The 134,637-nt window shown below is 57.0% G+C and overlaps 12 protein-coding genes across 21 annotated transcripts; 5 read left to right on the top strand and 7 right to left on the bottom strand.

Annotated features, from left to right (window-relative positions):
* Positions 1-6,842: 6,842 nt before the first annotated feature.
* On the bottom strand, positions 6,843-14,962 carry TARM1 (T cell-interacting, activating receptor on myeloid cells 1). The gene is given in 7 exon segments (XM_052656895.1): positions 6,843-6,847; positions 7,151-7,288; positions 9,212-9,347; positions 9,349-9,509; positions 9,795-10,085; positions 10,194-10,229; positions 14,929-14,962. Coding segments are annotated over 7 exon segments (801 nt in total).
* A 4,498-nt stretch (positions 14,963-19,460) lies between these two features.
* OSCAR (osteoclast associated Ig-like receptor) lies at positions 19,461-26,308 on the bottom strand. The gene is made up of 5 exons (XM_052656533.1): positions 26,272-26,308; positions 25,452-25,484; positions 22,558-22,920; positions 21,184-21,465; positions 19,461-19,597 (listed from the first exon to the last, which is right to left on the bottom strand). Exons 1-5 carry the CDS (start codon positions 26,306-26,308, stop codon positions 19,461-19,463), a joined length of 852 nt encoding a protein of 283 aa, XP_052512493.1.
* A 1,123-nt stretch (positions 26,309-27,431) lies between these two features.
* NDUFA3 (NADH:ubiquinone oxidoreductase subunit A3) lies at positions 27,432-30,552 on the top strand. The gene is made up of 4 exons (XM_052655615.1): positions 27,432-27,502; positions 27,721-27,795; positions 29,418-29,495; positions 30,400-30,552. Exons 1-4 carry the CDS (start codon positions 27,493-27,495, stop codon positions 30,489-30,491), a joined length of 255 nt encoding a protein of 84 aa, XP_052511575.1. The 5' UTR covers positions 27,432-27,492; the 3' UTR covers positions 30,492-30,552.
* On the bottom strand, positions 29,668-38,208 carry TFPT (TCF3 fusion partner). The gene is made up of 6 exons (XM_052655614.1): positions 37,799-38,208; positions 37,158-37,416; positions 32,339-32,409; positions 31,384-31,453; positions 31,093-31,305; positions 29,668-30,759 (listed from the first exon to the last, which is right to left on the bottom strand). The coding sequence occupies exons 1-6, from the start codon at positions 37,819-37,821 to the stop codon at positions 30,640-30,642; spliced, it is 756 nt and encodes a 251-aa protein (XP_052511574.1). The 5' UTR covers positions 37,822-38,208; the 3' UTR covers positions 29,668-30,639.
* On the top strand, positions 37,977-50,420 carry PRPF31 (pre-mRNA processing factor 31). Of its 3 annotated transcripts, none has more exons than XM_052655613.1 (16): positions 37,977-38,164; positions 38,241-38,374; positions 38,626-38,714; positions 40,274-40,458; positions 40,550-40,610; positions 41,076-41,159; positions 41,788-41,885; positions 42,486-42,592; positions 43,336-43,505; positions 44,657-44,814; positions 45,230-45,319; positions 48,089-48,216; positions 48,292-48,364; positions 48,791-48,919; positions 49,022-49,120; positions 50,032-50,420. In XM_052655613.1, the coding sequence occupies exons 4-16, from the start codon at positions 40,282-40,284 to the stop codon at positions 50,155-50,157; spliced, it is 1,500 nt and encodes a 499-aa protein (XP_052511573.1). In that variant the 5' UTR covers positions 37,977-38,164; positions 38,241-38,374; positions 38,626-38,714; positions 40,274-40,281; the 3' UTR covers positions 50,158-50,420. The 3 variants fall into 3 exon arrangements, with proteins under 3 accessions (XP_052511573.1, XP_052511570.1, XP_052511572.1); XM_052655610.1 differs by having other exon boundaries at positions 38,626-38,725; XM_052655612.1 differs by lacking the exon at positions 38,626-38,714.
* Positions 50,421-53,942: 3,522 nt separating this feature from the next.
* CNOT3 (CCR4-NOT transcription complex subunit 3) lies at positions 53,943-70,887 on the top strand. Of its 6 annotated transcripts, none has more exons than XM_052655643.1 (18): positions 53,943-54,192; positions 58,797-58,871; positions 58,974-59,041; positions 59,306-59,380; positions 59,530-59,619; positions 59,801-59,929; positions 60,021-60,116; positions 61,369-61,588; positions 61,669-61,802; positions 62,224-62,280; positions 65,714-66,074; positions 66,156-66,279; positions 66,831-67,029; positions 68,359-68,458; positions 68,546-68,744; positions 68,818-68,950; positions 69,415-69,540; positions 70,664-70,887. In XM_052655643.1, exons 2-18 carry the CDS (start codon positions 58,847-58,849, stop codon positions 70,760-70,762), a joined length of 2,235 nt encoding a protein of 744 aa, XP_052511603.1. In that variant the 5' UTR covers positions 53,943-54,192; positions 58,797-58,846; the 3' UTR covers positions 70,763-70,887. The 6 variants fall into 6 exon arrangements, with proteins under 6 accessions (XP_052511603.1, XP_052511604.1, XP_052511605.1 ...); XM_052655644.1 differs by having other exon boundaries at positions 58,794-58,871; XM_052655645.1 differs by lacking the exon at positions 53,943-54,192 and adding an exon at positions 54,520-54,571 and having other exon boundaries at positions 58,794-58,871.
* A 91-nt stretch (positions 70,888-70,978) lies between these two features.
* Positions 70,979-74,379, bottom strand: LENG1 (leukocyte receptor cluster member 1). Its single transcript, XM_052656415.1, has 4 exons — positions 74,212-74,379; positions 72,604-72,783; positions 71,751-72,013; positions 70,979-71,249 (listed from the first exon to the last, which is right to left on the bottom strand). The coding sequence occupies exons 1-4, from the start codon at positions 74,341-74,343 to the stop codon at positions 71,036-71,038; spliced, it is 789 nt and encodes a 262-aa protein (XP_052512375.1). The 5' UTR covers positions 74,344-74,379; the 3' UTR covers positions 70,979-71,035.
* Positions 74,380-74,751: 372 nt separating this feature from the next.
* On the bottom strand, positions 74,752-86,212 carry TMC4 (transmembrane channel like 4). The gene is given in 17 exon segments (XM_052655444.1): positions 74,752-75,030; positions 75,128-75,206; positions 75,445-75,600; positions 75,702-75,832; positions 76,224-76,407; positions 76,650-76,747; positions 77,022-77,148; positions 77,396-77,559; positions 77,808-77,975; positions 78,467-78,614; positions 80,958-81,079; positions 81,168-81,400; positions 82,791-82,936; positions 84,639-84,852; positions 85,815-86,024; positions 86,027-86,171; positions 86,174-86,212. Coding segments are annotated over 17 exon segments (2,433 nt in total). The 3' UTR covers positions 74,752-74,961.
* Positions 86,213-86,214: 2 nt separating this feature from the next.
* On the bottom strand, positions 86,215-99,726 carry MBOAT7 (membrane bound O-acyltransferase domain containing 7). Of its 2 annotated transcripts, XM_052655446.1 has the most exons (9): positions 99,488-99,726; positions 98,713-98,791; positions 98,483-98,612; positions 97,821-97,947; positions 95,622-95,781; positions 93,543-93,903; positions 91,350-91,526; positions 87,039-87,191; positions 86,215-86,352 (listed from the first exon to the last, which is right to left on the bottom strand). In XM_052655446.1, coding segments are annotated over exons 2-9 (1,185 nt in total). In that variant the 5' UTR covers positions 98,789-98,791; positions 99,488-99,726; the 3' UTR covers positions 86,215-86,351. The 2 variants fall into 2 exon arrangements, with proteins under 2 accessions (XP_052511406.1, XP_052511405.1); XM_052655445.1 differs by lacking the exon at positions 86,215-86,352 and having other exon boundaries at positions 86,449-87,191.
* A 495-nt stretch (positions 99,727-100,221) lies between these two features.
* TSEN34 (tRNA splicing endonuclease subunit 34) lies at positions 100,222-103,909 on the top strand. Its single transcript, XM_052656273.1, has 5 exons — positions 100,222-100,236; positions 101,317-101,563; positions 101,817-102,066; positions 102,216-102,470; positions 103,450-103,909. Exons 2-5 carry the CDS (start codon positions 101,321-101,323, stop codon positions 103,635-103,637), a joined length of 936 nt encoding a protein of 311 aa, XP_052512233.1. The 5' UTR covers positions 100,222-100,236; positions 101,317-101,320; the 3' UTR covers positions 103,638-103,909.
* A 3,365-nt stretch (positions 103,910-107,274) lies between these two features.
* Positions 107,275-113,949, top strand: RPS9 (ribosomal protein S9). Of its 2 annotated transcripts, none has more exons than XM_052655709.1 (5): positions 107,275-107,348; positions 107,528-107,729; positions 107,918-108,040; positions 112,756-112,942; positions 113,697-113,949. In XM_052655709.1, the coding sequence occupies exons 2-5, from the start codon at positions 107,633-107,635 to the stop codon at positions 113,872-113,874; spliced, it is 585 nt and encodes a 194-aa protein (XP_052511669.1). In that variant the 5' UTR covers positions 107,275-107,348; positions 107,528-107,632; the 3' UTR covers positions 113,875-113,949. The 2 variants fall into 2 exon arrangements, with proteins under 2 accessions (XP_052511669.1, XP_052511668.1); XM_052655708.1 differs by having other exon boundaries at positions 107,312-107,348; positions 107,608-107,729.
* Positions 113,950-114,519: 570 nt separating this feature from the next.
* Positions 114,520-121,376, bottom strand: LOC128064095 (leukocyte immunoglobulin-like receptor subfamily A member 3). Its single transcript, XM_052656894.1, is given in 14 exon segments — positions 114,520-114,901; positions 115,528-115,580; positions 115,770-115,810; positions 115,957-115,999; positions 116,676-116,792; positions 118,237-118,526; positions 118,808-119,102; positions 119,307-119,612; positions 119,790-120,074; positions 120,233-120,268; positions 120,487-120,559; positions 120,561-120,662; positions 120,725-120,788; positions 121,303-121,376. Coding segments are annotated over 14 exon segments (1,926 nt in total). The 3' UTR covers positions 114,520-114,754.
* Positions 121,377-134,637: the final 13,261 nt, after the last annotated feature.

The following is a 134,637-nucleotide window of genomic DNA, read 5'->3' as shown; positions in this document are numbered from 1 at the left end:
CAAAACACGGAGAGAACCATGAAAGGCAAAGAGAGGGGAAGACATGAGCCACACTGACGTACACAACACGAAACACAGAGAGAACCATGAAAGGCAAACCACAGCCGGACACAGAGACAACGTCATCCAGCGAAGGGGAATCGCGGTGTTGTTACAGGCGGCCTTTGTCTCTGTGTTTCTGTGTGTGTGTGTGTGTGTGTGTGTGTGTGTGTGTGTGATTGTCTGTCTGTCACTGGATCTTAGTTCAGGACTTTCAGGTTCTAACTGAAACTCTTGCACATCGACCTATTCCATCATGTTCACACCCAACCCTAATCAATTAGGTCCGAGGTCAGTAGACACTTTTATGCAATATTGAGAAGCCTGCGGCTCTGGCCGTACAGGACTTGGCAGAGAGTCCACAGTGACCCCCTCCCTCTTCCCCTCATTGTCAGGGACCCCAGGACCCAGGATTTGCAGTGAACTCCCAGCTCTGGTCCCACTCAGGTACACACCCCAGCACATTCCCCCCTTCCACCTGCCAGCCAGGGCGTGGACAGGGCAGCTCAGGACAAGGCAGGGGGGCACCTGTCCTGCCCAAGGTGCTGACAACGCAGCTCTGAGCTCCTCTCCCGCTGAGAGCCGGCTCTCCTGTTTCCTGCCCTGAGGCTGAACACAAGGGAGCACTCACCTGCCTGCACTCGGCGCCACACTCTGTGCAGGGAAGTGTCGGTCAGGATGGGCCCCAGTTATAGGGGCAGGGCCCCTGGGCCCACTCTCCCCACAGAGGAGCCATTATCATGTCGTCTGGAGCGGAGGTGACATGTCTGCATGGAGAGTCTGGGGCGTCTCCAGTGAGGGCCAGATCTTGCCCCCAGTGCTCGTCACCCTCACCCACGCCTGGGGACTAGGGACAAGTCCTGGCAATTACTGAGAAGGTCCGCGCGAGCAACTGAGCAGAGGGCAGGAGCGTTTTCTGTGTTCCCTGCGGGAGAGCCCAAGTTCACAGTGACAGTCATAGCCGGGGGAGGGACACTCACAGAGCACGCGGGCTCCCTTCACTGTCTCCCGGTGGGCATTTTCCTTCATGGCCTCACTCTTCCAAACTGTTTTCTCACTGATCATCAGCATGGGATCTGCAGGCTGGGCTTTCTCCTGAGTTTAATTTCCACTATCTTTCCTCATTATAGCCTTAGGTCTATTTTATCTGGAAACACAACTCTGAAGGCAGTATCCCTCTCCTTAGAAATGTCAGATGTCCCTCACTTCCACATACTCTGCAAGGAGACTGTAATTTGCCCCAAATCACCCATGGATCCTTTTCCTCGGGGCTCCAGTTGGACCACCAGCCCATCTCCGAGTGCTGGGTCATTTGGACTGGGAAGCAGACAAGGCAGTCTTTACAACGGAGACCGTTTCAAGAGACAAGGACACCACTAATGATCAAAGGTTAAACTTAAGATGTTAACAACTGCAAAGTCATGCACCCAACAGAGGAGCACCTCGATATACAAGAGAAATGTTACCAGATCTACAAGGAAAAATCCATGGTAACACCATCACAGTGGGGTCTTCACCACCCCCATTACATCAATGGACAGATCATCCAGACAGAAAATAAATCAAGAAACATGTTAAACCAACTGATCTCACCGCTTTTATTCAACCTAATTTTGAAAGTTCTAGCCATAGTGATCAGAGAAGAAAAAGAAAGAAAAGGAATCCACATTTGAAAGGAAATCGTAATACTGTCACTGTTTGCAGATGAGGCAATATTATATATAAATGATTCTAGAGATGTATCATGAAACTACTAGAGCTCACTGATGAATTCAGGAACACTGCAGGAGACAAAATTAATACACAGAAATCTCTCACATTTCTGTACGTTAGAACAACAAGCTGTCAGAAAAAGAAATTAAGGACACAGTCCATTTACCATTGCATCAGGAATAAAACATCTCTGAATAAACCTACTGAAGGAGAGAAAAGAACCATCCTCAAAAAGTCTGAGATGCTGATGAAAGAAACTCAAGTGACACAAAGGAGGGGCAGATATATTCTGCTTTTCAGATGGAAGAATCAATACTGTTAAGATGATTATCCTGTTACCGAAAATGGGGTCCAGCTGCTTGCCACTCAAAAGCCATTACAGGCCAGGCTGGTGAAAAGAACATTTGCTTTATTTAGATGCAGGTGACATGGGGGGAGGGGTGACGTCTGTCCAATGGCCAAGTCCCTCTGCTGACAGTCAGCGGGTGAGAGGTTTTATAGACAGAGGCGAGGGGCTACATGCAAACAGTCAGCTCTGACAGTCATCTTGAAATTGGTCACTGGTGGTCTGACCAGCGTCGTCTTGTTTTACGTGCAGTGAGTGTTCAGTTCTGTGGTTTGTTCCCATTTCTTTAAGGCTAGTTCTTGGAATTGCGGCACCGTTTGTGAGGCTACGGTATGGTCTCGATGTAGTTAACATCTTCCACCTAGTGGGAGGTTTCAGTGTCTGCAAGACAGCTCACAAGATATGGCTCAGAATATTATCTAGAGCCTTTGAAAAGAAACTAAAGGTCCTCGACTTTGCTTAATAGCTACATTATTATCGTTTGGACTTGTTTGACTGTTTTCCTTTGTTTTTTGCATGTTTTAACTTCTCCTATTGAACTTATTCTTTGGCTAAAGTTATTCCACAGACGAAAGGCACGTAGAGGACATTGTGAGGCCTCAGCAAAGACCACAGGGTCCTGCTCTGTATCAACACTATACAAGGCAATCTACAGATTCAATGCAATCCACTTCAAATTGCCAATGGCGTTTTCCATAGAACTAGAATAGGAAATGTAAACTGATCCTGTCATGAGGAGTCATCAGAAACACCAAGAGGAGGGTCATCCTATAGAGTGAAGTAGGTCAAGATCCAACCAATCCATTCTGAAGATCAACCCTGGGATTTCTTTGGAAGGAATGATGCTAAAGCTGAAACTCTAGAACTTTGGCCACCTCATGCGAAGAGTTGACTCATTGGAAAAGACTCTGATGCTGGGAGGGATTCGGGGCAGGAGGAGAAGGGGACGACAGATGGCTGGATGGCATCACAGACTCGATGGACGTGAGTCTGAGTGAACTCCGGGAGTTGGTGATGGACAGGGAGGCCTGGCGTGCTGCGATTCATGGGGTCGCAAAGAGTTGGACACAACTGAGCGACTGAACTGAACTGAACTGAGGTCAAAGATAGGATTAAAAAAGGAAAGAGAGAGAGACAGACTGGGGAAGAAGGAAAGGGCGTGGCAGCCAAATGCAGCACAGAAATCTTGCTGGGAATCTCAACCAGAAACGAGGAGGAGACGTCTGGGATCAGCTGGAAACTCTGAACAGGAACTGCGGCTAATAGTGCTGTATCCAAGTCGGTTTTCTAAAGCAAACAGCGGTGTGCTGGTCATGCCGGAGGGCGCCTTTGTTTAGGGAAAGCCATGCTAGTCAGCTAAGGGTGGAATTCGCCATGTTCACACAGTGCTCTGAAGTGGCTGGATAAAAATCTAGTGATAATGGGATCAAACATAGAGAGAGTAGTTGATCTATAAAACGTGTTAAAGTGTTAATAATTGGAGTAGTATTTCAGTGAGGAAGAAAGTATATTATTCCTGAAATTATTTTAGTCAATTATTTAAAAGCTAAAAATAACATACAGGCATTTAATTCCTTAGTGTTTAAAACAAGGTTGTCTGTTGATCACCAGAGAAGGCAATGGCACCCCACTCCAATACTCTTGCCTGGAAAATCCCATGGGCGGAGGAGCCTGGTAGGTAGGCTGCAGTCCATGGGATCGCTAAGAGTTGGACACAACTGAGCGACTTCCCTTTCACTTTTCACTTTCCTGCATTGGAGAAGGAAATGGCAACCCACTCCAGTGTTCTTGCCTGGAGAATCCCAGGGACGGAGGAGCCTGGTGGGCTGCCGTCTATGGGGTCGCACAGAGTTGGACACGACAGAAGCGACTTAGCAGCAGCAGCATTATGATCACATTGTATTAAATTTTTATACACTTTAATATGGAAAAAAGCACATAAAATTAAAATATTTTTAGACATGCAAACATTGAAACAACTCACTCATTATAAACCTAACTCCTTAAAAGGTAAATGAATTTCTTCAAACAGAGGAAAAATTCTACCAAAGTGGAAACCATTTATACAAAGAAGATGCCAAAGACAGTAGAAATGGCACTCACACTGATACGTGGATAAACTTCCCTTTCTCTTCGTTTTTTATTTTGCATAGACAACAGTAGTCCATGACAGCAAAGAGCATAGCATTAATTATGAGCAACAAATATATAGACACACTATTTGGGGTCCATATATAACAGCTACAACAACCAATAAAAAATAGTTATACCATTAAAGTATAATATTTTAATGGAATATAAAAACACCACACTGTCCAAAGTAAAGGCAAAATTTTAAAAATTAAAAAACAGAAAGAAATAGGACAAACAGAAAACAAATGTGAAGCTTCCATTTTGCAGTGATGAAAACTAAATATGCAAGCGACAATGCCAAGACGGAAGCTGTGTCTTCTCTGAGCTGGTAATTTCATGGACTGACTTTCAGATCTCCCAAAGCAGCACCTGCAATAAGCTGACCTTTTGTGTTCATGGGATTTTACTAAAAAACGGTGTTGAGTACAAATGTCAAAGGGTATCAACAGCCAGTTACAAGATAAACAGGTCATGGGGATGGGATGTCCAACATAGTACTATTGTCGATTACACTGTTGCATTTTTGAAAAATGCTGAGGGATTGAAACTTCAAGTTCCCATCACAAGAAGGAATCTGTACAATGTGTGTGGGGGGTGCACAGATAGTAAGGAGAATCGCGGGATGATTTTGCGACACACGCAAGTAACCGTTCATTATGTCGTAAAACCCGTTCGTTATGTCGTAAAACCCGTTCGTTATGTCGTAAAACCTGTTCGTTATGTCGTAAAACTAAAACTAATGTAATATATATTAGTTATAACTCTTTTTTTTTTACTATGTTTCATTTTTTTTATTTTATTTTTTTTCATTTTTTTTTTAAATTTTAAAATCTTTAATTCTTACATGTGTTCCCAAACATGAACCCCCCTCCCACCTCCCTCCCCATAACATCTCTGTGGGTCATCCCCATGCACCAGCAAACACTTGGCACTGAGTGGTGACAGAATAATTTCTGTTATTATTCCAGCAGTCTACTAAATATTTATCACCTTAATCATATTTGCTGTCAACTTAAGAGGAGAATCTGGCAGTTCTAGGATCCCTAAGGAGCAGCAGGAAAGGAGAAATGGTGGGAAAACAGGAAACCTAGGCATTAGAGGTCTGCATCAACCACAGACGAAACTCTACAAGAACCGTGAGATAAAAAGAAAAAGTGGAATTCAGTATGTAAACAATGACGAGGGTGACCACCAGCAAAAGGATGGTGTGGGCGGCTCTGGTCTCCGGGGGGCATCTGTGGTGTCCTGTGGGGGTGTGAACATACTGCACCCTCTGGAGTTGTCTGAGCAGGAGAAGCACTGTAGAGCCGCTGGACCAGACCATCAGGGTAAGAAACACGGCATCCGAGACGGACCACAAGTACAGATAGATGGATGGAATGATGGATGGATGGATGGATGATAGAACAGGATGGGGAGATAGATGACAGATAAAGAGATGGAATGATGGATGGATGGATGATAGAACAGGATGGGTAGATAGATGATAGATATATAGATAGATGGAATGATGGATGGATATATGGATAGATGACAGAACAGGATGGATAGATAGATGACAGATAAAGAGATGGAATGATGGATGGATGGATGGATAGATGACAGAACAGGATGGATAGATAGATGATAGACAGATGGAATGATGGATGGATGGATGGATGACAGAACAGGATGGGTAGATAGATGATAGGCAGATGGAATGATGGATGGGATGATGGGTGGATGGATGGATGGATGACAGAACAGGATGGGTAGATAGATGATAGACAGATAGATGGAATGATGGATGTGATGATGGATGGATGGATAGATGATGGAACAGGATGGATAGATAGATGATAGATAGATGGAATGATGGATGGATGGATGGATGACAGAACAGGAAGGGTAGATAGATGATAGACAGATAGATGGAATGATGGATGTGATGATGGATGGATGGATGGATGATGGAACAGGATGGGTAGATAGATGATAGACAGATGGAATGATGGATGGGATGATGGATGGATGGATGGATGGATAGATGACGGAACAGGATGGGTAGATAGATGATAGATGGAATGATGGATGGAATGATGGATGGATGGATGGATGACAGAACAGGATGGGTAGATAGATGATAGACAGATGGAATGATGGATGGGATGATGGATGGATGGATGGATAGATGATAGATAGATGGAATGATGGATGGGATGATGGATGGATGGATGGATGACGGAACAGGATGGGTAGATAGATGATAGATAGATGGAATGATGGATGGATATATGGATGGATGATAGACTAGGATGGATGGATGATAGATAAATAAATAGATAGAGTCATGGAGCCTGTGCCCTTGAGATGTGTGTGTTTAACTCTATGTGAATAATACCTCTCACTTAAAAGAAGTTCTTTAGAAGAAGGAAACACACATTTATTGGTGATCTGAGGAAAGAGCCTCCCACTTGCCTAGTCCCCTGAGGGGCCTCTTCCTCATCATCCACTCCTTGCTGGAAGTTCTCCCTTCCTTCTCCAGCTGGGAAGACTTTTACTTAGGGCTCTGCTGTCCAGTTCAGCATAAGTCATTCCACGGGCTTCTCCAGCTCTGGGGACCAGGGATCCTTCATCCTGAAAGTAAGCAAGGAGAAAAGGAGTGAGTATTGTAGAGAGTTAGCCACCATCAGAACTTCCCTGGGGGTCCAGTGGCTAAGACCCCCACACTCCCAATGCAGGGGGCCCAGGTTCGATCCCTGGTCAGGGAACTAGAGCCCCCTTGGCTGCAACTAAAGATCCCGAGGGTCACAACTGAGACCCAGTGCAGACACAGAAGTAAACTTTTTAAAGAGCAAGTTCTGTGGTAGACGATGGAGTCGGCCCCTGTATCACGATAGCAGCCTGTGAAAAGAGGTGTTCAGGACTGTTTTCTTTTACCTGACTCCCCGCGGATGTGCCTCTGTGTACACCAGGCTTCAAGCAGGAAAGCCCCCACAATAACCATAATTACGGCGGCTAGAGCTAGTCTGATGTGGTTCCCCGTGGTGTAATCCGAGGTTATGGAAGGCAGGGAAGCTGAAAGAGAGACGTGGATCAGCACGGACCATGCAAGGGCGTCATCTACCCAGAGCAACTCTCATACAGCCGCCCGGTTTTCCTGGCCGGTGGTCAGCTGCACCGACGCTGAAGTTTCAATCATGGGAACAATAAGCACTGCCGTGGTCCCACCTGCCTCCTCTGTTCTTTATATTCCCTCTGCCTTGTCATTTGTCTTTCGCTTATTCGTTACTTTTGCTCATATTTATTTGGCTGTATTACATCTTATTTGCTGGGTGTAGGATCCAGGGAACCAAGTCCAGCCCCCTGGCATTGGGACTGCAGAGTCTTAGCCACTGGGCCACCAGTGAAGTCTCCATTTATTTGTTCTTTATCACATTTCCACTTTCCCGCATTTCCGTTTTCCCTTCTACCTCCATGAATCAGGAATTAAGAGACATGGGCTCAATCCCTGGATCAGGAAGATTCCCCTGGAGAAGAAAATGTCATCCCACTCCAGTATTCATGCCTGGAGAATCCCATGGACAGAGGAGCCTGGCGGGCTGCAGTCCATGGGGTCGCAAAGAGTCAGACACGATTGAAGTGCTTTCACACACACAGCCTTAGGAACAACTCTAAAAACCTAAGTTGCTCCACAAAGCACTGAAATAATTCAGCAGCTTCATCTGCTTCCCCCTCCATCGCACAGACCTTCATGCCGACAGTGAGTCTAGAAAACTGAGCTTAGTAGCCCAGCATCTGGACCTTGGAAGATCTCCGCTTCAGCCAGGAAAGGCTCCAGCCTGGCACTGGTCTTGGTTCCTAAAGAGAAGCCTGTGTTCGTGTCTTTCCCCTACACATCCCAGTCAGTGCCAAGCTCTTCTCTGAACCATCACCAGCAGTGTTCCCTGCAGGCAAAAGCCACCAGGAGACAGAGTAATGACACCACCTCGCTCGGTAAGCCCTCTCCCCATCTTGGGGTTGAGCACACAGACCCTGATTTCTAATCATAAACATTCACAGGGGGACGTCCCTGGTGGTCCAGTGGCTAAGGCTCTGCCCTCCCAATGCCGGGGGCCCGAGTATGATCCCTGATCATGGAACTAGACCCCACATGCTGCCACTGAAGATCCTGTGTGCTGCAGCTAAGTGACGCCAAATAAATAAATAAAAATAAATTTTTAAAAAGAGAGAGAGAGAGAGAAGTTGACAAAGTTGAGAAAAGGAAAGTCCGTAGCAGTCAGTGGAACAAAATTCTGCCAGGAAGCAAAATCATCTCAAATTCAAACAGTAATTGACCTGAGATATGGAAAGATATTGCATCCGTTTCTCTAAATTGAGACATCACCACATTCTGAGAACAACAACAAAAAAAAAAAAACCTTCTCTTGAGAATAAAATCAAGATCACCAGGATAAACCAAACTTTAAGAGATGCGAGAGTGATAGAAAGAATTCTGAGGATGGTGGGTTTGATAGCTTTGAAGAAAAGCAGGGGAAATTGACCAAGAATGCACCACCACCACAACAACAACAAAGGAGTAGAAAGTAGGAAAGGAAAGACATTAAAAAGAGGAGATAGCGTGGACTTCCCTGGTGGTGCAGGGGTTAGAAACCCACCCTGCAGTGCAGGGGACGCAGGTTCGATCCCCCGTCTGGGAGGATCCCACATTCCGTGGAGCCACTCAGCCCATGCTCCACAATTACTGAACCGGAGCCCCCAGAGCCTGTGCCCCCCAAGGAGAGAAGCCACTTCAGTGAGAAGGCTGCACACTGCCGCAAAGCCCAGCCTGGGCAGCTAGAGAAAGCCCAGGGGCAGCAACGAAGACCCAGTGCGGCCAAAAGTGAGTAAATGAATCGACTTAAAAAACAGAAGTGCAAGTGGAGTAGAAATGAGAGCCAAAGGATAAGTCACTCACTCACTGCAGTTGAAAAGAAGCCCTCAAATCCCGCAGAACCTTACCCGCCACCTGGATCTCCAGGCGAGGACTAGCCTGTGAAGCCAGGAAGGGGGCCCTGGCCTGGTAGTACACGCAGCTGTAGTTCCCGCTGTCCCCGGCGCTCACGTTCAGAAGGGAGAAGTCGGTCTCCCGCCCGGCCCGACGGCCGGACCTGCACCGGCGCTGCGCTTCCTGCCTTGAGCAGGGCGAACATGACCGGCCCCAGCTCCGTGGCCGGCCTCTGGCACTGCAGGGTCACCTCTTGTCCCTCGGTCACTGCGCCGCTTCGGTGGGCTTGGAGGGAAGGTTTACGGAGATACCCTGTGAGAGAAGGGGGACTCTGAGGTCACGGAGAGGGGAGCCTTGGGTGCCCCTGCTTGCCCTGTTCTCCTGGCAGGGGCTTCTTGTGGGACGTGCGAATGACCTCTTGCTCTTTCTGCCTGACTCCAACAAGGAGGTTTTTCCCTCCTAGGAGCCCTGGATCAAACCAAGGCATCACCTCTGTCCCTGTCTCTCTCCATCTCCCCTCCCTCTCCGCCTCTTCGTCGGTCCCTCCCTCGGCCCCTGGCCCCGGGGGCCATCTCTCCTTCCCAGGCGCCCCCTCACCCGTCACCAGCAGTAGCAGGGCGTCACTGGGCCCTGAGCTCACGTGGGGGTTCCCCCTCCTGTGGTATTCGCAGGTGTACTCTCCCGCGTGGCTGGACTTTACATCGGAGAGATGGAATTCAGCCTGGCCCTCTGTGGAGTCGGGTGACTGGACCATCTCCCAGACTCTCCCCGCCTTCCTGAGAGCGAAGCTTACGTCCCTGGTGGGAGTCCCGCATCGCAGGGTCACAGAGCTCCCGGTGGGAACCACCGAGCTGGGCCAGGCCCTGAGGGAGGGCTTGGGAAGCGCCTCTGGAAGGAAGCGGGTCTCAGGGCTGGTCTCAGGAAGCCCACGGAGGGGAGGGAAAAGCGGGGGTCCCTGGGAGGGAGGACCAGGAGGGGCCATGGAGAACCACTCACCAGCTCTTCCTCCGTCTGCTTGGCCGACACACAGCCCTGCAGGGAATGAGACACAGACACCAGCCTGGAGCCCACGTGGTCACCTCCTGGCCCCCAGGGGCCGTCCTGGGGCTCCTGCCCATGGGAGTGCGCAAGTCCCCACGCTGGACCCTGGGCCCTGCTCTGCTCCCAGCTCTTCCACCCCGACCCTCAGGGCTTCTCCAGGGCTGCGCTCACGTCCCAAGACCCCAGGACCTTTCTCGGCTCCGCAAAATTCCCCCGAGCCTCTTACCCTCTCCTTCTACCTGAGCCACGATTAGTTTGACACGTCTTTCTTTCTCTCTCTCTCTCTCTCTGTTTGGCTGTGCTGCTTGTGGGCTCCTAGTTCCCACAGACATAGCAAGCAAACTTATGGTTACCAAAGGTGAAACAGAAGGGAGGGATAAATTATGAGCTTGGGATGAACAGGGTCACACCACTGTACATAAAATAAGCAACAAGGACCTACTGAATAGCACACGGAACGGTTTTCAATATCTTGCAATAACCAGTAAGGGAAAAGAATCTGAAAAGTGTGTATGTATACACACACGTACTACCGTTAATGCCTGGACGTGGTAGATACAGGTTTTCCTGAGTGCTAACATCTCTTTCGGAGAAGGAAATGGCAACCCACTCCAGTGTTCTTTCCTGGAGAAACCCAGGGACAGCGGAGCCTGGTGGGCTGCCGTCTGTGGGGTTGCACAGAGTCGGACACGATTGAAGCGACTTAGCAGCAGCAGCAGCAGTATCTCTTTAAAGCTAATATCAAGCCTGTTTTCTAACATTATTAAAAGAGAGAGAGAGATCTAACTCAACGAATGTTGGTTAGGTCTGTGTGGCTAAGAGATTTCCTCTTTTTACCCCTATGTGGACTAAACAGCTCTGTGTCTTGCAATGAAAGAGGGAAGTTACCAAGCCTTTGAGCTAAAATTGCATGAGTCAATCAAAAATATTATGTTTCATGTTTTGAAAAAAGCAGAAAAGTAAATACCCAAAAGGTGAGAAGACCCAAATGTCCATCAAAAGATCAATGGATTGCAAAAATGAGGTGCATACACATAATGGAATACTATTCAGGCATGAAAATGAATGAAGTTCTGATACACGCTACAGCACGGATGGACCTGGAAAACGTTAGGCTAAGTGAAACTTGCCAGACACACTTAAAAACAAATACGGCTATGACTCCACTTAAATACCTAAAACAGGCAAATTCGTGGAGGCAGAAAGTACAGTAGAAGTCCCCAGGGGCTGAGGAGAAAGAGGAAACAGGTTATTGGTTAACAAGTACAGAGGGTATGTTGGAGATGATGAAAAAGTGTGGGCTGATGCTTTGCACAACACTGTGAATGCCCAGAATACCTCTGAAATGCATACTTGCAAATGGTTGAAAGGAGAAGGTTTTAAAAGTTCAAAGGTTGAAAGATCTCTGGAAGCAGTTGTTAATGGAATCAATGTCCAACCAGGTCAGAGGGGACCGAATGATAAAAGGAATAATAAACATTGAATTCTCTCTCAGTCCAGTGGTTAAGAGTCCAAACTTCCACTGCAGGGAGCACCAGGTCGATCCCTGGTTGGGGACCTGAGATGCCATATGCTGCCCTGCATGGCCGGAAAAAGAAAAGGAATAAAACACATAAAATGGTAGTGCTTGGATTTTCCTGGCGATCCAGTGGTTAAGAATCCTTCTGCCAGCACTGCTTACAATAGCTAGGACATGGAAGCAACCTAGATGGCCATCAGCAGACGGATAAGAAAGCTGTGGTACATGTGAAGTGAAGTGAAGTGAAGTGAAGTCGCTCAGTCGTGTCCGACTCTTTGCGACCCCATGGACTGTAGCCTACCAGGCTCCTCCCTCCATGGGATTCTCCAGGGAAGAGTACTGGAGTGGGGTGCAATTTCCTTCTCCAGGGGATCTTCCTCACCCAGGGATCGAACAACACAATGATATATTACTCAGCTATTAAAAAGAATGCATTTGAATCAGTTCTAATGAGGTGGATGAAACTGGAGCCGATTATACAGGGCGAAGTAAGTCAGAAAGAAAAACAGCAGTACAGTATATTAACACATATGTATGGAATTTAGAAAGATGGTAACGATGACCCTGTATGTGAGACAGCAAAAGAGACACAGATGTAAAGAACAGACTTTTGGGCTCTGTGGGAGAGGGCGAGGGTGGCATGATTTGAGAGAATAGCATTGAAACATGTATATTACCGTATGTGAAACAGATCGCCAGCCCAAGTTCAATGCATAAGAAGGGGTGCTCAGGGCTCGTGCACTGGGATGACCCTGAGGGATGGGGGTTCAGGATGGGGGACACATGTACACCCATGGCTGATTCATGTCAACGTGTGGCAAAAACCACCACAATACTGTAATTAGCCTCCAGTTAAAATAAATGAATTAATTTTTTTTAAAAAAAGAATCCTCCTGCCAGTGCAGGGGACATGGGTTAGATCCCTGGTCCGAGAAGATCCCACATGCTGCAGGGCGACTAAGCTCGTGGGCCGTGACTACTGAGCCCGCCCTCCTCAACAAGAAGCTACTGCGATGAGACACAGCTAGAGAGTAGCCCCCACTCGCTGCGACTAGAGGAAGCCTACATGCAGCAACGCGGACCCAACACAGACCAAACTTTAAAAATCAATTGGTTAAAAAATTAGCACTTCTTGAGCATGTGCTATGCTGTGTTGATGGCTCAGCCGTGTCCAGCTCTTTGTGACCCCAGGAACTGTAGCCTGCCCAAGAACGTCATGCATACTTGACCCTAATTGTGAAGGTAACCGTGAACAATGAGGAAACTTTCAGATGTTGGCGTGGTTTTCCCAAAGTTCCCGCAGATGGCGAGCGTGCAGGAGCTGTGTCTTTCCCTCTGAAAGCACAGCTAAGACGTGTCTCTGAAACAGCCTCTGGCGCGAGGAACACGAGCAGCCGTCTGGGGATCAGAAAGATATGGCAACAGGAGAAGTGAAGGGCGCTCAAGTGTCAGTCGCTCAGCCGTGCACGACTCTGTGACCCCGTGGACTGCAGCCCACCAGGCTCCTCTGTCCGTGGCATTCTCCAGGCAAGAGTACTGGAGTGGGTTGGCATGATAGCCGAAAGCCAAGTGCAAAGGCCCCCTTGGAGGCGAGTTATCCTCTCCAGATTTGCTGTGAATAGAGAGCCTTGTTGGTGTCTGGAAATACTCGTGTGTCACCTCTTAGCTTTATAGCTGGAGGGCAGGGGACATTCTGAACCATGTATCGTTTCCCTCCGTGGGCATTTTCCAACCCGCAAGTCCCGTCAGGCACGCCCAGGGTGCTTCCATACCAAAGACCACGTGGGTATGTTCCTCTTAACTGAACATTGTGCCTGAGTGGAATCATTTGGGGAGCTAGACTCTTCTGGGTTTAATTTGGCTTCCTCACATACCACCTGTGCAATCTGAAGCAAGCCCCTTGGTTCTGCAAACTCACGTCTGAGTCCTAAGCTGTCGATGCGGACCTGATCTTCTCTTGCAGGGTTTTGCTTGGCTTGGCTGGTTGGTTGCTTGTTGGGGAAGGATCAGAGAGGTGCCTCCCAAATGTGGGATATGGTCCACTGGTGTTACGTGTGATGATTTTAGGTGGAAGCAAGGATGGTTAAAGCGTTGCATGACAAGGGATAGTTAGGGAGTTTGGGATGGACGTACGCACACTGCTGCATTTAACTGGATAACCAGCAAGGACGTACTATAGTCACAGGGAACTCTGCTCAGTGGTGTGCAGCAGCCTGGATGGGAGGGGAGTTTGGGGGATAAGGGGTACCTGTATGTGTAGGGCTGAGTCCCTCCGCTGTTCACCTGAAACTATCTCAACACTGTTCATCGGCCGTACATGCTCACTCGCTCCATGGTGTCTGACTCTTTGTGACCCCACGGACTGTATGTAGCCCACCAAGCTCCTCCCTCCATGAGATTAACCCGGCAAGAATACTGGAGTGGGTTGCCATTTCCTTCTCCAGGGGAATCTTCCCAACCCAGGGATCAAACATGTATCTCCTGAGGTTCCTGCATTGGCAGGCGGATTCTTTACCACTGAGCCGTTTGGGAAGCTGTGTTAATTGGCTATACCCCAAATCAAAATAAAAAGATTCTTTAAAAAATAGTAAAAAAAAAGAAAAGAATTCCTGCATGACAGCATGCTGTAAGCATTCTCATATTGCCTTTGATGATGTCAACAAGACGTCTATTTGAAACTAGCCTCCAACGTATCTCGGTCATGGTTGATTGCCTTTCTAATAAAGAAACCGTGTATTTCAGGGTCAGAAACTTGACATGGAACACAGCATCTTCTCACATTTACTATCTTGCTGCATTTTTTTATAGTTACCTTCTATGTGACACGGGACTTTTATTCACGGTATTGATATAGAGGCTCTAACATATTTTTATGTTAGCAAAACTGTGAGTCAGTCTTAAGAAAACGCAAAGCCAGAAAAAAAGAAAAAGCAGAAAGCCTATAACGTCCAGGCATTCAGCAAACATGCCAAACAAAGCTGGGACAAGAGCAAGCGCCGTTTGTTAAGCCCTGGTTTAGGGGGAACGTGTGTATTGTATTGCACTCCGATTTCCGACATGATATGCACTCAGTAACTAAAGCTGATGTCATTTCTCTCTCCAAGCCCCATGTAAACTGCCCACCAGTTAGCTTATTTCTGTGTTCTGCATGTTCGGCCCTGTGAGACTTACTGAAGCAGAGGAGGAGAAGTAGTTTGGAGAGCATCGTAGCATGTCAGCTGGGCCAGGGATCCTTCTTCTGTTTCGCAGCCACAGAAAGGGGAAAAGCTGGAATGATCGGCGCCTCACTGCCCCCCTACTCCAGAGTGAGGGCTCACCGCCCCCCTGCTCCAGAGTGAGGGCAGGAACAGTCTTCTTGGGCAGTGCGGTTTCCTCTTCCCACACCTTCCGGAAACGTGTTGAGGATGCCGATTGCAACATGTTTCTTGCACAAGAACTTGGCTCACAGGAAATCCTCACCTGTCTCGGGCAAATTTCAGGCTTCAGATAGGTAGGCGTCCAGATGCCTTAGGCATGAGCCTGAAGGATTCCTGAAGAGGTGAAGGCGCTTCGCCATTGAGGATATTGGAAATCCCGGGCAAGCATCAGTTGGTTGGTAGACATGCCCACTGGCTAAGAACTAAGGGCTGTTGTCAAATTATTTCACAGACTGTGACGATGAGAATTCAGTTGACAAAATAGACTCCTAGAACCTCACCGGCGGTCCAGTGGTTAGGACTCATTCTCACTGCTGGCGTCCTCAACAGGCTGTTTTGGTTAGCCTAAAGTGTAAATTAAATCATGTATAGGCCAGAATGACTTCCCCATACCTCAATATGTGAACATTTCTTCCATCCTTTCCCCCTTTTAATTGTGGCTCCTTTCGTAGGAATCATTGATGATCAATATATTTTCCCAACATTGCCAGCGAGGCTCTTTTTTCTGCCTGCTCTGGGCCCAGCCACCTCCTTCGATGCTAGGCCTCCTTTTTGTTTATATATTGCCTAGTTGTCCACGTTGGGGGAAATTCATAAGCTATCATGAACAGGCTCAGAGGTATGCTAACAGAGAAATGTTTTATAGGCCGTTCATTTTATCGTCTATACCCAGTGGTCACACAAACACTGTACCTGTGCTTTAAGCAGTAAACTTTAAGCCAGCGGCGTTACACGTCATGATAGTTATACCCTGTGACAGCTTTATGGGGCAGTTTTTCCATCCTGAACACTGGGGTCAGAAGTATTAGAAACAAAACAATTACTTCCCATCGGCAGTCTCTGTTATCAAAATCAGATCAATATTCTAGGAGAACTCTGCTTTCTTAACAGAGACAAAAAAACGAAACAAGTTCAGCCTTGCATCAGTTTACTGTTAACAAGGACATTCATAAACCTAATTAAATTCAGTCTAATCTTAATCCTGACAACATACAAAATTCTCTCCTCAAAGTTCCTTTTTCCTAAGTCTTTGATCGTTTTCTGGATCCAAACAACTTTGTTCTGCATTTTCTCATCCAGAAACAAACAGCTGTAGGACAAAATAATAATCGTCTTTTTCCACCAAAAATACCTCTGTTCTTTATCCTTTCTCTTCGCCAACAACACATGTTCTATTTGTTTTACACACAGAAATGTTTCCCTTACCATTTTTACATGTCACAACTTTTAACCCTTGGAACCTTAACAAAACCAAGTGATTGAAATGATACACTAGCATTTTCTGATTGCAGACCTAAGGCTATATTTCATACATCTAAAAGTATATATTTTTCACAGCATAATTTTTCTTTAATAGTACATCATGCATGTTTAATAAACCCAAACATCTTTCGTTTCCCTCTTGGTCTTATGAGAAGACAAAGTAGGTAAATTTAGATTTGTTTGATTTGTAAGCACTTTTATTTTTTAAGGTCAGTTAAATAGAGCCCCTTTACAAATTAACCTCAGCAATCTTATCTAATGGCAAAAACATATTGAGACATACAAACCTCCAGAGAAACAGAGATCTCTTTGCTTCATCTTTTTACATTTATTGAATTAGACATTGCAATTAAACTTATCAATGTAGGACTAATAGAATAGTCAAATTTACATTCTCGGCTTTAAAAGGCTTCTATCTTTTCTTTTTCCTTGACTTGAAGTTTTATATTTAACCCAAGGCTGAAGATCCAGGCAAAGTGGACTGTGTTTGTATTTCAAGGACACGATAAGCATTAACTTCAAATTTTCTCCTAGGCATATTTTTGTTTTCCCAGGGTCTGATAAAAGAATTTTATCAAACTAGATTTTTGTAACTACATATGCAAAAAGAACTGGGTTTTTTGGAATTTCAAGAGTTTCATCTTAAGCAATCTTCTCTGAAGAATACTGCTGCCATACATTGTCCAAGAAAATCATATTTTTGGTCATAATCTCACAGCTAAAATTTTTCTTAATGAATTGAATCTGAATTTCCCATTTTACATAAGGCAACAAGAGTACCAACCACACAAATGGAATACACACTCACACACCAAACGACAGATCAGTCATAAACTCTCTCCGAGGGTGACCTGTGGAGTCCCAAACAAACACGTCCCCAAAACAGTCCCCAAAACAGTCCTCAATGTAGATGTCAGAGCCAACTGGCAAAACGCCCAAATGACACTCAGCACTAACAAACGGCCCTCAACAGCAGACAGGTGTCAACCAACTGGCAAGAGTGCCCAGAATTGTGGCAGCTCATGTCCTGGGTAGAGGCTGGCCATCATGTAGTTAACTTCTCCACCTGGAGTTTCAGTATCTTTAAGACAGCTCACAGAATATGGCTCAGAATAATATCTGCAGCCCTTGAGAAGGAACTAAGTGTCCTCGACTATGCTTAATGCTGCTAAGTCGCGTCAGTCGTGTCCGACTCTGTGCAACCCCATAGACAGCAGCCCACTAGGGTTACCCCCGTCCCTGGGATTCTCCAGGCAAGAACACTGGAGTGGGTTGCCATTTTCCTCTCCAATGCATGAAAGTGAAAAGTGAAAGTGAAGTCGCTCAGTGGTGTCCGACTCTTAGTGACCCCATGGACTGCAGCCCACCAGGCTCCTCCATCCATGAGATTCTCCAGGCAAGAGCACTGGAGTGGGGTGCCACTGCCTTCTCCGTCGCTTAATGACTACATTGTTATTATTTGGTCTCCTTTTGACTGTTTTCCTTTGTTTTCACATGTTCTCATTTCTCTGATTAAACTTACTCTTTGACTAACTTTTCCACAGACAAAAAGCAGGCAGAGGACGTGCGGGCAGGGCAATGACCATACCTTCTTGGGTCAATCCTTCACGTGTTGGGGACAAGTTATTGCTTTAATTTGGCAGTCCCCAGCGTTTCTGGCACCAGGGACCAATTTCGTGGAAGATCATTTTTCCGCAGCCCGAGGGGGGAAGATGGTTTCAGGGTGATTCAAGTGCCTTACGTTTACTGTGCACTTTATTTCTATTAATATTACATCAGCTCCACCTCAGATCACCAGGCATGAGATCCCACAGGGCAGGCACCCCTGCTTTAATTCTCTCTAGAATTGACATGGAAGATGTTTTTAGTTTCTCCTTTCACAGGTGCAATCTCAGAAGGATCTGTAGGTTGTTCAAAGCTATCCACCCAGTGAGTGGCGGGGCTGTGGCTGTCCAAAATCAAAAACAAACAAACAAACAAACAAAAAAAGGAAGTCATCCTCTTCTCTATAAAGTAGGAAGAGAGAAAGGAGAAGTTGGGAATTTTAATAAAAACAGAAGAGGATGTGTTCCACCAAAATTAGGCATAAATCAAGAACACATGCGTGAGTGGCTAAGACTTGCTTAGCAACGGAAAATGTGTGTCTAAGCAGGAGAAAGGCATCAGATTGCCAGATAAAATGAGAATTAAATTAATAAACTCGGGAGAAACTATGGGAGTAGCCAGGGCTTCCCAAAGGTAGATTTTAGGATCCAGGTCAAAGGTCTACTGTGCCCAAGGCTGTTGCCTGAGCAACCGACCCTGCCTCTTACTGATGAGGAGGGTTCTGAGAAATAGCTGTGAGCACCGGAATCTGTAATCAGAGAAGAAATTCCGCAGAACTCTGGAAGAGGTTTGCTTGGCCACCAAGAGTGATGTCATGAGAATGATGGTGACTCGTTTAAAAGGTGAGCTGGAGGGACTTCCCTGGTGGTCCAGTGGCTAAGACTCCATACTCCCGACGCAGGGGGCTCAGGTTCCATCCCTGGTCAGGGAACTAGATCCCACATGCCACAACCAAGACCCATAGCAGGGAAATTATATATATAATTAAAAAAATAAAAGGTGAGTTGGAGCATGAAGAAGGGAACAACAGCAATCACAACGAATTTCGTGTGGTCTGTGAGTCTGAGAGAAGCAACTCTTATACAGGAGCTGACATTTATTGAGCATTGTCCAAGGTAATCCTAATGAAGTATTTCCAAGGCTTCCGTTTCACCGCCAGGGCAGCGGAGGCTGGGAAGTGTCGCTTTCCTAATACCCCACAAGGAGAGAGTAGCGGCACTGGGATTCGGTCTCAGGTCTTACTGGTTAGGAAGGCTTAACCACCGATAGTGCCTTCTACTGATCTGGGGTCCCGGGCGCGGTGCAAGGACATCATTACTCGCGAAGCTGGGCTGTGGGGCTGCCGGCAGGGCCGGTCCAACCACGGGACCCCAGCGTCTCCTCCTTCCCCTCTGGGAAGTCTTCTCTGCCCTCCCGGGCTCAGGCCCAGACGTGGCCAGAGGCGCGATTCTGGCTGTGCCGGTCGAAAACGACCAGCGCGCCCAGCGAGATGAGAACCAGGCCCGCCAGCCCCAGGCGGAGGACGTTGCCCTGGGTGTAGTCCGAGGCGCCCGAGCCTGCGGGGCCAGCAAGGGAGAGAGGCGGTCAGCGTCCCCGCCAGACCTGTATCTCCGCCCGTCCTCTGGGCCTCTAACCTCCAGAGCGGAGCTGAGAACGCACCTCCCAGTCTCAACACTGCAGGAGCTGCGCGGCAGCAGGGCTTCGACCCCCGGTCTAAGGAGGAGGGGCGGGGCCGGGACCCCCGGGTCTAAGGGGGAGGGGCTGGGGGCCCGGACCCCCGGGTCTAAGGAGGAGGGGCTGGGGGCCCGGACCCCCGGGTCTAAGGAGGAGGGGCGGGGCCCGGGTCTAAGGAGGAGGGGCGGGGCCCGGGTCTAAGGAGGAGGGGCGGGGCCGGGACCCCCGGGTCTAAGGGGGAGGGGCTGGGGGCCCGGACCCCCGGGTCTAAGGAGGAGGGGCTGGGGGCCCGGACCCCCGGGTCTAAGGAGGAGGGGCGGGGCCCGGGTCTAAGGAGGAGGGGCGGGGCCCGGGTCTAAGGAGGAGGGGCGGGGCCGGGACCCCCGGGTCTAAGGGGGAGGGGCTGGGGGCCCGGACCCCCGGGTCTAAGGAGGAGGGGCGGGGCCGGGACCCCCGGGTCTAAGGGAGGAGGGGCGGGGCCGGGACCCCCGGGTCTAAGGAGGAGGGGCGGGGCCGGGACCCCCGGGTCTAAGGAGGAGGGGCGGGGCCCGGACCCCCGGGTCTAAGGAGGAGGGGCGGGGCCGGGACCCCCGGGTCTAAGGGGGAGGGGCGGGGCCGGGACCCCCGGGTCTAAGGGAGGAGGGGCGGGGCCGGGACCCCCGGGTCTAAGGAGGAGGGGCGGGGCCCGGGTCTAAGGGAGGAGGGGCGGGGCCCGGACCCCCGGGTCTAAGGGAGGAGGGGCGGGGCCGGGACCCCCGGGTCTAAGGAGGAGGGGCGGGGCCCGGGTCTAAGGAGGAGGGGCGGGGCCCGGACCCCCGGGTCTAAGGAGGAGGGGCGGGGCCCGGACCCCCGGGTCTAAGGGGGAGGGGCGGGGCCGGGACCCCCGGGTCTAAGGGGGAGGGGCGGGGCCGGGACCCCCGGGTCTAAGGGAGGAGGGGCGGGGCCGGGACCCCCGGGTCTAAGGGAGGAGGGGCGGGGCCGGGACCCCCGGGTCTAAGGGGGAGGGGCGGGGCCGGGACCCCCGGGTCTAAGGGAGGAGGGGCGGGGCCCGGACCCCCGGGTCTAAGGGAGGAGGGGCGGGGCCCGGACCCCCGGGTCTAAGGAGGAGGGGCGGGGGGCCCGGACCCCCGGGTCTGAGGGGGAAGGAGGGGCGGGGGGCCTGCACCCCCGGGTCTGAGCGGGGAGGAGGGGCCGGGGGGCCTGGACCCCCGGGTCTGAGCGGGGAGGAGGGGCCGGGGGGCCTGGACCCCCGGGTCTGAGCGGGGAGGGGCGGGGGGCCTGGACCCCCGGGTCTGAGCGGGGAGGAGGGGCCGGGGGGCCTGGACCCCTGGGTCTGAGCGGGGAGGGTCCGGAGGCCTGGACCCCAGGGACTGTTGGGGGAAAGGCGGGGGACCTGCACTCCCGGGTCTGGGGGAGCAGGTGTGCGGTCTGGACCCCCGGGTCTGGGGGCGGAGGGCCGGCCGCTCACCGTCCGCGCGGACCACCAGCGGCTCGCTGCGCGCCGACAGCACGTAGGGGGCGGAGGGCGTGTGGTAGTAGCAGGTGTAGGTGCCCGGCGCGCGGGCGCCGAGCAGCGGGAAGTCGGCCCAGGGCTGCTCCGAGTCCCGGTACTGCAGCGGGGCCGCCTCGCCCTCGCGGTACAGCGCGAAGCTCATGCCCCGCAGGCGGCCGGCGCAGCGCAGGCTCACGTTGGCCCCGGGCGCCACCACCGGCGCGGGCAGCGCCACCAGCGACGGGCGCGGCAGCTCGTCTGCGGGACGAGGAGGTGGGAGGGTCGGGGTCCGCTTCTCCCGGCCTCATCCCTCCCCTCCCCTCCCCCTCTCCTCTCCTCCCCTCCCCCCACGCCAGACTCATTCTCTCCCCCCTCCTCTCCCCTCCCCTCCCTCTTCCCTTCCTCTCACCCCTCCCCCACACCCACCCCCGCCCCATTCTCTCCCCTCCCCTCCCCCTTCCTCCATTCTCTCCCCTCCCCTTCCCTCTCCCCTTCCCTTTCCCAATTCTCTCCCCTGCCCTCCCTCCTCCCCTCTCCCCCACCCCACCCCATTCTCTCCCCTCCCCTCCTCCTCCCCCATTCTCTCCCCTCCCCCCCACCCCTCCTTCCTCTTTCCACTCTTCCCCCCCCACCCCACCCCGCCCCGCTCTCCCTGTCTCCCTGCCCATCTCTCTCCTCCACTCCCGGCCAGTGTCTGCAGGCCTCTCACCTCCGGTCTCCCTCAGCTCCTCCGTGTCCGGCCCCTGTCTCTCCCAGCCCCTGTGTGTCTGCCTCCCTCTCCCTCCCACTCTCTCCCTCTGTCCCTGTGCTCACTAAAATGCTCCGTTTTTAACCCTCCGGTCGTGCGTGTTTCACTCCCGCGTGGGGCTCAGAGGCTGTCTCTCCCCCAGGGTTTCTCCGTTTCTTAGGGGCTCTTACTTCCCCCATCAAGGATTGAACCTGCACCCTTGGCAGTCAATGTTTGGAAACCTAACCACTGGACCCCGGGAGATTCCCGTTAGCGACATTTTCGGATAAATCTGGATGATTCTTTGGGGGTGGGTGTTGGGGGGGTGGACTGCCCTGTACACAGGGTGCTATAACATCTCTGGCCTCTAACCCCTGTGACGCCGGCAGCACACCCTTCCCCGGTCAGGACAAGCAGAAATGTCTCCAGACACTGCCAGACTCGGCGGGCGGGGTCGGGGGAGGCATAAGAACCCCGCCTGAGAGTGCTCTCTCTGCGTCTCTCTGTGTAACTCTCGGTGTGTGGCATTGTGCGAGCTCCTCTCCATACATAGGTGGATCCCTCCTTGCCCCTCCATCCCTCCTGTGTCCCTTCTCCACACCCCGCTTCCCCCAGGACCTCACCTGTCACCAGCAGTTCCAGGGCATCACTGGGGTGGGACCAGACATTTGGCTCCCAGCCTCGCCTCCAGTAGCAGCAGTGGTAACTGCCACCCTGGGCTGGGGTCACCTCCTCCAGGAAGAACTCCTCCAGTTCCGCAGATGCATCCCGGTAAATCACATCAGTGAGCTCTGCAGACCTGAAGAGTGCAAACCTCCAGGCGGGCTGGGGTGCCTGGCACCTCAAGGTGACATTGACCCCGGGGGTCACAACTGCAGCGGGCTGAGCACCCAGCCACGGCCTGGGGTTGGAGGCTGGGGAGACTGAGTAAGCGTGGCTGACTGGGTCCTCGGACTTCTTGGGAGCCCAAGGAGATGAGCGGGCAGCTGGAGGAGGAGAAGCTCCTTGAGAATCAGTGCCTCTTTCTCAGCCTCAGATCCCTGCTCCTAAAGTAGGGGAGACACTGGACCCCAACCAAGGCTTTCAAAACTGGCTGCACGTCAGAGAAGCGAGGCAGCGACTCCTGTTTTAAACATCACTTCAAGGGATTGGATCCCAGAAATCTGCGAACTCAAATTGTCCTCCACTTGTAACATGTTTGACATATTTCAACAGTCGCCCAAACTTGCCATCTATCTGAGGGGAAAAAATTGTTGGATCCCTACCTCACACACCATTCCCCCAAGCAAATTCCAGATTAATGTAAAGAATTATGTGAGTTTTTTAAAAAGCTATAAAAGTATCAGAAGAAAATATAGGAAAATGTATTATCTTTGGGGTTGAGAAGGCTGTCTGAAAATGTAAAATGAAAAATTCAGAAGGGAAAACTGTTCATTAATTTGGCCGTTTTAACCTTTTAAAGCTGTATATGAGAAAAGACATGTAAATGAAGCTAGTAAAAGACATGTAAATGACGATAAGTGACAGGACTGTCAGAAATGGCTTATTCATAAATCTCATAGATTAAGAGTGTAGGAGGGACTTTCCTGGTGGTCCAGTGGTTAAGACTTTCCCTTCCAACACAGGGGGTGTGGATTCCATCACTGGTGGAGGAGTTAAATCCCACATGGCTCGTGGCCAAAAAAAAAAAACAAACCATAAAGCAGAAGCAATATTGTAACAAATTCAATAAAGACTTTAAAAAAAAGGTCCACATTAAAAAAAAAAGTGTAAAAAGAAATCTTAGAGCCAATTCAACTGAAATTCGGGCAAAACATGAACAGGCAATTCATGGAGGAGGAAGTCCAGCTGACCGAAACACATCTAGCAGTTGCGATGTGAAAGTCACTCCACGATGATACTATTTTTAAAAAGTTAAAACAATACTAAGACATTTTTGCCTCTTGGGTTGTCAAAAATGTAAATACTGGTTAACATTGTGTTTGGGAGAATATATAGTAAAACAGGTGCTTAGGTGCACTCAACCGCACCTTTTGAGACAGCAGGTTGTCAGTTTCTACAAGATACACAAAAGATATAACCAACCACTCAGTAAGTCCAACCTAGAAAAACGCAGTTACAGGAACATGGAAACTTCACACTGCAATGCGCACCGCAGCGATGAATGCGCGGGTAAACGCTGGGAGCAACCTAAATATACAGAGGAGAACCAACCAAACTAGAACCCCGCCCTCCGATGGTGAATGCTAGGCAGCAATTTTTAAACAGAGAGAAAAAAAGTAGAACCATCTACAATGACGTGGAAATGTCTGCAACAGCAGTTACAAAGTGAAAAATGTAAGGTGTCGAACACCTGACACAAAATACCAGTTTTGCTTTGGGGGAAGAAAAAGAAGAAGCACAAAAATACATGCGTGTGTTTGAATGCATGGAAAGCTTTTTATACGCGTTCAGAGATTATACAAGGAAGATGAGGGAAGGGAAGACAGCCATTGCTATACGTCCTTTAATAGTAACTAATGGGGGTTTTGGGGCTCGCTTTGCGGCTTGTGGAAACTTACCCCACCAGGGAACGAACCCATCCGTGCTCCCTGTAGTGGAAGCACAGAGTCTCAACCACGGGACCACCAGGGAAGTCTGATGATAATTAATTCTTAAAATCATGAATATATGTTAGCTTTAGCATTTAAAACTTAAAAAAATTGCTAACTAAGGTATTAATGGTTTTCCAGGCGACCCTTATTTGGAGTGTAGTTGGGGGGAAATTCAGAGGAAGAAGAGATCTCCCGCATCAGAAACCCTGGAAAGAAACCGAGTCATGTCACGGTGGAGAACCACACTTTCCAAATGGGGAAATAATGGGTTTTGCCAGCGATCCTGTTTCCTGAGCCCTGCACTTCACCAAGCTCTGAGCCAAGAGTTCTACGCATGTGATTTTGTTAAATCCTCACAACAGCCCATTTTACAGAGTAGAAAATTTGAGTCTGTTCAAGGTCATAAATGAATGGGATGGTGAAACCGGGGTTCCCGTTTAGGTCTCATTCACACCAATGTGCATGACCTTCCCTACTTCTCTACACTGGTCACTAAAGTGAATACGGGGACTTCCCTGGTGGCACAGTGGGTAAGAATCTGCCTGCCAGTGCAGGGGACATCGGTTCGACCCCTGGTTTGGAAAGATCTCACATGCGATGAGGCAACCAAGCCTGTGTGCTGCAACTACCAAGCCCGCGCACCTAGAGCCTGTGCTGGGCAACGAGAAGCCACGGCAGCGAGACGCCTGTGGCCACAATTAGAGAAAACAGCGCGCAGCAACCGCGATCCAGCGCGCAACCGCGATCCAGCGCGGCAAAAAGGAAACAAAGTGAGTGAGAGAGGGCGGAGGGAAAGAAAGAGGAGAGGGGAGGGAAGTAAGGAAATCTGGGGGGAGGGTGGGCACCAAAAGAAAGGCTGAGCAGTTGGAAATGGGATGTCAGGAACACGTGGGGGAATGGGTGGCGGGGGGAGTGTTACTCACCAGCTGGAGTGCTGTCTGCGTGACACACCAGCCCTACAGAGGGTTAGGGGGAGGGGGCTTGGTCTTGTCAGAGCCTTCAGCTGCTCCCAGCCCCACTTCACTGCGCGCCCAGGAATCTAAGTCCCCGGGCTCTCTTTCCTCTGAGAAACAGGAATCTTGCCCAAACTTCCTCTTCTCTCATCAGCCATAAATTCAGACTTCCAATCCCCACTTATTTCAGAGACCAAAAGTCTGGACAGGCAATTCCCTGGGGATCCAGTGGTTACAGCTAAGCGCTCTCCCTGCCAATGGCTGGGGTTCGATCCCCGGTTTGGGGAACTAAACTCCCACAAGCCGCGCCACACAGCCAGAAAAATGAAAAAAAGCCTAGACCCAAATCCCTCTTTCCTCTACACCCAAGAATTTAGGTGCTTGGGCTCCCCTTTTTTTCAGGAGACAATTGTCTGAGTGCACAGTTCTCCTCTTGGGTTTGGGGGTCTGCGCCCCCGGTTTCCTCCTTTCCCAGGGACCCAGGTGTCTCAGCTGCCGTCTTTCTGTTACATCAAGGTTTAGGACTGGACAGTCCCTGTTCCCAGGAATTCAGGCCCCTAGCCTTCTCTTGCTCCAAGATCTAGAGCATCCTGCTCCCTAACTTCCTCCTCTCCCAGGAACCCAGGAATCTGGGACCCGTGTGTCCTCTTACCTTAGGATTCAGGGGTCGGAGCCCCAGTCCTGTTATTCTAACCTAGAATCCCCCTGAACCCTCAGCTAATGCTGCACCTGCCCTCAGGGAGACCCCAGCCCAGCCTGGGACCCAGGGGGAAGGGGGCAGGTGTCTCACAGAGAGTCAGCAGCTGCAGGCTCAGCATCTCCGCCATAATGGGCAGTTGTCGGTTGGAGCGGGAAGAGCAGCCCCGGCTCACCGTGCCCGGTCCCCTGCCGGGAAATGAGGCAACTTCAGAAAATCAGAGCCGTGCTCAGGGAAGGGAGGAGGAGCGAGGTGAGGGCCCCTGGGTAATTGTGTCATAGCCTTATAGTGCTGTGGGAAAAGTCGGGAGAGTGGGAGGTCATCACTGTTGTGCTCATTAGGCTAAAAAAAAAAAAAAAAAGCTAGCACCTATTATGTATCAGACCCTGTGCTGCACGGTTGGGGGCGGGGGGACACAGGAGAGTCAGACCCCATTACTGTGCTCCAGTAGTTCCCAGTCTGCGGTCAGGAAAGCCACATCCCGACCAGGTTAATTAAAACAAAACAAAGCGATGTGCGCTAGAATGAGGGGCTTCCGTGGTGGCTCAGACGGCAAAGAATCTGCCTGAGATGCAGGAGACCTGGGTTCCATCCTTGGGTCGGGAAGATCCCCTGCAGAAGGGAATGGCAACCCGCTCCAGTAGTCTTGCCTGGAGAACTCCATGGACAGAGGAGCCTGGGGGCGCTACAGTCCACGGGGTCGCAAAGAGTCGAACATGACTGAGCCACAAACAGTTTTACTACTTTTTCACAGGCTGCAGATCACACGGGGCACTGTGAGAGCCCACAGAAGGTCCCTAACCCGTCAGGAATGAGAGTTAGGGCTTGCAGGACGAACTGATTTTGAGCTAAGACCTCAACTGACAGATTGATCATTTGTCCTTTCGCAGACTCCGTTTGCCCATCTGTAAGTAAAGATGGGCTCTGAGAAGTAAACTATAAATGAGGACTGATGCACTCCGCTTTAGCTGGGCTGCAGTAGGACTGGAAGTTACTCCTCCGGAACGACGTTCTGAGAAAAGCGAACCTTGGCAGGTGCGCCGAGACAGGCTTGCGTTTAAACCCACAGCGCCGCCTCCGTTTCTACAGCCTTCATCACCGACCGCTGTTCTGCAATACTGCGCACGCGCTGACTCAGCCCGTGGAGGCTCGCGGGTCGGGACTACAACTCCCAGAGCGCTTCGCGCCGCCACCGCCTCGGGGAGCCGTTCGGCGCCACTGCGCAAGCGCGGACTCAGACTGCGGGGGCCATGCCCAGGGACCACAACTCCCAGAGTGCTCCGCGTCCTCGCCGCCGCCGCCGCCGAGACCAAGATGGCTGCGAGTAAGTTCGGGTTCTGCCGGCGCGTGAAGCTGGTTCTAGGAGCCCCGGCTGGTGCAGGGGTTAGGGCAACGCGGAGCCCCTGTGGAGCCAGTGGGGTCCGGGCCGGAGGGGGGTGCGGAGGTTACGAGGGGCCTCCTTCAGGGCGGTGCTGACGGAAGAGGGATAGAGGTCACCGGGGGCATCACCTGCGACGGTGACCCTCCTCACCCTCCTTACAGGAGTCGCAGCCTTCCTCAAGAATGTCTGGGCCAAGGAACCGGTGCTCGTGGCATCCTTCGCCATTGCGGGCCTCGGTGCGTGAGTGGCCCTGGTGCGAACGTGCATCACCCCCAACCGGCGTCCCAGCTTTACCGTCCATCCCGTAGAGGTCCCATCGCTCCCCGCCCTTCATTCCATCCTGTCCCCCGAGCCCCGACCCTCGCCCTCAGCATCCCGTGTCCCTCATCATTCCATCCTGTCTCCCGAGCCGCGACCCTCGCCCTCAACATCCCGTGTCCCTCATCATTCCATCCTGTCTCCCGAGCCGCGACCCTCGCCCTCAACATCCCGTGTCCCTCATCATTCCATCCTGTCCCCCGAGCCGCGACCCTCGCTCTCAACATCCCGTGTCCCTCATCATTCCATCCTGTCCCCCGAGCCGCGACCCTCGCCCTCAACATCCCGTGTCCCCAATAGTGTGCCAACACCCCAACCCCTAATATTTTGACCCCTCCACCACCCCATCGCTCCGCACCCCATCCGCACCCACCCAAGAGTTCTATAATCCCTTGAAAGAAGTTCTCAATCCTAGTTGCCCATTATAAATACCTAACCCCTTAAAAAAAATAAGTGAAAAGTGATGTCGTCTCTCCCCGTTGCCCCTCACCCCCCACCAGATTCTGAATTGGGTTGGTAGGGGGTGGAGGTGGAACTCGGGAATCTGCTATCTCCTGAAAATCCTTTGGAGACTCTAACATGCCTCCCTGATGGAGAGCCTCAGCCCTGGAGCTGGACTGCTCAGACTTTCAGGAGTGGGAGTGGGGCTCTCATTAAAACACAGGCTCTGATTCAGTAGGTCTGGGAGGGGCCCAGGCAGCTGCACTAAGAAGTTCCCAGGCCTTGTCAGTAGCACTGGTGGGCAGGCCCCACACTGGGTGAGGTTCTGGACCACAGTTGTCCGGCCTGGCAGCCACGGCCCACATCGGCCCTAGAGCTCTTGCAGCAGGGCTGGTATGAACTGAGATGGGCCGTGTAACGCTCGTGTAAAGTACGTGCTGGATTTCAAAGACTTCCTATAACAAAAAGTATATACTGAGTTTTTTTCATGTTGATATATTGAAACAGTAGTTTGCATATACCTGGTTCATTTTCTAAAACCGTGCCTTTCAATGTGGCTATTCAGGTCAGCTGCTCAGCCGTGTCTGACTCTTTGTGACCATGGGCTGCGGCACGCCAGGCCTCCCTGTCCATGTAACTTGCATCGCTGCTTCTTGCATTCCCGTCTGACAGTGCTGCCCTGCCCCACCTCCCTGTGACTCCCAGCTCCCACCCCAGAGGGACTGGTTTCTCCATGATTGTTCTTTGAACCTCCCCCTCTTCCTCTGTTGCCTCTGGAACATTCCCCAGAAACCCCCTGACCCATACCCCCCAGTATGCTCCATGACTCAGATGCGCTCCTTCTGTGACCAACCCCTTCTTCCCTCCTGTGCCCTCCAGGTCCCACGTGTCTGTGAGTACTTGGCTTTCACCCAACCTCTGAAAAGTGTTATAAACCCTTCTGCTGACGTATGGGGCTCCCAGGGTGCCAAGGGCCTCCTGGAGGTGAACCCCTGCTCCCCTCCCCTCCACGCACTTGACCCGCATTTGGCCCAAGCTCAGCTTCTGCCCGCGGGGACCGCCGCCTCCCCCAGGCCTCATGCCTGCTCTCTCTCCGCAGCCGTAACCCTGCCCATGCTCAGCCCCTACACCAAGTACTCGCTGATGATCAACCGGGCCACACCCTACAACTACCCAGGTGAGTGAGGCCTGCCTGTGCCGGGGAAGGGCAGTAGTGGGCAGGCGCGCCCTCCACAGGGCTCCCAAGGCTCTGCAGTGCACTCTGGACTCTGTCCTTTCATCCTTCAGTAGACAGAGTCCACATGCTGTCGAGTTCACTTCTTTTTAAAATTTATTTGGCTCCTCCGGGTTTTAGTTGCGGTGCTCGAGGTGGTCACCTTCACTGCAGCAACGTGGGCTCTTTATTTGTGGCATGTGGGATCTAGTTCCCTGACGGGTCGCACCCGGGCCCCCTGCCTCGGGAGCACCGAGTCTTAGCCACTGGGCCACCGGGGAGGTCCCGCCTGTCTTGTTTTTGCACTTTGTGAGTTGCTGTGGTTTCAGATTTATGTCCTTGCCTGGGTTCCCAGCCTGTTGCTTTCCCAGCTGCTGACTTTCTGGGCCTCCACCTCTCCAGGCCGGTCCTGCTTCCTCATGCCTGTTGGTCTTTCCTTGGGGCTCCTGTCTGTGTCCCTCATTCTGGGTTGTCATGTCTCCAGGTCTCTATCTCCCTGCTTCCCTACATCTCTGACTCGCTGACCCTTGGTGGTGGTACTTGAGTCGCTGTCTTGTCCGACTCTTGTGACTCCACGGACCACAGCCCGCCAGGCCCCTCTGTCCATGGGATTTCCCAGGCAAGGATGCTGGAGTGGGCTGCCATTTTGTCCTCCAGGGCATCTCCCCCACCCAGGGATCAAACCCCGTCTCTTGCATTGCAGACAGATTCTTTGCCCCTGAGGCCCCAGGGAAGCCCTCTCTGACCCCTTACTTTCTCATCTCTCCCCTGGGGTCCTGTCTCCCTGTCTGAATGTAAGCTGACAGGCTGGCCCTTCTCTGGGGGCCCTGGCGATCTGCTGGTCTCAGCGGCCCCCTCCTGTCCACAGTGCCCCTCCGAGACGACGGGAACATGCCCGACGTGCCCAGCCACCCCCAGGACCCCCAGGGCCCGAGCCTGGAGTGGCTGAAGAGACTGTGAGCGCGTCCGCTGACAGGGAGCGGCCCCCGCCCCGATGGCCCCAATAAACGTGCGGAAACCAGCCCGAGCCGGAGTGTGTGTGGGCACCGGTGGGCACGGTGGGCAGCGGCCAAGGCGAGAGTGGGGGCTGGTTTATTGGGGGAGTGAGTTAGTCAAAGGGGGGGCTGGCTAGGGTGGGGTAGGGCAGCAGTTTGTCTGGCCCCCGAGAAACCCAGCTTGAGTCGAGGGCCTCGTCCGCTTCAAAGCCAAAGTCTTCCTCAACCTTGATCTGGGGGAGACGAGAGTGGGGCGTGAGGAGGCCCTGGCCCGACGGCCCACGGGAGGTCCCCGTACACGCTCCCCAGAGCCGCCCCCACCCGTCAGCTCTCCCTGCTCTGCTGCCAGCCCGCCCGGGTATCTCTCCTTCTCCCCAGAACCTCCTCCAGGTCTTCCTTCTCCACCCCCGCCTGACCCTTTCCAGCTCTTTCTCCTTCCCAGGCCAGCCTCACCCCCTTCCCGCCCCCGCCTTGCAAGCCCGGCTCTCCCCCGCAGTCCCGGCCTGTCCTTTCCCTGCTCCCCCTGCGCCCCTGCACCCCTCTCCCTTCCCCCCCGCCCCCCTCACCGGGGCCAGTTCCGGGGTCAGCGCAGCCCCGCCTCGCCGGCCATCGCGCGGTGCTCGCCGCCGCCTCCTCCCGCTGGGCCCCTCGCCGGGGGCTGGGCTGCCTGGCTCTGGGGGCGCGGGGGTCCTCCGAGGTGGGGACAGCCCCTCTTTCTCTGGAGGCTCGTTTTCGGCATTGCCGGGGGTGGGGGCATCTGTGCCCTGGCTGCCCTCGTCCTGGCAGATGGGAGAGGGGGCAGGTGGAGGCCACGTCCCGGGCTCCGGGCCCGCCACCCGCCCGCGACCCCAGCTCACCTCCAGCACGATGGTGAACTGGCTGGAGCGGTAGTCATCGCCGTAGGAGTCCAGCACTCTCATGAGGAACCTGCAGGGAAACCGCCAGGGGAGCCGCTTTACCTTCCGCCCGGCAGGCGGAACAGGATGCAGCACAGCTCTGACCCTGAAGGTCCAAGACACCCGGGTGCCCAGTGGACTCGGGGCAGGACACGGGGCCCTCTGCACCTCAGCTCCTGCTCTGGAACCCGGGGGTGTGGCCCCCGCACCGGGGCGGCCTGCAGACAGTGGCACGGTAGTGCCACAGGCCCGGGTGAGGTGTCGGCTCAGTAACTGGTCATTTTCATTGGTAGCTGGGAGGCGGGCCCAGGGCCCTCGCTGATGACCCTGCCTTCTCTTCCTGCCCCCTGCTCCCTGCTCCCGCAAGCTTTTTGGTTTTCTGTCTCTTCTGAGCTCTGATCAGATGGTCCCCATAAGCCAGCGCCTGGGCGGAGCCTCTTCCACGCATGACCTCTCCTCCCAGCACGTGCCAGCTGCTCTTGGGGCTGTCCGCTACAGAAGCCGCTGCCACCTGTCCTCTCCTCGGGCACCTGGGACGTGGCCAGAGCGACTGACATGCGGAAATGGTCAATTCGCTTACTTTTATTTAGTTGTTCTGAAAATTAGAACCAGGTGGCTACATGCCCCGAGGGCTCCCATTCAGTCCTCAGCAGCCCTGTGATCCTGGCATTACCCTGTCTCGATGGCAGCCTAGTGCTCAGACAGGGGTGTGGCTGGCCTGGAAGCACCCAGCAGAGCAGGGCTCAAGGCTGGGTCTGTGACCCCCCGGCTGGTCTTCTACACTCCGCCCACCCCATTCACTGGGGGCACACCTGCTGCCCCAGGCCTGGGACTCAGCTTGCTGCCCAGGCCCGACCTGAGATGGTACGGATGAGATGGCAGGGACGGGCTGAGGCGCGGGCCCCGAGGGGGTTACCTCCGCTCCTGCTGGAGTCTCCGGGTTATTCTCTGCACCTGGTGGAGCCTGTTCAGGACCCGCTCGTTCACCTGCAGGGAGGTGGAGCAAGCATGCATCAGCTGGGCTCCGAGGACCCAGCACGGTGAGTGGGGCCCCTGGGCACCAGGGAGACTGGCCGGGGCCTCCAGGGCCCGCGTGTGTGCCACTTCCCCTGCTCACTGCCTCTCCTGTTCCACTGCCTGGTCCGCTGCGCTCACACTCAAGTCCCCTGGCACGGGCCGGGCCTGGGGGCACTCAGTGCCCTCCTCCCCAGGTGCCTGTGAGGCTCCCTTCCTCCAGACTGCGCTCAGGGACCTCGCTGAAGGTCAGAGGTTAGACTGTGCACTTCCATGGCAGGGGGCACCGGCTCGATGCCTGCTCAGGGAACTAAGATCCCACGTGCCCCACGATGTGGCCAAAAACAAGGAAAAACACCTGCGTCAAAGGCCCCCGCTCAGGCCCCCACTTCCCACGCCAGAGCCCCACCGCCCGTCTGCTCTGCTCAGCTCCACTTCTCCGCCTTCCAGCCTCTGTCTCTACTCAGTGTCCTCCCTGTCTCCGCCGCCAGGGCAGAAGCTCCAATGGGCTGAGGTCTGTGCCCCTGTCCCCAGGGCCTGGAGCAGAGCCTGGCAGGGGGCTGCTCCCTAAACCCTGCCAACCAGAGGACTTGTTCACAGAGTGATAGAGTGCTTCAAGGACCCCAAACCAGGAGACAGGCTGGAGATTAGGGCAGGAGGTGGCTGCTTTAGGTAGGGCCATCACGGGAGATGCGTGGATTGCTCCTGGGTCAGAAGGACCTGGGTTCAAATACCACACTGCCCTTCCCCAGCTGTGTGGCCTTGGGTAAGTTACTTAACCTCTCTGAGCCTCAAGTTTCTGCACTGGTCAAAGAGTAATAATGTAACTTACTCCTGGTTGGGGTTGGGCTAAGAGCAGAGGCTCAAATGCAGCTCCATTTGAGCAAATGGTGAGTCTCTTTGGAACCCAGCATCCAGCTGTTAAACAGGGCTCGGGATACCTGCTGCTGCTTGGGGGTGGGGTGGGGGGGCCGGGGGCCATGGGCTGAAAGTCCCCGGCCTGGCATAGAGTGGGTGTTCTCGGGAGAGTGCTCACTCTGCCAGCGTCACCCTTGCACTGAAAGACTCTGAACAGAAGGACACAAGGAGCCTTGAAATCACTGGGGGAGAAAAGAGACGCGTGATTGTGGAGAAAAGAGGGGTCGAGGGGAGCTGAAGGGTGGAGCGGAGCCGAAAGCCTCCTGGTGAAAGACATTCCCAGGTGGCCCAGCAGTCAAGAACCTGCCTGCCAATGCAGGAGACGTGGGTTCGATCCCCGGGTTGGGAAGATCCCCTGCAGGAGGGCAAGGCAACCCACTCCAGTATTCTGCCTGGAGAATCCCATGGACAGAGGAGCCCGGTGGGCTGCAGCCCACGGGGTCACAGAGAGTTGGATATGACTGAGCAACTAAGCAACAACAATAATAAAAATAAATGGATCTGGTTTATGTGTATTATGTGTACTTATATTAGGTATCATGCCAGACATCCTGGAATGTGAAGTCAAGTGGGCCTTAGGAAGCATCACTACGAACAAAGCTAGTGGAGGTGATGGAATTCCAGTTGAGCTGTTTCAAATCCTGAAAGATGATGCTGTGAAAGTGCCGCACTCAATATGCCAGCAAATTTGGAAAACTCAGCAGTGGCCACAGGACAGGAAAAGGTCAGTTTTCACTCCCATTCCAAAGAAAGGCAATGCCAAAGAATGCTCAAACTACCGCACAATTGCACTCATCTCACATGCTAGTAAAGTAATGCTCAAAATTCTCCAAGCCAGACTTCAGCAATATGTGAACCGTGAACTCCCTGATGTTCAAGCTGGTTTTAGAAAGGGTAAAGGAACCAGAGATCAAATTGCCAACATCCGCTGGATCATGGAAAAAGCAAGAGAGTTCCAGAAAAACATCTATTTCTGCTTTATTGATTATGCCAGAGCCTTTGTCTGTGTGGATCACAATAAACTGTGGAAAATTCTGAAAGAGATGGGAATACCAGACCACCTGACCTGCCTCTTGAGAAACCTATATGCAGGTCAGGAAGCAACAGTTAGAACTGGACATGGAACAACAGACTGGTTCCAAATAGGAAAAGGGGTACGTCAAGGGTGTATATTGTCACCCTGGTTATTTAACTTATATGCAGAGTACATCATGAGAAACGCTGGGCTGGAAGAAGCACAAGCTGGAATCAAGGTTGTTGGGAGAAATATCAATAACCTCAGATATGCAGATGACACCACTCTTATGGCAGAAAGTGAAGAGAAAAAGCCTCTTGATGAAAGTGACAGAGGAGAGTGAAAAAGTTGGCTTAAAGCTCAACATTCAGAAAACGAAGATCATGGCATCTGGTCCCATCACTTCATGGGAAATAGATGGGGAAACAGTGGAAACAGTGTCAGACTTTATTTTTTGGGACTCCAAAATCACTGCAGATGGTGACTGCAGCCATGAAATTAAAAGACACCTACTCCTTGGAAGGAAAGTTATGACCAACCTAGATAGCATATTGAAAAGCAGAGACATTACTTTGCCAACACATGTCCATCTAGTCAAGGCTATGGTTTTTCCAGTGGTCATGTATGGATGTGAGAGTTGGACTGTGAAGAAAGGTGAGTGCTGAAGAATTGATGCTTTTGAACTGTGGTGTTGGAGAAGACTTTTGAGAGTCCCTTGGACTGCAAGAGATCCAACCAGTCCATTTTAAAAGAGATTAGTTCTGGGTGTTCTTTGGAAGGACTGATGCTAAAGCTGAATCTCCAGTACTTCGGCCACCTCATGTGAAGAGTTGACTCATTGGAAAAGACTCTGATGCTGGGAGGGACTGGGGGCAGGAGGAGAAGGGGACGACAGAGGATGAGATGGCTGGATGGCATCACGGACTTGATGGACGTGAGTCTGGGTGAACTCCGGGAGCTGGTGATGGACGGGAGGCCTGGCGTGCTGCGATTCATGGGGTCGCAAAGAGTCGGACACGGCTGAGCGACTGAACTGAACTGAACTGGAGACTTGTATTAGGGCTTTCCTGGGGGCTCAGCTGGTAAAGAGTCCGCCTGCGATGCGGGAGACCTGGGTTGGATCCCTGGGCTGGGAGATCCCCTGAAGAAGGGAAACGCAACCCACTCCACTATTCTGGCCTGGAGAATTCCATGGACTATACAGTCCACGGTGTCGCAAAGAGTAGGACATGACTGAGCGACTTTCACTCACTCATACTTACATTACCAACTTCCTATCTATACACATACATAAAACCATGTTAGAAAGAGTACTTCTAGGAATGTCTGGTAACTGTTGGCGGGCGCATTTGTCTTGTGTGTCTTCTGGGTATTTATGGAGGACTGGGCCTGCTGGCCACAGGGTATGCATAGGTTCAACCTTCCTGGACTTCAGGGCAATGTATGTAATTTGACATCCAGAGCTGACCCTGCTCCGAGCACTTCCACTGGTCCTGCTGCCCTCAGCCCAGCCTTCAGATCCCCTTCCCAACATCCCCATGAAACCAAATGCCTCTGCAGTCCTGAGCAAACCCTGTGCTTTGTGAAGTTCTGAATGTGCTTCTCCAGCTTGCCGTGCTCCTGCTTACCCTAAGCCTCGGCTCAAGCCTCGCTCCCGTTAGCTCCCTGTCACCCCTGCCTCCTCCTCTCCTCTGCTCCTACCCGAGCGCAGGCCTCCTCCTCTCCTGCCTGGGCCACTACACTAGCTGCCCCCCTCTTCCAGAACTCACCCAACACCACTGTCATGGGCTGGATTTTTGCTGTTTAGTCACTAAGTCGTGTCCGACTCTTTGTCCCCCAAAAATGGTGTGTGGCAGTCCTAATTCCCAGGACCTCAGAATGTGGCCTTATTTGGACACAAGCTCTTCACAAAGGTAATCAGGCTAAATGAGGCTATTATACAGCGGGTCCTAATCCAGTATGGCGGGGACAGACACACACACACAGAGCACAGGAACAACGCTGTGTGATTCTGAAAGCCGAGACCTACAAGCCAAGGAACATGAAAGATCCCCAGCAAGCCACTGGAAGCCAGGGAGGGTGCCCAGAACAGATAGCAGATTCTCGCTCACAGTGCTCAGGGTGAACCAACACTCCTGACACCTTGATCCCAGACTTCTAGAACCCGTTTGTGGTTCTCGATATAGCAGCCCTAGCAAATGACTCCAACCAAAGACAGACAGTCTTTCAAACACCCAGACCTGACCCTGTTCCTCCCTATCTGAAGCCTTTTGATCACTCCCTTCACGCTCAAAAAAGGAAAAATCCAAACTTCTTGCTATCATGTTCGTGGCCTCAAGATCTGGGCCCGGCTTCCTGCTCCATCCTCATTCTCACCAAGGAGGCTAGCGCAGTGATTCAGCGGAAAGAACCTGAGTCTTGGCAAAGGCTGTGGGGATAGAGGAAAAGGAGCTGAGAGAGATCAGAGAGGCAGAATGGACAGGACCCGAGCAAATGATGTCAGGGGTGTGAGATCTGAAAAGTCAGCTCAGTGGGGAGCCACGGAGGCGCCTGTGAGACAGCAGTGAGCTGCTTTGTGTTGTCAAAGGAAGCTCATGGAGGAGACAGCCCTCCAAGGTGCCTTGCCGGGTGCCAGACACACACTAGGTGCTAAATAAATGAATGAAGAATGGACGGAAGGTTCATTCACCTGGGCAAGTTGGGCTGGGCACCTAGACAGGCAAACACTGAGAAGGACAACTAACTCAGGCCAGAGGAGCCCCAAACGGGGGGACCCACACTCACCTACCTGCTCGATCTCCCGGCAGCGCCGACCCAGCGCCTGGTACTTCCTGCGATTTAGTTCCCGCTGGCGCCGCCGACGGCCCCGGGCTGCCTCTTCCTCTTCATCTCGCTCCCGGAGCCCGGAGCCGCCCAGACCCCCGGACACAAACTCCACTTCGGTCTCAAGCTCGCTCTCCAGGATGTGACCACCGAAGAGCGGAGGCAGCGCCAACTCCGAGCCTGGCGGCGCCGAGAACTCCTCGAAGCCCACGGCGGCCATGGTCCTGTAAGGTCGGGGGTGCTCAGGGACCCCGACGCCCCTGCCCCTAATCCCTCCTCGCTGAGGCTTAGGAAGGAGTCCAGGCCCCTAGTCCACCCCCTCCCAGGATCCAGAAGTCCAGGCTCCCAGCCCACCCCTCCCCAGGATCCAGATCTCTTCACTGGACAGCTCAAGCCCCAACCCCTCAACCAGACCCAGGGGTCCCGGCCTCCGCCAGACCCGCAGCCTTCTGCCTCAGGATGCTCGAGTACGGACCCCAGACCCTGAAGAGTCCTAAGCTAAAGCAACTGCCAGGAACTGCAGCCCGGCGTCAGTCCTCAGCGCAGACTGCTATCATGCAGCTACAACGTCTTTTGCGATTCGAAGTTTTCCTCAAAATCACTCACCCCTCTCTCTGCTCCAGTTCCATCTCTCCTGCTCGGGGAGCCCCAGGCCCCAGAACTTCCAACCTCGGCAATCTCCGTAGGTTAAGTGCCTCGCAAAACTACCCGTCCCGTCAGGCTATGCGGCTCCAACATCCGGGACTCTGCCGCCACGCCTTCTGGGAGCGGTGGTTTCCTATTTCCGGTTCCGCTCCGTAACCCTTCCACCCGCCACCCCGACCCCCGGCTTAAACTAAGCCTTGCTTTCTCGTTGAGCGCCTCCACCGTTCGTCTCAGTTGCCCTTTATTCTTATCCTGCCACCCTATTGCGAGACTGCGGCGAGTCTCCTTTATCGGGCTCAGTTCACAACGGGCCGCGAGCTGGATAAGGTGCCTCTCCTTTCCCCCTGCTCACCCCTTCTCCGCCTAGCGTCATGTGCTAATAAAGTTGTTCCGAACGCTCCAGGAAAGACGCGGGGCGGTGGCCAATCAGAGCGCAGCTTTGCCTCGACGAGGGCGCGAGGGTGAGACGTCATCAGTGAGCGTCGACCGCTGTTTGCAAGCTATCTTCCTAGAAACCGTGGTGTGAGGAGGGAAGAGGTGAGCGTGATGGAGACGGGAAAGGCGAGGTCGGATTCGCGGGCCGGGGGGGAGGAAGTGTGCAAAGAGAAAGGGGGTCCCTTCGTAGACCGACTACCCAAGGGTCTCAGAGCGCCTTCAGGGTTACATCTCTGGGGTGTAGCGGGAGCAAGAAAACCGTTCCTGGGTGTCTTAGTGCTTTGCATGGTGTTGCCTGGGGAACAGGCTTAATCAAGTCATTACCTGAATAAGTAATGTGTGATGCGCCTTAGGGTACACACAGGGCGTGTGCTGTGCGTATTACCAAGCAAGCTATCTACTCTGGAGCTGGAATAGAAGACGAGAACTGAAGGATAAGGAGGTGTTGAGCTGGTAAAAAAAGGGAGGGTGTGAAGACCGAAAGCGAGGGGAAAAAGTGGGTTAGAGAAAGAAATGTGAGGACTCGTGGGGTTTGGGGGATAGGGGCAGGGGCTGAGGCTAGAAAGGTGGGGTGGTGTCAAGCGAGGTCGTGGCACCTACTCCGTGCCAGGTGCTAAGCTGGGCGCTGAAAATGGACACGGTCCCTGTTTTCATGGAACTTTTAGCTCAATAGGGAAGGTGGACATCAAACAAAATGTTAGAAGTTTAGAGAATTTCAAGTGTTGAAGTAAACAAACTGGTTCATATGTTGTACAGCAACAGGATAGGATCCATTCTCGGAGTCAGGGAAGATCCACGCTGCAAGAAATATTGTTTGCATCCCTGCTTTAGGAATGAAAAGAATAATATATTCAGAGACTGGAGAAAGAAAACCAGACGTGGTTAGGATAAGGATTTAAGTCACTTATTCATTCATTTGCCCGATATATCTTGAATACCTACCATACGCTAGGTGTTCTGTTAGATGGTGGAGATACAGTAAACAGAGAGATCTGGGCCCGTGGCAGTGTAAGCACCAAGTGCTAACCACTGGACTGCTGGGAAATTCCCTAAAGTTTTTTTGAAACTTTCTTTTTTTTTGGAGTATAGTTGATTGACAGTGTTGTGTTTCTGCTTTATTGGCCAAGCTGCAGGGCATGTGGGGTCTTGGTTCCCTGACCAGGGATCACACCCACTCCCCCTACAGTGTCAGCTCGGAGTCTTAACCACTGACTGTCAGTCCCTCTTTTCCCTTATAGGTTATTAGAAGATACTCAGTAGAGTCTCCTGTGCTATACAGCATGTCTTTGTTGGTTACCTATTTTATGTATAGTAGCATGTATATGATACGTATGTCTTACTGAAGAAGAACAGGAAGAAGGAGCAATTTCTTGTTTAAACAAAAAGCACTGGAGAGGACAGAGTGAGGAGATTGTACCTTGTAGAACAGTGCTTTGCGTGGACTTCACAAAAACAGTCTGTACAGCTCCCCGGGGTGGATGGAGGTGCTGCTCCGGGCCCGAGGTGATTAGCCTTCAGGCTCTGGACATTTTAGGCCCTGCCTGGCTGTCCTGACATCTGAGAGCATTATTTCAGGGTATCTATCACCCATTTGGGGCCCAGCTATTGGTGGGGTGGGGCCTCTGTAATGGGCGGAAGAAAAGGAGGATGTAAGAAGAGGTCGTATCTCATTAAGAGGAGGGGGTGCACTTTTTCCTAATAAGCCTTAGAGACATTGGTGTGAGGGTGTGCGGTGTCTTGTCCAGTGAAGTGAGGGTGGGAAGGGTGAGCTGTGACTGGAGACCACCTGCTTCTGGGAGGTGGCTTCACACTCAGCAGGTGTTTGTTGAGCATCTGTGACGTGCCAGGCACCGTTAGGAGCCGGAGAGCAAAGCAAATGAACGTACCTTGTCCCTGCGGCGCCTGCGTGCAAGTGGGGCTGATCAAGAAGGACCAGGGCCTTCTGGCCAGGGGAGCCCCCTCCCCGTAAGTGAGGGGGAGCCCTGCCCTCCCTCCCCACAGGCCTCAGGATGTCTCTGGCTGATGAGCTGCTGGCCGACCTCGAGGAGGCGGCAGAAGAGGAGGAGGGAGGAAGCTATGGGGAGGAGGAGGAGGAGCCGGCCATCGAGGATGTGCAGGAGGAGACCCAGCTGGATCTTTCCGGGGACTCAGTCAAGAGTATCGCCAAGCTGTGGGACAGCAAGATGGTGAGCGGAGGTCCCGGGCAGGCTGACGCGGGCAGCAGCCCCCTTCTCCTGGCGGGACCTGGGCTCTGACTCTGCTCTCCTCCCCGCACAGTTTGCCGAGATCATGATGAAGATTGAGGAGTACATCAGCAAGCAGGCCAAAGCTTCAGAAGGTGCCTTCTCCCCTTCCACTCGTGACAGTACTGTTGCCACCGTCGTGATCAGGGCGTGAAGAGACAGGAACAGACTGGAGGAAGAAGAGCTGCACCAGGAGGGGGAGCCGTGGGCCAGGCACCCCAGGGTGCAGCTTAGGGAACAGACACAGCGCTGGCTCCCCCCGCCCCGGACCTTTCAGCCTTTGGGGAGTCCTCAGGCATCACTCTGGGGAGCATGGCTTTTAGTCCTCAGGGCATGGGGAGCCCCGAGAGGGCTTAGTTCCAGGGAGAAAGAAGGTCAAATCTAGACTGGCCGGGATGGAAAGACGAGAGGTTTGCAGACATGCGCACCTGTTCCCTAGTTTCCTCTTCAGCCCCTCCGTGCCCCCTTCCAGCCGCATCCCTGGCCTCGCCCAGCTAGGACCTGGGAAGGGGTGGGTGCTTAGACACACACCCACACCAGGCTGTTTCTCGTCCCCACAGTGATGGGACCAGTGGAGGCGGCCCCTGAGTACCGGGTCATCGTGGACGCCAACAACCTAACAGTGGAGATTGAGAACGAGCTGAGTGAGTACCGGGAAGGGCGACCAGTGGAGACTGAGAACGAGCTGAGTGAGCAAGCAGAAACAGCCCTGCCCGGTGTCCCCCACAGCCTCTCCCGTCCCCACTGGAGGGGCGGGCAGGATCCCAGGCCACCTTCCCTGCTGGCGTCTCCCAGGGCCCTGCCCTGAAGCCCCTGCATTAGCTCAGACGTAGGTTCAGCTACTGAACAGAAGGGTGACGTGACAAGGAAGTGTATTTTCCTCTCGTGGGAAAGTCTGGATGAGGAGCCCACACTGTCTGTGTCTCACTGATTTGTCACCTGTTTCATGGTACAAAGTGACTGCCCACCTCCAGCCATCACCTCCACATCCCCATCAGCAAAAACAATCAGGAGAGAAGAGGAAGAGGGCACATTTTTTCATTTAAAAGAGTGACCTGGAAGTTGCCTGTGTGACTTGCCCTCACGCCTTACGGACCAGAACTGATCCACACAACTGCACCCGGCAGTAGGGGCAGCCTTTGTGCTGTGTGTCTGTGAGCCCGGCTGCCACAAGGGGCTCCCTCACGGCAGGACGAAGGGCAGATGGGTGCTGGGGGAGCCAGCGGTGTCTGCCTGCCCCTCATCGGGCTCCTGCCCGCCCTGTGCCCCCAGACATCATCCATAAGTTCATCCGGGATAAGTACTCAAAGCGATTCCCCGAGCTGGAGTCCCTGGTCCCCAACGCCCTGGATTACATCCGCACCGTCAAGGTGAGCACAGAGGACGGGCCCCCAGCCACCACGCCTGTGGAGAGCACCCTGCTCTTGGACCCTCCAGGGGGTCACTTAGCTCTGGGCCAGAGGCAGGATGGGAACAGGGAGCAGAGACTGGGGGAAGCCAAGACCCCGAGATGGCAACAGGCCCTGGAGCGTTCAGGGAGAGGGAGGAGGCGAGTGTAAGAGGTCATCAGGTCAATCTGGCCTCCGAGGCTCCGGGTCTGAGGGTCAGGCCCCATGGGAGGGTCAGGCCCCCACGGGAGGGTCAGGCCCCACGGGAGGGTCAGGCACATGAAGGCGGGACACCACCCAGCACCCAAGCTCCTGCAAGAGTCGAGCAGATGGGGGTGGGGAGGAGACGTGGTCAGACCTGCACTGCGAGTGGATGCGGGCGGCGGGCCTGTGGGGGCAGCCCGTCCTCTGCAGGTGGACCGTCTGCTTCTGGGTGAGCCCCTCCCGGGGCAGACTGCGGATGCTTTGAGCCGCGGGCTTGTAGGAACTGGGGGCAGACGGGGGTGGCCACTGTCCCTGCAGGAGAGGTTCTAGACCCTCCTGAGTCCCCGGACCTCCCCCTCATGCCCCCTCCTCCCGCAGGAGCTGGGCAACAGCCTGGACAAATGCAAGAACAACGAGAACCTGCAGCAGATCCTGACCAACGCCACCATCATGGTCGTCAGCGTCACCGCTTCCACCACCCAGGGGTGCGTACCCGGCAGGCCCATCCGACGGTCGTCGGTTGTGGGGCCCCCGCGGCACGGGCATAGTGTCAGGAGGACGGGTTGCTGCGCTGCCACGTGTTCGCCGAGCACCTCCTGCAGGCCAGGCTCTGGGCCCCGGGTCCCCGGCGTTGGGAAGCCAGCCTCCTCCCAGAGCCTGTGGTCCTCAGGGGTGCAGCGGAGGGCAGGCCTGTAATTAGAAGTGGCGTCCCCTAAGGAGCGGCACACGGGGTCTCCCCCTGCCCCTCAACGTCTGTGGCGGGCCTGCGAGAAGGGCAGAGGCGTGTCACCCCACAGCAGGGCTCTGACCGGACAAGCCGTGAATGGGCAGGGTCGACGGCAGCTGGTGACGGTGCTCCTGGGGAGCAGCTGGATGGTGGCCTCGCTGGTTGGCAAGGCCGAGACCTGCAAGGTCTGGGGAGCTGGGGGGAGCGTTTCAGAAAGAGGGAACACCTGCAAAGAGACCGGCTGCAGGCTGGCCTGGGCCAGCTTGCCTCCCCGGGCAGAGAAGGGAAAGCGACGGGGACGCGCCACCACGGGCTGCTCTGCGGCCCTCGCTTCCAGGCCTCGGGGCTGGCGGGGCTAGTAATCGTCCCGAAGGTGCACGCGCACGCAGGCGCACACGGCGGGGAGGTTGGGGCCCCTCACCACTCAGGACCCGCGGAGGCACGGGTCGTTCGGCCCGCCCCCGCTGTGCCCCGCCCCAGCTGTGCCCCCCCTGCCTGCAGGCAGCAGCTGTCGGAGGAGGAGCTGGAGCGGCTGGAGGAGGCCTGCGACATGGCGCTGGAGCTGAACGCCTCCAAGCACCGCATTTACGAGTACGTGGAGTCGCGGATGTCCTTCATCGCCCCCAACCTCTCCATCATCATCGGGGCCTCCACCGCCGCCAAGATCATGGGTGAGGCCCGGCCCCGCGCCCGTGGCTTCGCGGAGGCCTGTCCCTTTCCTGTGAATCGGGGCGTGTTCTACACGTCCTGGGGCCCAGCACGCGGCCCCCACTCCCACCTGCTCGTCTGTCCGGAGATCGCAGACCAGCGTGGCGGCCGGCAGAGCTGGGGCCCGGAAGCTGCAGGGGCGGCGGGGCGTGGCCGGTGGGGAGGCCGGGGACCCGGGGCCGCCTGGTGATGGGTCAGCTCTCTACGCCCCAGGGTTCCCCGCAAGATGGGGGCGCTGGCCCTGGCAGCGTGATGGGAAAAGAGTGCGTCCCTTCCTCCTCGGGGCGCCCCCCGCCGCCTCCCCCAGGCACCTGGTTCCTTCAGCCAAGGAACACTTGCGGGCACGTGTGTGATAGACCAGCGAGCGTGTCAGTCACCACAGGCGCGGCTTCGAGGGCGAGATCTGTCCTCGGGATAGAGCGGCACTGGGCGTCGGGGGCGGGGTGCTTCTGCGGCCTCTCCTCAGGGGGATGGCCCCTGCCCGCGGATCCTCTCCTGGTCACCCCGGGTCCCGGTCTCCCCCTCCCATCGGGGCACCTGTCCTCGTGGTTGGGGTCCAGCCTGGGGGCATCGTCTCACCTGGCTCACCCCTGTAAAGGCTCTGTCTCCAGATTCTAAGATGGTGGGGGCTTAGGACTTCAGCGAGTGAATCTGTGGGGGACACAGTTCTGTCCATGAGGCAGGCGTGTGCAGGGTTGCGGGAAGGATGAACTCCTGCTTCCCCACTCCCCGCCACCTCTGACCTCTCATCTTTGGGCAAACCGTGTCACGCGCCTTGGTTTCCACCTGGAGACCAGGAGGGTGTTGCCCGCACCTGCAGACACGCTCTTGGAACCCAAAGGTGGTTCACTCCCGGGCCGCTGGCGTGGTGACCAACCCCTGAAGCACAGGCAGGCCCACGAGGCTTCCCAGACAAGGGGTCAGGTTTCTCGTGGGCCAGGGGCTCACTGTGCAGCCTCCGGCACGTCCCTTTGCCTCTCGGAGCCCCTCCGAATCCCCCCGAGATGGGACACGTTGATGCTCCCTGGCGGGCCCCCCTCGGGGCTGCGGCTGGAAACTCCTGTGAAGGACCACCCCCCGGCACCCGGCTGATGCCCGCCCCCTCCTGCTGCAGGAGTGGCCGGCGGCCTGACCAACCTCTCCAAGATGCCTGCCTGCAACATCATGCTGCTTGGGGCGCAGCGCAAGACGCTGTCGGGCTTCTCGTCCACCTCGGTGCTGCCCCACACCGGCTACATCTACCACAGCGACATCGTGCAGTCCCTGCCCCCGGTGAGCGCCCCCCGGGTCCCTGGGTCACTGCTGGCGGCAGGCGTCGGGAGCTGGGAGCCAGAGGGTGGGCCGCACGGGCGGGTGCAAGGGGGCGGGAGCAAGGAGGCCAGAGCCGATGGGCCGGCTTGGGGTTCCATCAGTGCCGCCCACCTGCCTGGCGTGGAGCCTGAGCCCTGAACCTCGGTCTCCCCGTCTGTACGTGGGCGAACTGGACCTGGTTTGTCTGCAGACGGGAGAGGAGGTGGAAAAGGACACCGGCGATGATCAGTGGTTACTGTAACGCATCAGTGCAGGCCTGAGCCGCAGTGGAGGTGGAGGCTGCCGGGCAGAGAGGGCGGCAAGGCGGCCGTTCTGGGAAGCCTGGGCTCTGAGGCTGCTGCCTCGCTCTGACCCGCCTCCGTGTCTGTTGCCCCAGGATCTGCGGCGGAAAGCCGCGCGGCTGGTGGCCGCCAAGTGTACACTGGCAGCCCGCGTGGACAGCTTCCACGAGAGCACGGAGGGGAAGGTGAGCGCGGCGCCCGCATGGCCTGCCTGTGGCCTGTCGAGCGCCGTCGTCAGAAGACCCTCCCGCACGGGGACTCGGCGGGGCGGGGGTGTCGCTGGGCCCCACCCGGGCCGGCGCCCCCTCCCCCACGCTGCCACGGCGATGGCCTCGAGCGCCGCGGCCCAGAGGGACACGGGGTTGCGGTCTTAGAGTCCTGCAGGCCAGAGGCCCACGGGGGTTCCCCGAGCTGACGCCGCGGCGCGGGCCGAGTTTGCTCCTCCAGAGGCTCGAGCTCGGGAGGGCCGCTCCCGGCGGTTTCCAGCTTCCCAGGGCCACCGCGCCCCCTGCTCGGGGCCCCTGCCTCCACCTTCAGAGCCAGCACAGCCTCTGCGTGCTCTCCCTGGCTCTGCCTCTGCCTGCACTTCTTCTCTGGCCCGTTAAGACCCCGGTGACCCCACTGGCCCCACACACCACTAAGCTCTCACTCCCCTTCAAGATCCCCAACCCAGTCACACCTGCAGAGCCCCGCTTGTCAGGCAGGGAGAGCTCACGGGAACCAGGTAGCAGACACCCTGCGGCGGGGAGGAACTTCTCTGCTGCACCGGGGTCTCTGGACACCCTGCGGCGGGGGAGGAATTTTCTGCTGCACCGGGGTCTCTGGACACCCTGGGGCGGGGAGGAACTTCTCTGCTGCACCGGGGTCTCTGGACACCCTGGGGCGGGGAGGAACGTCTTTGCTGCCTCGGGATCTCTGGACACCCTGGGGCGGGGAGGAACTTCTCTGCTGCACCTCTCTGGACACCCTGGGGCGGGGGAGGAACTTCTCTGCTGCACCTCTCTGGACACCCTGGGGCGGGGGAGGAACTTTTCTGCTGCACTGGGGACTCTGGACACCCTGGGGCGGGGAGGAACGTCTTTGCTGCCTCGGGATCTCTGGACACCCTGGGGCGGGGAGGAACTTCTCTGCTGCACCTCTCTGGACACCCTGGGGCGGGGGAGGAACTTTTCTGCTGCACTGGGGACTCTGGACACCCTGCGGCGGGGAGGAACTTCTCTGCTGCACCGGGGTCTCTGGACACCCTGCGGCGGGGGAGGAATTTTCTGCTGCACCGGGGTCTCTGGACACCCTGGGGCGGGGAGGAACTTTTCTGCTGCACCGGGGACTCTGGACACCCTGGGGCGGGGAGGAACTTTTCTGCTGCACCGGGGACTCTGGACACCCTGGGGCGGGGAGGAACTTCTCTGCTGCACCTCTCTGGACACCCTGGGGCGGGGGAGGAACTTTTCTGCTGCACTGGGGACTCTGGACACCCTGGGGCGGGGAGGAACGTCTTTGCTGCCTCGGGATCTCTGGACACCCTGGGGCGGGGAGGAACTTCTCTGCTGCACCTCTCTGGACACCCTGGGGCGGGGGAGGAACTTTTCTGCTGCACCTCTCTGGACACCCTGGGGCGGGGGAGGAACTTTTCTGCTGCACTGGGGACTCTGGACACCCTGGGGCGGGGAGGAACGTCTTTGCTGCCTCGGGATCTCTGGACACCCTGGGGCGGGGAGGAACTTCTCTGCTGCACCTCTCTGGACACCCTGGGGCGGGGGAGGAACTTTTCTGCTGCACCTCTCTGGACACCCTGGGGCGGGGAGGAACTTCTCTGCTGCACCGGGGTCTCTGGACACCTTGGGGCGGGGGAGGAACTTCTCTGCTGCACCTCTCTGGACACCCTGGGGCGGGGAGGAACTTTTCTGCTGCACCTCTCTGGACACCCTGGGGCGGGGAGGAACTTCTCTGCTGCACCTCTCTGGACACCCTGGGGCGGGGTGGGGGAGGAACTTCTCTGCTGCACTGGGGACTCTGGACACCCTGGGGCGGGGAGGAACTTCTCTGCTGCACCGGGGTCTCTGGACACCTTGGGGCGGGGGAGGAACTTCTCTGCTGCACCTCTCTGGACACCCTGGGGCGGGGTGGGGGAGGAACTTCTCTGCTGCACTGGGGACTCTGGACACCCTGGGGCGGGGAGGAACTTCTCTGCTGCACCGGGATCTCTGGACACCCTGGGGCGGGGAGGAACTTCTCTGCTGCACTGGGGACTCTGCCAGCACTGCCGCCATGCTGGCGTTATTCCGTTAGCCTGTCTTCCTGGGCAGACCTGTTCTGTGACAGGAGATGTGTCTGTCCCGTGCAGTATGGTTTTCCGGGCACCCAGCCTGCCACAGCGTCCGGGGCTCTCTGACTCTGGGGTACGGCGGTGACCCGGCCAGACGCAAGTCCTACCCTGTGGCTTCTCCAGTCTGGCTGGGGGCGGGCGGCGACGGGGAGGCGCACGCTGGTCAATGTGCAGGGCGTCCGGGGTGCCGAGCGGAGGCTGAGGGGAGAGGCCGTGGAGGTGCCAAGGGGGCTTAGACTGATGAACCTGGGGGGCGGGAGGGCTGCTCTGAGGAGGTGAGGGCTCAACGTGGGCCTGCGAGCCGAGAGCAGGCGAGTCCCGCGGACACTGGGGGACGGGGTCTGAAGCAGCGGACGGTCAGCGCCAGGCTGGAGCCCAGCGAGCCCCGCGGGGGGGGGAGCTGGTGGGACAGGGTGGGTCACGTTGAGCCTGTGCACCCTGGGGAGAGCCTGGCCCCTCAGAGGAGCTGACGGGGCCCTACTGGGGTCCTTCCTGAGGGAAGAGCCCAGCTGGATTCTCGGGTGCGGCGGTCTCCAGGGCATCCCCCTTACTGACCTGAGAGGAGCTGGGGCGGGGGGCAGGCCAGGCCCGTGGGAGCCGCTGCTGGACCCCAGCCCGCCCTCCCCAGGTGGGCTACGAGCTGAAGGACGAGATTGAGCGCAAGTTCGACAAGTGGCAGGAGCCGCCGCCTGTGAAGCAGGTGAAGCCGCTGCCCGCGCCCCTCGACGGGCAGCGCAAGAAGCGAGGCGGCCGCAGGTGGGGCCCGGGGACCGGGCGGGGCGGGAAGGGCCGAGGCTTCCCCTTCCCGGCTGACCCCCTGCCCCGCCCCAGGTACCGCAAGATGAAGGAGCGGCTGGGGCTGACGGAGATCCGGAAGCAGGCCAACCGCATGAGCTTCGGAGAGGTCACACCCCCCTACCTCGCGCCCCCACATCCCCTCCACTGCTGTGGCCGTGGCAACACCGCAGCCTCTTCCCGGCTCCCCTGGCCTCCACTCTGTCCCAGCCCCAGAGGGATCTCCCCCCACCTTCCCCACCCCGCTGTCCAGGCCTTCCCAGGCCCCACGCCTGCCAGGCCCCGGCTACCTGAGCATCACCCCGCTGGTCCTGCCGGAACTAGCTTGCGTGTCGTCAGTGAAAACTTTCGGTTCTTCGCACGGCGCAGGCACACACACACACTCCTCCTCAGCTCAAGCAGTAGTAACAGGACCCCTGCTCCTCACTGGGGCCCCAGCAAGGCTCACTGCACTCGGCCCAGGCAGTCCCGGATGGGATGGAGCCCTGGGCTGACTGAGGGGCGGCTGACACCTGGACGTCTCTCCTCCCACCAGATCGAGGAGGACGCCTACCAGGAGGATCTGGGTTTCAGCCTGGGACATCTGGGCAAGTCGGGCAGTGGGCGGGTGCGGCAGACGCAGGTGAACGAGGCTACCAAAGCCAGGATCTCCAAGACGCTGCAGGTGCGGGCCGGCCCTGGGGATGGGGGCAGGGCCTGGGCTACGGGGGCAGGCACGGGTGTGCAGACCCAGGCCACAGCCCTGAGCACCCTGCCCTCCCTGCAGCGGACCCTGCAGAAGCAGAGCGTGGTGTACGGTGGGAAGTCCACCATCCGTGACCGCTCGTCGGGAACCGCCTCCAGCGTGGCCTTCACCCCACTCCAGGTACTGGGTCTCTGGAGGCAGCAGGCCCGGGGAAGGCCGTGTTCCCCTGTCCTGGGCTGCTGCTTCCTTACCTGTGCCCCACTTCAGGGCTGCCATGGGTTTGGGCGGGGGGCTCCAAAGAAGCCCCCGAGGTTGTATCTGGATTCCCAGCACATGTCACGGTTCACAGGGACCACTGAGTCTCTGTGGCCCCGAGCAGACCCAGCTGCTCCCACCTGAGGGATGCCCGCTGAATTCCGGGGGCACTGTCGCAGGCGCTGAGATGGACAGACACACACCAGGGAGTTTTGCCCTTTTGGAGTTTATCTCGGGACAGACAAATAGGACACACAGACACACACGCACACGGGGAGTTTCACCCTCTTGGAGTTTATCTCAGGGGTCAGACAAGTAAGATACATAGTGTTGGGAGGTGGAAAGTGCTGGGCCGGAAAGGACTAAGGGAGACGGAGCCTCCAGGGGCAGCCTCAGCGAGGTGAGAATCCCCGGGTGTAAGACATGCGGATCAACGCCAGCCACGTGTCAGACCCCCAAAGCTGGTTGGTAAATCCTCGCTGGGGCTGGTGCGGTTCATGCTGGGACTGCGGGCAAGCCTCTTCTGGGACTCGGTTTCCTCATTCAGGAACTGAACGGGATCAGCCTTTCTCACACGGTGATGTTTCTAAAATCGCCTGGGGATCTTGTTAAAATTCAGGGATCCAGGTCCTCCCCGCTGGCCTAACCCCAGAACCACAGAGGATCTCCCAGGGTGGGGGAGATCTGGGGGCTGGCACGCCCTCCACATGCTTGCCCAGAACCCCAGGCCCATCAGGAAGGGCTGTGGGCCCCTGACATGCCACGATTCCCTCACCGGGAGGCTGTTAGAGACCAGGCCGTCTCCCCACCCCGTCCCTTATCCCTCCCCTGCCCAGGGCCTGGAGATTGTGAACCCACAAGCAGCGGAGAAGAAGGTGGCGGAGGCCAACCAGAAGTACTTCTCCAGCATGGCTGAGTTCCTCAAGGTCAAGGGCGAGAAGAGTGGCATCACGTCCACCTGAGGGGGGCGCCTGGCCGTTACTGGCCGGAGGGACACGGGGGTCCCCGCCCCAAGGGGGTCGGGGTCCGGAGGGGCTAGGGGTGCCGGCAGGGAGCGGCGCCCCAGGCCAGCCGCTGTGGCGTGACGGCCAGTGAGGCCTGAGAGGAGCCGGCCCCCCGCGCGGAGCTCGCCACCCCCTCCGCAGACACACAGCCAGGCCTCACCACGAGTCATCTTTTAACTGGGAAAGGAGCTACCTTTGGAAGAGATGTAATTAAAAACACGTTATCAGGATCCAGTCTTGGCGACTGAGCGTTTGTCAGCCACCTGGGTGGCTGAGGAGTCAGCGCTCTGGGTTCGGGAGCAGAGCTCGGGCTCCGCAGAACCCAGGTCAACCCTGGGCTTGTCACCTCGTACAGTTCCCGGGCGAGGGGTGCCCTCTCCATCTCCAGGCCCCTTTGAGAACCGCGCTCATTCTGAGGCCCCAGCTTCCGGCACAGGCCACGTGGGTGCTCGCGGCATCCTGGGCAGTTGGTCTCCACCCTGTAGGCCTCCCCACTCACATCGTCAGGCGCACACATGGGGACACAAAGATGCTCAGGAAGCACTCAGCACCGGGCTCAGCCTCAGGGCCCCGTGACAGGGCCACTGTTGTTACTCCAGTGTTGGCTGAGGACTTCCTGCTCCTGCCCTGCTGTGCCAAGCCCTGCCTGTGTGGGGCAGACAGGCGCCCTGCCCTGGGGGCACCCAGCACTGCGAAAGCACCTGCCGGGTAAGCAGAGTGCTGTGCCTCCAGGGGCCGCCTGCTCTGCGCTGGGAGCTGGCCTCAGCGCTACTTGCTGACCTGCGAGGTCAGCCACCCTCAGCCACCCGGGAGGAGCAGCCCCACAGGGAGCCGGGCCTCTCCTGCTCGCAGTTTCTCCCTGGGTCTCTCTCCAGCTCATTGGGTCCTGGCTGAAATCTCTCTCCATGGGACTCCGCCGTCACCACCAGGGGCTCCGTGTGTCTCTGGACCCGTCTCCCCTCATCCCAGGGCTACTCTTCCCCTCCCTCACGTGAAAAGTATGCACACCTGGGAGGTTCTTTCCGAAGGCCAGATAACCCCAGGCCACAGAACTGTCTTCCCAGACTTACGCTGGATCTGTGTAGATCAGCCTTGTTTGAAAGTGACAACCTCTGCCTGTGGGTCTGCCGGGGAAGGGCCACCTGTCAGAGTCCCCGTCCCTCCCCCAACCCGGCCAGACTGAACCGTTGAACCAGTGGATAGGGGCATGGAGGTGCGAGTCTCAAGGAATCTCAGTCACCTGGCCTGACAGCCCTGCATCCTCTTAGTTTCTCCAAGTTTAGCACGCTTCAGGATCACCCGGAAGGAGTTTGATTCAGCTGGTCTGTGTGTATGTGTGTGTGTTTAGTGTCTCAGTCATGTCCGACTCTGCGACCCCATGGGCTGTAGCCTGCCAGGCTCCTCTGTCTGTGGGATTTCCCAGAATACTGGAGTGGGTGACCGTTCCCTTTGCCAGGGGATCTTCCTCACCCAGGGATCGAACCTGCGTCTGCTGCACCCACAGATGACTCTTCCCTGCCGAGCCGCCAGGGAAGCACACAGTCTATCGTGGGGCTCGAACACACGACTTTTTAACAACTTCGCAGGTGATGTTCATTGCTGCCAATGCGGGGACTAACACTTTGAAAACTGCTACTCTAGAAAGTTCTCTACCAGTTAGCATGTTGGAATCATCCTCAGAGTCTGAATTACCATGTCTGGTTCCCATCCCGAGAAACTCTTGATTTAATCGGTCTAGAGCAAGGCCTGAGTATCTGAATTGTTTTAAGTCCCCAGGTGCAGCCAAGTTTGAGAACCATTGCCCTAGTGTGAACGGTGGGCCATCACCATCACCTGGGAATCTTAGAAAGCAGGGCCTGGGACCTCCTGAATCAGAATTTGCATCTGACAAATCCCCAGGGGATTTTTAAGCCTTCTTAAAGTCACTACTCCATCCAGGGACCACATGTTGAATAACAACGCTGTTATGGATCAATAACCTCAATTCTAGTGATCAGCCAGGAAGTTTGTAAAAATAGAGATCCCTAGGCTTCACTCCCCGGAGAAGGCAATGGCACCCCACTCCAGTACTCTTGCCTGGAAAATCCATGGACAGAGGAGCCTGGTAGGCTGCAGTCCATGGGGTCGCTAAGAGTCGGGCACGACCGAGTGACTTCACTTTCATGCATTGGAGAAGACAATGGCAACCCACTCCAGTGTTCTTGCCTGGAGAATCCCAGGGGTGGGGAAGTCTGGTGGGCTGCCGTCTATGGGGTTGCACAGTCAGACACGATTGAAGTGACTTAGCAGCAGCAGCAGGCTTCACTCCCCAGGCCTGGGTGAACCTGAAAGCAGTGCCTGCCTTGCCGCAGGTGATTCCAATGTTCTCACCGGCATCTCCCCTGGAGTTCCCTTACTTTCCTCCTCCACCTGACTTCCCATCTCCACTGTGTGGCCCAGGGCAAATGCCTCCTGGTTTGCAGAAGCACCGGTACCTAGCAAGTCTTAACCACAAGTCATTCCCCGTATCCATCCATGTATTCATTCAGCAAATGGTTACTGAGTGCTTTCTACTGAGAGAAGACTCAAACCATTAGGAAAAGGATGGCATACTCGCAAAAGTAGGTTCTAATGAACAGGGCTCATGGGACCGCTCAGAACGGGAGGTCAGGAAGTTTTCCCTTCAAGAGAAGACCACCGAGCTGAGATGTGAAGGACCAGTAGGCGACAATTATGGTGGGGGGAGGTGCGCGGGGGTGGGGGGACACGGAATCCCATCTGTACCTTCTGCGGCGTCCTCACGACAACAAGCGAACGGAGGTGCGGAGGAGAATTACTGTCCCACAGTCACGTCACCATTCAGAGGAAGGCCAAAAACACCATGCTGCTTCCCAACCAGTGCAGCTATGGGTGATGTCAGTGGCTTGGGGCATTGTCTTCTGCTTCCTTTCTTCTTCTGAGTCTCAAAGATGGGCCGTGCACCTGAGAGACCTGTCCGCCTGGCCAAGACATAAGGCAGGCGGAGGGATGCGCCCTGGTCCCAAGCCTACCTACTCTGCCTGGTTTCACACGCTGCCAGGAGCGGGTACCGCCCACTCGTCACATCATTGGAAGGACAGAAATGAACGACAGCCGGGCCCACGAAGGGGAAGGGGTGGACGCTCGTGCCTGGCTCCGCCCAAGGGCTGCCTTGATTGACAGGTGACTCCAGCCTGGCCCCCGGCTTTGAAGGCACCTGTCTGTTTCCGATTAGGTACGCGGCCTTTAACGCCCACTCTCCATGCCTTCCTCCTCTTTCCCCACCCACTTCTGGACCAGCCAATGACTGCAGGGCAGAATGTCCCCCCACGACCAATGGAAGACGGCTCCAAACTTGACGGACGACTTCCCGCCCCTGATCAGCCTAGCTCCTCCCTCCGACCAATTGGGTTACGAGAGGGGGGCGGGCGTACCCAATCAGGGCGACACAGGCATCTGGATTGACGCACAAGTCCTCGCGCTGGCGTGTTGTGCCCCGAGGCGGGAGGAGGAGGCGGAGCGGGGAAGAAAGAGTGAGCCAATCCTAGCAGCTCGCGCGGGAAGCCAATCGAACGCCGCGCCTTGCGGCGATTGTCCAATCATCGAGAGGGGGCCGGCCGCATCCCGAACAAGAACCAATAGAGCGAGCTCGACGGGCAAGAGCGACGTGCGGCCGGAGCAATGATAGGCCTATATTCTGGGGTCGGGGGCGGGTCGGCGCCAGAGACGAGAAGAGAGGAGGGGAGGCCTCCTCCGCCGCCGCCATCTTGGACCGGGCCCGGTCAGCTTCCGCGGAGCCTTCGGCAGACGCCGCGGCCTCCCTTGAGCCCCGACCCCGTCGTCAGAACAACCCCGGGCCCACTTCCCCCCACCCCACTTCCGCTTCGCGCCGCTATCGCGATAGCGCCCGGGCCCGGGGCGCGAGAATAGGGCGGCGGGCGCTCGCCTCCCCCGCCTGTCGCGATACGCTCCTCAGCGGCGGCGCCAGCTCCTGTGGTGAGAGCGTCAGGCTCGACTGGGCCGGACCCCTTCCCCTCCTCCCTCGGCGCCGTCGGCCGCCTTCCCCGCCGCCTCCCGCCCCTGCGACCCCGCCGCCTGTCGCGACATGGCCGGCGCGGCGCCCCCGCCCCCGCGCGGCCCCGGCGCTCGCCGTCCGCCGGGCGGTGCGCGGCCCCCGCACGCCCGCCCCCCTCCTCCACGCCCCTCAGCGGCGCCCGGGGGTCCGCCCACGACCCCGGCCCCGCGCGGCGTCCGCGTCGGGCCCCCGTGGGGTGTGAGGGTGCGCGGTGCCCGCCCCTCTCCGCGTCGGTATTGGCTCCTCGCTGGAAGGATGGAGGCGCCCCTGGCCGCAGGTGCCCGCCCTCTCGGGGCTCAGGTGCCTGCCCCCCACCCCTCGGCTGCAGCCCCTGTGCTGGGGGGGGGCGGTCTCCGGGCGAGGCTGCCCCCTTCGCGTGGGTGTGGGGCTGCGAGTCCCCCGGACGAGGAGAGGGGTCCCCCTTCCCCCTCTTCTCCGCTCCCTCCCACCGCGGGCGCCACTCTTCTCTTTGGGGAAGGGTCGGGGGGGGGGGGGGGGGGCGGGGTGTCAGTTCTCCTGGAGGGAAGACACCAGCTCCAGAGCTTGGAGTTTCAGCCCAAGTTTCTGCCTCTGTAGTGACAAGTCCGCCAGGTCTAGGGCTTGACAAGTCCCCCAGCTCTGAGCTTGCACGGCCCTCGGCCCAGGCCTTCCTCCCGCGGGTGTCACGACTGTCCTCGCGGTCGCCCACTTGGGCCTCAGCTCTTACTCTTGAGTATCTGGCCCTGGCTCTTCTGGACGCTCTGTCTCCTGGATCCAGACGCTGCCCGGCCCGCTCCGGGTGTGGACTTCCTCTCGATGTCACTCCTGCCTCAGGGTCTTCTTGGTGGGACTGTTGAGCTCCTGTGGGTCCCGGGCACCTGGTCCCCTCTTGGGGGCCCCTCCCAAGTTCCCGCTCTCCCCGCGGCATCAGCCATCTCCTGGTGGCGGGCAGCGCCAGCGCCAGCGCCGTTCTTTCTAAGCAGGCCCTGCCTGTGAGCTCGGGGGCAGGCCCCTCCCCACGGTTGCTGCTCCTGTCCTTTGGTGCTGGTTGTTTGGGCTCCTTCCCCACCTCACTGCCCTCACCGTGTCGGCTGTCACTCCCCTTGGTCTGAGGCTTCTGTCTCCATTCACATTAGTCCCTTCACTGGGGTGTGATCCTGCAAGAGAGCAGGGACCCCAGCCCCTGAGTGTTCATCTTGGGCGCCTCGCTGTGGCTGTGGAAGCTCCCCAGTCCTAAACAACGCTCTTGGTGTAAGCAGTCGTGGAGCCCGGGCTCAAGCCTGCCCAGACCACCCTACTGGAGCCCCCTCGGAGTGTAAGGTTCTTCAGGCTGAGGTTCCTGCGCTGTGCGGTGTGGGGTTTGGGGGCCGGAGTGGGGCTGTTTTCCCCAGGATGAGGAACTTCTCGGTGTTGCCTCCTCCAGGGGTAGGTTCCTGTCTGTGTTGGTGTTGGCGTTGGCCACTGTTGGACTTGAGGTGTCCGCGCCTTTCTGTGTGCCCCCCACCGTGGGACTAAGGACCCTTCCCGGTGCTGGTGCCCAGGGCCAATGTCTCTGCCCTGCACGTGATGTCCCACTAGGCGGGACTCGGTGTCTGCCCTCTCCTGAGGCCCAGCTTCCTTGATGTGGGGGTTAAGATGCCCGAGACTTGAGGGGAAGACCCCAGGGTGGGATTCCCAGTCTGCCAGCCTTGGTCCTGAGCCTTGCAGCGGGGAGATGACCCCCTCCACCCCAGGACCTCGTATGTCCGCCTCCTGCTGTCAGTGGCCTCCCAGGTTAAGGGAGGCCCTCCAGCACCACTCCCCAGCAGGCCAGGGCGCCTCCCCCTACGGCTCGTGACAGCCCCCAGGGTTAGGGACTGCTTGGTATTGGTTCTCCAGGACTAAGGCTTTGGCTCCTGTGGCGTGTGTGCGGCAGAGTGGTCTCCTGTAAAGTGATGCTTTGGGGGCTCTTCTGTGTGAGTTTTAGTCCTGCCCGAGTGGTCGTTGGCTCCTGTGGGTCTGGCACACTGCTCACCGCCCTACCCCCAGGATAGGCTCCTGACTCGTGGGGATGTGCCTTCCTCCTGGATGGAGTGTTTTGGTTAAGTCTCCCGGGCCAGGGTTCCAGAGTCCTGGGTGCCGTTAGAGACTCTGGGCGGTGAGAGCACCTGCACGTCTCCCCCGAGACCCCTACCACGCCCGCCTGCCCTGGAGCTCCCTGGCGGCCCCTCTGAGGGTGGCAGGGCCCCCAGCCCTGTCAGCCTGGGGCTCTTCTGTGAGGAGGGCTTCTCTGCCTCAGGACTCGGGCTCCAGCCCCCTTTCTAGGCCTTTCCTGCAGATCTGAGGCACAGGCTCCCACTTGCTGGGGGGGCTTCTCGGGGCGGGGTGGGGGCATGGTGCCTCCGCAGCCAAGGCTCTCAGCTCCTGTGAGTACTGACCCATCGTGGGGTGTGAGCACCCGACCCGCTGTACGTGCCCTGCTCGGAGCCGCTGCCTTCCCCAGCTCAGGTGGTGTCTTCTCGCGGGCTCAGCCCTGCCTACTTGGAGGTGCTGTCTGAAAAGATCGCTTCCTGGGCTCAGGCTCTCCTTGGCCCCGGCACCTTTCTTCCTTCAGGACTTCTGCTGCCGCAGTCTGTTGCTCTTCCAGAGGGCATCAGCTCTTCTCCTGGGCTGGGTGCCCAGGCCCGTTTAGTGTGGGGACCCCCTTCCCTGAGGCCTGCAGTGCCTTGTTCGGGGTGTAAACCCTCTGGGCTGGAGTGCCCGTCCCTGCCCGCACATGGAGCTTCTGGGGCAGAGGCGGAGGGCAGAAGCTCCTGTCTGACGCTCCTGGCCCCCCACACCCCTGGGCAGCAGGAAGTGCTCCAGCGTCGGGGTGTTGGCTGAGACTCGCCGCTGCATGCCTCGTGGCCGATCCAGGCCCTGGTGTGAGCTCCTGGGCCCAGGTGCTGCCTCACCTGCTTTGAGCTCCTGGGTGCTTTTTCTGGCTGCTCTGCCTTCCTGGAGCTGGAGTTGCCCCGTGTTCCCCACCTTGCCGTGTCAGCCAGCCCTGGCTGAGGGTGCAGCTGTCCCTCTCTCTTGGCCCTTTCTGCCCCGCGCCTCCCCCGCCCCATCAGAGGTCGGCGTCCCCAGAGTGGGGCCCTCTGGAGGGTGGGCCCGTCCTGGGCTGCTTCTGGTTCGAAGGTGTGCTCTCGGACGCTGGCCCTCCGGTGGCTGCTAGCACATTTTATTGGAATCTCAACTAGGTAGCAAAACCTGTAGCTGTGTTCTGTGTTGCCCTCGTCACGTTCACGGACAGCACAGATACAGGATGTTCCTCTCCCCGTGGAACGTTCTGGGGGACAGGACTCTTCCGGAGGCTCCCTTTTCCTTCTCCGTGGTGGAGGCGCTCTTGGCGTGACTTCTCTCTGGGTCGAGGCTCCTAGTCCTCCTCGGCCTGCTCTTTCTGCCTGGGCAGTTGGGGCTGCTCGGGGGCTCCCCACCTTGGCCCATGGGGTGCACTCCCCACCTCTGCAGGGACCTCCCTCCCCGAGGCTCGCCATCTCTCCTGGGCTTGGGGTCGGGTCCTGAGGGGGATCTTCCCCCCAGGGAAAGCTTCTGGTGGCTCCCCTGTGACCTCAGTCCCCTCTGGGTTCGTGTCGCTTTCTGTAGGCTGGAGATGCCCATCTCTGTGTAGAGGAGGCTTATCGGAAGACTTAGGTGTCCCTGAGTCTGCACCGCCGCTGCACCTGACCTGTAATTCCTTCCTGCGGGGGTGCAGGCAGCCCCGCCTCCGCCGAGGTCCCCTCCCCTCTCATCGCTGTCGGAGTTCTCGCCTCTCCTGGTCCTCTCTGGTGGTGCTCTCTGCCCCACGCCTCTAACCCTTTGTGGTGTTGGCACTACGGGTTAGTAGTAATATCTTCTTTGGTTTCAGGATTCTCGTCTGGAGTAAACTTATCAGAGGTCTAAGGCCGTCTTCTGCTTGGGGTCCAGCCCTCTGTAAGGGTCGGTGGGTTTGGTTTTCCCAGGTGTAGGCACCTTCCGTCTGCCCCTACCACGCTTCCCCTCTGTCCCTTACAACTTCACCGTGTGTATACGGTACCAACTCCTCTCTGTGGGATGCAAAGTTTTCTGTCTCCTGACTTGTCTGGAGAGTGATCTCCCCCTGTGTTACTATTCTGGTCACCTGTGTGCTTGACTCCTTTGGGGGAATCGTGGTCTCTGGGTCTAAGGCCTCATCCCTAGCAGTCAGCCTGACTCGGCCATGTGCCATTTTCCTGCTCTAAGAAATCCTTTTGAGTGTCATCTGGGGGAGAAAGTGTTTCATGCCCTAGGAATTTTCCACTTCCCGGGTCAGAGGTGTGAAAAAAGTATATCTATTTCCTTGGTCAGAAATTTCTAGAGTCCTCTCATGGGCCAGACCTGTGCTGGGCAGTCAGGGCCGGAGGAGGAGAATGGGGCCTGGTCTCCGTCACCAGATAGCTACTGCCTCTTCCCCTTCGCCATCCACACACCCTACAGTCCCGGCCTCGTTTGTGGCCCTCTTCAGCCGGGGGGTAAGCGTGTGTTCCTTCTCGCTCTCTCCCAGCAGCGTCTGTCTCCAGGAGAGTATGAAGAGAGCGCGTCCGTAGGGCAGGGAAGATGGCGGACAAGCGCAAACTCCAAGGTACCAGGCTTCCCGCCGGCGCGCCGTGTGCTCGCGCCTCGGAACTCTTCTTCGGGTGCCTGCTGCCTCGCAGGACACTCAGTCTCCTTTCCTCCCTGCCAGGTGAGATTGACCGCTGCCTCAAGAAGGTGTCCGAGGGCGTGGAGCAATTTGAAGATATCTGGCAGAAGGTACCGGGGCTGGGCCTAAAAATCCAGGTGCACCTCCAGGGATGGGTGAACAGGACAAGGCTGGGGAGCTCCTGAGAGGGACCGAGAGGGGGCCTGCCTGTCCAGGTGCTAAGGACCTTAGCGAAGCCGCTCTGGGGTGGCTTGGTGGGCGTGGGGGTGGGTCCCCCAGAGTCCCCGGCCCACAGAGAGACTGGAGTCTTCCCCTGCAGAGGGCCGTCGGGCAGCCAGAACCACACTGATGCCTGCGTTCTCTCCGCCCCGCAGCTCCACAATGCAGCCAACGCGAACCAGAAAGAAAAGTATGAGGCTGATCTAAAGAAGGAGATTAAGAAGCTTCAAGTGAGGGGGCCGGGGGCCTGGACTCCTGTGTCCTGAGGGCGGCGGGGACAGGGAGCGTGGACTGCTGGGTCCCGGGGAGCTGAGGGCTGGAGAGCTGGGGGCCAGGCTGCCCTGAGGCCGCCTGACCGTCTTGCCGTTGCCTCCTCTAGCGGCTGAGGGACCAGATCAAGACATGGGTGGCGTCCAACGAGATCAAGGACAAGAGACAGCTCATAGACAACCGCAAGCTCATTGAGACGGTGGGGGCTCGGGGCTGGCGCCTGAGCGGCGGGGGTGGCGGGGGCCTGGGGCCCCAGAGGCCCTGAGAAGGAGGGCCTGGGGGAGGCGGGCGGCGGCCCCTGGGGCTCCGGTGTGCGCGCCCCGGCCCTGAGGCAGCTGCTCTCCCGCCTTCGGGACCCCCGCCCACGGCGCTCTCCACAGCAAATGGAACGGTTCAAAGTCGTGGAGCGAGAGACCAAGACCAAAGCCTACAGCAAGGAGGGCCTGGGCCTGGCGCAGAAGGTGGACCCTGCCCAGAAGGAGAAGGAGGAGGTCGGCCAGTGGCTCACGGTGTGTCAGGGCAGGGGGGGGTTGAGCGAGTCGGGGCCCTGGCTCCGTGGGGTGAGGACTCTGCTGACCGTCTCCTCCCCTCTGCGCGCAGAACACCATCGACACCCTGAACATGCAGGTGGACCAGTTTGAGAGCGAAGTGGAGTCCCTGTCAGTGCAGACGCGCAAGAAGAAGGGTGATAAGGATGTGAGTGAGGGGCCCAGAGCGCGGCGGCCGGGGCAGGGGCAGGTCCAGGCAGGCGGGTGGGAGTCAGGGCCCGGGCTCCGGAGGCAGGTGGGGGCAGAGCGGGAATGGTGAGAGTTTGGGGTGTGGGGAAGGGGAAAGCCGTCCCATGGGGGCTGCCTGGCATCTGGGTGAACAGTGCGCTGTCAGGAGGGGCGGTTTTGGGGAAGATACCAAGTTTAGCTCTGGTGGAGGGTAAGCATGAAGCCTGAGGCCCCCAGGGTAGGAGGCTGGGGAGCTGCCGCTGTGGCCTCCCAGCCACCGAGGGCCGAGGACCTGAGGAGGGCAGGAGGTGTGGGCACAGTGGGACGTGGAGGAACGGTTCGTTTGGCCTGAGGAGAGGAATGCTTTGAGACAAAGCCAGGGCCCAGGGCCCGAGTCCCAGAGAGCCAGGACTGCCGGGTCTGTGTTCCAGGGGTGCCCCTGTCTGTGTGCAGAGGAGGGTGGAGCACAGTGCAGGGGCGGTCGGGTGTCAGAGGGAGGCGGGTCCTTGCAGGGCAGAGGGATTGGAGCTGGAGCTGAGACGTCAAATCGTGAAGGCGATGGGGCTTTTGCGGCAGGCCTCTGAATCCAGACTTAGGGGTACATGGATAAGGGTGTGGTGTCAGGGTGGTGACAAAGATGGTCACAGTTTTGAGCAGTACGCACCCCCAAACGGGGTTGGCCGTTACTGCTGTTAGGGCGAGGAGGGGCGAGGGGTTAGTGTGCTGCAGGCGATGGACGCAGTGGGCGGGTGGGCTCAGGTGGGGGCTGCCACTGCGAGAGGCGGGTCGCTGGGTGGTGGATGGGGCCTGTCGCAGGGAGCCGCAGGGCTCCCTGGCTCTCCCTGCCACTGGCAGCGATCTCAGGGTGGGAAGCGTGTGCTGCCCTTGTGGGCTCCGGAGGGCTGGAGGGGGCCGGCGGGCCCGTGGCCCCTGAGCCGGGCCCGGGCTTGCCAGCAGAAGCAGGACCGGATCGAGGGCCTGGGGGCCTGGGGACTGGGGCGGGCTCTGTGGGGGCAGGGGGGCGGGCGGGGGCAGGCTCTGTAGGGGGCCCGGGCTCTGTGGGTGGGGGCGGGCAGGGGGCCGGCTCGGGAGGACTCGGGGGCCCGGGGACTGGGGTGGGCTCGGGAGGGCAGGGGGCGGGCTCGGGAAGACGGGGGGCTCGGGGACTGCGGCGGGCTCTGGGGCCGTCCGGGGCCCCGCCGCCCCTGAGCCGGGCCCGGGCTCGCCAGCAGAAGCAGGACCGCATCGAGGGCCTGAAGCGGCACATCGAGAAGCACCGCTACCACGTGCGCATGCTGGAGACCATCCTGCGCATGCTGGACAACGACTCCATCCTGGTGGACGCCATCCGCAAGATCAAGGACGACGTCGAGTACTACGTGGACTCGTCCCAGGACCCCGACTTCGAGGAGAACGAGTTCCTCTACGACGACCTGGACCTCGAGGACATTCGTGAGCGCGGCGCGGGCCTGTGGGGGCGGCGGGGCCCGGCGGGGGGGGCCGCCCGCTGACGCGCCCGCCCGCTCCCACAGCACAGGCGCTGGTCGCCACCTCCCCCCCCAGCCACAGCCACATGGAGGACGAGATCTTCAACCAGTCCAGCAGCACGCCCACCTCGACCACCTCCAGCTCGCCCATCCCGCCCAGCCCAGCCAACTGCACCACGGTGAGGCCTGGGGACCGGTGGCGGGGTCTCGGGAGTGTCCTGCCGGGAGCCCCCGTGTCTGGGCTCTGGGCCCTCAGCTGTAGAGCACCGGCAGGGCAGTCAGGGCCTCTGTGGGTCCGGCTGTGGAGGACGGTGGGGGCTGGGGGTGTGCTTGGGCCACTGGACCCCTGGGAGGGGGAGAGGGGACTCCCGAAGGAGAGCTGCTTCCGGGGTCCCCGAGAGGCTGGCGGGGGTGCTGGCCCCCAAACACAGGAGCCCCGAGGAGCAGGGTTGGGTAGGTTCCCCTGGAGGCAAAGCTCATGAGGCCTGAACAGCTCTGGGGCCAGGAGTGGCCCACGGGCCTCAGATCTGGGGGCTCAGAAGTAGGCGGTTGTCAGGCCCTAGAGACTTGCAAGTTCTGACCGCACCTCTTGAACATCAGGAAAACTCGGAAGACGACAAGAAGAGGGGGCGCTCAACGGACAGTGAAGTCAGCCAGGTAGGTGCACTGGGGGTCGGCCCATCAAGGGCACTCAACTATTCGCGCCTCCCTGAGGGCTCACTGCAGCCCGAGCAGCGCCCTCGTGCGGGGCTCCGGGGACATGCTGGGCAGGCGGCGGTGCTCCCTGGGAGGCCTGCGCAGCAGCAGGGCGTGGTCGGCGGGTGCTTCCAGGGAGAGGTGGCGGCCCTGGGAATTAGAGGAGGCTCCCCCTGTGAGGCAGCGGCGGGCAACAAGCCTGTCGTGATGGGCTGGGAAGCGTGGTGGGGAGCCGGCCAGGCGCACTGGGCTTGCAGAGTACGGAACCTCAGGGGCCTGAGGGGCCCACACCGGTGGAGCAGCTCTGGAGGGGCCCAGCAAGCCAGAGCAGTGAGAGGTTGGGAGCCGCGCGGGTTGCGTGTCTTGGGGGCACTCTGGGCCTTGGCCGTGCTGGCCCTGTGTGCCGCAGGTCTCCCCTCGCGAGCCCGGTGGGCTCTGCTCGCCTCTGCCTGGGCGGGCATGCTGTGGGGACTCCTGTCCCACCCGAAGGGGGCTTAGGCAGGGGGAGTGTGGGCTCCTGGGAGGGCTGGTCCCCAGGGGCACGCTGAGGCCGGGGTGGTGAAGCTGGGGTGAAACGGGTGACCGAGTGTGGTTCCAGGAAGGAGACAGAGTCAGACTCATGAGTCCTGCTTGGTGCGCAGTGGGCTCGAGGGCCTGGGAGGCAGCGGGGCCATTGGGGAGGTGGTGGGGCGATGCGGGAGACAGCGGGGCGATCCAGGAGGGGGCGGGCAATCCTGGAGACGGTGGGGCCGGCTGCCCGGGCCGTGAGTGTGGGCGGCAGCAGCTCGGCCTTGGGGCAGGGGTGGGCTTGGCCCTGGGCTCCGGATTCCACTTTGTGGCGTGGGGGTCACCAGCAGCTTCCCAGGTTACGTTAGTGACAGTTTAATTCAGAATTCCTGTCGTGCTTTTAGGCAGGACAGGCTGGGTCCAGCCACCTCATTCTGAGGACGTTTGTGGTTCCCATTATCCGCCCCATCCCCCAGGTATTCATATGGGGTCTCAGTTCCCTGTGGGACATTGTGGGGGTGTCCCCCCCAGGTCATCAGATGGGATCTCAGGTCCCTGTGAGATGTCGTGAGGGTGTCCCCCCGGGTCATCAGATGGGATCTCGGGTCCCTGTGTGACATTGTGGGGGTGTCCCCCCTCATCAGATGGGGTCTCAGGTCCCTGTGTGACGTTGTGGAGGTGTCCCCCCCATCAGATTGGGTCTCAGGTCCCTGTGGGATGTTGTGGGGGTGTCTCCCCCATCAGATGGGGTCTCAGGTCCCTGTGTGACATTGTGGGGGTGTCCCCCCTCATCAGATGGGGTCTCAGGTCCCTGTGGGACGTTGTGGGAGTGTCCCCCCCATTAGATGGGGTCTCAGGTACCTGTGGGATGTTGTGGGGTTGTCTTCCCCTCATCAGATGGGGTCTCAGGTCCCTGTGTGACGTTGTGGGGGTGTCCCCCCTCATCAGATGGGGTCTCAGGTCCCTGTGTGACGTTGTGGGGGTGTCCCCCCCCTCATTAGATGGGGTCTCAGGTCCCTGTGTGACGTTGTGGGGGTGTCCCCCCCCATCAGATGGGGTCTCAGGTTCCTGTGTGACATTGTGGGGGTGTCCCCCCTCATCAGATGGGGTCTCAGGTTCCTGTGTGACATTGTGGGGGTGTCCCCCCTCATCAGATGGGGTCTCAGGTTCCTGTGTGGCATTGTGGGGGTGTCCCCCCCCTCATTAGATGGGGTCTCGGGTATCTGTGGGATGTTGTGGGGTTGTCTTCTCCTCATCAGATGGGGTCTCAGGTCCCTGTGTGACGTAGTGAAGGTGTCCCCCCGCCATCAGATGGGGTCTCAGGTCCCTGTGTGACGTAGTGAAGGTGTCCCCCCGCCATCAGATGGGGTCTCAGGTCCCTGTGTGACGTAGTGAAGGTGTCCCCCCGCCATCAGATGGGGTCTCAGGTCCCTGTGTGACGTTGTGGGGGTGTCCCCCCCCTCATTAGATGGGGTCTCAGGTCCCTGTGTGACGTTGTGGGGGTGTCCCCCCCCATCAGATGGGGTCTCAGGTTCCTGTGTGACATTGTGGGGGTGTCCCCCCTCATCAGATGGGGTCTCAGGTTCCTGTGTGACATTGTGGGGGTGTCCCCCCTCATCAGATGGGGTCTCAGGTTCCTGTGTGGCATTGTGGGGGTGTCCCCCCCCTCATTAGATGGGGTCTCGGCTATCTGTGGGATGTTGTGGGGTTGTCTTCTCCTCATCAGATGGGGTCTCAGGTCCCTGTGTGACGTAGTGAAGGTGTCCCCCCGCCATCAGATGGGGTCTCAGGTCCCTGTGTGACGTAGTGAAGGTGTCCCCCCGCCATCAGATGGGGTCTCAGGTCCCTGTGTGACGTAGTGAAGGTGTCCCCCCGCCATCAGATGGGGTCTCAGGTCCCTGTGGGATGTTGTGGGGTTGTCCCTCTGGCTCATGAGATGGGATCTCAGGTACCTGTGGGATGTTGTGGGGTTGTCCCCCCCCACATTAGATGGGGTCTCAGGTCCCTGTGTGACGTTGTGGGGGTGTCCCTCCGGCTCATCAGATGGGTCTCAGGTCCCTGTGGGATGTTGTGGGGTTGTCCTCCCTTCATCAGGTGGGGTCTCAGGTCCCTGTGACATTGTGGGGGTGTCCCCCCCATCAGATGGGGTCTCAGGTCCCTCTGTGACGTTGTGGGGGTGTCCCCCCCCCATTAGATGGGGTCTCAGGTCCCTCTGTGACGTTGTGGGGGTGTCCCCCCCCATTAGATGGGGTCTCAGGTCCCTCTGTGACGTTGTGGGGGTGTCCCCCCCCCATTAGATGGGGTCTCAGGTACCTGTGGGATGTTGTGGGGTTGTCCTCCCCTCATCAGGTGGGGTCTCAGGTCCCTGTGTGACGTTGTGGAGGTGTCCCCCCCCTCATCAGATGGGGTCTCAGGTCCCTGTGTGACGTTGTGGGGGTGTCCCCCCCATCAGATTGGGTCTCAGGTCCCTGTGGGATGTTGTGGGGGTGTCTCCCCCATCAGATGGGGTCTAAGGTCCCTGTGTGACGTTGTGGGGGTGTCCCCCCCATCAGATGGGTCTCAGGTCCCTGTGGGAAGTTGTGGGGGTGTCTCCCCATCGTCAGATGGGGTCTCAGGTCCCTGTGGGAAGTTGTGGGGGTGTCTCCCCATCGTCAGATGGGGTCCCAGGTCCTTGTAGGATGTCGTTGGGGGTTGTCCAGGCAGGATGTGGCGGGCTGGGTGCCAGCTGGAAACGCGTGAGTGTTGTCAGCGTGGAGCTGGAGATGAAAGCCACAGGGTCCTCGCAAGGGCCGGGGCAGCAGGGCCAGCGCTGAGGATGGGCCTTGTCGCAGGGAGGGTGTGCGGGCAGCCCCCTGGGTCCTGACCCTCTGCTCCTTCCCATCTGCAGTCTCCAGCCAAAAATGGCTCCAAGCCCGTCCACAGCAGCCAGCACCCTCAGTCCCCGGCTGTGCCGCCCAGCTATCCGCCCGGCCCCCAGCCGGCCGCCTCCGCTCTGAGCGCCGCCCCTGGCAGCAACGGGGCCCCAGCTGTGGCCACCCCCACGAGCACCCTGGGCACCAAGGCCAGCCCGGCGCCCAGCCACAGCGCGGGCACCCCTGCCCCCTACGCACAGGCTGTGGCCCCGCCGGCCCCCAGTGGGCCCCCCAGCACCCAGCCCCGGCCCCCCAGCGCCCAGCCTGGGGCGGGAGGCACAGGTGGGGGCAGCAGTGGCGGAGGCGGGGGCGCCGGCAAGCAGAACGGCGCCACCAGTAAGTGGGGGCGGTGGAGGGTAGGGGGAAGGCCCCGGGGGGCTGTGGTGGAGGCCGCCGTTGACCCCTCTTGCCTGCCAGGTTACAGCTCGGTGGTGGCAGACAGCCCGGCAGAGGCAGCGCTCAGCAGCACAGGGGGCAGCAGCACGGGCAGCCAGGCCCTGGGCCCCCCGCCTGGCCCCCACAACCCACCCCCCAGCACCGCGTGAGTGTGCGGCCCCGCCACGGCCCCAGCGCGCAGATGTGTGCCTGTCCGTGCCAGTGGCCCTCCCCAGAAGCCCCCGTCCGAGCGGGGCTGTCCCTGGGCCCCACACTGCTGGGCGCTCTGTGTCTCCTTGGCCGGTGTCCTCCCAGGGCCTAGCTCCGTAGGCGGGTCCTCGTCCGTTTCTCCAAGTGCGGGTCTCTGTCCTCTTCTCTGCACTCTTCCAGGTCTCAGGGCAGCCCTCCTCCCCCGCAGGGTCCTCCTTCCAGGGGAACACCCCGAGAGCATGCTCCCCTCCCTTGGGGGAGGAGGGCTGACCCCAGGTGCCTCCCCAGGCTCTGGGTGGGCATTCCCCGCACCCTGCTGCACCGGCCACTGCAGAGGAGGTTTCCTGAGGATGCGCGTTCCCAAGCAGTGTCCCTGTCCTGGGCTGACCGCACCCCACCGCTGGCCCCACTGTGCACGCTTCCTCTGTGACTTTCCCGACCTCCGAGTCTCCCTGTCCGTCCCACCCGGGACCCTCCTCTGAGCCTGCGCCCATCTGTTCTCCACAGGAAGGAACCCAGTGCCACAGCCCCAGTGGGTGCCGGGGGCGTGGCTCCAGGCTCAGGGAACAGCGCAGGGGGACCCAGCCTCCTGGTGCCACTCCCTGTGAACCCCCCCAGCTCCCCAACGCCCAGCTTCAGTGAGGCCAAGGCCGCTGGCAGCCTGCTGAACGGGCCTCCGCAGTTCAGCACCGCACCCGAGATCAAGGTGGGCCCGCGCCTCGCCCCGGGGCCCCTCCTCCAGCCCGCACGGCCCCTTGGCTCCTCACCCACACCCCTGCGCTGTCACCTCGGCTCCGGCTGCTCTGCCGCTCCCTGCCAGGGCCTCTGTCCCCTGGACCCTTGCCTCACTCCTGTGTCCGCTGTCACCTTCCATCCATCAGTCTGTCCCCAGCTCGTCCCATGAGGCTGTCGTTTCACACAACTCACTGTCCGGGCCTCACTGCTTCCTTCCCTTTGAATACAAACAACTGTTAACTCCAGAAAACACTCGTCTGCTCTGAGCCACTTTGTGCTGGCCGAACTCACTTCCCACCTTCCCTGCAGACACTGTGGGGCGGGTCTGGTTGGGCTGGGGCACGGGGTGCTGTGGACCATGCAGGTATACCTGCCTTAACGTGGGGAGACCCCCAGCAAGGGCTCAGGGTGAGGGGAGGGGCTCATACCCAGGCTGGGCCCAGGGCCGGGGCGGGCAGGTTCAGCAGACAGGGTGAGCGGGCCGGGCGTGGCCTCCTGAGCCGGCGTGTCTGCCCTCGGCTCCTCGGGAGACCCAGCCCTGCACTGTCCCCTGCCCCTTCCTTCCTTCCACCGGAAAACGGAAGGGCTCACAGTCCCGTCTCCAGTGTGAGGGCTGCTTTGGGACAGGCCTCACGACGCACTCAGAACCGTCTCTGGCTCAGAGTCAGCACCCAAGCTTGAGAGGCACAGTGAACAGGAAACTCCGTGTGCATTTACTTCTGTGGAGAAAAATGAGTCTTGAGGTTCCTGACACTGGTCCACATTTTGTTTCTTCCGGTTACTGAGTGAGCCGTGGGGACGGGTAGAAAGGTTTTGAGGAGAGAGATGACAGGAGAGACGCGGGTGGAAAGGTCCCCTCGGGTCCTGTGCGCACAGCACGCTGTGGGGTAAGGGAGCCCGAGCAGCAGGGCAGAGCCTCGTCACTGCCAGCATGGGGTGAGGAGGTCAGAACAGCTGCAGGGGCCGGCCAGGCCGGAGCGGGCAGTGAGCAGGCCCTTCTGGCGTGCGGGCGCGCAGAGAAGCGGGCGCTCGGTGGGGCTTCCCACAGCGCTGACCATCTGCAGCGTGGGGGGCTTGGGGGTGCCCTGTGGTGCTGTGCAGCAGGGTCCACACGTGTTGGGCGCCTGGATCGGCGGGCGCTCGGTTGTGCCCGGGTCTTCTCCCTGCTGCTCAGTGTTGCTGGAGTTTGTCCTATGCAGACAGCTTTGGCTCAGCTGAACCCCAGCGGAGAGGCAGGTGTGCCGACCGCGAGGACCAGGGTCTTCCCGCCGCCCTGGCCTCAGCCACCCTTCCTCCCCAGGCCCCCGAGCCTCTGAGCTCGCTGAAGTCGATGGCGGAGCGTGCGGCCATCAGCTCTGGCATCGAAGACCCCGTACCCACGCTACACCTGACTGAGCGAGGTGAGTGGCCGGGGCCGGGGCCGGGGCCGGGGTGGGCCCGCCAGGCAGGCTGCACGCTGTGGCCTCACGCTTGCCACCGCCCCGCAGACATCCTCCTGAGCAGCACATCAGCGCCCCCGGCCTCGGCCCAGCCTCCCCTGCAGCTGTCGGAGGTGAACATCCCGCTGTCGCTGGGCGTGTGTCCACTGGGCCCGGTGCCCCTCACCAAGGAGCAGCTCTACCAGCAGGCCATGGAGGAGGCCGCCTGGCACCACATGCCCCACCCCTCAGACTCGGAGCGCATCCGGTGAGGGCCTGTGGCAAGCGAGGGGGCTGCGGCCCGCTGCCCTTGGCCAGCCCTGACCCCCTGTCCCCCACAGGCAGTACCTGCCCCGGAACCCCTGTCCGACGCCCCCCTACCACCACCAGATGCCACCCCCACACTCGGACACCGTGGAATTCTACCAGCGCCTGTCCACCGAGACGCTCTTCTTCATCTTCTACTATCTGGAGGTACCGCAGGGCCCCCTCGGGCTGCAGGAGTGAGGTGGGTGCCCCGCTGCAGCTACCAGGACCACAACCCCCTGCTGCCCCAGCCCACCCCTTCCCCCACTCCAGCAGGAGGGTCAGGGCTGCCGAGGTCGGGGCTGGCCTGTCCAGGGCAGCAGCAGGGAGCCCGCCCGCCCAGCAACCATGGGCACGTTCTTAGGCCTCCCCGGGGACCACCACGGAGTCGTGGCCTCCACTCTCAGCCCTCTCTGGGAAGGTCTAAACTGCCTGCTCTCGGCTCTCATCACGATCAGTCGCTTTTCCTTCTCAAAGCTTTTCTGAAAGCACTTTCCACCTGCCTCCTTTCCCTTCAGAGCCGCGCTGCTGTGTTTCGGGCCCCAGCCCGGCTCGGTCTGTGGCGGGGCCTGGGGTCAGCCTGCCACCCTGCCGTAGCCCTGACCCCTGAGCGCCCCGCCTTCCCTCCCCAGGGCACGAAGGCGCAGTACCTGGCGGCCAAGGCCCTGAAGAAGCAGTCCTGGCGGTTCCACACCAAGTACATGATGTGGTTCCAGAGGCACGAGGAGCCCAAGACCATCACAGACGAGTTCGAGCAGGTGAGGGCCCCTCCCCGCGCCCCGTCGGCCCCGTCCCCTCGGGCCAAGTCCGCGTAGCGAGGCCCGCCCGGCCACCCTCTTCCCCGCCCTGGGCGGCTCCGGGTCAGCCCAGAGACAGGCACCAGCCTCCGAGGTGCCTTCCTCCGAGGAGCCTCCCAGCCCCGCGCAGCCTGGCCCCTGCCTCGCTTCCAGCTGGGGGTGGGGGATGCGGTGTCTCCCACCCAAGATCAGGGCGCATGCGACGCTCCCCAAACCCAGCAGGGCAGGGGCTCGGCTATATGGAAGGAGATGTCTCCTCGTTCTAATAAGTAATGAGAACCTCCACTTCACTGAGCCAGACCACCTGGGTTTGAACCCAGCTCTAGCTGGTGACTGGACGGTTCACGTGAACATCTGTCTCTGTCTCCTTATCTGTAAAAGCGGGGTGACAGGACCTCCCTTTACACAGTTGTTGTGAGGATTAAACGAGCTGATCGCTGTAAGTGCCGGTGCCTGCTATGTGGTGTTCTGGCTGTGCTGCACTTCATTTCACTTGTAGCTGGGGTGTTCCACAGTGCCTTTTCCACCTAGCCTTCAGCAGAGGCCAGGGTCCTGAACAAGGAACTCCCTTGCGTTCTTGCAGGTTCTCTGAAGCACGCCCACCAGTCACTCAGAACCCGCCCTCCCCACAGTGTCTCCCGGACACTGACTGCAGCCCTGTCCCTTGCCCGTTTGGCTGTAACCCTCTTAAGGGAGTGTATTTCTAGGCGTCAGCCCCTCAGAAATTCCCGCGCCACCGTGGTTGTAATAAAACGTCTGTCCAGGCAGCATGCCTGGACAGAGGCGCCCGGCTGTTCTGCGGCCTCGAGGGTTTGCCTCACACACTCGGCAGTGATCAGTGCTCCAAAAGCACAGCCATCACAAGGAGCAGCAGGAATTCGGCGCACACGCCTGGAGCCAGACCTGGCTCCACTGCGGGGCGAGCACGTTCCTGCCCTTGAAGAGCCTCGTGAGGGTGCAGGGAGGCAGCGTATGCTCACAGCGGGCCGCCGCCCGACTCTGCCAGGCCCTGAGCGCCGGCCCTCCGTCCTCCGGCCGGACCCCAAGCCTCATGCCTTCACTGACCGCCTTCTCCCCCGGCCAGGGCACCTACATCTACTTTGACTACGAGAAGTGGGGCCAGCGGAAGAAGGAAGGCTTCACCTTTGAGTACCGCTACCTGGAGGACCGGGACCTCCAGTGACACCGGCCCCGCCTCCCCTCCCCGCATGCGACCCTGCCCAGGTGAGGGCCCCGCCCCCGGGGGACGGCGCCCGGCCTCGGCAGCCCCGCCCCTGGCAGCGGGGGGCCGGGAGGCTCCCCCAGCCCGCCCCAGGGCCCGGGCCAGGGCCGCCCCCTCCCCTCCCCAGTGAGGGACATTTTTTGGTAAACCTATTTTCATTTTGGAAAATATTTATGAATAAATAGTTTTATATGACGGCTGGCAGCAGCGGCCTCTCCTGTCCCCCCTTGAGAGTCAGGGAGCCGCGGGTGGGTCGTGGCGGCGGGGACGCCGGGCCAGCTGGGGGTTGAACTGCGAGTTGTACCGCCTCCGCCGCTCGTCCACCTCTTCCGGCTGCTCCTCCGGGGCCGCCGTGCCGCCCACCCGGGCCAGCAGGGCCTCTGCCCGCGCCCTCTCGGCCGCTTCCCGCCGCAGACGGTCCGCTCGCAGCTGCTCCAGGGATGGAGGCCTGCAGGGAGAGTACAGTCAGTGTGGGAAGCTGGAGGCCCAGCCCCTCGAAGGGCAGGGGTCTGACGCTGGGACCCGGCAGGTGGCCTCGACGGGCAGTGCTCCTCTGCCAATCCTCGGCTGGGTGGACTTGCGCACTGCCTAGCTCATCCCCTCCTGTGAGGAGACTGGCCAGGGTGCCAGCCTGCACTCGGCGGTCTGGCATCCTAGGAACACAAGAACGCCTGTTGACTCGAACCTCTGCTCCGCAAACTCTGGTCTCAGAAACAACCTCAGAGCTGTCCAGAATCTAATGTATACAACGTGAACGAGAGCAAGCAGATGGCCCACCAGCCACCAGAGCAGCGGCCTTGTAATAAATACCACGTAGTCTCTGCAGACCCCGGAACAAGGCTGAAAACGTTTAACGGTGTTAGGAAAATGGGCCTGACCTTGCAGACCCCAGAGCCCCTGCCTCAGCCAGAGCGCCCGTGGTGCTCACTTGGCCAAGGAGGCTCCTTACTCTTTGGGTCGCTGTTTCTCAGGCGCCTTCTTTTCCTTTGTGCTGTGACCACCACTGTCTCCGCTGTGCTTTCTCTTCTTCCCCAAGTGCTTCTGCATCTCCCGCAGCGGGTCCAGGCGGCTCTTGATCCTCTCGTCAGGCCCAGGACCAGAGGCGGGGCCGCCCGGCCTAGGGGGCAGCTGGTACCATGGGGGCTGAGTCTGGGCTTCCGCTGCACTCTGCCCCAGGTATGTTAGGATACCCAGGGCTTTCTCGTGCCTCTCCTGAGGGAGACAAGATGCGAAGGTGAGAACAGGAAGCACGTTCCCTCTCAGGGAGCCAGGGGTCCCGCGGAGGCAGAACCAGACATTCAGCCAGCAGAGCCCGTCAGGAGCCGACTCTGCCAGCTGCTGGGGCTTCAGAGACCGTCCCCGGGGCGCCCCTGCTCTGGGGCACCCAAGGACAGCTTCAGCAACAAACAGCATAGCAAGGAGGGGACTGCTTATGTTAGGGTTCAAAGGCAGCATCTTTGAGATAAAAAAACCGTGAGGCCAGCCAGGTAAAGCAGTGACTGAGGGGGGAGGGGCGGGGAGGCAGTCTGATAGGAAACCCCTGAGGGCAAGTGAGGGACAGCGTCTGATTTACATTTTAAGAAGCTTAACACTTCCCAACATCTTCAAGGTTTGCACATCAGGTTAGAGACCTGAGGGGGCCAATAATCAACACCTCTTACATGCAATGTTCTAATACTATTCTGAGTTCTCTAGCTTGTTTAATCCCCACCATCTCCCTAAACACTCCCGTAGTCACACCTGAGGGCAAGGTACACCCCCACCCCTAGCTCCACCCGAGGGAGAGGGTAAGACCGCCTTACTTTCTCCTGTCGCTTCTCTTCCTCATACTCTTTGTTGCCTCTCGTCACCCCTTTGCCTTCTTCCAGCAGCTCCCGAAACAGATCCACAGGGCCAGAACTGCCTGGGGCTCCCGTTTCTGCTTCCAGTGCAGGAAGTGAGTTCTGATGCCTGGCTTTCTTCCGTAGGAATTCTGTGCGGGCCTGGAGGGAAAAAAAGTTACAGGCAGAACACTCAGAACCTAGCTGTAACCCAAGGGACTCTTGAGCCTGGTGCTGACCACCGCGGTGGTAAGGGCTCGAAGGAAGGGAGCAAGGGCGCTGGGAACCCAGAAGAGGCACCTGACTCTTCCTGGGGAGAGGGTGGAGCAGTGAGGCAAGGCGTGGTTTGTAAGCCACCTTCCAAACAGTAAAGGAGGGGGTTTCATTTCTGACACAATGAAAACAGCTATAAAGGCAGCCAAAACATCTATTAGGACAGGTGATCTGAATTCCAGGAAGGGTGCTGAGTCACTATGCCCATTTGATTTCCAATTTCCATCGATAACCGTGAACTTAAAAATACCACTTTGGCTGCGTCGGATCTTAGTTTTATGGCATGTGCGATCTAGTTGTCTGACCAAGGGCTGAATCTGGGGCCCCTGCATTGGAAGCCACTGGGCCCCTAGGGAAGTCCGATAACGGTGAACTTTAAAACCCTGACTGCCTCCCAGCCAGTGCTGACGATCGGATTAGCCAAAGGACTGGAAGCTGGGTGCAAACCAAACAGGTGAGGAGTTAGACTCCAACGTTTGTGCTCAGCGGTGCAGGCGAAAGGCGCGCCCGGCGCAGCGGGACTGCCTTGAGACACTGTCGCTTCGCTGTGGCTCCTCTGAAGCCATCTCACTTCTCCGCCGAAGGGAGATAACAGCCCCGCTAAGAACGAACAGGGCTCGAGAGACTGCAAATCAAGGGCTTTGCACGGGATGAACCACAGGGGAAAGCGAAACTGAAGTCGCTCAGTCGTTTCCGACTCCTTGCGACCCCATGGTATGTAGCCCACCAGGCTCCTTCATCCAGGGGATTCTCCAGGCAAGAATACTGGAGCGGATCGCCATTTCCTCCTCCAGGGGATCTTCCCGACCCTGGGGTCGAACCCGGGTCTCCCGCACTGCAGGCCGACTCTTTACTGTCTGAGCCACCAGGGGGCAGCAGGAGCTCACTGCACAGGGTGTTTGTACAGCTAAAGTAACAAGCGGCCCGAGCTTCCGTGAACTGCCCCGGGCTCCGATTATTCACGAGCCCCTACTCCGGCCCTCCAGGAGGACCAAGGAGAGGTCGAGGGGAACGTCGGCACGGCCCGCAGGCCCAGCCCGGGAGCCGGGCCCCAGGTCCGCCAGGGTGGCCCGCGCCCGGCGCCGCCCCGCGCCCGGCGCCGCCCCGCGCCCGGCGCCGCCCCGCGCCCGGCGCCGCCCCGCGCCCGGCGCCGCCCCGCGCCCGGCGCCGCCCCGCGCCCGGCGCCGCCCCGCGCCCGGCGCCGCCCCGCGCCCGGCGCCGCCCCGCGCCCGGCGCCGCCCCGCGCCCGGCGCCGCCCCGCGCCCGGCGCCTGCGCGCTGAGCCGCGGCGCCGCGTCCGCCCGGGCCGGGGGCTCACCTCCTGCTGAGCGAGCAGCGCCCTCCGCTCACGCTCTTTCTCCTCCTCACGGGCTCGGGCCTCGTCACGCCGCACGCGGGCGACATTGTCCTTGTTCCGGACGTGCCAGCTCTTCTTGGGTAAAATATTCATGGCGCCTCAGCCGTCCGCGGACCGACAGGCCCACCTCCTGGCACTTCCAATTGGCGAGAGGCGGGCCCCGCCCCGTTGCTCCTTCCTCGGCCACGGATTGGCTCTGCGCTGCCTGACACGACCCCCCAGGGCTGTAGCGAGAGGTGACTGGCTGCGGGGCCCACGTCCCCCATCTCCGAGAATCGCGCGTGGCGTCGCCTAGCGACCGCCGCTCCCCGAGACTCTGATTCAATCACGTGTCCCCGCCCCGAGGCTCCTGAACGCAGCCGCTGATTGGCTGGCGCGGTCTCTCTCGCGGAAGAGTCCGCCACGCTCTCAGAGCCACACATTTGATTGGTTTATGTCCTGTGAAGGCTTGCCCCAGCTTCTGGACCGGAGATTAAAACGCACTCAGCGGCCTCCGCTGTGTTTATTGACACAGTACTAGATTCATTGATACAGTACTAGAAAGAGGTTCACTGGAGGGTCGGGGCCTCAGCAGGGAATCCCGGGGCTGGAAAAGCACGGGGTCTTCCCCAGTTCACTCATTTTCCAAATGATGTTGGCGAAGCTCAAAAAGGATCTGGGAGCAGGTCTGGGGCTGGAAGTGGGACGTCACCCCAAGCCAGGCTGGAGAGGTCAAAGAGTTCTGTCGGCCGAGCTCAGCGCCACAGCACGCTGTGCCAGGAAGACTTTATTCTGCGCCTCCTGAGGGAAAGGTAGAAGGGGAGGTGAGACACATCTCTCCCCTGTGTTCCTCTTCATACTCTCCAGGACCCCTTCCCAGGGGCCAGGCCTGGCTCACCGTCTGTATCTGGCGTTTGAGTTCAGAGATGAGGCGTCCATATGAGTTAGCCAGGGCCACTGTATACGCCATCAGGATGCTAGCGGAGATAAAGTGGAAGCCACTCCGCAAACGTTCTCAGAATATCTTCCACGTAGGGCTTTTTAGAAAACAGGGGTCTGGACCTCCTCCTTCAGACTCAAGGAGTCGAAGCATCCCAGCCCCCTCCTTCCCGCAGACCCAAGAGTTTGGGCCCCAACCCCCTTCTCTCTCGGAAGCAGGCAGCGGGACCCCAGGTCAGACATTCAGAATCAGACCCAGGAGTCTAGCGCCCTCACCTGGAGATCAGCAGGAGGGGCACAGCAAAAGCCTGGGTACCCAGGAAGAAGAGAAAATTCTGGGCCGTCTGAGGCAGTTTGCAGATAGACTCGGGGATCGCCACCCAGATGGACGACTGACCCCGGAATGGACCACACAGCTTGGAAGGTGGGATCCTGGAGTCAGAGACAGGCAGAGGTCAAGGATGGCCCAAAGTCAGAACCCTGGACAGGAGGGTGGAGGGTGGGGAAGAGAGGCTGGTACCTCCCACACTTACAGGAAGATGCTATAAAGCACAGGAACGGCAGAGATGGCCAGACCCAGGAGAAGGACCAAGGGGAAAAAGAAATTCACAGTGGAGGCTCGAAAGGTGCGGGAGGCCGGGGAGCAGGTGGAGAAGAGGGTGATCTGGCAGGAGGGGATGAAGGGAATATGAAACACAGGAATCTGAGCCCCAGACTCTCCTTCTCCACCATCCAGGAGCCCTAATCCCTGGCCCCCTCTCCTCAATCAGGAGCCAGGAACCCCAGTTCTTTTCCACCATCAGACACAAGAGTCCGGGTCCGTCCCCCACTTCCCTCAGACCTAACAATTGGGATGCCCTGGACCCTTCCTCTCACATCCAGGGGTCTGTCCTCCAGACCCGTCCTCTATCAGGATCTCGTAGTCCGGGACCCCGGCATCCTCCCCCACCAGGATTCGGGAGTCACATCCTTAAGTACTCTCTTCTCCCAGAATCCAGAAACCCAAGCCCCAGTACCTCCCCGCCTCAGACCCAAGGCTGCTCCCCACCGCTCACCTTCTTCAAGTAGAAAAGCAACAGGAACTTCACCGTGTTGAGCAAAGGCAGTAAAGGGCAGAAAAAACTCCCCACCCAGACCACCGTCTGTGCGTAGATGAGCCCCAGCACTTCGTCAGGCACCTGGAACTCCTGGGTCCTCGCGAAACGGCCCAGCGCCCCGGGACAGAGGCCGCAGAGCAGCCTGAGCGGCAGGGTGAGACCGGCCCAATCAGAGGCGGGCCGGCCACTGGTTTCCCCGCCTTCACCGTCCCACCCACCAATCGGAAGGGAGCCCATCTGGAGGCGGGGCGAAACTTCCCAGGCCCGGCGGGGGTGTGCGCCTAGGGGGCGGGGCTTGAGTGGAGTGAATAATCGTGGCTGTAGGGGGCGTGGTCTGCGGGCCTAGGGCAGGGGCGGGGCCACAGCAAGGGGAGGGATTCGCACTTCCGAGGAAACTGGATGAGCAGGATGACTGCCAGGCCGGTTAGCAGATCAAATATTAGGAGTTTGTACATCTCCTGTCCCAGGCGGGTCTCCCAGCACTGAGGGAGGAAGAACAGGTCAGAAAGACCTCAGGACCCTGTAGACCCAAACAGCTGAGTCTCCAAACTGCAAAAGTATGAGACTCTATCAATACTTTATCGGGGGGGGGGGGGGGGGGGGCGGGGTCTTTCTTCTTTTTAAAAATCCATACCCCTGTCCTCATGGGGAAGGTATTCTAGCACCGCAAGCTCCTCTTTCCTCCCAAACCAAGAATCTGGAACCCACCGGGCTCTTTCTTTCCTTCAAGGACCCCAGGAGTACCCGCATCCTCACCGGAAGTTCTTGGTAATCATAGCCACAGGTTTTGCACCTCTCATCCTCCGCATCGCCCCCGCAAGTGATCTTACTCCAGAGAGAGACGAGCAGGACCAGCAGAGAGACCAGGCGGAGAAACACTGTCCTGGCAAGTGGCAAAGAGAAAAAGGGCATCAACACTGATGGAGCGCCCACCGTGTGCCCGGATTCTGTGTGGAGCGTGCTCACAGTTCTCCCCATTTCACAGATGAAGAAAACTGGGGCTCAGTGACGGGAGGAGTCGGGATCTGAATCCAGATCCCACCGGATCCCATATCTTGACAATGTCAGTCTCTTATTTGGTAGAACCAATGTCCCTTGGCCAGACCCAGCCCACGCCAGGAGTCCAGAACCTGAGTATGATAAAAACGATCTGGCGACTCCTGGTGTAGCCCTCCAGGGGGGCAATGAGCTTGAACACAGGGGGCAGCACGAAGTTGGCCACGGAGATGAAGATGGACGGAAGGTAATCCACCACGAGCTTCAGTACTGGCGTCCGCTGGATAAGAGGCTTGTCCTAGGAGGGAGGGTGGAACAAGAGAAGAGGCTCTGCGGTCCTGCAGGGGCCATGCTTACCATTATCCTCCCCCAGCCTCTTCTTCCTTCAGCACCCTGAAGGTCCACGGTCCAATCATAACCACCACCACCACAAACACACGGACCCCAATCCTTCCTCTCTGAGATTCCAAGAATCACAGGCTTCAGTCTCCTCCACCCTTGGAAAGGTAGGTCCCAGGGCCTTTCCTCCCCCGGGGCCCTCCACACCTGCAGCTCCACAGTGGTCTCGGTAGCCCAGTAGACGCCGTAGAAGGCTGCCCCCAGGAGCGCCAGCACCACCAGGTTGAGCAGCAGGCGCACCGACCACAGCCTGGCTTGTTGGCCCAGGGTCCGCACCGCAGCCTTGCGCCGCACTCGCGCTTCCTCCAGCTCCACCTAAGGCCGGAAGAGACCTCCACTTGTGTTCCACTGGCCCAGGTCCAGCCTGGGGTCCACGCTCAACGGGAACTGATGTTGCATCGGCTCCCTAAGAACATCTATAGCCCTGACCAGCCCATCCAAGACCCTCCGGATTGACAATTTAAAACTGACTCCGCCCTTCCAAGGCCCCGCCCAACACATCAAGCTCCTCCTAGGGCCCGCCCAGCACTTCTGCCTGGCCTTTGGAGTTTCGGTTCCACTCTACCAAGCCTTTTCTGGCCACGCCCTGCTCCTAACTGTGAACTGAGCTAGCTTTTTCCTGTACCCCTGACGTCAGGCATACCTGTAGTGGCCTTCAGCCCTTTTCCCTCAAGGCCCGCCTCCTAAGAAGAAAGCTCCGCCCAGCATCTCTCTGGAGGCCCTGTCTCTGGCCCAGGCCCCGCCCATTCTCTCAACCCCGCCCCCTCGGGTGCCCCGTGCTCACAGGACCCCACCGCTAAGCGCACCTGCAACTCATATAGGATCAGGCGCTGGCGGAGTCTCACGTGGACCTCCCCGCTGAGTCCAAAGTTCCAGGCGGAGAACACGCGGTGGCTGTAGCGGGTCAGGGCCTCTGATTCAGCCAACAACGTCTGCTTCAGCCCAGACACCGAGCTAAGAGAGGGGAGAACCGGGAGATGGAGTGTAGGCAAGACATCTGTGAGCAGGGGGACACCCCTCCCATCTTAGGGGGCAAATAGGAAAAATGAACGCTGAGACACAGGGCACTTGGAGAAATGCTACCTGATGGAGACACATCCAGACATTGATGCCAAAGACTAACGAGATTCAGAAACAGACCTGGAGGACCGACCCCCGAAAGGAGAGACAGACACCTAGGAGAGAAGGCCAGCTCTCCTGAGAAGGAAACAGAGGCTCTGGAGAGAGATTCAGAGGGGAGACTGAGACCCCAAAGTGGCAGAGATTGCAAGAAGTGGGGACAAAGACTCAGTAAGAGAAAAGGAGATGGGGAAAGCTGGGTTCAGAGGAGAGGCCCAGAGGCAGGAGGGGGCAGGTAGAGAGACTGGAGAGAGGGGGACAAAGACCTAGGGAGGGGCTGGAAAGCCTGAGAAAAGGACTAAAACAGAAAACTAAAGGGACAGAAAGACTCCACGTCCACCTTCACCAGCCCCGGTGCCAGCCCCCATCACCCCCATGTGCACCCACCTGCCCTCCTTGCTTCCACCTGTGCCCTCTCGCCCGGCCCCCGCTCGCAGCCAGTCGAACCTTCCATTTATGAGGATCCGTGGCATTCCCGCTTAGAACCTACTCCACAGCCTCTGCCTACCCTGTCTCAAGTGCCTGAGTCTTGTCTGTTCACCTTGCTGCCTCCCTGCCACCTCTCCAGCCCAGAGGTCACCTCCTCAGAGAGCCCTTTACTGGCCACTCCACGTAAAGACGGTCCCCACGCGTTATTTTGTATCAAAGAGGGCCGGCAAACCATGGCCCTGAGACCAAGTCTTGTTTTTTGTCAATAAAGTTTTACTGGCGCACAGCCACGCCCACTCGTTCGCCCGCCGCCACAGCCGCTTTTGCCCAGCAGACGGTAGTTGAGACGGAGACCACGTGACCCGCAGAGATGCAACTGTCTCCCACCTGGCCTTCCCTTTTTTACCAGCAAAACAAAAAAATTGCTGATCCCTGGTCTGTCAAATCCTCTCATTTGTTTTTTATGTAGTACCAGCTCCCAAACCACAAATGCTGACTGGCTTGTTTATTTAAGTCAGTCTCGAAATTTATCTCCCCTACTTGACTGTAAGCTGTACCCCCTCTGGTGTCCCTGGACCCCAACACACACACACACACACACACTTTAAGTCGTGTTTCTTTCTTGACCCTAGTCCCTTCCTTTGGGAGTCTTGCAGGCTTGCCTGAGTGCTGGTGAGTCTCAGATTTTTAACTTCAGTGCAGACTCCTCCTCCACCACCCCCGGTGCCAGCCCCCATCAACCCCCAAGTGCACCCACCTGCCCTCCTTGCTTCCACCTGTGGCCTTTCGCCCAGCCCCCACACATGCAAATGCCTACTCAATATTCCCTCATAATCTACTGATCCAAAACTGCACCCTGGATATTCCCTGCCCAAAGCCTGCTCTTTCTACAGCCCTCCCCATCTCAATGTCATTCTTTTCTTGTTTGTTTTGGAGCCATTCGTTATTATTTTGTTTAATTTTTGGCTGTACCCTGCGGCATACAGGACCTTAGTTCCCTGACGAGGGGTTGAACCTGCGCCCCCTGCAGTGGAAGGCAGAGTCTTAACCCCTGGACGGCCAGGGAAGTCCCAACACCGAGTCGTTCTTAACTTCTACCATTCACCACATCCCTCTTCCAATTATTAGGGAATCTCGTGGGCTTTAGTCTCAACATATATAGAGTCTTCCTTTATATAAAGAACAAAATGGGCCAAAAGCAAGCTATAGTGTTAATACAGGCGATGGTGGTCAGGGGCAGGGCAGTGGATCATCACCCTCTAACATGCCATACAGTCCACCCACTCCTTATGGTCTATTGCGTGTTACTTGTCTCTCCTGTTAAAATGTCAGCTCCACCTGGACCAACCAGACTCTGTTGGTTTTTTTTTTTTTTTTGCTCTGTTTTGCCACATGCCTAGAACAATGCTTGACACATAGTATCTGCTCAGTTAATATCTATCCCTGAGTGAATGAATCACCCCTGTTTATTTCCTATTCAGCCACTCTCCCCTCCAGAAAAGATGCAATTAATTTCCTTGTTTGTTTCATATCTTTCCCTCCCGACTAGACTAAGTCACAGGAGGGAGACATCTGTCTTCATCCTCGGCCTGGAGCCAGTCATGAAGCATTTTAAAATCCGATTGCAATTCAAGGAGAGAGAAAAGGACCCCGCAGCGGAGCGAGACTCAGGCCTATGGAGGAGGGCGCTCCCCCCACCGCTCCTCCCCGCCACGGTCCAGGGGGTCTGGGTGCGGGGGTGTCACTGACCGGTGAAGGATGAGCAGCAGGTAGAGGAGGCCAATGGCAAAGGCAGCGCACAGGTAGGTGATGGTCAGGCGTGGGCGGGGCGGGTAGAACCCGTAGAAGAGAGGAGACCATTCTAGAAAACCCTGCGGAAGGAAAGGCAGGACAAGGGGGTTCAGGGAGCGGGCCACCAGGGTCGGGGGTCCCTGAGGATCCCAGGACCCAGGCACGCACCTCTCCAGAGAGCAGATTGAAAAGCTCAGTGGCGAAGGTGACCAGGCCGTGGGAGCCGGGGTTGTAGGAGCCGCAGGGCGAGGAGGCGTTCGGGGCAGGGGGACCCGGGGGAGTCCCCTCCAACCAGGTGGGCAGCAGAACCATGCAGGCCGTCAGCACCGAGGCCAGCACGTTGAGCAGCAGCAGGAAACGCAGCAGCGAGAAGTAGGACTCGGTGCCGGCGCCAAACTGTCCTGCAGGGGGCAGCAGAGAGGCCGCGGGCTCGGCTCCCAGTGCGGTCCTGGCCCGCCGGCCTCGGACCCCACACCTCCTCCCCAGACCCGGGGGTCCCGGCCCGCCTCCCTCGGACCCGGGGGTCCAGACCCCACACCTCCTCCCCAGACCCGGGGGCCCAGCCCCACACCTCCTCCCCAGACCTGGGGGCCCAGCCCCGCCTCCCTCAGACCCAGGGGTCCAGACCCCACACCTCCTCCCCAGAGCCGGGGGTCTCGGGCCACCTCCCTCGGACCCGGGGGCCCAGCCCCACACTTCCTCCCCAGACCCGGGGGCCCAGCACCACACCTCCTCCCCAGACCCGGAGGCCCAGCACCACACCTCCTCCCCAGACCCGGGGGCCAAGCCCCGCCTCCCGCGGACCCGGGGGTCCAGCCCCCACACCTCCTCCCTCGGACCCGGGGGTCCCGGCCCGCCTCCCCAGACCCAGGGGCCCAGCCCCACACCTCCTCCCCAGACCCGGGGGCCCAGCACCACACCTCCTCCCCAGACCTGGGGGCCCAGCCCCGCCTCCCTCAGACCCAGGGGTCCAGACCCCACACCTCCTCCCCAGACCCGGGGGCCCAGCCCCACACCTCCTCCCCAGACCCGGGGACCACGCCCCGCCTCCCTCGGACCCGCGGGTCCAGCCCCCACACCTCCTCCCTCGGACCCGGGGGTCCAGGCCCACCTCCCCAGACCCGGGGGCCCAGCACCACACCTCCTCCCCAGACCCGGGGGCCCAGCACCACACCTCCTCCCCAGACCCGGGGGCCCAGCACCACACCTCCTCCCCAGACCCGGGGACCAAGCCCCGCCTCCCTCGGACCCGCGGGTCCAGCCCCCACACCTCCTCCCTCGGACCCGGGGGTCCAGGCCCGCCTCCCCAGACCCGGGGATCCAGCCCCCACACCTCTTCCCCAGACCCAGAGGTCCAGTCCCTACACCTCCTCCCCAGACCCGGGGTTCCGGCCCACCTCCCTCGGACTCGGAGGTCCAGACCCCACACCTCATCGTCAGATCCGAGGATCCAGACCCCACACCTCCTCCCCAGACTCGGGGGTCCAGCTCCGCCTCCCTCGGACCCGGGGGTCCAGACCCCACACCTCCTCCCCAGACCCAGGGGCCCAGCCCCACCTCCCTCAGACCCAGGGGTCCAGACCCCACACCTCCTCCCCAGACCCGGGGGCCTAGCCTCACCTCCCTCGGACCCAGGTTTCCAGACCCCAGACCCTCCTCCCTCGGACCCAGGTTTCCAGACCCTAGACCCTCCTCCCTCGGACCCAGAGGTCCAGGCCCCCAGCCCCTCCTCTCTCAGGCCAGGAGTCCAGTTCTGCCCCAAGTCGCCAGCCCAAACCCCATCCCCCGTACCCCCAATCCTCTTCAGCGTCCATGCCCAGGGCTGCAGGGAACGCAGGCCTTCCCGCACCTTCTCCTTGGACCTCCGAATCAGCCGAGTCCATTGGGCCCCTGTGGCCCCTGCGCCCTGGGCCAGTCGGTCCCTGGCAAGCCTCTCTCTGGGGGGGAACAGAGTCAGAAACAGAACCGTAGCGACCCGGCTGCCCCGAATGGAGACCACCGACAGGTGGAGGCAACCCAGCTGCCGGGCGTCCCTAACTGGGCGTGCTCCGAAGCAATAAAAAGGAACACGCCCACGCTAAGCATAAGACGGGAAACAGACTGCAGGGGTCGATTCAGAGAGACCCAGAGGAAGCACAAAATGTTCAGGGATGCACACAGAGATGGCGAAGCTGTGAAGAGAAGCAAGGACGCGATCCTCTGCAGAAGTCTGGGGAGGAGATGGGGGGTGCCCCAGGTGGAAGTTACCTGGATCCTCGCTTTGGGAAAACTCTGTAAGCCTCTGCATGATGCCTCATGCACTTTTCTGTCGGCAAATATCATCATAAAGTTAAAAAAAAAAAAGGTAGGTGTGATACTGTGACGTATAATAAGAAACATATTTCATAGTGTATGATATCCCACGTGGAACCTAAAAGAACTGGTGGTGCAGTGGTTAGGACTCTGTGCTCTCACTGCTGAGGGCGGAGGTTCAATCCCCGGTCGGGGAACTAAAAATCCCACAAGCTGCACGGAACAGTCAAAAAATGAAATGAAGTGAAATAAAAAAACTGAACTCACAAGACAGTAGGATGGTGGTAACCAGGGGGTAGAGTAGGTCAATGCTGATGTTGGTTACGGAGTACAAACTTCCAGTTAGAAGATGAATGAACTCTGGGACTCTAAAGTAGAGCTTGGTGATCACAGCTCACAGTGCGGCACTGTATACTTGAAGGTTGCCCACAGAGTAAGTGTTCTCACCACAGAAAAACAAACAGCAATTATGTGACATGGTGGAGATGCTAGCACGACTGTGGTGATCATTTTGCAACATATAAGGCATGTGTGACACTGTATACCTTACACTTATCAGATGCTATCTGTCAACTGTATCGAATAAAGCAGGGGGCAGGAGGACTTCCCTGGAGGTCCAGTGGTTAAGAGAAGATAAAATAAAAAGAACTATATTATTTGGTCTTCCTCTTGTTAGCACAGGGCTCCTAAAGCCTAGAATTTCCTAAGTGGTGAGAGTGATAACCGTGTCTTTTTTATGTGAATGAGGTTGTATCTCCAGCTAGATAGTGTTACAGCTGAGCTGCGTTGTTGGACACCCAGCCGGAGTCAGAGCATTGCCTGGCATGAGGGAACCTCCCCACACCTTGGGACTAGTGTCCAGATTATATAAAGAGCAAGGGTCAGTGTCAAGGGTCACCTGAGGAGCGCCCAGGGCCCTGTTCTCGGAAGGGCCTCCGGCTTACTTTTACTGCTGAGCCATATGCATAGTAACTGTTGAACAAGAGACCCAGCTTTCACTGCGTCCTGCAAATTATGTTGCAGGACAGGGGAAAGAAAGACATAACAGTGGTGGGAGGCAGAGGCCGACATAAAGCTCAGAGAGAAAGAAAAAAGTGAACGACAGATTTCAAACAGAGGCAGTCAGGCTTGGAGGGAGGAACAACAGACGACACGGAAGCTGGGAGAGAGACAGCACCAGGGCTCCTGCAGACGGGACTCCTTGGAGCCTGAGAAGCGCCAACACTGACGGGAGGCAAGGAAACCCAGAGGGGCGGCTAGGAGAGGGGCAGGGACAGACGGGCGGCCAGAGACGGGGGCGGAGCGGCCAGCCGGCGGCGAGGAGGCCGGGCCTGGCGGGGGCCTCACCTGTGTGCCCGCCTGGCCGCCATGGGCCACGGCAGTTCCCGGGAGGCGCCGGGCTCCGGCTGCTCCTGATGTGCGGCGTCTGCGGAGGTCTGCATGCTCCCCCATGCCTCCTCGTCCTCAGCATCCTCAGCCCCCCAGGGCAGCACCCCAGGGCCTCGGTACCGAAGGGTGGCAGCGCTGGGCAGCTCATTCAGCACAGAGGACAGCGACGGGCCTGCGCAGGGACGAGGCGCTGGGTGGGCCCGGGATCCAGGCACCCGCCCCGCGACGGGGGTCCGGGCCCGGAAGTGCAGATCCCCACCCCTCCTCCGTCAGACCGGAGGGGGGGGCGTGGTCCAGGCCTCCAGCCCCACCCCCTTCAGACCCGGGGGTCCAGGCCCCCCGCCTACCCCCTCAGACCCGGAGGTCCAGGCCCCCCGCCTACCCCCTCAGACCCAGGGGTCCAGGCCCCCCGCCTACCCCCTCAGACCCGGGGGTCCAGGCCCCCCGCCTACCCCCTCAGAGCCGGGGGTCCAGGCCCCCCGCCTACCCCCTCAGACCCGGAGGTCCAGGCCCCCCGCCTACCCCCTCAGACCCAGGGGTCCAGGCCCCCCGCCTACCCCCTCAGACCCGGGGGTCCAGGCCCCCCGCCTACCCCCTTCAGACCCGGGGGTCCAGGCCCCCCGCCTACCCCCTCAGACCCGGGGGTCCAGGCCCCCCGCCTACCCCCTCAGACCCGGGGGTCCAGGCCCCCCGCCTACCCCCTCAGACCCGGGGGTCCAGGCCCCCCGCCTACCCCCTCAGACCCGGGGGTCCATGTCCCCTCAGACCCGGAGGTCCAGGCCCCCAGCCCCTCCTCACCCTCAGACCCGGGGGTCCAGGCCCCCGCCTTCCCCCCAGACCCGGGAGTTTGGACCTCCAGCCCCAGACACCGCCCCTCCCCGCCCCCCGCCCTCCAAGCACCCAAGAGTGGCCGCTCGCACCTCAGGCTGAGGGCCGGGCTCCGGACTTCCTTCCCCTCTTATTCGGTTTGTGACTCTGGCCCCTGCCAGCCCTCAGACACCCGCGCCTCTAGCGCTTTCCGCCTCCCAGGCTCTGGGTCTGCGCACTCCTCCCGGGAGCTCCAAGTCCCGGCCCCTGGGTCCCCGTTCTCCGCCTCCCCCAGGCCGTCTCCCCGCCAGGCGGACCGGACCCGACCTTCTCCAGGCCCCCGACCTGTTCCGGCCGCCCGGGGTGCCGGCCGCCCCTCCACGGAGCCCCAGGCCTCCGGGCCCCACCGCGGGCGCTCCTCCATGGCCCGGCCGCCGATCCGTTTCCGTGTCCAGGGCCCCCGAGCCGGGACCGCCCCGGGCGAGGGCGGGGCCTGAGGCGGGCGCGCACCTGGCCGCCAGGTGGCCGGAGGCAGTGCCGCTCCTTCCCGTAAACTTCAGGGCCGCTGCTGCTGGAGCCTCCTGGGAGCTGAGGTCCACAGAGGCCCGGGCGGTGACACCTCGCGGCGGAATGCTGGAGGGATGCGGTCCCCCCACCCTGGCTGACCGTCCACAGACATCCCACAGAGTCTCCGCGTGACACTTTATTGGGAGAGATTTACACATTCTGAGCCTGTCTCAGGCCCGAGGATGACAGGAAGCTACAGGAGCGCGGGGACCTTTGGCTGGCTCAGATGGAACCCACGAAGGCCAGGACGTCTGCACCGCGGCTTCTCCCTTCCAAGAGGGTCACCCTCGGAGCCGGTCTACCGAGAGGACGTGGAGTGAAAGCGGCCAGAAAGCGCCCACTTCCCCCCACCCAACTCCCGGACCCGCCCTGAGGCTCCGACCCCCACACCGAGCAGCCAAAGCAAGGCCATCCGCCCAAGAAGCCCTGTGGCCCACCAGCCCCAGTGCAGCGCGAGACACAGCTCTCTGAACAGCAGGCCCAGGCAGGGACAACGGAGATTCTCTCTGGTCACTTAGCTTGATTTTTACGGGAGGGAAAACTGACCATCGGGCCGAGGGTGCTGGCAGCCAGGGGGGCAGGCGCCCCCCGCCTTGGTCTGTCAGGCAGGGCTCAGAGCCGGGAATCCTCTCCAGGTCCCGGGCCAAATTCCGGCCTCTTCTTGGGAAGGGCGGCGGCAGCCTGGTTCACGGGATTCCCAGGCCAAAGCGAGGGGGCCGATCGACGGGCAGAGGGTGTGTGGCGAGAGCTCACTCCTCCCGGAGCTCTCCCGAGGCCGGGCTGGGGGCCGGGGCCCCCGACTTCCGCCGCCCGGGGCCGCCCCGGCCCAGCGCCAGCCCCAGCCCCAGGGCCGCCAGGGCCAGGACGTGGATGCAGAAGTAGACCGAGGCCCAGTAGCGGAGCGTGTCGCGCAGCGAGAGCAGCACGAAGCCCATGCACATGTAGTCGTAGGCCCGCATCTTCAGGAACCAGTGCACCCAGTACCAGGCCTTCTGGCCCCCGGGGCCCAGCCGCCAGCGCAGGGCCGACTCCAGCTGGCGCTCGGCTGCCAGGCACAGCGGGATGGTGAGGAAGCTCAGGTAGTAACCAGGGTGCAGGCCGTGCCAGTAGGCGCTCAGCAGCATGGTCCACGCACTCCTGCGGGGGGGCGCCAATCAGGGCTTGGGCTGCAGACCCCGGCCTCCCCGCGCAGGCGCCGGGCCAGGCCCCTCCCCCCTCAGACCCCGGGATCCAGGCCCCCGGGCCCCTCCCCCCTCAGACCCGGGGGTCCAGGCCCCACACCTCCTCTCCTCTCAGACCCGCGGATCCAGGCCCCCATCGTCTCCTCCCTCAGACCCAGGAGTCTCTACTGTCTTCTCAGCAACCCCCTCCCAACACTCTCCCCTCAGGACCTAGGAATCAAATCCCTGCCATTTCCTAAGGATTTGAGGATCTAGGAGTATAATTCCTGATCCACGAAGACTCAGACATCTCCACCCATAGTCCCTTCTTACTGATTCCAAAAACGCTAGCCCTTGAAGACCCACAGATTCAGGCCCCGACCCCCACTTCCACCGGGTGCCCACAAATCACAGCAGGCTCTGCCAGGGTTGTGTCTGAGTTCCTGCCCACGGGCACCAAGGTTTGCCTCTGGCACGTCAGGGTGCTTAAAGTACAAATATGACCCTGACGCTGGGAATGATTGAAGGCAGGAGAAGGGGGCGGCAGAGGACGAGATGGCTGGACGCCATCACCGACTTGATGGATGTGGGTTTGAGCAAACTTCAAGAGATAGTGAAGGACAGAGAAGCCTGGTGTGCCACAGTCCATGGGATGACAAAGAATCGGACACGACTTAGCAAAAAACCCAACGATGAGCATGACACTGACCACTGTGTGGGGGTAGGTGGGGGAGGGCGCAATGTCCATAAAAAGGCTAAATCTCCCTGTTTTTGACAGGGGAGATGTTTTCCTCCGTCTCTTTCCTTAGGCCATTGCCTTGGAAAAAAAAAATCTACCGTTTGAGCATCTTTCCTTTGTCCTTTGGATGCAGATATCAATCTCTGAAAAGGTGAAAGAGGCCTCTAGAAATTGTTACTGTCCAGGAATGTTTTCCTTGAGGGCCTGGGAGCTATGTCCTGGGAGCAGAGATGTGGTGGGAGACAGAGCCTGTCTCCCTGCAGCTGTGGGGCTTTATCCCACCGGTGACAGAGACAGGAGGTTTGTTGATAAGGACCCTTAACTAGCACAGTTGGCAAACCGATTGCCAGGTGAGCTTCAGATGGACCTGAGAGCAGGCATGTGCTGTGTGTCTCTTGAGAACATGCTATGTAAAGGGCTGTATGCGGCAGTGGATAGTAAGAAAAAGAGAGGTTTCTAGACAACCAGTAAGGACCATGGGCTTCCCTTGTAGCTCAGATGCGAAAGAATCTGCCTGCAGTGTGAGAGACCTGGGTTCGCTCGCTGGGTCGGGAAGATGCCCCGGAGAAGGGAATGGCGACCCACTCCAGTATTCTTGCCTAGAAAATTTCATGGCCAGACCATGGGGTTGCAAAGAGTCAGACACGATTGGGCGACGAACACTTTCCCTTTCAATAAGGACCTACTGTATTGCACGGGGAACTCTACTCAATACTTTGTAAGGACCTGTATGGGAAAAGAAGCGGAAAAAGAATGGATACATGTGCACGTACCTAACTGACTCACTCGGCTGTACACCTGAAGCGAACACAACTCTACTCCAACTTAAAAATAAAATGGATGAACTTTTTTTAAAAAAAAGGGTGAGATTTCTTTCCATCTTGGAAATTCTCAGCAGGAGGTTATTTGTGCTATGCCTTGAAATCTGGTTTAATGCTCACTCAGGACCCAAACTGTTTCCTTTCTCTTACCTCTGGCAGAGAGACATGCTTTGGGCTGCCAGAACTGACAGGAACTTACAGGAGGATGCACATAAGCGTGAGCCCAGCATCTCCAACTCTGCGTGTGCAAAGCCCAGATCTTGGCCTCTCCCTCAGCTACTAGTCTCTCCCTGTTTCGCGGCCCCCGCCCTCCCCCATGCAGTGAACAGTCTCCAGAGAATCTTCTAGCCTCTCTTGAACCCACTCCAATCCAGCTTTCACTTCATCTTGCAAGGAGGAGGGGGGATTCCTCCCACCATGCCCCCCACTCAAGGTCACACTTGCCCTCGCCCCCTGGAGCTCCTGGCAGGGGTGGACACACTCTCCCTCCAGCCCCTCCTCCTTGACACCCTTGCTTGTGTGAAGGGAACTAACCGAACGCTTTGCTGATTGTCCTCCTATCTCACTGGCTGTGTCTGCACTCGCCTCTCCTCCCAGCCCCTGTCTACACCAGGGTTCTGCAATGTTGGAGCTACAGACGTCTGGGGCTGCGCTGTCCTGTGCCTGCGTTTAGGCCTCCGCCTACTAGACTCCAATATGATATAGCGTCTCCAGACGCCAACTGTCCACCTCCCCACCCCCCACACCCCCATTGAGAGAGTCCTGGGCCTTCCCTGGTGATTCTGATGGTAAAGAATTCACCTGCAGTGCAGGAGACCCGGGTTCACTTCCTGGCTTGGGAAGATGCCCTGGAGAAGGGAATGGCAACCCACTCCAGTAGTCTTGCCAGGAGAATCCCAAGGACAGAGCCACCTGGCGGGCTTCAGTCCATGAGGTCACAAAGAGTCAGACACCACTGAGCGACTCAGACATTGAAAATCACTGGTCTCAATGCAGGTCCACTCTGTGCTTTGACCTGAGACTCAGCCCCAGAGCTTTAAGCACCATCCACAGCGGCCAATGCTCACGGGTCCACTTCTTACACCAACCTTTCCCTAATAAGCCAGAATCGCATAACTCAGTGCCTATCCAATAACCCTGGCTAGAAATCTAACCGTCACCTCAAAGTCATTGAGACTAAATGACTCAAGTCTGGCTTCCTCAGCCTGCCTGCTTCTGAAACTTCCTCCTGCGCAGACTTCCTCTCCTTCATCACCCAGGCCCACTGCCTGGGCACCCCGCTGCGTTTCCTCTCGGGGCCCCCATGCAGGTGGGGGCCGAGCCCTGACCTCACCTCCCCAGCGCATCCACTTCTGACCACTGGTCCCTACTCTGGACAGCATCAGTGCCCACCAGGCCAGTCCCTGCTCATCTCCTGCCCCCCTCCCCACCTTTATTCCATGCCCCATACAAGGTCAGAGCGCATCTTTAAATCCAAACTAGGCAGCACCTCCAGGGAGGCCTAGCTCCAGAGGTGCCGTGATTAAACGCTTCACCATGAGGACGTGACCTCACCTGGCAGCGAGGGGAAGAGGAGGGATGCTCGGCAGGTGGCCTGACCTCTCTGAGCCTAGATCTCTTCATCTTCAAGGTTTCCTACTTCCTAAATTTGTCAGTTTATCTTATCTTTACAGAAAGTCTCCACTCAGGAATTACCAGGTGAGTGAAGGACAATGAAAGCTGCTCAGGGCTCACATTAAGTGCATTTAACACTTTATCTCACTTATTCCTCAGGTCAACCTGTGACACAGGTTAACAGCATTACCCCCGCTGAAGAGTTGGGGACACTGAGTCGTGGGGAGGGACAAACTGGGAGTTCTGGGTTAACCTATGTACACTATATAAAATAGATAACCAACCAGGACTTAATGTATTGGCTATTGTATAGGGAATTCTACTCAGTACTCTGTAATAACTTATAAGGGAAAATAATCTGAAAGAAAAAAAAAAAGGATAGGGAACTCCCTGGTAGTCCAGTGGTTAGGACTCTGCCCTTTCACTGCTGGGGTGGGCTCAGATCCTGCAGGCTGCAAAGCACAGTGGGAAAAAGCAAGAAAAAAAAAAAAAAGAAAAAAAATATATAATATATAACTAAATCACTTTGCTGTACATCTGAAACGAATACAACATTTTAAATCAACTGTACTTCAATTAAAAAAAAACTAGAAAAAGAAAAGCACGTAGGGTAATTTTTTGAGAGAGGAGAAAAGAGTTGACAGAACAGAGGTCAACCAACTGCTTACCGTTTCTTAGGTATTGGCAGGGTCACGATTCCAGAAGGTCTAGCCATCGAGTCCATAGGACTCGGTGCACTGCGCCTATGCCACGCGGCCGGCTTTACAGAAGTAGAAACGGAGGCCCGAAGAAAGAGGAACGAGCTTACCTCGGTAACGCAATCCGAGCCGCAGCCAGAGGCTCAAGAAACTACAGCTCCCATGACCCTCAGGGGCGGAGGCCCGCTTGGGGGAGCCGCAGGGCGCCGCGGGGCAGCTGGGAGATGTAGTTACACGCCGTCCTCCGCGACAGGCGGGCTCACCTGAGTACGTAGGAGCGGGCGGGCGCGCTCTTGTATATGTACTGCGCCAGCCACCACTGCACCGTCATGTTCCAGTACCGCATGCCCTCCCGCACTCTCATGCAGAAGTCTGTGTTGTAGCAGTCGATGTTGCAGATGGCCTCATAGTCGTACTCCAGGGAAGCTGCCATCTCCGGACTGGGGCGGGGGGGGGGGGGGGGGGGTGGAGGACGAGGGTGGGGGACAGACATGCAGCTCAGCCAGGCCCCCTCCCGACGCTGGCTCCTGTCCCAGCCCCGGACGCTAAGGAGGGGAGTCTGGCCAGGCAACAGCTCCCTGGCTGTGGCATTTGCTAGGGCAACAGGGGAGGGGAGCCCAGAGGGTGCATTTTTTGGGGGGGATGTGCACAATTCCACAGCAATAGGATTCTCTTTCTCTTGGGAAGGGGGCCTGCAACAGCCAGGAAAAGTCTGCAAGGGTTACAGTTGCTAAGCTATGAGTCCTTAGCAACCTGACCTGCCAATGGTCTCAGATGTTGGGGTAAGGCCATCCCTTAGCACCCAAGCTCAGCATATCCAGAGAAGCCTCCAAGTAGTCCTTTCTAAATTCCTTAAACCCTTCCCTGGCTGGGCAAACAGCAGCCCTAACAGCGAGGTGGTCCGTGGTTGCTAGGGAGATGTTCTAGGCCCGCCTGCCACCTAGATGGTCTCTGTTGCTAGGGAAAGGGCATTTCTTAGCGATAAGCCTAGGATGTTTTAAAAAAGCGTCCTGAAAAGGCGTTTCCTGGCTATCAGTCCGTACAACTGTTCTAGAAAGATCAGCTCCAGTAATACAGCGGTTCCTGGGTCACCGGTGCCAATGCTCCCAGCAGAAGGGGATTATCACTGACCTGCCTGAACCACTGGCTGCTTCTGATAACAGAAGCGGGGCTTCCATTAAGAGCAGGGCCCAGAAGGTTTAGAAAAGCTTTCAGCTCCTGCCTGACGTCTTCTGGGGGATACCCTCTAGCAACTGGAGGCCTGCCTTTGGTTACTCTGGCAGAAGGAAGAAATGTTGCGTGGGGGGCGCCACTTCCCCCACAACGGAATGGCTGCTGTGACTACGAGGGGATGGCCCAACCCTAGTAAGGAGTCATTCAAAGTTTACATCAAGGGGCTGCTTTTCCAGCCCCAGCCTGAAGGCCAGAGGACGGCTGCAGGGAACCGAGGGAGGGCCCACTCCTGACTGCCAGGGTGCCACCTCCCCAGAAACACAGGAGCAACGTATCCTTAGCAACAAGGGAGTCCCTAGTTACTAGCCGTGTGATCTGCCTCATGATGAAGGAGCTAGGGGAGTAGCTTCACCAGCAACAAGCTTAACCTACAGTTACTGGGGCTTCTGGCGGTTACTAAGAATGGTGTCCCCCTGGCCAGAGGCCAGCATGGTGGAGAATGCCATTTCTGGGACTTCCCAGGCGGGTAAGGATCCGCCTACCAACGCAGGGGGCTGACTCGGGTTCCATCGCTGGTCTGGGAAGACCCCAGACGCCCTGGAGCAGCTGAGGCTGTGGGCAACAGCTCCTGAGCCTGCGCTCCCCAACGAGAGAAGCCACCGGAAGGAGAAGCTTGCCCCGCCCCCCCAGACGAAGAGTAGCCCCGCCTCGCCCCAACCAGAGAAAGCCTGTGCTCAGCAGCCAAAAATAAATAAAGAGAATGTCATTTAAAACAGAGACTGTTATGTGGTGACATCTCACAGGGAGGGCCTGCTTGCTCCCAGCAAAGAAGGGGGCAGTTTAGGGGATGCCGTTTCCATAGCAACACAGGCAGGAAGGGGTAGTCCTGTTGCTAGGGAAAGGTTTCCCTAGCAACAAGGGGCTGCTCCTCACTGCCCAGGGATGGCATCCTGAGCAACCAACAACAACCGGGTTACCGGGGTGACACTTCCATGGGAACAGAGGGGCAGCAGGGGGTTGCTAGAATACACCTTCCTTTTCCTAGCAACAGAGAGCAATTCATACCCCAGGGGGTGACAAGCACACAACAGGGGGCGACCCATAGGTTTCAGGAGTTTTCCTAGGACAGGGGAGGGCGGGCTGCGGTGGCCAAGAGTGACACTGCTGACAACAGGTGGGAGACCAGCCCCCCTCCTCCCCGCTCTCCTCCCTGCTAGGGGCAGGGCCAGCCCGCGGTGATGGGGCCGGCCGGGTCTTGGGACACCTCCCTCCCGCCGCCTGACCTGCTGGGGGGTGGGCATTGGAGGGTGGGGCCGCCCCCGGCCCGGGCTTTGGCGGCCACGGGGTAGGCCCCGAAGCCGGCGGCAATGCAGCCGCACTCGGCGGCAATCCAGGCCACGTAGAAGCGCATGCGGAAGGCGAAGAAGACGGGAACCATGTAGAAGAGGCGGGCGGGCAGCGGGCGGGCGTAGAAGGCGTCCTCGCGCACGGCCTCCAGCGGGAAGAGGTGTGACGAGAGCAGGAAGAGCAGGCCGAAGAGCGGCGCCGGCCAGGCGCGGCGCAACAGGGGCCGCAGGCTGGGCACGGCCCCCGGGAAGGGCTGCTCCAGCCAGTCCAGGTAGGTGCGGTAGCGGAAGAACGGGCCTGTGGCGGGAGGGCGGGCCGCGGTCAGACGCTGGTGCGCGAGGGGGTCCCGGGCCGGGGCAGATGGGCCAGGAACCGGGGAACCAGGGGGACCAGGGAGAGAGGAGAACGGAGAGCAAGGGAAAGCGGACAAAGCGGGGGACAGGGGGCTTGGCGGGAAAGAGGAACAGACAGAGACACTTAGGGAGCGTCTCTGACAGAGGAGTCTGAGAACCAGGGGGTCCCGGCACACTTGATGGAGACAGACAGGCCGCACTGGGAGGGAGGCGGGCAGCGGGGCCAGGGGGTCAGGAACGGGGAGCGCAGCAGCGCGTCCCTTGAGGAAGGCAGGGGCCTGAGAAGAAATCAGAGGGTTGCAGGGGCAAGGCCCCGGGCGGGATCTGACCAGGGCTTTGGGTTTTTTTTTTTTTTTTTTGATAACGTGTGGTCTATCCACTCAATGGAGTACCACACGGCCATGAAAACAAACCAGGTACAAGTCCGTGCAGCCAGCGTCTCGCATCCCATTGAGCAAATAAGGCTGCGCAGAGGAGCACACACTGTATCTGATTCCATTCCCATAAAGCCCCAAAACAGGCCACACTAACCTATGCTCTTGGAAGTCCAGAGAGTGGCTACCCTTGGGAGACAGCGACTAGAAGGGAGCAGGAGAGACTAGAGGCGTGTTGGGAAGATTATTTGGTGGGGTGCTGACCGTATGCATGTTTCCCATTGGTGTAAAACCACCCGCTTGTTTGCATACGTTGTGCACGCATGCGTGCGCGCTCAGTCACGTCTAACTCCGCGAACCCATGGACTGTAGCCCGCCGGGCTCCTCTGTCCGTGGGATTTCCCAGGCAACAATTCTGGAGTGGGTAGCCATTTCCTTCTCCAAAGACTCTGGTTTGTTTTCCTCAGGGCTAGGGTAACCACTGTAGGCTCCCCGACCAGGGAAGGGCTAGATTATTATTTTGCTTTTTCAGGAGACCCCTCAGCCACTGAGCAGGGAGGGGCTGCAGAGGGACAGTGACGGAAAAGAGGGGACTGCTGCACTTTAGATAAAATGATGGCTTGGCCTGGGGAGGGAGCAGAGGGCTTTAACAGAAATGTGGAAAGTCTCACATGTCACAGAGGACCACACGCTGTACGATTCCATTTATAGAAGTTCAGGGTAGGCAAACACACAGAGAAAGTCGGTGCTTTCAGGGAATGGAGGCAGCTGGAGGTTTGGGAGACGATGGTAAAGGCTGCAGGGGTTCTTTTTGAGGTGATGAAATTGCCTGGGAGTCAGGCTGCACAACTCTGTAGAGAGACTCAAACCCAGCAAACTGGAGGTGGTTGTGAGTGGGTGAATATGGTAATTATAGCTCAATACAGTTGTTACAGAAGTCAAAACCTTCTACGAGGTCAACGGTGATGAAAAATACGTCCTGAAACTAAAAGTCGGATCATACGCTGTGAATCCTTGTGGCCTGGGCGGCAGACACATTAGGGTGACATCGATCTTTCTCCTTAATCTCCCGTGTGCTCCCAGTAAGCTACAAAGAGTCACTGAGGCAGAGAACAATCTGTGTCTACTCTGGAGGGGCCCTGGGGCCAGCGGGAGAGGGAGACAGGGACTGGGGCTCAGAGGCTCACCCTCAGAGCAGCAGAGGCTGGAATGGGGGGTGGGGTGGGGCAGGAACACAGAACAGACAGCAGAGTCTGGGCAGAGGCAGGCCCGGGGTGGGCACGCTCACCTGTCATGATTCCCACGTAGCAGTAGCTGTAGCTGAGGGTCTCCATCAGAGAGGGCACGTCCGGCAGCAACCCCAAGGGGGGCTCCTTGCTGAAGCCAGAGGCCATTTCCTTCCTCTGGGCCAAGTGCAGGTCCTGAACTTCACTGGCCAGACTCACCAGCTGGGAGGAAGGGGCGTGCGGGAGGACAGCTCAGACCCCGGCCTCCTCACACCCACCTCCCGTTCACGACCGCCCTCGGCGGCCAAGGGCCAGGCGGTCCTGTGGGGCTGGGTGCCGAGGTGCTGCTCCTTGGGCAGCTCTGAGCATCTGACCACGACTAAGGGCTCCCTCCTGGGCCCCTTGGTCTTTTTCTAAGTTCCATCTTTCCGTGTTCCCCTGCCGTTCACTGCTTTAGGTACCACCCATGCCGTACCCCGGTGGGACTTCTCCAAGCCCCAAGCTTGTCCATCAGGCTGCCTCTAGGGAATTCCCCGGTGGTCCAGAGGTTAGGACTTGGTGCTTTCCCTGCCGGGGCCCGGGTTTGATGATGCTTGGTTGGCAAACTGAGATCCCACAAGCCGTGCGGCATGGCCAAAATAAATTTAAAAAAAAAGAAAAAGCAGCTGCCTCTTCTCATTAATACAGGGATGGATGACTTCCGGGCACCTCGAATTTAACACATCCCAAGTGGAAAACAGTTTTAGCCGTTTCCCGAAGTGGGTGTTCATCTGGTCTCTCCCCTCATCAAATGCCAGTCCTTGGGATTCTCCAGGCCAGAATACTGGAGTGGGTAGCCTTTCCCTTCCCCAGGGGATCTTCCCAACCCAGGGATTGAACCCAGGTCTCCTGCATTGCAGGCGGATTCTTTACCAGCAGGGAAGCCCCATCAAATGCCATCAGCATCCAAATGAGCTGCTTAGACTGGAAACCTTCCTCGCTCCCCAGGTCTCATCCCTGAGGTCTCTGGGCCTGTTCCTTTCGCTTGGCCTCCACCACTGGGCTGAGTATGTTTACCCTAGGCCCCCAGCCTGCTCTCTACCCTTCTGCACACACACCCCAGGCTGGCCCGACACCCACAGGTCTGTGTCTTCCAGCTTCAGCCGGGGTTCAGTTGCCAGATGGCGGAGGCAGGCAGGAGTGAACCTTGGGTTTGTATTCCTGTATTTTTAATCCCTTTATTGATAAGACTGCCTGGGGCCTGGCCGTGACCCTTGACCAACCTCCTCTAATCTACCCAAGTCCTTTTCCTTCTGGGCTCCCCTCCTCTCGTCCCCTTGGGCCCAGGACCCTTCCTCATCCCGCCCTGGTCAAGGTAAACATCAACAAAAACGCGCTCCAGGTTCTCCTACGTGCCAGGCCTCCTGGTGGGGCCCTGATAAGCTGCCCCAGGCCTGCCTCAAGGCTTCAGTTTGTCAGTTGGACTTAGATAAAGGAGTCCCACGTCAGCTCCCCTTACCCTTCCTGCTGCAGTTCTCTCAGCATCTGGAGGAAGTATTTTTAAACCTGTAAACCTGGTCACAGGTTTTCAGAAAAACCTCTTGCAGTGGCTCTTGGGCCCCCACAGGAAGAAGTCCAAACTCCGCACTGGGGCCAGCCAGGCCCTGCACGGCTTGGCCCGCGCTGCGGTCTCCCTTTGAGGGACAGTCCATGTGGCTAGCACACAGCTGGCGGCATGCGGCCGGCCCCCTTCCAAGCCCGCTGCTCCCTGTGTCCCGAGAGGCTCTGGTTTCCTCCAACTCCTAACCCACTCCTGCCCACTCTTCAGCTCCCGCCTGGGGAACACGGGATGCTGGGCAAGCCCTGCCCGCCACTGCCGCCTGACGCTTCCATTCCCTGAAAGGTAGCACACAGGAGCAACGCGCGACCTTTCCTTCTGCGGCAGGGCCTGCAGACCTGTTTTCTCCCATCTTCCCAGGTCGTGGGAAGCCAGACGGGGTGTCCTGCTTTTGTGCCCTCAGCTCAGTGCTCTCTGCCCAGAGCTGGGTTTTGTTTTTTTTCTCTTTTGTAACGTGGCTTGCTACAAAGATGCACTTTAGCCCAGCCACCCACTGACACCCACAGTTACATAGCTTTGGGTACTTTTTTACCCGGGGGAAGAGCTGAGAGGTGAAGGAGTGGGAGAGACCGACCCGCCTCCTCTGCCTCCCCAGGGAGGAGGAGGTAAAGCTGGGCTGGTTCACGGCACCCAGGGAGGGCGGGGGGGCGGGGGGGAGCCTGACCTTCAGTGTCAGCAGCAGTTGGACGGCGTTGGTGAAGGGCGTGGGGGTGGGCAGGCCCAGCAGGCTGAGCGCGCGGAAGAAAAGCAGGTAGGAGAAGGTCCAGGCGAGGGCCAGGGCGTGGCAGGAGCTGAGACAAGACAGGAGGCCTGTCGCGCCGGGAGCGGGAGGTCTTGCCTCTGTCGCCCCTGGATTCCAGCTGCAGATCCCACCCCCACCGCCCACCTTCAGAGATAGGGGAGCTGGGTGTACGGGATGAACACGACCGAAAGAGCTGCACAAAAACGCACAGCAACAGAGAACAAGGAGGAGATGAAGAGAGGGGCTGCAGGGTGAAGACCCGTCATGCCTCCGTTTGTTTCTGGGAAGGAGGGGGAGAGGCGAGGGGGAGAGAGAGAGAATCCCGGGGCCAGCAGCCCAGTAATGCCCTCCTCTCTCCTGAATCCATGACGTGGACGTCAAGGGCCAGGACAGACACACAGGGACGAGACCCAGAAAAAGGCAGGAGAGGAGCGGAAACAGACCAAACACGTGACACTGAGAATCTCGAGGCACACAAGAGACATCCAGAGGCTGACGCGGAAACAGAGAAAGACCCCAAGAGGAAAGAGGTTGCATCCTCCACCCGCTCCGTGCTCCCCCTCCTCCTCCCACCAAATCCTCACCAGGGCTGGGCCTGAATGAGCGCCCAGGTCCCAAGGATGGTGACCAGGGAATGCAAAGTGTGGGGGCCACAGGTGAACAAGGTGAGCCCCAGGCCCACGGCTGCAGCCCCCCATCTCTTCAGCCCAGGTCCTGCGGGGAGAAGGCACAGCGTCAGCGTAGAACTTTCCAGGGGGTCCCCCGTTCTGCCCACCCCCCCCTTACTTTCCGTTGAGGAGGGAACCTGACTCACCAGCTTTCTTAAAGAGGAAGCCGATGGGGATGGAGATAAGAAGAACCACTAGATACGTCCATTCTTCGGGCGACATGTTCTAGGGGACGGGCAAACGTTCACAGTGAGAACCCAGGAGTCCGACCGCCAGCCCCTCCTCCTTAGAGGATTTAGGAATCTGCCCCCGTCTAAATCCCCAGTTGTCAAAGATCCAGGAATCCTACCCTCAGCTCCTCTCCTCTGAGAACACAGGAATCCTGACCTCCAGGCCCTTCCTCCTTTGAGGATAGAGGAAGTCACCCCCAGGACCTCTCTTGAGAACCCAGGCCCCCAGATCTCTTCTCCTTTGAGAACCCAGGAATCCAAACCTGCCGACCCCTCCTCCGTAGACAATCAAGCAACACCCAGCCCCTCTCTTCTTATCCCCGAGCTCCCCCCTGCCTCCGAAAACACTGCTCTCTAAACCCCTGCCGTTCTTCGAGGGGGCCTCAGAGGAGTCCCGGTCTCCAGCCTCCACCCCTCTCCGAGCTCGGGTTCCTTCTCCTGTCTGAAGCCAGAGAGCCGGCCCGCTCCCCAGTCCCAGCCCGAGTCCCGGGGCGCGCAACCAAGCACGGCTCATATCCGTTTTGGGCAAAGCCACAGGCGGTTACGCCACCCGGGAGCTCGACCATGCCACCCCGGAGATCGGCCGCGCTCCCGGCGCCGCCCCCGCACCCCATCCGTCCGCCGATCCGCAGCGACCCCACACTGTCCAGACCCCTCCCGGTTTCCTGGGCGCCTCCACACCCCGGCCCACCTGGACCCGCGGTTCTGCGCCGCCCGCAGGGCAGGAGGCGGCCGAGCAGTCCTGGCCCGCTGGGTACCGTGGGTCCGGCCACGCCTACCCCGCCCAGCGCGCCCCCGCACCCCCAGCCTCTTTCGGGGGGCCTGCAGAGTTGCGCGGCCCGGGGTCGTGCGCACAGCGCCCAGCGGTGTCCGGGCTGCGCGGGGAAGGAGCGCGAACGAGGCGCAGAGAGCACGACCCGGCGGCGGGACCCGGACTCGGATCTACCAGGCTGCGAGCACGCAAAGGGCGGGGCTTCGGCTCGGAAAGGGGTGGGGCCAGAAGCTTCGGGCTCCGAGGGCGCCGCGGGACCCGGGAAAGAGGCGGGGCCTGGAGCTGAGCTTTCAGAGGGAGGCGGGGCCTCCGCTCCAGGTTCCTTCGGCCAGAATCCGGGGGTGGTTTGGAGGCGGGGCCACAGGCTTCGGATTTTTTCGGAGGTGGTCGAGTAAGTTCGGTTGTGGGCGGGGCCAAGAGCTTCGGCCGGACGTGGGCGGGGCCACAGCCTCGGCTCCTTTCGGAGGTAGTCGGGTAGAAGCGCCCTCGGGTTGCTCATAGGCGGAGTCTCAGGTTTAGGACGGAGGCGGAGCCACGGGCTTTGGACATACTTAGGAGGGACCCAGATGCACCCCCCCCAAGGGGGTGGGGCAAACAGCGTTCTACCTCAAGGGGCGGGGCCAGCGTGGCGAGCCGCCCGTTTCCTGGTCCCGGAACCGAGGAGGGAGGTGCGCTTCGAGGGGCGGGCTCGAGGGGTTTACACTTTAGGGGGAAGGCAGGGCTACGGCCCCGCGGGGCGGGCCCCGCACTTCCCGCTCCGCTGAGGTGGCGGCGTGACGACACCGACGCAGGGGGTCGGCATGGGGGGTGGAGGAAGCCCCGCGTGGCGCGCTACGTAGGGGGTGGCTCCGCTGGGACTGCGAGCTGGTTACGAGGTGAATAGCTGTTTCCGTCAGAGGACGGTGCCACATTCTGAAGGGAGCGCTCACGAGCGTGCTGAGCGCGGCCGAGCCGAGAGCGGACCGGGTTTCCGGCTGTGGGGTTCGGGCTTAGGGCGGGAACTCCAACCGGGGGAGGGGGAGCCCGCGGCCGAAGGGGGCGGGGCCTCAGGCTGTGGGCGTGACGTGAGCCGAGGCCGTCCGAACGCCTGACGCCTAGCCTTCGGGAGGGGGCGGGGCCGCGATCGGCTGAGCCGAGGACTTCCGAAAGTACGAAGCGGCCACGCTCGGGCGGGGGCGGGGCTTCGCATTCGGCGAGCCGGGCTCAGAGCGGGGACCTGAGGCCGGACCTCTAGGGCTCAGAAAGGAGAGGCGTCCCCGAGGAACCCCAAGGGGGCGTGGCCTCGGGGGGCTTTGGCCTCCGGAGGTCCCGACACCTGACGGGAACCCCGGAGGGCGACGCCGAAACGGACCTCACGGAGGGGGCGTGGCCCGCCCTCCGGCAGGCTTTGCCGCAAGGCGCGGGGGCCCGCGCGGCCAGTCTCGCTCCTGGCCAGAATGCTGACCGCAGGGTCCGAGGCTCCCCGGCGGGGCCCCAGCGCTCCTTTCGGGGCGGGGCCTCGTCTCGGTCAGCCCCGGGGCCTGGCGGGATCGCCCGGGGGCGGAGCCCGGCGCCCAGGGGGCGGGGCTAGCGCTCCCGCTCAGCAGGTGGCGAACGCGGCTCGGAGCGAGGCTCCGCCCCACGAGCCTCAGGGGTGGGGCCTCGCCGAGACCCCCGGCCAGGCGGTGGGCGCCCTCCCAGCGTCGCGAATCCCGCGGCGAGAGGCGTGCTGCCGGGTGGGTGACTGGTGTGCCCCTGGCCTCCCGCAGGAGGATGCTGGTGGTGGAGGTGGCGAACGGCCGTTCCCTGGTGTGGGGGGCCGAGGCGGTGCAGGCGCTGCGGGAGCGCCTGGGCGTGGGGGGCCGCACGGTGGGCGCCCTGCCCCGCGGGCCCCGCCAGAACTCGCGCCTGGGCCTCCCACTGCTGCTGATGCCTGAGGAGGCGCGACTGCTGGCCGAGATCGGCGCAGTCACCCTGGTCAGCGCCCCGCGCCCGGACCCTCGCCAACACAGCCTGGTAAGGCGGGGGGTGGGGTGGGGCAGGCTAGGGGCTCCCCTCCAGGGGGACCTGCGGGAGGAGAGGCCGGGGACGACTAGTCCCTGAGGTGGGAGGGGTCTGAGAGTCCTGGTTTCTGGAATTCTGTGAGAGTAGGATAGTAGGATCCCCAGGTTCATTCCCCGAGGTTTGGAGGGGGCCAGAGTCAGGATTCCTAGATTCCTAAGGCAGGGCATGCCTGAATCCTGATATTACAGGAAAGTTTGCTTCTCAGGCACTGGCATCCTTCAAGCGCCAGCAAGAGCAGGGCTTCCAGGAACAAAGCGCTCTGGCAGCTGAGGCCCGAGAGACCCGTCGTCAGGAGCTACTAGAGAAGATTACAGAGGGCCAGGCTGCGAAGAAGCTAAAGCTGGAACAGGAATCAGGGACCAGTGGGAGCCAGGAGGCCGGTGGGAAGCAAGCTGCCGAAGAGAGTGAGGCCAGTGCTGGCCAGGCTGCTGGAGAGCATGAGGAAGCACATGAAGGTGGGGGTTGGAGCCCACGGACCAGGGGAGGGAGGGAAGAGATCCTTGGGAAATTTTCGGCTGGCACTCTGGGGCTGGTCCTCGCTGGGGGCTGGGGAAAAACCTTGCCCCTTGGATTCATCAAACTCTCTTGGATTCATCCCCACCAGGCTCCTCTCCCCAGCCAGGGCCTTCAAATGGCATGGCCCCCTTACCAAAGTCTGCTCTGCTCATCCAGTTGGCCACTGCTCGGCCGCGGCCCATCAAGGCTAGGCCCCTGGACTGGCGTGTCCAGTCCAAAGACTGGCCCCACGCTGGCCGCCCTGCCCACGAGCTTCGCTACAGCATCTACAGAGACCTGTGGGAACGAGGCTTCTTCCTCAGTGCCGCTGGCAAGTTCGGGGGTGACTTCCTGGTCTATCCTGGTGAGTTTGTGTTGGGACCTCTTGTGACATTTTTCTTCACAATTCCACCCCGTTCTGCGTTTCCCACCTTTTTTATCTCTTTTTCTCAGCTTCTAAGAAACAGGAAACACTTGGGAACCCAAGCTCTTTTGGAGAGTAGTTTAGTAAATGAACAAAGGAAAGAAGAACTCTCACAGAAAACATATAGAATAAAAAGTAAATCATTTTTTGTAGTGTTATGTACATTACTATATTTAATAATACATATGCATTGCAGATTCTTCACCAGTGAGCCGCTTGGGAAGCCCTTCCATATCTTGGCTATTGTGAATAATGCTGCAGTGGACACAGGCGTGCGTTTTTCTTCTTGAATTAGTGTTTTCATTTTTTTTTTCAGATAAATACCCAGGAGTAGAAATGCGGGAAGCCTTGCTCTTTTAGATTTATGTTACCTGTTAGTTTTCTGTATAGTTCCCTACTCAGGGTCCTACTTTTCTTGGTCAGGTTCATCTAACCTGGGGGCAAAGTATAGCTCCCTCCCCTCAGCCTGTCAAATGAGGCCCACTGACAGGTTTGTTTGTTTGTTTGTTTTTTAATAAAGTTTTATTGGAACACAGCTCTGTTTGTTTTTGACTTCCCTGGTGGCTCAGACGGTAAAGCGTCTGCCTACAATGCGGGAGACCTGGGTTCGATCCCTGGGTTGGGAAGATTCCCCTGGAGAAGGAAATGGCAATCCACTCTAGGACTATTGCCTGGAAAATCCCATGGACAGAGGAGCCTGGCGGACTACAGCCCATGGGGTCGCAAAGAGTCGGACACGACTGAGTGACTTCATTTTCACATAATGTGTCAACTTGCTCCACCCCCCAGGCCCAAGAGTGTCTTTTACAATATTGGTAGTGATGGCTGGATGCCTTGCGATCCCCTCCGTGTTGGAGGTCCCAGTGTCTTCCAGCTTTCCACCAGTGGAAACTGCTACCTGCCTCTCTCCTTCACCCAGGTGACCCGCTCCGTTTCCACGCTCACTACATCGCCCAGTGCTGGGCTCCCGGGGATCCCATACCACTCCAGGACCTGGTTTCGGCTGGCCGCCTGGGCACCAGTGTCAGAAAGACGCTGCTGCTTTGCTCTCCGCAGCCCGATGGTAAGGTGGTCTACACGTCCCTGCAGTGGGCCAGCCTGCAGTGAGCTCCAGAGACCTGTGGGCGCGTGGCCATGTCCGTGGCAAGACCCTTTCTAGATGGTTCCAAGCTCATCTCTGCGTGGGAGGCCCCGCCCCGCATCCTACCTCTCTTGGTGATTAGTGTTCGATTCCAGATTTATAAACACTACATCCTCCTTATATCCCTCCCCAATCCAAAGCACTTAGTGGCTGTGTTGTTTTTATAGTTACCAGTTTCCAACCATGAGTTTCCTGAGTGTGAAAGCTGATTCATTTATGTTTTCTACAGGACTTAGGTCCCAAGAGGTCTCAATAAATTTGTTGAATCAGTGTGGAGTTTGTGATTTGAATCCTTAAGACAATCCTGGGAGGTGTGGGCAGTTGCTGCAGATGTTTGGGCAGATGAGGAAAAGCCTGGGGGAGGGGAAATGAGTTGCCCAAGGTCCCACTTCTAGTAAGGAGCAGGTGTGTTAGTCACTGAGTCGTGTCCAACTCTTTGTGACCCCATGGGCTTCCCTGGTGGATCAAACGGGAAAGAGTATGCCTCCAATGTGGGAGACCTGGGTTCGATCCCTGGGTTGGGAAGATCCCCTGGAGGAGGGCATGGCAACCCACTCCATTATTCCTGCCTGGAGAATCTCCATGGACAGAAGAGCCTGATGGGCTATAGTCCATGGGGTCACACAAGAGTTGGACACGACTGAGCAACTAAACGCAGGCTCCTCTGTCCATGGGATTCCCCAGGCAAGAATACTGGAGTTGGCAGCCATTTTCCTCTGCAGGGGATTTTCTGGACCCAGGAATCGAATCCAGGTCTCCTGCATTGCAGGCAGATTCTTTACCATCTGAGCTGGGGTTTAAAACCTGGTCTTTCTGACTCTGAAGTCCGAGCTCTTCCACTGCACTACACTTACTTTGGAAAAGCTTTCTTTAAGGCATTTCAGATGCATACAAAGGCATAAACAAAAAATAACGTGTAAAAAAGGAGGAAACTTGCAGTTTTGAGGAGTAGGGAGGGAATATCGGGGGTGGTCTTGCTCTTGGATTGGGTGCTGTTTATTCAGGTGGTGGGAGAATTACTTTTTATACCGTACATTTCTAGATCCTCCTTTATATGTATGCTCTATTCCACAATTTTTTACAAAAGTTAAAACACATACGTAGGAAATATGCACTTGTAAAACCATTTGCAGAGCTGCCTTTCTGCTTGAGATTACTAGAACATTACCAGTACCAACCTCCAATATTTAAGAAACTGATTTGTAAAAAATTTTTTTATCTATTTATTTGGCTGCACCAGGTCTTGGTTGTGGCATGTGGGATCTAGTTCCCGACCAGGGATAGAACTCAAGGCCCCGACAGGCAATAAATGCTGGAGAGGGTGTGGAGAAGAGGGAACCCTCTTACACTATTGGTGGCAGTGTAAATTGGTACAGCCACTAGGGAGAACAGTATGGAGGGTCCTTAAAAAACTAGAAATAGAACTACCAAATGACCCAGCAGTCACACTCCTGGGCATGTATACTGAGAAAACCATACTTTGAAAAGGTGCTTGCAGCACTATTTACAATAACCAAGACATGGAAGCAACCTAAGTGTCCGTCAACAGATGAATGGATAAAGAAGATTCGGTACATATATGCAATGGGGTATTATTCAGCCATAGACAAGAATGAAATCTTGCCATCTGCAGCAAAATGGGTGGACCTAGAGATGATCATAGGTAATGACAACTAGTGAAGTAAGGCAATGTATGACACAGCAAGTATGACACAGCAATCGCTTATGTGGAATCTAGAAAAAAATAGATAAACATTTATAAAACAAACAGACTCACAGACATGGAAAACAAGCTTATGGTCACCAAAGGGAACAGTGAGGGGAGGGAAGATAAATTATAAGTTTGGGATTAATATATACACACGACAATATGTAAAGCAGGTAAAAAACAAGAATTTACTAGATAGCACAGGAAACTATAGGGCTTCCCAGGTGGCACTAGGGGCAAAGAATCAGCCTGAAAGTACAAGGGACAAGAGACGTGGGTTTGATCCCTGGGCTGGGAAGATCCCCTGGAGGAGGGCATGGCAACCTACTTCAGTATCTTGCTTGAATTATCCCATGGACAGAGGATCCTGGTGGGCTACAGTTCACGAGGTTGCAGAGTTGGACACGATTGAAGGACAGAGGAGCCTGGTCGGCTACAGTTCATGGGGTTGCAGAGAGTTGGACACGATTGAAGGACAGAGGAGCCTGGTGGGCTACAGTTCACGGGGTTGCAGAGAGTTGGACACGATTGAAGCAACTTCGTATGCACACACTAGCCTGACTGGCTTCTCTGTCCACTAGCGCCACTGGGAAGCCCAGGATTAAGTAAATTAACATGGGTACAATTCTTTGGGGCCTGATGCATAGTAATTAAGTATTCTAGAATGCCACCTATTATTATTTTTAGTGATAGAAATAATGGGTCACATGAATTAAAACATCAACAACAACAACAACAACGAACACCCAAAACCGTAAGGTGTTTAGCCCAAAGCCTAGGAGATTTAGAGTGCTTGTTAAATATTATCTAACCAAGATAAAGTCGTTGGTGTGAATGGGATTATCCCAGAGAGAAAAGCACTAGAGGCAATAATCCTGGGGCTGTCTGAGAGGAGATATATATATTTCAGGTTTATAGCAAGAGGTTTCAGAACATTTTCCGTGTTCTGGAAACCCAAAGAAAACCTCAGGATATAAACTGTTGTCTTTCACAAAGAGGCACAGAGTCTTTTAATCATTGGATCTCAAGTTTAAAAAAAGTTACCTTTACGTGTACACACACACACACACACACACACACACACACACACACACACAGTTTTCGTCAGTCACCTTCTTAAGGAGGCTTCCCTGACCATCCTTTCTGAAATACCATTTTCCCTCCGTCATTGAGAGATGTGCTTAGTCGCTTAATCCTGTCCGACCCTTTGCGACCCCGTGGACTGTAGCCTGCCAGGCTCCTCTGTCCATGGGATTTTCCAGGCAATAGTCCTAGAGTGGATTGCCATTTCCTTCTCCAGGGGATCTTCTCAAGCCAGGGATCGAACCTGGGTCTCCCGCACTGCAGGCGGATTCTTTACCACTGAGTTATCAGGGAAGCTCAGTCATTACCAATAATTTATTTTCTTCACAGCAGCTATCTGAAAAGACCTTATTATTTTCCCTCTCCTCCCTTAGGCTCAAAGTTCCACGAACAGAGGGGCTGTTGAAGGGTTCAAAAGGGCAGACTGGCATCTGGCTGTGCCTCGCGTAGACATTCTGATATGAGAAATTATTTTTAAAAAAGTATTCATGGATATAACAGAGCATCTTGGAAGGAGCTTTGAATTCGCATAGGTCCAGTCCTCTGGAGATCTCTTCAGAGAGACGCAGCATGCTGAAGCCTAGCGGCGGGGGCCGTGACTACTCCAACTTCATACGGCGACTCAGACGTTAGCTGAGTGGTGACTGAAGACAGGAGCCCTCACGTCGCACCAGGCGGAGCATTAATCCCTCAGGAGTCCTCCCGGTTCAGCACGCCACTCTAGCCCAAGCTCTCCTCTTGACTGCTTTGTCCGCTCGCCAGGGCCTTTTCTGATTGGTGCAAACTTGCGCTCTGCGTGCTGACGTCACAAGAGGGCGACGTTGGTATAAGAACGCGGCCGGCGAGCGTGTGCTCCTCTTTCTTGGTTTTCAGAGCGCTCGCTCAGGTGAGCCATGCGGCCGCGTTCGGTATTTTGGGTGTGGGTCGTAAAGTCTTGCGGGCTATTCGACCTTTAATGAGTACGCTAAAGCAGTTGGAGGTGAAATGGGCGTCACTGGAAAGTGGTAGAAATGAATAGTCGGTTATAAAACGCTTCAGGGACGGTTCTCGCGATATCTTCCCTAGGCGCCGGGAGGCTCTTGGCGTAGTTGTGGGACTGCGCAGGCGCCGCCGAGTCATCTCAGGCCGCTCTCCTTCCCGCGCAGGCGCAGACGGGCAAACAGAGCCAGCATGCCGGTCGCCCGGAGCTGGGTTTGTCGCAAAACCTATGTGACCCCGCGGAGACCCTTCGAGAAGTCCCGCCTCGACCAAGAGCTGAAGCTGATCGGTGAGTGGCTAAAGCTAGGTTTCTGTTTACCGGGCTGGGGAAGCTGACACGTGGGTGAGGCCGCCCATGTCCTCGTTAAAATTCTCCAGTGTGTTCGCCCTCCTCACCCAGTTTCGGGATTGTCTGTTGTTTTCCTGTATCCCGAAATCACTAGTCCATGGGACTGAGTTTTTTCACTCATTCTGCAGGCGAGTACGGGCTCCGGAACAAACGTGAGGTCTGGAGGGTCAAATTCACCCTGGCCAAGATCCGAAAGGCTGCCCGGGAGCTGCTGACGCTGGATGAGAAAGACCCGCGGCGTCTGTTCGAAGGTGTGTTTGTGAGCCCCCAGGAGAGCTGCTGGTGTTCTTCCTTCTAGGGTTGTGCAAGACATGGAGCAAGACATTGGATCCAGCCTTTAATAGGAGTTATGGAGTAGAGAAATAGGTCTGAATCTCCGAGTACGTAGCTGTTTTCTTGTCTATGTCTGTTTTATTCAAACACTGAGAATCGGTTTCCAGTGGATTAGAACTAACAGTGCCAAGTATTGGGCCCCTGGTTGTATCTGTACATAGGCCACAGAGCAGTATTGCTTCTTATGTTCTTGTTCCCTGCTAGAGGGGCTAGACGGTGACATTTGAGAAGTCCCACCAGGGTGGAACTTGAGTGTGTATATTTGCCTTCTTTAGCACGATGGTGAAGGACATTTACTCAGGGTCTGAACAGTAGAGGACCTGTGGGTTTCACAGGAAAGAACGGTTCCAGGTGATCTTAGAGGGAGTACAGATCACACCGTATGATTTAAGGTGAAAAAAAATGATGGTGTGGTATATTTGACAAACTGGCATCTTTTAGACTCTTAAGATCTATCTGCTTTACGATGGGAGGTTGATGGGCTTTTGGAAGGGACGACGTCATTCATATTTCAGTAGGACCTCTTACGTTGTCAGATGGTGAAAATGCTAAGAAAGCGGGTACTTTATAAGGCTCACTGAATATCTTTCCTACGCTCTTGGTGTACATTTGCACAAGTAGACTGGCGGGGGTACTGATCACACTCTTCAAATGAGCAAGTGATCCAAGACTTCCCGCAATAGGCGGGACTGCAGGGCATGCGCGCTCAGGGTTGGGAGTTGGAGGAGGCTTCCAGATGATGGTTCGGCAACATGCCAAAAGTTGAGACAGTTCCTAAATGTAAGAGTAGTCAGTAGACTTGGTGCTACGTTGTATCCCGAGTGTGGAAGAGCTTCACACACAGTTTGTGATTCTAACGACCCTGGCTGTAGGTGACTCTTTTTTGGTGTAGGTGTATCTGTTTTTTGTGACACCTTTTATTAGGATAAACTTTACACAACAGGAAGTTTGGTCACAGTATCTAAAATTTGTTTTTTGTTACCTCTAGAATTGGCCATTTTGTAGGTATTATCTTGATGCTGCTTTTGGTCTGACCCCGGGAAATCTTGATTCTAGTGAAAGTGAGGAGGGATTGGGCTAACTTGGGCAGCTGGCTTTTTATTTTCAATTAGAGTGGCTAGTCTGATTTTTCTCCCAAACCGTGATTAAGGATGGAAGTGCTCTTATACTTGTGTTAAGCATGAGTGGTCATCCATAGTAGAGACTGAAAGGTTTGGAGAGGTGTTACACCGACAGATTCATCACTTTGATCTATCCCAGTTCCAAGGGTGTGAGAGGTTCTCATTTTTAGCCTTTGTTAGTTCAGAAGCTCCTTTGACACTCAGTGAGAATTCAGGAATCTCCCTGGTGGATGTTGGTATTGGGTGGAACTCTGTCCCAGAGTTTGGGGGACAGACCTCAGCTTGTTCTGGTCTCAGGGAAACTTGCTGGAGAGTTAATCACAGAGAAACTTAGGTGCTGACCAGTCACGTGACAAACAGATGGCACAGGGCAGGGTTGAGCAGCGGGTGTCCGGGGATTACTTGGTTTTCCAGGCGGGAAGTTGCGTGGGGAGGGCAAGAGCAGGTAATCCACGGTGAGTGAAGCTAGATTGCTGGGATGGAGAGGAGGAGCCTGGGAGCTCTGAGGTGTTTGCTTACTGCTGCAGCTTGGCCTTGTTTGAGGTCCAGCCTTTCCCGCTAAGGTGTGAGTCTTACCTGACAAGAAGAGTTACTGGTTCATTTCATTCAGTCATTTCACAGGTATCAACTCTCACCTGACACCAGCACAGGGTAAAGACCAAACCTGGCTCTCCTGCACTGCAGGCAGAGTCTCTACCCTGTTCTGGTGTGAGGTGGGAGTTGACACCTGTGAGTGCCTGAGTGGAATGAACCAGTAAACTCTTCTTGTCATAAGACTCACACCTTAGTGGGAGTTTGATCCCTGGGTCAGGAAGATCCCCTGGAGTAGGAATGGCAGCCCATTCCAGCTTATTCTTACCTGGAGAATGCTGTGGACAGGAGCCTGGCAGAGTTGGATACGACTGAGTGACTGACACATCATATTAGAAACTAAGGCACTTAAATGCTTGCCTCATGCCATAGAGACAAGGGCCTCTTGGCCATTGAGGTGCCCACTGGCACACAGTTGTTTTTTTTTTTTAAACAAACTTTGATTTGGCTGATTCTGATTGTTAATTCTTTTGGCCAAATGAAAACCATTTATCAATTTTCAGTAGTTGGACACATTCCTGTTGCTGAAGGCTGCAAGTTTATCAGTTTTTTGTCTTCATATCCAGTAAGATTTTTCCTGTATTGATGGCCCTCCCCACTATTAAAGGATGTAGGTGGGTTAATAATAGTAAGTAAAATATGTTTTCAAAGTAATACAGGTTGAGTTATTGTCAGATGTTTATTTTCTAATATAAGTACAAAAAGACATGAAGTGTCCAAACTGGTAGATAATTCCAAACTCACTTTTGTTTACCTTTGGATATCTTTTATAATAATATTTGACTATTATGTTCAGCTTTTAAGTTATATAATTTATAATTTGACATGAGTATGGAACAGAATGATACATCTGTATATTGTGAAATGATCTCCACAGTAACATCAGATCGTCTTCCCATTTTTTAATCGAAGTGTTTCTTTTTGTTTTTGCTGTTGTATTATTTCATTACATATTTTGGGTATTAACCCCTTATTAGATATGTGATTTATAAATATTTTCTCCCATTCCGTAGGTGGTTTTTCATTTTGTTATGCTCTGCAGAAGCTTTTTAGTTTGATGTGGTCCAACTTGTTGATTTTTCCTTTTGTTACCTTTAGTTTAGAATCAGATCCAAAAAATCATCTCCACGACTGAGGTCAAGGAGGTTACTGCCTGTGTTTCCTCCTAGGAGTTTCATGGTGTCAGGTCTTACATTCATGTGTTTAATCCATTTTGAGTTTGCTTTTTCCCCCTGCTGGAGAGCTTAAGGGATCTTCATTCCCAGTTGTTGTTTAGTCGCTAAGTCATGTCCAACTCCCAGTGGACCCCATGGACCATAGCCCGCCAGGCTCCTCTGTCCGTGGGATTTCCACGGCAGGAATGATTGAGTAGGCTGCCGTTTCCTTCTCCCTGCGATCTCCCCCGCCCCCCCGACCAGGGATTTCCTGTGTTGCAGGCATATTCTTTACCACTGAGCTGGGGCCACTGCAGTGAAATCACCAGTTTCCGAGTCCTCACTGCTGGACCTTGTGGGAATTCATGATTTTGAGTTAACTTTTTGCACAGGATAAGATAGGGGTTCAGCCTTGTTCTTGCATGTGGCTGTCCAGTTTTCCAGACACCGTTATTGAGAGACTTCCCCACTGTATATTTCCAGCTCCTTTGTTGTAAATTGATTGACCGTTTGTATATGTGGGTTTATTTCTGGTCTTTATTCTGTTCCCTTGATCTGTTTTTATGCCAGTAGTGTCGTACTGTTTTGATTACTGTAACTAATGTATACAACTTTGTGGGGTTTTTCTTCTCCTGTTTATTTTTTGTTTTTGTCTGTTTTACAACTTTGTTTTTCCTCAAGATTGGCTTTAGCTATTCAGGGTCTTTTCTGGTTCCATAAAGACTTTAGGATTGCCTGTTCTTTTCCTGTGAAAAATGGCATTGGAATTATTATAGGGATTGCCTCCAGTCTGTATGTTGCTATAGGTAGTGTGGGCGTTTTTAGCTGTTGCCCCAGTCCATGAGCACTGAATTTCTTTGCGTCTGCGTCTTTAGTTTCTTTGATGGAGTTTTGCAGTTCTCATTGTGCAGGCTTTTCACTAAGGTTTCTGTGCACTTGGAAATGGGAGAATATCCTTGACTTGTGTTCAGTGTGTGTTCAGTGCAGATTAGTACCTGGGGTGTTGGAAAAGGCACAGTATGTTTCTCCACTCAGATTCTCCTTGGCTGCGAGTCTGCTAGGAAGGCTGTCACAGAGTCAGCCAGCTTTCCTTCAGGCTTTGTCTGGGGGCGGGGGGTGTGGGTGGTAATGGTGCTTTTAGGTGCTAATAAATGATAACCCTCTGTGATGATAACCGGCCCCGGGAGTGCAGCCAGCAGCGACCCCGGAGCTCTCTTGAGTGGCGCTTGGACGCCCACAGGCAAGGCCCCCTGAAGCTTGAGTTGCTGGGTGCCAGGGAGAAGCTGGCGCCCGCTAGTTTACTTTGCCAGGCACTGAGGTCATCCTCACCGTTGTTTTAGTAGAGAATGGATGACAAGCACTCAGCTGGAACGTGTGCCGCGTCTCTTCCAGGCCTGATAGATGGCACTGATGCTGTTCCGGTGTCAGATGCGGGAGGTGGCTTGAGCGCGTTTGATTGGTAGGGCTTCTTGGACTCCAGCATGTTAGCTCGTGGCCCCTGTGCTGTGTTCCGGGAGGACTAGTGGAGGGGCCGCAGCGTGTAGACTGCGCTCTCCTAAGCGCTCTGGAGGGCTCTCCCTCGTTCAGGCGAGTTGTGGGTCATCGTCTGCCCAGGGTGGTGAGGATCCTGGCAGTCACGGCGGCTTGTGCAGTAGCGCCTTGAGTCCTGTATCAGAACCTTCCTTCCTGCTGGGCCTCACCGCCATGGTGCGGAGGTGCCGGGTTTGAACCAGAAGGCTGAGGCAGGCTTCTGTGCCCCCTCACCAGGTAATGCCCTGTTGCGGCGGCTCGTGCGTATCGGGGTGCTGGACGAGGGCAAGATGAAACTGGATTATATCCTGGGCCTGAAGATTGAGGATTTCTTGGAGAGACGTCTGCAGACCCAGGTCTTCAAGCTGGGCCTGGCCAAGTCCATCCACCATGCCCGCGTGCTCATCCGCCAGCGTCACATCAGGTACCCCTTTGGGGCTCCCGGAGCCTCCCCACCCTGCCCCCTGAAGGGACGCCCTCGCTGAGCACCACCCCCACCCCCCTCCCCCGCCCCTGTCTTCTGTGCAGCCCTCGGAGGTGGTGAAGGTGTGAGCTCACCTCAAGGGGACAGGTTGGTCCCTACAGACAGCTCATGGGGGACTGGGGCAGCCTCACCCCCAGAGCCCTGCGCAAGGGTCACTGCGGCTGGGGCCGTACACCTTGCGAAGGCTCCAGCAGGCGTGCCGGGAGCTGGACAGGTAACAGCTCTTGGAGTCCCGTCAGAGCCATCCCTGGAGCTCAGCTGACTTGGGTGGGCTGGGCCCATGTGGTCACACAGTGCGAGCTCCTGGCAGCTGCTGTGGTCAGGAGCAGGGGCCAGGTGGGTCTGGGTGCTCAGTTTAGCCTATGGAGACAGGGCCCCGGTCACGGGGCCTGTGGAGTGAGCGGGCTGCTAGCCTCCCAGCAGCCCCCGTGACACACGGGCAGGAGCCTCTCATGCTGCTTGTCTGAAATGAAACCGTGGGGTGCGGCTTCAGAGCCAGTGAGAGGGGCCCTGATGGGGACTAGGGCTCGGGGAGGGGCACGCAGCTCAGAGCCCGTGCGCTGCCAGCCCCGCGTTCGTTCTGGGCCTGAGTTCCCCCGCCCTCCGTGAGAGGTGAGCGAGTGTCCAGGACACGGGCATGCTGCCGCGGCCCGGCCCTCACCCACCCCCCCCCCCCACCCCCCCCCCGCCCCAGGGTCCGCAAGCAGGTGGTGAACATCCCGTCCTTCATTGTGCGCCTGGACTCCCAGAAGCACATCGACTTCTCCCTGCGCTCCCCGTACGGCGGGGGCCGCCCGGGCCGCGTGAAGAGGAAGAACGCCAAGAAGGGCCAGGGCGGGGCTGGGGCCGGCGACGACGAGGAGGAGGACTGAGCCTGGGCAGTGCCCAGGGCCGGCGCCGAGGCCCGTGTGCCTCAGATAATAAAGCAGGATATCCACACGGTGGAACTGGTCTTTACTGCTGTGTCTCCTTCCCCGCTCTGACACACACCCTTCTGTAGCGGCAGTGGGGGCTGCCGCCTCCAGCTGCTTTCCACTCGGGAGCTGGGTGAGCTTTGTTCCCGTCCATGGAGCTGCTGCTGGATGGTGGTCCTCGTTCCCCTTAGGCCTGGCATTACTGTATCCTGACAGGCAGGTCTACACATCTCTCCATCACCCTTCCAGGGGACCCACAGTACGGGCCAAGACAAAACTGGAGGGCGATTCTCGGCCAGGACCTGCCTTGCACTGCTGTGATGCAGCTTCACGGTCAGTCCCTGGTGGAGGAACTAAGCCGGTGCTTCCCAGTGAACACCCAGCAGCCAAAGACAGTTCCCAGTGAGGGGTCATTTCCCAGACGGGAAGGGGGAACTCTTCTGCCACCCCATCCCCCCGTGGTTGGGGGTTCTGAAGACTTCATGGTCAGGAGGGAGGCAGGCTTCCCTTTTCTCTGTTGAGCTGCCTGGGACAGGAAGGGGCTTGTTCTCAGGAAATGAGAAATAGGGGATTGAGCAACCCCAGCAGCTGCAGGCATGGGGCACCCAAGTCCTGCTCTGGGGGCTTGGGGCTCTGCTGCCAGTCAGCAGCCATTCTCCGGCTTACAGCTCAGGATTTGCCAAGTCACTGCAGTGTGCAGGAGAGTGCTCGCAGCCTAGCCTACCTTCAGGAGGTCCCAGAGCGGCTGGTGTCAGGACTCCAGGCTGGCTGGGGTTGCACTGAGTGTCCGTGGGGGCAGCTCCTGGGTCCCTGGAGGTGGGGTCTGGGTCGTCCTGGGCTAGTGCAAGGCGAGAGCAGCGTACACGCTGGGCTCTGCTGGGCGCTCTCCTGACTGTGGGTTGGAGGGTGCAGTCGCCCCCTGTCTGACAGCGGAGTGGTCCAGTTCGGCATAGGTCACGTCCTGGGGGGCTTCAGGTGTGGCAGCCTTTGGGGGGTGTAGAGAGAGGTCAGGTGTGAGATGGGGAAAGCCCGGGGGCCTGGGAGGTAAGGGTGTACTCCTTTAGAGAGGGGTGAAGGCTGGTCTCTGAACCCTGCCCTCCTTCAGGTCCTGTAGCTTCGCCCCTCAGGAAGGAGGGAAGTGAAGCAAGTTGCAATCTGTGACGGATCACTTAAGTTTGATGCTGGGGGACGACGGGGCTGGAGATGGGAATTGGGTGTGGCCGTCCTCATTGAGGGGAGGCTCCACTGCGCCCTTCAGGAGAGCTAGGGGGTCGCCAGGGCGGCCACGGGATCTGGTCCCTGCTGCAGCGAACAGATTAGGTTCACCCGCCCGGGGACAGATGGATGATGGCTGAGCAAGGATCTCAGAAGCCTCCGGATGTTAGAAGCCCATCCCCCCACCAACACGGCCCTGTCTCCAGGCCTAGGGCTTGCATGTAGTACAGACTGTCAGCTCTGCCAGCTCAACCTGAGCATTCAACAGCATGCTGGGCGGGGGAGCCTGGGTGTGGGGCGCGGCAGCCCAGGAGCAGGTGCTTGTGGGAGGGGCCACCTGGCCTCTGGGTCAGTGTCCTCTGCCCTCCGTGTGTGAGTGAGGAGACGGGGGCTCACCTGACTGTCCCGCACTCTGCCATGCTCTGGCCGTGCGTCTTCCATGACGGCACCTGGTGGGGACAGGACAAGGGGGCCCAGCTCCTGCTCAGACCCCCTCACACCTCCCACAGCAAATGTCCAAAGCAGCTCGGTGACAGAGCCTCCGCCACCCAGTGTCAGACTCAAGCTCGCTCCTCCCAAGCCCAGAACCACTGCCACCCGATCCCAGGCCCCCAGGACAGTGCCCCCCATTCTCTTACAGTACAGGCTCTCCTCCGGGGCGTCAGCAGCTGGGCTGGAGCTGGGGAGGAGAGGGCAGTGTTGGGGTGGAGGAGCCCTGGGCAGGCGGTGGGGTGCGGGTCTGAGGGAGAGGTCGGGCTGAGCAGTGTTGGGGCAGTGGGGGAGCCCTGGGCAGGCCGTGTGACGCGAGTCTGGGAGAGTTCTCACCTCTTCTGCTTGCCTCTGTCCTCAAGCACTGATGCTGCGGCCGCTGCGGGAAGACAGGAGTCAGCCTCCAGACCTCCCTGCCCCTCGCCACCCCCCAGCCCCAGAGCCCTTCTCTAGGGTTATAGGAAGATCTGCAAGGGTCTCCAGGCTGAAAACATGATCATGCCTCCACGAAGAATTCAAGAGAAGGGCCTCCCTGGTGGTTCAGTGGTAACGAATCCGCTAGCCAATGCAGGGGTCGTGTTTGCTCCCTGGTCTGAGGGGGTTCACATTCCATGGAGCAATTAGGCCAGAAGTACTAAGCTTGTGCCCTGGAGCCTGGGAGTGCGGCTGCTGAAACCCGAGAGCCCAGGAGCCCAGGAGCTGGGAGCTGCAGCAAGAGAAGCCCTAGCTCGCTGCAACCAGAGAAAGCCCATGCACAGCAACCAGGACCCAGAGCAGCCAATAAACAGAATTCGAAAATTACTTTAAAAAATGTGAGAGCTCTAAACCATAAAATACAAAACTTGCGTGTATTCTCAAGCACTGTGTAAGTTTGGAAACATCAAAGGATGCTCTAGAATGCTCACGGGTGCACTCACGTTTAGTCTCCAGATTTCTCTCACCAGGAGATGCTAGAGCAGCTTTAACCGGACCCCACCCCTTTCTTAGGTTTCCCTTGGGCTGGCGCCCTAAGCCCGCCGCCGCCAGGGGTCCGAGTCACCCCGTTCCCTACTCACCTGACTTCCTGTGTCTGTCCTGACCCCGGTGTCGGAGGAAGAGGATGAGGAGGACGAGGAGCAGCAGGACGAAGGTCACCAAGACCCCGATGAGGACGCTCAGGTACCACGTGAGGCCTGGGGCACCAGAGACGCCCGAGTGAGCCAGGGGTGCCGCTTAACTGGGCACCTGCCGTGTGAGCACTCGTGCTGGGGTCTGTGCGTCCATCTCCAGCCCATCCCACCCGTTTACAGACAAGGAGCCTGAGGCCCGGAGGGGGAGATCATGGGCCCCCAAGTCGCCCAGCCTGGAGCGGGCAGAGCCGGGACTGGAACCAGGCCCGTGTGCAGACTCGTGCTGGGGTCTGTGCGTCCATCTCCAGCCCATCCCACCCGTTTACAGACAAGGAGCCTGAGGCCCGGAGGGGGAGATCACGGGCCCCCAAGTCGCCCAGCCTGGAGGGGGCGGAGCTGGGACTGGAACCCAGGACTGTGGGTTCCCGCATATTTTTTAGAATTAGGTTTTTTCATGCTTTCACTTCCAGGCAGAACACCAGTTGAGAGACGGGTGCATCAAGCCCAGCTCTCTGCCAGCCCAGCTGGATCCGTCTCCCACCCTGCAGAGGCCTGGCTCCCCGTCTGCCCGCCCTCAGTGGGGCGGGCTCTGGCCTTCCTGAGGCCCAAGCAGGCCCTGTGCTGCGGGCTGTCGTGCTGAGGAAGGAGGTGGGAGGCCCCCTGCGCAGAGGGTGGGCCTCGGGACCTGGGAGGAGCACGGCTGGCCCAAGGTCCCAAGGTTGGAAGTAGCAGAGCCGTGTGACTCCCATGCCCGGCTCTTTGCCTGGCACCAGGGCAGCTCCTTGGGGGGCTGGAGAGCTCAGACCCTGTCCCCTCCAGTGTTGCCACATCCCCGTCCTTGCTGTCGAGGCTGATGCCAGTGAGAAGGGGCTGTCCTGAGGCCATTAACTCGGGAAGTGACAGAGCTGATCCACCCCCACTGCCCGGCAGAAAGCCTGACTCACCCGAGCCTGATTCCGAGGCAGGGAGGAGCTGATTCCCGGAGCTTCCTAAGGGTCAGGGTGGAGATGAGCGGCGGCCTGCTTCCCCTTGTCAGCCCTGCTGCCCTCCCCCAGCTGGGCCCCAGCATCCCCCTCTGCATGACCCCCACCCTTCATCCACGTCTCATTCCCGGGAGCCCTGCAGTCCCCCGGGACGCCAGCTGAGCCAGGGCCTGTCCGCTCGCTCCCTTGGGGGCTGCGGGCTCTGCCAGCCCCTCTCCTGTGCTGCTCTCTGGGCGAGGGGTCACGAATACTGGAGACCAGAGGAGGGTGGGGACCGGGGGCTCTGGCCTTGAGTCCTGTGGTTGGCCCCGAGGCCTGTGTAGCTCTGCTCCATCACCAGGAGCGGGTCTGGACGCCCGGGATGAGGGCGAGGACGGGCAGGGAAGGGGGCCTCTGGCTCTTTCTGGCCCGTTCAGAGTTGATCCCCGCCTTCTGTGACCCCCCACCCCACTCAGCCCAGAACTCCCCTGGGGCAGGGCCCTGGCCTGACCTGGAGGACGTGGAGGACCAGGGCTGGGCCTCACCTGAGACCAGGAGCTCCAGGGGGTCGCTGGGGAGCGACAGCAGGTGGGGGGCGGTGCTCTGTGAGCTGTAGCACCTGTAGGTCCCACTGTGGGCTGAGGTCACAGCACGCAGGGTGAAGTTGGCCTGAACGGGTGGAGCCGGGTCCTGCAGACGAAGGTGCTGGGGAGCAGCGAGCGACCCCTCCTTGGACAGATGGAAGGTGTCTGACTGGACCTCAGAGCGGCACTGCAGGGTCACGTTCTCTCCCTGGGGCACTGAGGCCCCCGGGAGGGCAGAGAGGGAGGGTTTCCTGTGCATTCCTGGGGGGAGCACGGGGGTGATGAGTAGAGAGCCCCTCCCCACACCCCGGACCGTGAGCAGGGGGCCTCCCTGTGAGCCCTCCCAGCTCCTCTCGGCCCGTCTGTGTGGGTCTCCTTAATCCCCGTGCCTCTCACTCCTGTTTTCACGTTGCCCCCCCAGACCCCTGCCCCACCTGGGCCTCTGCTCCAGGACCCTCTCCCCGGACCCATCACCACCAGGGCCAACCCTGGTCCAGCGCCCTGAGCAGACAGTCGGGACCTGGGCCATGACAGGGGCGCCTCACCCACGATCAGGATGTCCAGGGGGCCGCTGGGGGCCGACCACACGTAGGAGAGGTTGTGTCCGCTGTAGCATCTGTACCGGCCCCCGTGGGCATGGCTCACACGGCCCAGGGGGAAGTCGGGGCTCTGCTGCCCTTCTAGATGGAGGGGAGGGCTGAGCCCCTCGTCCTTGGTCAGAGCGAAGCTGCCAGAGCCGGCCTCTGAGCGACACTGGAGGGTCAGGTTGTCTCCGGGGAGCACGAGCGAGCCGGGCTGGGCGGAGAGGGAGGGGGCCCTGGACAGGCCTGCGGACGGGGCACAGAGGCACGCGGCTGCACGCCCGCCCTGCTCCCGGGGCTGCAGAGAGAGCTCGCCCTGCTCCCTCCCGAGGCTCCCGCCCGCGTCCTGCCCCAGGAGCCCAGTGTCCCTGCCCCCGCCTCCCCCAGGGCTCCTGGGCACAGGCTTAGGTCAGGGGTCTGTCTAGGAAATAGAGGGGCTTGGGGCCTCACCTGTGACCTGGAGACGCAGAGGGTCACTGGGGCGCGACCACACATAGGGCTGGGAGTTGGGAGCGTCATAGCACCTGTAGGTGCCCCCGTGGGAGGCGGTCACGGGGCCCGCAAAGAACACAGCCTCTTCCCGCCCCTGGTTCCCATAGTTCCTCAGTGTTCTGTATCGGAGCAGCTCAGCGCCTCCCTCCTTCAGCAGGTGCAGCGTGCCCCCTTCATACTGTGAACTGCACGTGAGGGACACGCTGCCTCCTGCGGCCACCACAGGGCTGGGCTGGGCGGACAGGAAGGGCGCCTTGTACACTCCTGGGGGCGAGGGGCTGTGTTAAAGGGGGACCTCCAGCCCAGTGACCCCGGGTGTGAGCTGGGAGGGCAGGGCCCCCTGAGCCCACACTCTGTTTCTCTGCCCGTGAGAGAGACCGTGGGAGAGAGACGATGGGAGGGACCCAGAGGGACCTGGAGGGACCTGCCCCACCCTCTTACCTGTCACCACCAGGGGCAGGGGGTCACTCGTCACTGACCAGCCATGCCTGGTGTGATAGGCACACTGATACTGCCCAGCCGCACTTGAGCTCGAGGCTGCAAAGTGGAACCTGGCCTCGTTCCTGGAGCCCTGTGGGGTGTAAACGTCCCAGTATACAGAGCTCCTCTCTTTATACAGACGGTAGATATCCGCCAGCAGAGACCCCTGACACCAGATGGTCACCGGGCTCCCCTGGGCGACCATGGTGCCTGGGTCGGCCCGGATGGAGGGTTTGGGGAGAACCTCTGGAAAGGAATCAGACCCGAAGAGTCAGGGTGCCTTCTCCCCCAGGTTCCCCAGCTGTCACCCAGGCCCCTCCCAGGTAGGCCACCAGCAGCCCCGACCCGCTGTGCTCCCCAGTGACCAGGGGTGGTGGGTGGAAGCAGGAGGTCTGGGGGCTCACCTGGTTGTCCCTGGTCCCACGGGCTCCAGCACAGCCCTGGAAGAGAGTTCCCTGTGAGCGCCCAGCCCCACCACACGTCCTGGACACTCCAGGTCTGCTCTGCGCCCTGAGGGCTGGGGTCAGATCCGGGCTGAGGACAGTCCCCTCTCCCCCAAGAAAGTGTGTCCCCACCGAGCCTCCTGCGTCCTGGGGCCTCTCAGTGACCAGATGTGGGAGGAGAGGGGTTCCCACCCCCACCCTTCCCTGAAGCTCACCGAGGCAGAGAAGGGCGGTGAAGGTCAGGGTCTTGGCGCTGCCTCTCATGGTCCCCAGCAGAGCAGGTGACTTACAGAGACCTCAGAGCCCGCAGGACAGACAGACGCACTGGGCGTGGAGGTCCAGGCTCGGTGGGGCGCGTCTCGGGTTCCTCCTGAGCCTCGCTCCGCTCTCCCTGAAGGGTGGGGCTGAGGCAACCGTGGTCTCTGGGGGCCTTTCTGACCAGATCAGACTTACCGACAGCCCCCCGCCTCCCCGCCGCGACTCTGCCTGCCTGTTCCGCCTCCTCCTTGTGCCCAGTCTGATCCGGAGCGTGACCTCACGTCCCAGAGTGCAAGGCTGCAAGAAGCCGGGCAGGTCCCGGAGCCATCTGAGTGCCTGTCCCGGTTCTTACTCTGCCTGCCACAGGGGTTGTGTGATCTTGGGCAAGTAGCTTCCCTTTCCTGAGCTTCTGCAAGCGCTCTTCCTTTCTCCGTCGCTAGTCCAGGTCATCCGCATCTGTTGGGCAATGACCGTGCTCTGACATGGTGACAGAGCCTGGAGTTTCCTTGGTGACGCCATCAAATTCCTTCCCTGGACTTGTGGGGCTCAGATGAGTAAAAACAGACAGGACAAACATCTACACGGCAGACAATTCGGCTGACTCTTGTGAGACTGTTAGGAGCTGGAAGAAAACGGAACCATGAGTATCTTTAACAGATAGAAGTCATGAAGCCTGGGTCCTGGCTGGGAGGTGTGTCTGATGGATGAACACGCAGGAGCTGCTAGCTCAGGGGCGGCGGCGGTGGAGGTGGCGGCACCCCAACCAGACAGACCTTGAGCTACTCTCAGAATTGAGAGCAATGAGGGCAAAGGCAGGGGCGTTGCCACACTGGGTCTTAAGCGCCATGTAAGCGTTCTGGGTTTTATCTTTAAAGCAGTGGGAAGGTTTTCAGCGGCAGACAGTATGAACTGACTTCTAGTTTAGGAAGATTAGCGCCGTGTGGAGAGTGTGACGCAGGAGGGCTCTATTGACAAGGAACCCCATGCACAGTAAAACGCCAGCGTTGCTCTGGCTCCTGGATGGCGTGTTGTCCAGTGTTTTAAGTCGTTCATGTGGATAAACCTCACGTGAACCTATAACTCGAAATGTATTTACACTGGTCTTCCCTGGTAGCTCAGACGGTAAAGTCTGCCTGTAGTAAGGGAGACCCAGGTTCGACCCCTGGGTCATGAAGATCCCCTGGAGAAGGAAATGGCAACCCACTCCAGTATTCTTGCCTGGAAAATCCCTTGGACAGAGGAACCTGGCGGGCCACAGTCCATGGGGTTGCAGAGTCGGACACGACTGAGCGACTTCACATATTTTACGCTGGAATGGGAAAGGAAGGCGTCTTGGTCCAGCAGGTTGGAAGGGACTGGGCCCTGTTCAGACTGGCTGAGGGGACGGTCTGTGGAGGCACAGAGCTGCTAAGTAGGTCTGTGTACGTGGGTGCTGGGGGCTATTTGGTTAAGTGTGATGAGTCTGGTCTAGGAGGGAGAGCTGTTTAGTGGGGCTGACCCGCCACTGCCTGGCGGTGCACCTGGACCACATCTTTGAAGGTGGAAACTGTTGAAAGGATTTTGAACGGGGCGGGCTCAGACCTGATACGGTGGCGGGAAGAGTCCTTTGGGAGGTGGTGAGAGGTGAACGGGAGTAAGAGGCGGGGCCTGGACTGGAGGACCAGGAAGGAAGCTGATGGCAACACAGACGGGACGTCTGGGGATGGGTCAGGGACCTCGTTCAGAAGGGCCCCAGGGTCGCAGTGGCGTGGGCCTGGTGGTTGGGTGGGAAGTGCGGGAGGCCGGGGAGCTGAAGGTGCTTCCCCTGTCTGCCTCGGTTGCCTGGAGGAGCCAGTGGGGCCGTCACATATAGGACGACCCCAGGAGAGAGACGCATGGGAGCCGCTTGGGGTACTGATCCCCGCTCTTCAGCATGAAGCACAGCCCTCCTTCCTGACCTGGGATGGTGCATTCGCTTTTCCTCTGCACTGACTTACTTGTCTCTACAATTTTAGCACCATCTTTTCTCGTTGCCCCTCTTCTAAACCTCTGAGTCATCGCTGCCTCCTCAGTGTCCCTTCTCACCCTGAGCAGAACCTTTCATCTCATTCTGTGAATTCTTTCTCTAGGCAAGTGGGAAGAACACAGGCTGGAGGCAAAAAAAAAAAAGGTTTTTAAAAATGAACACAGGCCCAGGATCTCTGAGATAGGCATTGATCGCCCAGCAAAAGGAGGATGATATCAATGAAGAAAAATAATTTTGAGGAAGTAAATATTGACCATTTTACAGATTTGATGAAAGCCATAAATTTACACGTCCAACATGCTCATCAGATAACCTTCAAAAATGATGCCCAAACATCACAATTACATTCAAACTAGTGGGGGAAAAAATTTAAAACCATGTCCACATACATCAGAGTCAAAATGGAATCAGTGGGAAAAAATTGAAAGCATCCATATAAAAGGGCCAGGTTACATACAGAGGAAAAATGATTTGAATGGTTTCAGATTTCATGTCAGAAGCCACTATGGTGTAAAATTGATGGTCCTGAGAGACGGGCAGAGCCAGCGTGGAGTTCTGGGTATGTTCTTCAGGAATGAAAGCAAAGTACTCATTCTGAGAGGAAAGAACACTTGAGAGGATGTGTTGCCTGTAGACCTTTAAAGGAATGATAAGGCGAGTTCTTCAGGCAGAAAGGAAATAATTCTCGAGGGAAACTTGGAAATTCAGCAGTAAAGGAAGAATAAAAAGTGGTGAATATCTAGGTAAATGTAATAGCATATTTTTCTCATCTCCTGTATATGTGACTGTTGAAAGCAAAAACAACAATGTTTGGCGGGGTTTTTAATATATGTATAGTAGATGAATACATATAACATCTATACCATGATGGAGGGTGAAAGGACCCGTGTGATGAGGTTTCCATGTTTCTCTGGAGGAGATAAAATACTCACTGTGTGGACTCTGTGGAATTAGGTGCATATATTATAACGCCCACAGTTGCCACTAAAAACACGTGAAGATTTACAGTGAGAATGCTAACAGATGTAACAGAGTGTTAAAAAAAAAATTCCTAAAAGCCGAAAGGAGACAGGAGAGGGGAACCTGAAGAGCAAACACTAGAGGGGACAAAGAAAAGGCAAATAAGAAAAGGTTAAAGCTGAACAGTATGAAAAGGCAAAAAGATAGGACATGGAAAGATCAACTCCCCAGGCTGGTAGGTGCCCAACATGCTACTGGCAATCAGTGGAGAGATAACTCCAGAAAGAATGAATAGATGGAGCCAAAGCAAAAACAACACCCAGTGGTGGTTGTGACTGGTGATGGAAGCAAAGTCCGCCACTGTGAAAAGCAATATTGCATAGGAACCTGGAATGTTAGGTCTGTGAATCAAGGCAAATTGGAAGTGGTCAAACAGGAGATGGCAAGAGTGAACGTCGACATTTTAGGAATCAACGAACTAAAATGGATTATTGGACTGGGTGAGTTTAACTCAGATGACCATTATGTCTACTATTGTAGGCAAGAATCTCTTAGAAGAAATGGAGTAGCCATCATAGTCAACAAGAGTCCGAAATGCAGTACTTGGATGCAGTCTCAAAAATGACAGAATGATCTCTGTTCATTTCCAAGGCAAACTATTCAATATCATGGTAATCCAAGTCTATGCCCCAACCAGTAACGCTGAAGAAGCTGAATGGTTCTATGAAGACCTACAAGACCTAGAACTAACACTCCCCAAAAAGATGTCCCTTTCTTTATAGGGGACTGGAATGCAAAAGCAGGACATCAAGAAACACCTGGAGTAACAGGCGAATTTGGCCTTGGAGTACAGAATGAAGCAGGGCAAAGGCTAATAGAGTTTTGCCAAGAGAACGCACTGGTCATAGCAAACACCCTCTTCCACTAGCACAAGAGAAGACTCTACACGTGGACCTCACCAGATGGCCAACACCCAAATCAGATATCAGAATGATATCAATGATTATATTGTTTGCAGCCAAAGATGGAGAAGCTCTCTACAGTCAGCACAAACGAGACCAGGAGCTGACTGTGGCTCAGATCATGAACTCCTTATTGCCAAATTCAGACTCAAATTGAAGAAAGTGGGGAAAAACCACTAGACCATTCAGGTATGACCTAAATAAAATCCCTTACGATTATACAGTGGAAGTGAGAAATAGATTTAAGGGACTAGATCTGATAGACAAGTGCCTGATGAACTATGGACGGAGGTTCGTGACATTGTACAGGAGACGGGATCAAGACCATCCCCATGGAAAAGAAATGCAAAAAAGCAAAATGGCTGTCTGGGGAGGCCTTACAAATAGCTCTGAAAAGAAGAGAAGCAAAAAGCAAAGGAGAAAAGGAAAGATATACCCATTTGAATGCAGAGTTCCAAAGAATAGCAAAGAGAGATAAGAAAGTCGTCCTCAGCGATCAGTGCAAAGAGAGGAAAACAATAGAATGGGAAAGACTAGAGGTCTCTTCAAGAAAATTAGAGACACCAAGGGAACATTTCATGCAAAGATGGGCTTGAAAAAGGACAGAAATAGTAGGGACCTAACAGAAGAAGATATTAAGAAGAGGTGGCAAGAATACACAGAACTGTACAAAAAGATCTTCATTCATGACCCAGATAATCACGATGGTGTGATCACTCACCTAGAACCAGACATCCTGGAATGTGAAGTCAAGTGGGCCTTAGGAAGCATCACCTTGAACAAAGCTAGTGGAGGTGATGGAATTCCAGTTGAGCTGTTTCAAATCCTGGAAGATGATGCTGTGAAAGTGCTGCACTCAATATGCCAGCAAATTTGGAAAACTCAGCAGTGGCCACAGGACTGGAAAAGGTCAGTTTTCATTCCAATCCCTGAGAAGGGCAATGCCAAAGAAGGCTCAAACTACCGCACAATTGCACTCATCTCACATGCTAGTAAAGTAGTGCTCCAAATTCTCCAAGCCAGGCTTCAGCAGTACATGAACCATGAACTTCCAGATGTTCAAGCTGGTTTTAGAAAAGGCAGAGGAACCAGAGATCAATTTGCTAACATCCACTGAATCATCGAAAAAGCAAGAGAGTTCCAGAAAACATCTATTTCTGCTTTTTTGACTATGCCAAAGCCTTTGACTGTGTGGATCACAATAAACTGTGGAAAATTCTGAAAGAGATGGGAATACCAGACCACCTGACCTGCCTCTTGAGAAATCTGTATGCAGGCCAGGAAGCAACAGTTAGAACTGGACATGGAACAACAGACTGGTTCCAAATAGGAAAAGGACTACATCAAGGCTGTATATTGTCACCCTGCTTATTTAACTTATATGCAGAGTACATCATGAGAAACGCTGGACTGGAAGAAACACAAACTGGAATCAAGATTGCTGGGAGAAATATCAATAACCTCAGATATGCAGATGACACCACCCTTATGGCAGAAAGTGAAGAGGAGCTAAAAAGCCTCTTGATGAAAGTGAAAGAGGAGAGTGAAAAAGTTGGCTTAAAGCTCAACATTTATAAAACTAAGATCATGGCATCTGGTCCCATCACTTCATGGGAAATAGACGGGGAAACAGTGGAAACAGTGTTGGACTTTTTTTGGGCTCCAAAATCAGTGATTTTGGTGATTGCAGCCATGAAATTAAAAGACACTTTCTCCTTGGAAGAAGAGTTATGAACAACCTAGACAGCATATTCAAAAGCAGAGACATTACTTTGCTCACAAAGGTCCGTCTAGTCAAGGCTATGGTTTTTCCAGTAGTCATGTATGGATGTGAGAGTTGGACTGTGAAGAAAGCTGAGCACCAAAGAATTGATGCTTTTGAACTGTGGTGTTGGAGAAGACTCTTGAGAGTCCCCTGGACTAGGAGGTGATCCAACCAGTCCATCCTAAAGGAGATCGGTCCTGAGTGTTCATTGGAAGGACTGATGCTGAAGCTGAAACTCCAGTACTTTGGCCACCTCTTGCGAAGGTTGACTCATTGGAAAAGACCCTGCTGCTGGAAAAGACCCTGCTGCTGGGAAAGACTGAAGGCAGGAGGAGAAGGGGACGACAAAGAGGTGGTTGGATGGCATCACCAATTTGATGGGCATGAGTTTGAGCAAGCTCCGGGAGTTGGTGATGGACAGGGAGGCCTGGCAGTCCATGGGGTCACAAAGAGTTGGACACGACTGAGTAACTGAACTGAACTGAAGCCTAAATACAACCTTGTCAGTAATTACATTAAATATAAATGGCAAAAATACAATTAAGTGGCAGCGATTGTAAAGCTGGATTACCAATATGGAAGACCCGACAAGTGAACCTCACGGGATTCACTTAATCCAGTGGCGTAAATAGGTTAAAAGGATGAAAGCATGTGTTATGCAAACGTTCATCAGAAGGGAGCTTACGCGGCTGCATTACTTTCCTACTGGTGCTATAACAGATGACTGCGGACTTAGGGGCTTTAGACAACACAGCTGTGGTGTCTTCCTGTTCTGGAGGTCGCAAGTGCAAAGCCAGCCGCGCCGGGCTAGAGCCGAGGTGTCCGCAGGGCTGGTTGCTCTCAGTGGCTCTGTTCTTTGCCACTCTTGCCTTCCAGCGTCGGCCTGCAGTGCCTGGCTAGTGGGCCCTTCCTTCCGTCACTCCAGCCTCCTCCACCAGTTTCCTACCCCTGACCCTGCCCTCTCGTCTCCCTCTCACAAAAAGCTTTGTGAACACACTGGGCTCCCCCAGATTACGTAGAATAATGTCCCTATCTCAAGATATTTGCTTTAGTCATGTCTGCAGAGCCCCTTTTGCCATGTAAGGTCATATATCCACAGTTTGCAGGGACTAGGGCTCGGATATCTTTGGGACAGCAAGGAAGTGGCAGTACCTTCCTCAGTGGCTGTGCTGTGCGAGACACTACAGGTAAACACACCAGAGACTTTAGGGCAAGAAGATTGTTGGGGGTGAAGATGAAAAGGTCAGCTCAGCAGGAAGACATAGTAATCCCAAATGTCTGCACACACAACTGCAGAGCTTCAAAATACTGAAAGCAGAAACGGACAGAAATGAAAGAGATAGATGAGTAATACTCCTCTCTTGCTAGAGTAATAGATGGCCAATCGGCAAGGATATAGAAAACCTTGACCATCGTATCAGCTGACTTGACCTAAGTGGCACACAGAACACAGTGCAAATGCACTTTTCTTTCAAGAGTACATGGAATGTTGGCCAAGGCAGTCTTTATTCTTGGTTGTTAAACAGCTTAGCAGATTTAAAAGAATTGCTGCCACTCATGACTTGTCTTCCAACCTAACTGGGATTTAAGTCAAAATCTATCACCAGAAAGCTGTCTGGAAAATCTTCAACTCTTTGGAAATTAAACAACACACTTCTAAATAATCCAGAGCACAAAGAGGAGCTCAAGGAAAATTGGAAAAATATTTTGAACTGGATGAAAGTGAAAGTACAGTAGCCTCGTGGGATGCCGGTGAAGCAGTGTTCAGAAGGCAAATGAGACCAGCAAGTGTTCATATTTTTAAAAAGAATGGTTTCTAATCACAAACCTAACTTTGCATTTTAAGACACCAGAAAAAGAGCAGACTCGCCTCAAAGTAAGCATAATAAATAATAAAGGATTCCCTGGTGGTCCAGTGGTTAAGAACCCACCTGCTTAAGCAGGGGACACAGGTTCGATCCCTGGTCCAGGAAGACCCCACACGCCGCAGGGCAACTGAGCCTGTGCACCCTGGCGCCCCTGCTCCGCAACAAGAGGAGCCACCGTGAGGAGAAGCCGTTGCCCCAGAAGTGCAGGGCGGCCCTGCTCACGGCAGCTGGAGAAAGCCCGCAGAGCAGCGCAGACCCAGCACAGCCATGAAGAGAGAAACAATACTGTAAACCAGGAAAGGGCAGAACTCCATGAACCTGCAAACAGAAGAGCAATAATAGGGATGAATGAAACCCAGGGCCAGTTCTTTAGAAAGGTCAGTGACACTGACAAGCCACTAGTCAGAGAAACCGTGGAAGAGAGAGGGAGGACACCATTTGCCAATATTTGTGATGAACGACAGGTTATCACTAGAGACCCCACTGACATAAATAGGGTCATAAGAAGAAAGTAACAGTTCTGTGCCCATGATCTTGGCAACTCTTGAGAGACACAGGCTGCCAAAACTCACTTGAGAAGAAATAGTCTGAATATTCCTTAAAAAATATTAAAGAAATTGAATTTGTGGTACCTTTGCAACAAATAAGAAAGACTCCAGGGCAGAATGGGTTCACTGGCATGCACTACTAAACGTTCAGGGAAGAAATGACACAATTTTATACACTCTCGTCCAGAAAACAGAAGGGAAAGAAAACACTGGCAGCAATTTTACGAGGTAAGCATTACTCCAGACTCAAGTCAGGAAAAGGAAAGAGAGTTGCAGACAGCACACGTGAGGAAGACAGACACAGAAATTCTCACCAAAATACTGATAAATGAAAGCCAAGCAAGTCTGAAAAGGATGGCACACCGCAACGAAGTGTGGTTTACCGTCAGATGCTAGGCTGGTTCAGTATTTGAAAACCAGTAAGGCTGGCGTCACCGACTCGACGGACGTGAGTCTGAGTGAACTCTGGGAGATGGTGATGGACAGGGAGGCCTGGCGTGCTGCGATTCATGGGGTCGCAAAGAGTCGGACACGACTGAGGGACTGAACTGAACTGAACTGAACTGAACTGAAGGTTCATCCACCATGTTAATAGACTAACGAAGAACACCCCCATCATTACATAAGTCTGGGCATCAGAACCATTTGATAAAATTAATAAAATGCTCAGCTATGTAGGAAGGGAAGGGGCCTCTCTAATCAGGTTGGGAGCGTCTGGGATCTGTGTTTGCTGGTGCTTAGTTGCTAAGTCGTGTCTGACTCTTTTGCGACTCCCTGGACTCTGGCCCACCAGGCTCCTCTGTCCATGGGATTCTCCAGGCAAGAACACTGGAGTGGGTTGCCATTTCCTGCCGCAGGGGATCTTCCCGACCCAAGGATGAAACGTGTAGGTCTGGCATCTCCTGCATCGGCAGGCGTGTTCTTTACCACCGAGCCACCTGGGAAGCCACAGGGGCCGTTCTGTAAGTAGCCTCCGGCTCTCAGTTGCAGATGGTGGGTGTGATGGCGTGAGCCCATAGGACTAAACCTCACCTCTGTCGCTGGGGCTCACCAAGAGTTCATGCAGCCTCCAGTACACCTGCATGTGGGGGTCCCGGGACTGAAGTTACTGCAGAGCCCCGCCTTGCGGCTCCGCTCCGGTCCGCCAGCTTCTCAGTCACGTGAGAAGTCACTCGCTTTCCCAAGGATGACATTTGCTGCTTCTGCAAGAAGAGGATGCCCACCCAGAAGCGTGCCTCTCTTTCAGGGCTAGGTGTGGCAAGGCGCAGTGGCCTGTGGCTTACTACACGGAGTGTCCTGACAGCCTCTGAGAGCAGGACCTCTGTTAACCTCCCTGCTTTGGGACGCTCTGGATCGGTGAATTTCTTTTTTCTTAAAAAGCAGAAAGAAAATCACAACTCCCACCTTTCGTAGTGTATACCAGGGTTACCAGAGTACTCACCGCCCTCTGCCCAGCAGGTCCAGTTAACAAGACATCGTTGACGCTGTGGACAGATGGGATGTTCTGCCCGATGTCAGGGAGCCGGGGGCCCTGTGCTGCGAGGCGGGGAGGATTAATTTGCCTCCGGCAAAGTGTGCATGTGAACTGCAGTCCAGCCTAGGTGAACAGGAACTGCTTCTTAGTTACCAGATCCACAGCTGCGTGAAAGTGAGCCAAGGCTGCCTAATTCTGTTTTGGGGGAGGTACCCATCCCACACAGCAGCTGCGACAGGAGCTAACGTGGGTGAAGTCTGAGGCCTGCCAACCAGCCTTCATGCGTCGGGTCTGCAGAGGCCAGGCTGGGTGCTGAGCTGGAGCGCGGTGCATCAGCCCCACTGCCCACCTAAGTCTTTGCGGGCGGCGCTGCCATTCCACCTGACTGCAGCGTTGCTTTTGATTGCCTATGTGCTCTGGGATAGGACAGTTACATCGTTTCTCGTTCGAGCCAGTCAGCTTGCAGGATCTTTGTTCCCTGAGCAGGGAGTGAACTCCAGCCCTCGGGTGTGAAAGGACAGAGTCCTAACCCCTGGACTGCAGGGAAGTCCCTGAAGTTATGCTGTAGCGTGTACAGATTCTGCTTCCTGTCTTTAAAGTGAAACTATGTTTTGGAGTAGCGTGTACAGATTCTGCCTCCTCGGAGGTTGATAAAATGACTGGTTCAGCTTATGCTTTCAAGGCTTAAAAACCTCTGTTTGGGAATATTCTAGAGCTCGTTTGGCTTTACGGTGAGGGTGTGGCTTCTCTGAGTGTGTCTGATTGTCCTGAGTGTTCCGTGCATTCTCTTTTCTTTTTAATTCTTTGTTTATTTCTGGCTGTGCTGGGTCCTCCTTGCCGCACGGGCTTTTCTGTAGCTGTGGTGCGCGGGGCTCCCCTCTAGCTGTGGTGCCCAGGTTTCTCACCGCAGTGGCCTCTCTCGCTGAGAGCACAGGCTCTCGGGCACGCGCACTTCAGTAGCTGTGGCCCCCCGGGCTCTCGGGCGCAGGCTCGGTAGCTGTGGCCCCCAGGGCTCTGGGGCGCGGGCTCGGTAGCTGTGTCCCCCCGGGCTCTCGGGCGCAGGCTCGGTAGCTGTGGCCCCCTGGGCTCTCGGGCGCGGGCTCCGTAGCTGTGGCACAGGGCTTGGTTGTTCTGTGGCACATGGGATCTTCCCAGACCAGGGATTGAACCTATGTCTCCTGTATTGTCAGGCGGATTCTTTACCAGTGAGCCACCAGGGAAACCCGCATACGTTCTTTATACTGCATGGAATTCAAGCATCTCCCATTCCCGTACAGGCTCCAGGAATTGAAACACAATGCTAATTCATCAACATTTCTTAAAACATGAGTAGATAAACGCAAGAGGACACTATCATTGGGTGACAACGAGTGTGACTTGGTTTTTGCCGCTGAAAAATGTGAGCCTAGTGCCCGTGGAGGAGAGGGAGCTGGGCGGGGCAGGCCCACTGTCCTCCCGCCCACGTTTCTGTTTCCCCATTATTCTTTCTGGCTTCCTGATGTCCCAAGATTCCTCCCTTTTCTGGGACCGGAACTTCCCGTGGCCAGTGATCTAGGCCAGGCGTGCTTGTGAGAGTCCTGTCGGTTTTCCTGTACCTAAGAGTGTCTTTCCCCCCCTTCATTTCTGAAGGGATGGAGGAGGAAATGGTAACCCACTGCAGGATTCTTGCTTGGAAATCCCACGGACAGAGGAGCCTGTGGGGTCGCCGAGAGGTGGACACGGCGGTAGAATCGGGATCGGCAGTTTTCTTTCAGCTCTTGACACCGTTGCACCAGTTCCTTCTTGCCCTTGAGGTTCTGCTAAGTGCACCGTCATGTGAGTGGGTGGCACTCCGGCCTTTCGGCATCCAGGGAGGGCCTTCCTCTTTTGCTGGGTTGTGATGCTTCTTGGTGTGGGTTTCTGGGGCTCATCCCGTTTGGGTTTTCCTGAGTTTCATGAGTCTGTAGCTTTGTGACTTCTGCCAAGTTTGGGGAAATTCCAGCCACTCTCTCTCGAACTGCTTTCCAGTCTCATCCCCTCTCTCTTCTCCCCCTAGGAATCAGACTGACGATCCACGGGGTCGGAGACTCGCAGGGTCGGAGACTGTTGAGACTCTGTTCCTGTGCCTTTCCAGAGCCTGTGCTCCAGGTGTTCAGACCGCTGTTGCCGTTGCTGGCTCTCCTGTCCCCCGTCCCCAGCCGCCTCCATTCTGCTATTGAGCCCGGTCATCCACGGGGGCTTCTGTTTGAAATGCTGCGTCTTTCAGATCTGAAACATCCGCTGCGTTCTTGGTACCTTCTGTCTCCTTGCTGAGACTGTCTAGCTTTTTTACGTTTACTTTAAGCACGTGTATAATTGCTTCTCAGAGCAGTTTTACCGTGACTGTTTGGCAGCGCTTGTCCGATCATTTCCACAGCTCTGTCATCTCACTGTGAGCAGCTGTTGTTCAGTTGCTCAGTCGTGTCCGACTCTTTGTGACCCCGTGTCCTGCAGCACCCCAGGCTTCCCTGTTCCTCACCATCTCCCGGAGTTTGCTCAAACTCACATCCATAGAGTCGGCGATGCCACCCAACCATCTCATCCTCTGCCGACCCCTTCTCCTCCTGCCCTCAATCTTTCCCAGCATCAGGGTCTTTTCCAGAGTCTTGGCTCTTCGCATCAGGTGGCCAAAGTACTCAAGATGAGATTTTCCTGGTTCTCGTGTTGATGAATGAGTTTTCAAATTGAGACCTGGACATTTTGGAGATTATGTTGTGAGGGTCTGCTCTTATGGAAATCTTTTGTTGTAAAGGGCTTGCCTGACGCATAGCTGGGGTTTGACTCGTTCCTGCCTGGTGGGTGGGGCAGTCCAGGTGCCCTACCTGGTCCCCTTTGATACCCACCGGTTCACTCCTGGGGTCTTCCCCCTCCTCATCTGTCTGCTGCGTTCTCTGCACTCTTCAGAGTACAGGCAGACCCCGAAGATGCTGTGGCTCAGTTGGAGACCACGGCAACCAAGGAGATATCACAGTAAAGTGAGTTACGGAAACTCTTTTGTGCTCCTAATGTGTATCAAAGTTACCTTCACACTATACTGTGGTCTGTAAGTCTGAAGTAGCATTAAGCCTGATACAACAAAGTAGACACTTCAGTTGATAAATAATCCTAGTGGGGAAATGGCACTGATAGGCTTGCCTGATGTGGGTTGCCACAAACCTTCAATTTGTAAAAACTCAGATTATCTGGGAAGCACAGTTAAAGGAGGCATGCCTGTATCCTTGCAATTGTGTATGTAATGTCCAGGAGCTTAACTGTGCCTGGTGGGGGGTTAAGGAAACAAACCTCTGTTTCCTCCTGGTCCAACCCTGGAAGTCTGAAATGCACCTGATTTTTATGTATTCAGTATACCCAATGATATTAGATAGATCCTTTTCAAATCAGAAGAATAGACTCTTATATTATTTGGATTTTCTATGCACACAGTTTTGTAATCTGTGAACAATACAGTTTTTGGGTTTTTTTTTTTTTTAGCAATACAGTTTTATTCCATCCCTCTGTGCCTAGCTTTCTTTCTTTCTTGTTTTTTTTTTTTTTTACTACTTTATTTAATTGGTCGGTTCTTCCAGGGCCCAGCTGAATAGAAATGTAATAGTAAACATTCTTGGCTCAGTCTCAATCTCAGGCAGAAAGGTTGTGCATTTTCACCTTTAACAGTGATCTCTGGGCTTCCCTGGAGGCTCACTGGTGAAGAATTTGTTATCTGTTATCATGATGTTTTAAAATTTCTTCTTCTAATATTTGAATTGTATTGATTGATTTTTGAGGATGAAACCAACCACACGTTCCTGAGAAAAGATAGGTGCACCTGCTTGGTATGCTGTCCATTTTGTTTACTGATGAACCTCCTTGTGAATGTTTGTTTAGGAAAACAGAAACCAGGAGAAAAGAGCTTCCTGTGGTTTTCCCGTTTCGTCGTTTCCCTGTCACCGATTGGTCTCCGGCTTTGCTGGCGCACTGAAATGCTTTGTGGAGAGTGCCCTTCCTTCCTTCTCCCCTCTCTGTGTAAGCTGGTGTAAGCGCGGTAGGTGTGTGTACGAGTGTGTGTGTTTCATGAGTGCCCACGTGTTCAGATGCATTCACCTGTGAAACGCTCCGGACTCAGAGTTCACTTTATAGGACACTTCGGATTTTCTGTTTATCCTTATGTCCGTACTTCTGATAAATTTTATTTTTGAGGGTTTTGGTCTGTGTCATCTACATTTCCTACTAAAATAGCATAAAACCGTCCTTCGATGAAGTTTGTACCTTTCTAAAGTCTGGAGGACCTGCCGTCGTGTCCTGATGGTGGTACAGCCATGCCTTCTCTCTGTGTGACTTGGTCCTTGTGCCTGGCATGTATGAGTGTGATGCACGCCCTCAGGGACGAAGCTTCCTGGCTTTTCTGATTTTCCTCTCCTTCTTGTTTGTCTTCAGTAGTAGCTACCCTTGTCATTGTTGTTTCCCTCTTCCTACCTCCGTTTGGAGTCATCTGCTGATCTTATTCAAAATCACTGGTAATTGAGAAGTCC

The sequence above is a fragment of the Budorcas taxicolor genome, chromosome 18 (genome assembly GCF_023091745.1).
Source record: "Budorcas taxicolor isolate Tak-1 chromosome 18, Takin1.1, whole genome shotgun sequence".
Classification (NCBI taxonomy): Eukaryota; Metazoa; Chordata; class Mammalia; order Artiodactyla; family Bovidae; genus Budorcas; species Budorcas taxicolor.
The sequence above is the reverse complement of the archived record's forward strand: the minus strand, read 5'-3'. Positions and strand labels throughout refer to the sequence as shown.

Bases quoted from the DNA above. Each gene is read 5' to 3' on its own strand.
- OSCAR (XM_052656533.1), bottom strand. From the start codon at position 26,308: ATGGCGGAGATGCTGAGCCTGCAGCTGCTGACTCTCT. The intron at 22,921-25,451 runs GTGAGTAACACT...CTCCTCCTCCAG, and splicing joins CGCAGACAGCACTCCAGCTG to CTGCCCGCTCATCTCCTTGG. The intron at 21,466-22,557 runs GTGAGGTCCTGG...CTCGTCCCGCAG, and splicing joins CCTGGAACTGCTGGTGACAG to ACGAGCTGCCGCGCCCGTCG.
- NDUFA3 (XM_052655615.1), top strand. The intron at 27,796-29,417 runs GTGCGTGAGTGG...CTCTCTCCGCAG, and splicing joins CTTCGCCATTGCGGGCCTCG to CCGTAACCCTGCCCATGCTC. The intron at 29,496-30,399 runs GTGAGTGAGGCC...TCCTGTCCACAG, and splicing joins CACACCCTACAACTACCCAG to TGCCCCTCCGAGACGACGGG.
- TFPT (XM_052655614.1), bottom strand. From the start codon at position 37,821: ATGGAACTGGAGCAGAGAGAGGG. The intron at 37,417-37,798 runs GTGAGTGATTTT...CCGACCTTACAG, and splicing joins GAACTGGAGCAGAGAGAGGG to GACCATGGCCGCCGTGGGCT. The intron at 31,454-32,338 runs GTAACCCCCTCG...GTTTCCCTGCAG, and splicing joins AGACTCCAGCAGGAGCGGAG to GTTCCTCATGAGAGTGCTGG.
- PRPF31 (XM_052655612.1), top strand. From the start codon at position 40,282: ATGTCTCTGGCTGATGAGCTGCTGGCCGACCTCGAGGAGGCGGCAGAA. The intron at 41,886-42,485 runs GTGAGCACAGAG...CTCCTCCCGCAG, and splicing joins ATTACATCCGCACCGTCAAG to GAGCTGGGCAACAGCCTGGA. The intron at 48,217-48,291 runs GTGGGGCCCGGG...GCCCCGCCCCAG, and splicing joins AAGAAGCGAGGCGGCCGCAG to GTACCGCAAGATGAAGGAGC.
- CNOT3 (XM_052655643.1), top strand. From the start codon at position 58,847: ATGGCGGACAAGCGCAAACTCCAAG. The intron at 66,280-66,830 runs GTGAGTGTGCGG...TGTTCTCCACAG, and splicing joins AACCCACCCCCCAGCACCGC to GAAGGAACCCAGTGCCACAG. The intron at 69,541-70,663 runs GTGAGGGCCCCT...TCCCCCGGCCAG, and splicing joins TCACAGACGAGTTCGAGCAG to GGCACCTACATCTACTTTGA.
- LENG1 (XM_052656415.1), bottom strand. From the start codon at position 74,343: ATGAATATTTTACCCAAGAAGAGCTGGCACGTCCGGAACAAGGACAAT. The intron at 72,784-74,211 runs GTGAGCCCCCGG...TTTTCCCTCCAG, and splicing joins CGCTGCTCGCTCAGCAGGAG to GCCCGCACAGAATTCCTACG. The intron at 72,014-72,603 runs GTAAGGCGGTCT...TGTCTCCCTCAG, and splicing joins AAGAGAAGCGACAGGAGAAA to GAGAGGCACGAGAAAGCCCT.
- MBOAT7 (XM_052655445.1), bottom strand. From the start codon at position 98,788: ATGTCGCCCGAAGAATGGACGTATCTAGTGGTTCTTCTTATCTCCATC. The intron at 95,782-97,820 runs GTCAGGCTCCCC...CCTTCCTCCCAG, and splicing joins AACTGCTGCTGACACTGAAG to CTGGTGAGTCTGGCCAGTGA. The intron at 93,904-95,621 runs GTGAGCGTGCCC...CTCCCGCCACAG, and splicing joins CTACGTGGGAATCATGACAG to GCCCGTTCTTCCGCTACCGC.
- TSEN34 (XM_052656273.1), top strand. From the start codon at position 101,321: ATGCTGGTGGTGGAGGTGGCGAACGGCCGTTCCCTGGTGTGGGGGGCC. The intron at 102,067-102,215 runs GTGGGGGTTGGA...CATCCCCACCAG, and splicing joins GCATGAGGAAGCACATGAAG to GCTCCTCTCCCCAGCCAGGG. The intron at 102,471-103,449 runs GTGAGTTTGTGT...TCCTTCACCCAG, and splicing joins TGACTTCCTGGTCTATCCTG to GTGACCCGCTCCGTTTCCAC.
- RPS9 (XM_052655709.1), top strand. From the start codon at position 107,633: ATGCCGGTCGCCCGGAGCTGGGTTTGTCGCAAAACCTATGTGACCCCG. The intron at 107,730-107,917 runs GTGAGTGGCTAA...CTCATTCTGCAG, and splicing joins CCAAGAGCTGAAGCTGATCG to GCGAGTACGGGCTCCGGAAC. The intron at 108,041-112,755 runs GTGTGTTTGTGA...CCCCCTCACCAG, and splicing joins CCCGCGGCGTCTGTTCGAAG to GTAATGCCCTGTTGCGGCGG.